The sequence below is a fragment of the Natator depressus genome, chromosome 5, assembly GCF_965152275.1.
Source record: "Natator depressus isolate rNatDep1 chromosome 5, rNatDep2.hap1, whole genome shotgun sequence".
NCBI classification, from domain to species: domain Eukaryota; kingdom Metazoa; phylum Chordata; order Testudines; family Cheloniidae; genus Natator; species Natator depressus.
In genome coordinates this window covers 132,144,259-132,288,437 of record NC_134238.1, presented here as the reverse complement: position 1 = coordinate 132,288,437, position 144,179 = coordinate 132,144,259, and positions in this window count along the sequence as shown.

Genomic DNA, 144,179 nt, shown 5'->3' with positions numbered 1-144,179 from the left:
AAGTTTTGCGCTCACTTCTACCTGTTGAACCTCAATGTGACTGAGGACACTTTTGGTTCACTCTCTTAAAAGAAGTTTTCAGTGTCTGTTCACTTATTACTACAATGATTTTAATGATAATTTCTCATGATAAACAATTGCCAGAGAGTTCAGGCTAGCTACATCTTTATGTTGTGGTTTAAAGGTTCCTTCAAAGGTATTCTGTAATGGTATAACCCTAATAATTTTAGGAATGGAATCTTGATATCATATTGGTTCCTGTACCAGAAAGTAATGGACAAGAGTAAATTAGGGACTTTTTCTCTTTTCAGGTACACCGTATAATTGCTTTTGTATTTTTGTTGTTGTTTTTACCTGTCTCTTTTTTTAAATAATAGCCATGTAGTTCATATTTAAGGCACAGTCAACTGGCAAGCGACATGTCATGGTCTCTGAGGGTGAGATTTTAAAAAGCTGGCCTCGAGTCACATATTCACAGTTATCAACAACAGATACAAAAAACCTCCTTTAAACCCTCTTTTCACATCAAAACCAAGGGGCAGATTTTGCCAGCTTTACTCACTCTGGGCCAGTGTCCATAGGTGCTGGAACTAGGGGTGCTGGAGGTCCTGCTGCACCCCCTGGCTTGAAGTGGTTTCCATTATGTCCAGGGTTTACAGTTTGGTTCAATGGTTCTCAGCACCCCCTCTATACAAATTGCTCCAGCCCCCCTTCCGGTGTCTGATTCCCTTACTCACTGTTCCGGACTCCAGCAGTGGTCCCATCTAAATCAGTGCAGCCAGGCACAGCATAAAGTGATGCCTAATGTGACAAAGAGTGACAGAAACTAGCCCCCTGTGAGTAGTTCCACTGAGGTCAATGGGATTATCTGCAGAGTGAGATGCAACTCAGTGAGAATGAGGGTAGCAGCATCCAGCTCTTAAACAAAACATAGTCCACCTGTGAGAATTGGGTAATTATATGATTCTTACTGGTGTTATGGCAGTTCATCAGAGGCTCTAACATTCTAGGCACTGCACAAACATAGTCCCTACTCTGAAGAATTTAAAGTCTAAGGTCTTATCGCCACACAAAAATGGCAACACTTTATCTGTACCAGTATCAGTACAGTTAAAAGAAAAGGAGGACTTGTGGCACCTTAGAGACTAACCAATTTATTTGAGCATAAGCTTTCGTGAGCTACAGCTCACTTCATCGGATGCATACTGTGGAAAGTGTAGAAGATCTTTTTATACACACAAAGCATGAATCTCTCTGGTCACGCGATTACAGACATGAAAGTTGCGATATTACAACAAAAAAACTTCAGATCCAGACTCCAGCGAGAAACTGTTGAATTGGAATTCATTTGCAAATTGGATACAATTAACTTAGGCTTGAATAGAGACTGGGAGTGGCTAAGTCATTATGCAAGGTAACCTATTTCCCCTTGTTTTTTCCTACCCCCTCCCCCCCCCCCCCCCGACGTTCTTGTTAAACCCTGGATTTGTGCTGGAAATGGCCCAACTTGATTATCATACACATTGTAAGGAGAGTGGTCACTTTAGATAAGCTATTACCAGCAGGAGAATGGGTTTGTGTGTGTGTGTGTGGGGTGGGGGGGGGTGAGAAAACCTGGATTTGTGCTGGAAATGGCCCAACTTGATTATCATACACATTGTAAGGAGAGTGGTCACTTTAGATAAGCTATTACCAGCAGGAGAGTGGGGTGGGGAGAGGTATTTTTTCATGCTTTGTGTGTATAAAAAGATCTTCTACACTTTCCACAGTATGCATCTGATGAAGTGAGCTGTAGCTCACGAAAGCTTATGCTCAAATAAATTGGTTAGTCTCTAAGGTGCCACAAGTCCTCCTTTTCTTTTTGCGAACACAGACTAACACGGCTGCTACTCTGAAACCTGTCAGTATAGTTAAACTGATCCAAATCCCCGGTGCAGATGTAGGTCTAGTGATATAAAACATACCAGTAGAGTTATTCCCATGGGGAAGGGGAATAAATTAAAACTGTATAAGGCACCTTTATACCAATATAACTACGGTACCGATTTAACTGTCCTTGTAGAAAAATCACGCCCGGCCCCAACTGAAATAGTTAAACCAGTGGATAAGCTGTATGTAGACCAGGCCTCAATAAACATGGCAGAGAATTTCTCAAGACCACAGGCAGAGCCAGGCACAGAACCCCTGTTTCCAAATTCCTCTTGCAGGTCCCTATCCATGGGGCCGTGCTGCTTGCCAAGTAGCTGATACAGCACCATTGCTGTTCTGTTTGCCCATATTGAAGAGTAAGATATTTCTGCGATGTTGCCACAGTCAGTGCTCGCATGGGTAACCATGAGCCACATCAAAAATTGCCAAAGACTTCACTTTTCCACCAGTGGGTGCAGCCATTAGCAGAAACAAAAGGAAAAGAGAAGACAGGTGACTGACATTAAAAAAAGATGGGAGGTTAATCTTCAAATCAGACAGACGCCTTAATACCAAGCTGTTGTTTTTGTTTAATTTCGGAACCACTTAAAGCTATCGGTGCTGTCTTTCCCCACTGTCAGATGCATGGTAGATGTTAAACATGTTCAGCTTGATAAACAAAACCACCGCGTTAAGGATGGCAGTTGGCTGGCACACTGTATATTGGCCTAAAGCAAGAATTACTTACATTTGCTGTTGTGCCAAAAGCTTAAAGAAATACTGGCTGGTACCTGTTATGTGCCTGCAGCAGCATCTATGTAACGCTGCTTCTTTCTTTACTGTAAAATGTCTGAAAGGGCTGCTCTGTCAGTTAACCCTTTGCGGGTCTGGCTGCAGACCTATTGTAATGGGAACTTTTGCTAGTGCAAGTTAAAATGTTGTTCACATTTATTCAGTACCTCAAAAGGAAGGGTGGGTTGCTGGTTAGAGCAGGAGACTGGGGTTGGGGACTGGATTCCCTGCCCCACCATATCAATTTTCTCATGTGACTTGAGCAAATTGGACAAATCTGAGTCATATCTTGAGCTGGTCTAACTTGGCAGAGCTCCAGTGAAGTCATTCAGACTAAGGTGGGGCAGTACTTTTAATAAATTGGATTATTTTCGGAACCCTACCATTTCTCTTCCTTCTACATCCTGTCTCTCTATCTGTGCGTCCAAGCTGCCCTCCTACCGGATGCTTTTTTGTTTCCTTCTTCCCATTCTCATTTTAACCCCATCTTCCACGCAAGTCCCCACACTTGGAACACCCTCCAACCCTTCTACGACAAAGGACCACACCCTCCGCGTCCAGATCTCTTCCTGTGCAGCACTCATCGGGATCACCGCTGAGACGTGGTGAGACTGACCTATTTTCTTGCACTGTTATATGGTGGGAGTGAGACCAGGGAATTGCCACTGGAACTGGGAATTTCTCATCTGCCAGTAACAAGACAAAAGAAAACTACACCCACTCTAATCTGCCACGGCATATTACTGCACCCACTCTATCAGACACCACCTGACCATCACTTCATCATCTCATGTGTTAGGTGCCCAAACTATTGCCCTGACCCTATAATCTGATTCACAAGGGTAGATTCACATTGGGTTCATTGGGACTCCATATGTGCATGCCGTTATGTTCACACACACTGTCCCACTGAAGTCAATGGGGCTCCCCGCAGGGGTCTGCCTGCAGTGATGTCATTGCAGAATCAGTGCTGTACTGTCTCATGGCAGCGCAGGTTCTCTTCTTTGCTCTGTAAAGCACCAGACCCAGGGACAGCACTCGGTGAGGCCCAGATCTTGCAATTGGACGCAGTAGCACAGACCCCTGAGCCGACACAGAAAGCACTTCAAAGGGGCAAGCGGATCCAGTTGTAGAACTGGGGCCTAAATAATATACATTTGAAATAAATCCACAAATCTCTAGCTGAAATCAGCTTGATACAAGGTAGCCTCAGAAAGTACCTCCCTTGTTCTGCTGTAATACACAGTTTACTGGCACCTGTCTTTACATGTCTCATATTGCAAGACTGTTCCATAAAAACTCCATAACCAGTTATTCCAGTGACTAGTATTTTCATATTCTTAGCCTTTGACTACAAAACATTCCTGTCAATGTAAACCATAATTAAATAATGCATTTCACCCACGCAAGAACATACCATCAATTTCCATACAAGCATACGATTGAATACTGACAGCCCAGCAAACCTATGGCCCCTTCGTACTACACAGTTGTCACAGTGACAGCTGCTTGGTTCTTGGTTCTTGGTTCTTGGTTCTTGGTTCTTGGTTCTTCGTAATAACAGTGCAGATAGAAATCGGATCCTCCTGCTCCCAAGGCAGCTATTGCCTTTAGCTGCTTTATATAACATCAGACATATGATGCACAGCTGATTGATTCTCGTTCCGGCCAGTAGAGAGGAGTGTTGCACATAAGAACTAGATTGTAGAGCTGGCTGGGAATTTTTTTGACAATATGAAAACCTTCTCAGGTCTGGAGTTGGAGGGGAGGAGTCATAAACCACCACTATCAATAAAATATCCAATAGCCCTGTGGTTAGGACGCTCACCTGGGATGTTCATGTTCCTGCTCTGCCTGGTTTGGAGCAGGGAATTTAAGCCGGGTCTCCCATATCCTAGGTGAGTGCCTTAGTGACTAGGCTATTGCCTATTCTAGGCTGACTCTCTAATTTTTCCTGAAAAAATTTGAAAGGTCTCAGTTTCACCCCAAAGCAGAATGGGAAAAAATTTGAAACCTCAATAGTTTTCATGGGACAGGAAACCATTTCCCAGCCAGCTCTACTAGACTGCTCATTTCAGTGGCAGACTTCACATTTATGTAGCTTTATGCTAAAATGGATAAAAATGGCACCAAGAGAGAATAATAGGCAGGAAATAAAAGTTGACGAATATTTATTAGACTCACAGGATAGGTGAGCTAGTATCTTCCATGGGATCAACTTCTGCTGTTGGACGGGATAAGATATATTACTCTTTCATAAGAGGAAGGAAGAGTGTGCAGAAAGTGTTCCCCCATTACTTACCTTTGCAGGGGCTGACACAACAACAGTTCTTGACTTCTGCTGTGCAAAAAAACCCAGGTGAGGTTAGCGCTACACCCATGCAGCCACTCAGAAGTGCACGGGAATTGGTAGGTCTATGGCCTGAGGCGAGACAGGTGCTGACAGCTCCAATAGGCTTTGGTTTTCAGAAAACCCGTGCTGGAGTTCCCACTGACACTGTACGCCACCCCATTACTCTCATTGTGGGGCTGAGTGGGAAAGGCACACCATTCATATTTCTCTCTGTGCTTTCCAAAACACATAATGACATGTACCTCAGTGGAAGCTCAGGTGCTACTGTAACCCACACACCTCCAGGGGGTGGTGCTCTGTCCCCCTAGTGGCACCGAGACCACTTAGTCTGAGTCTGCTACAGCCTTAGCTAAGTGCCACGTGGCTTTTAGCTCATGCCGTAGAGACTCATGCATTTAGCTCCAGAGATCCGGGATGAGCTCCCACTTGTGACGCCAACATTCCTCAGTCATCAGAGGGCGGGATCAAACCTTGGACCTCTGGATGAGCCTGTACGGCATGAGCTAAAAGCCACATGGCACTCAGCTACGGTTGTAGCAGACTCAGTAATCTCTAAGAGCACCACACCCGTGGGTTACACTACTGCGGGCAAGTGTAGGATCATTGTTATCTGTAAAATGAGATTTTTAAGAATAGGACCATTCCTGACAGGTGTTTGTCCAACCTCAGTGCAGGGGAATGGACTAGATGGCCTCTACATTTCTACGATTCTATGATTATAAAATCAAAACCTCCAATGATGGGGAATACACAACCTCTCCAGGTAACCTGTTCCAGTGCTTAACTATCCATATAGTTAGAAAGCTTTTTCCTAATATCAAACCTAAATCTCTCTTCCTGCAAACTAAATCAATTATCTCTTTTCCTACCCTCAGTGAAAATGGAGAACAATTGATCACTCTTCTCATTATAACAACTTTTTACATATTTGAAGAGTGCTATCACATCCCCACTCAGTCTTCTCCTCTCTAGACTAAACATGCCCAATTCTTTCAACCTTCCCTCCTTGGTCATGTTTTCTAAATTGCTTATTTTTGTTGCTCTCTCCTCTGCACTCTCTCCAATTTGTTTGCCTCTTTCTTAAGGCATGGTGCCCAAAACTGGCCAGAGTACTCCAGGTGAGGCCTCACCAGTGCGGAGTAATGCAGGACAATTCCCTCCTGTGTCTTACATACAATACTCCTGATAATACACCCTGGAATGACATTTGCCTTTTTTGGATTGTCTTTTGCCCGAGTACAGCCTGCAGGGGATGGGAGATGGACTTGATGAGCTATCATATTCCTGAATGTTTTTGCTGTCTCCAACCATAAGATAATAAACGCACAGGGTTCAACTCCCTTCCAAGCACACTTAGTCATAACTAAAACTGCAGCAAAGGAGACCATTGTGAGCTGGCAAGCAGAATTAGTTGCCTGTGAACATGCTACTAATTCTAAGGTCCCTGGCATTTTTGGCTAGCTACTTGCAAATGTTTGTGCAAAACGTGTGTTAGCTTAATAAGCTAATGAGCTTAACGCTGTCTGAAAGGAGAAGATGTTTTCAAGTGACAAATCTGGCTTTTGAACAGTTAGATATTTGAGTGCCAAGAGCCCAACAAAGAAGTAACACCCTTAAAATAAGACACAGGGAAAGAGTTAGGTTGTGTACGTACGAAGGTTGTGTACGTGACCGTATAAAAGCCAGTCAGCCAGTCAGCTGCGAACCAGCTGAGCGGCGAGCAGCTGAGCAGCGAACAGAGGGAGTTCGCCTGGGGAGAGCCTGCTGAGGCTTACATCTGGCCGGCTTCTCTGAGTAGTTACTACAACTCCTGAGTGAGCTCGTAGAAGGAAGGTAATATGGATGGGGGGTGTTCAGCTGTTGTGACCTGCACTGGATGTGCCAAGTTTGTCTTTCTTCCACAGGACAGAAGCGACTTTGTCTGCACAAAATGCAAGCTGGTCTCCATATTGGAAGAGAAGGTTCAAGGTCTGCAGAAACAAGTATCGACCCTGCGTTGCATAAGAGAAACTGAAGATTTCCTGGACAGACATCAGGATGTGCTTCTACGGGCACAACGTCCTGAAGATTCAGAGCAGGCTGCGCAGCGGGGACAGGAGGACGGTGAAGAAATTTGGCAGCATGTGACCTCCAGAAGAAGAAAGGGGAGGGTCCATGTACCAGCAATGCAGATACAGGTAGGTAACCGTTTTCATGTTCTCTCCACAGGTACCATTGCAGAGAGTGGACCAGATGATACATCTGAGGGAAGGGAACAGAAGGAGACTCTGCCGATTGGAAGGCATGAGATGCACTGTCCTAGGGTTGGGGGTTCCATGACCACCGCTCCCAAGAGAAGGAGGCGGGTGGTGGTGGTCGGGGACCCTCTCCTCAGGGGGACTGAGTCATCTATCTGCCGCCCCGACCGGGAAAACCGAGAAGTCTGCTGCTTGCCAGGAGCTAGGATTCACAATGTGACGGAGAGACTGCCGAGACTCATCAAGCCCTCGGATCGCTACCCCTTCCTGCTTCTCCACGTGGGCACCAATGATACTGCCAAGAATGACCTTGAGCGGATCACTGCGGACTATGTGGCTCTGAGAAGAAGGATAAAGGAGTTTGAGGCGCAAGTGGTGTTCTCGTCCATTCTCCCCGTGGAAGGAAAAGGCCTAGGTAGAGACCGTCAAATTGTGGAAGTCAACGAATGGCTACGCAGGTGGTGTCGGAGAGAAGGCTTTGGATTCTTTGACCATGGGATGGTGTTCCAAGAAGGAGGAGTGCTAGGCAGAGACGGGCTCCACCTAATGAAGAGAGGGAAGAGCATCTTCGCAAGCAGGCTGGCTAACCTAGTGAGGAGGGCTTTAAACTAGGTTCACCGGGGGAAGGAGACCAAAGCCCTGAGGTAAGTGGGGAAGTGGGATACCGGAAGGAAGCACGAGCAGGAGCACGTGAGAGGGCAGGGGTCCTGCCTCACACTGAGAAAGAGGGGCGATCAGCGAGTTATCTCAAATGCCTATACACAAATGCAAGAAGCCTGAGAAACAAGCAGAGAGAACTGGAAGTCCTGGCACAGTCAAGGAATTATGATGTGATTGGAATAACACAGACTTGGTGGGATAACTCACATGACTGGAGTACTGTCATGGATGGATATAAGCTGTTCAGGAAGGACAGGCAGGGCAGAAAAGGTGGGGGAGTTGCACTGTATGTAAGGGAGCAGTATGACTGCTCAGAGCTCATGTATGAAACTGCAGAAAAACCTGAGAGTCTCTGGATTAAGTTTAGAAGTGTGAGCAAGAAGAGTGATGTCGTGGTGGGAGTCTGCTATAGACCACTGGACCAGGGGGATGAGGTGGACGAGGCTTTCTTCCAGCAACTCACGGAAGTTACTAGATCGCAGGCCCTGGTTCTCATGGGCGACTTCAATCACCCTGACATCTGCTAGGAGAGCAATACAGCGGTGCACAGACAATCCAGGAAGTTTTTGGAAAGGGGAGGGGACAATTTCCTGGCGCAAGTGCTGGAGGAACCAACCAGGGGCAGAGCTCTTCTTGACCTGCTGCTCACAAACCGGGAAGAATTAGTAGGGGAAGCTAAAGTGGATGGGAACCTGGGAGGCAGTGACCATGAGGTGGTCGAGTTCAGGATCCTGACACAGGGAAGAAAGAAGAGCAGCAGAATACGGACCCTGGACTTCAGAAAAGCAGACTTTGACTCCCTCAGGGAACTGATGGGCAGGATCCCCTGGGAGAATAACATGAGGGGGAAAGGAGTCCAGGAGAGCTGGCTGTATTTTAAAGAATCCTTATTGAGGTTACAGGGACAAACCATCCCGATGTGTAGAAAGAATAGGAAATATGGCAGGCGACCAGCTTGGCTTAACAGTGAAATCCTTGCTGATCTTAAACATGAAAAAAGAAGCTTACAAGAAGTGGAAGACTGGACAAATGACCAGGGAGGAGTATAAAAATATTGCTCAGGCATGCAGGAGTGAAATCAGGAAGGCCAAATCACACCTGGAGTTGCAGCTAGCAAGGGATATGAAGGGTAACAAGAAGGGTTTCTACAGGTATGTTGGCAACAAGAAGAAAGCCAAGGAAAGTGTGGGCCCCTTACTGAATGGGGGAGGCAACCTAGTGACAGAGCATGTGGAAAAAGCTAATGTACTCAATGCTTTTTTTGCCTCTGTCTTCACGAACAAGGTCAGACTACTGCACTGGGCAGCACAGCATGGGGAGGAGGTGACCAGCCCTCTGTGGAGAAAGGTTTGGGACTATTTAGAAAAGCTGGACGAGCACAAGTCCATGGGGCTGGATCCGTTGCATCCGAGAGTGCTAAAGGAGTTGGCGGATGTGATTGCAGAGCCATTGGCCATTATCTTTGAAAACTCATGGCGATCGGGGGAAGTCCCGGACGACTGGAAAAAGGCTAATGTATTGCCCATCTTTAAAAAAGGGAAGAAGGAGGATCCTGGGAACTATAGGCCAGTCAGCCTCATCTCAGTCCCTGGAAAAATCATGGAGCAGGTCCTCAAGGAATCAATTTTGAAGCACTTGGAGGAGAGGAAAGTGATCAGGAACAGTCAGCATGGATTCACCAAGGGCAAGTCATGCCTGACTAATCTAATTGCCTTCTATGACAAGATAACTGGCTCTGTGGATGAGGGGAAAGCGGTGGACGTGTTGTTCCTTGACTTTAGCAAAGCTTTTGACATGATCTCCCACAGTATTCTTGCCAGTAAGTTAAAGAAGTATGGGCTGGATGAATGGACTATAAGGTGGATAGAAAGTTGGCTAGATTGTCAGGCTCAACGGGTAGTGATCAATAGCTCCATGTCTAGTTGGCAGCCGGTATCAAGTGGAGTGCCCTAAGGGTCGTTCCTGGGGCCGGTTTTGTTCAATATCTTCATAAATGACCTGGAGGATGGGTGTGGATTGCACCCTCAGCAAGTTTGCAGATGACACTAAACTGGGAGGAGAGGTAGATATGCTGGAGGGTAGGGATAGGATACAGAGGGACCTAGACAAATTAGAGGATTGGGCCAAAAGAAATCTGATGAGGTTCAACAAGGACAAGTGCAGAGTCCTGCACTTAGGACGGAAGAATCCCATGCACCACTACAGACTAGGGACCAAATGGCTCGGCAGCAGTTCTGCAGAAAAGGACCTAGGGGTTACAGTGGAGGAGAAGCTGGATATGAGTCAACAGTGTGCCCTTGTTGCCAAGAAGGCCAATGGCATTTTGGGATGTATAAGTAGGGGCATTGCCAGCAGATCGAGGGACGTGATCGTTCTCCTCTATTCGACATTGGTGAGGCCTCATCTGGAGTACTGTGTCCAGTTTTGGGCCCCACACTACAAGAAGGATGTGGAAAAAATTGGAAAGAGTCCAGCGGAGGGCAACAAAAATGATTAGGGGACTGGAACACATGACTTATGAGGAGAGGCTGAAGGAACTGGGATTGTTTAGTTTGCGGAAGAGAAGAATGAGGGGGGATTTGATAGCTGCTTTCAACTACCTGAAAGGGGGTTCCAAAGAGGATGGATCTAGACTGTTCTCAGTGGTAGCTGATGAGAGAACAAGGAGTAATGGTCTCAAGTTGCAGTGGGGGAGGTTTCATTGGATATTAGGAAAAACTTTTTCACTAGGAGGGTGGTGAAGCACTGGAATGGGTTACCTAGGGAGGTGGTGGAATCTCCTTCCTTAGAGATTTTTAAGGTCAGGCTTGACAAAGCCCTGGCTGGGATGATTTAGTTGGGGATTGGTCCTGCTTTGAGCAGGGGGTTGGACTAGATAACCTCCTGAGGTCCCTTCCAATCCTGATATTCTATGATTCTATGAAGGTGAGAACATCAAAGAGGGTAATGCCCATTAGGTATTTGCAGTTCACCCCAGTATGGTTACCTTGTCCCCAAGTGAACCCAGTTACCATACATCCTGTGCACCATCTCATTACAGCCATCCTATTAACCAAGGGCACATTAGATTGGAGGAACCAGCTTGTTGTGAAAGCACTGGACTTGAATCCAGAACATCTGGGTTCAATTCATGTCTCTGCCACATATTTCTTGCGTCACTTAAGTTCTCAGTGACTCAGTTCCCCATCTGTAAAATGGGAATGATTATACTTCTTTTCTGCCACACTGTATCTGTCTTGTCTCCTTAGACCAGGGGTTCTCAAACTGGGGGTCGGGACCCTTCAGGGGGTCATGAGATTATTACATGGGGGGTTGAGAGCTGTCAGCCTCCACTTCAAACCCCGCTTTGCCTCCAGGATTTACAATGGTGTTAAATATATAAACAAGTGTTTTTAATTTATAAGGGGGGGGGTCGCACTGAGCTGCTTGCTATGTGAAAGAGGTCACCAGTACAATAGTTTGAGAACCACTGCCTTAGACTATAAGCTCTTCAGGGCAGGGACTATCTTATTGTGCGTTTGCTCAGCTCCTAACCCAGTGGAAGAGACCCTGGTCTTGGTTAAGGCCTCTAGGCTACACTGTAATGCAAAGAATTTTCTGTATAATTCCCTTTTCTTTCCTTGCTATGAAATGCTTCATGGAGAAACATATGGCACACAAACAATGGGCAGTTCTCCACATCTTGTTGAATTGAACAAGCAGTTAAAAGCTACAGCCACTCATGGCACGTTGGCCAGCTATCCAAATAAACAGAAAAAAATGTTATTGATAAGTGCCAGTAATGCTTAGACCTGGCACTTTTGGACAATAAATGTTTTTTTTTCTATAGTTTTAATAAATTGAATCTATGGACAGCAGAAGGCATTTGGTTTCAGGACTTGGGTGGTAGTTGTGAAATATCACCTCATTAAATGAAAATACATATCTGCATTACTAGAAACCACAGCCATAGTCAATAATTTACATGCTATGATATAATATAAACCTTGCTGTGTTTTCTGAGTCAGAACTCCTATTGAAGTCAGTGGGGTTCAAGAGTGGAACAAAGAAGCCAAAAGTAGTTAACGGGCTCAGTACTTCCTTGTCCCTCTCTATGGGTGTGTCTACACTTCATTAATGGGATCTGACTGAAACTCATGTAGACATACCTCAGCTAGTGTTAATCTAGCTCAGGTACCAGCCAAGATGCAGTAGCATAGGATTTAGTGCAAGCTAGCCGCCTGAATAATTACCCAAGATTCCAGGTGGATATACTGCTCCAGTACCTGAGCTAGCTAGATTAAAGCTAACTTGGGTATGTCTACATAAGCTGCAATCAAACGTGTGACTACAGTGTAGATGTACCCTAAGTCAAGGGGAGCTTTAACACAGCAAAAGCTTCAAGATGTGAACCTGAGGGATAAATACTTAGGAAGGGTTATGTCCTTTTTGATTGCTTTCTCTATGGATGCTGCACTGGGAGCCTTGTCCATTTGAGTCATAGAATCATAGAAGATTAGGGTGGGAACAGACCTCAGAAGGTCATCTAGTCCAATCCCCTGCTCAAAGAAGGACCAACCCCAAATAAATCATCCCACCCAGGGCTTTGTCAAGCCGGGCCTCAAAAACCTCTAAGGAAGGAGATTCCACCACCTCCCTAGGTAACGCATTCCAGTGTTTCACCACCCTCCTAGTAAAATAGTGTTTCCTAATATCCAACCTAGACCTCCCGCACAGCAACTTGAGACCATTACTCCTCGTTCTGTCATCTGCCACCACTGACAACAGATGAGCTCCATCCTCTTTGGATCCCCCACCCCCTTCAGCTAGTTGAAGGCTGCTATCAAATCCCCCCTCACTCTTCTCTTCTGCAGACTAAACAAGACTAGGTCCCTCAGCCTCTCTTCCTTAGTCATGTGCCCCAGCCCCCTGATCATTTTCCTTGCCCTCTGCTGGTCTCTCTCCAATTTGTCCCCATCCTTTCTGTAGTGGGGGCCCCAAAACTGGACGCAATACTCCAGATGTGGCCTCACCAGTGCCGAATAGAGGGGAATAATCACTTCCCTCGACCTGGTGGAAATGCTCCTACTAATGCAGCCCAATATGCCATTAGCCTTCTTGCAACAAGGGCACGCTGCTGACTCAGATTCAGCTTCTCATCCACTGTAATCCCCAGGTCCTTTTCTGCAGAACTGCCTCTTAACCAGTCAGTCCCCAGCCTGAAGCGATGCATGGGATTCTTCCATCCTAAGTGCAGGACTCTGCACTTGTCCTTGTTGAACCTCCTCCGATTTCTTTTGGCCCAATCCTCCAATTTGTCTAGGTCACTCTGGACCCTATCCCTACCCTCCAGCATATCTACCTCTCCTCCCAGCTTAGTGTCATCTGCAAGCTTGCTGAGGGTGCAATCCATCCCATCATCTAGATCATTAATAAAGATGTTGAACAAAACCGGCACCAGGACGGACCCCTGGGGCACTCTGCTTGATACCGGCTGCGAACTAGACATGTAGCCATTGATCACTATCCATTGAGCCTGACAATCTAGCCAGCTTTCTATCCACCTTATAGTGCATTCATCCAACCCATACTTGTTGGCAAGAATACTGTGGGAGACCGTATCAGAAGCTTTGCTAAAGTCAAGCTATATCATGTCCACTGCTTTCCCCATATTCACAGAGCCAGTTATCTAATCATAGAAGGCAATCAGGTTGGTCAGGCATGACTTGCCCTTGGTGAATCCATGTTGACTGTTCCTGATCACCTTCCTCTCCTCCAAGTGCTTCAGAATTGATTCCTTGAGGACCTGCTCCATGATTTTTCCTGGGACAGAGATGAGGTTGACTGGTCTGTAGTTCCCCAAGTTCTCCTTCCCTTTTTAAAAGATGGGCACTATATTTGCCTTTTTCCAGTCGTCCAGGACCTCCCCCAATCGTCACGAATTTTCAGAGATAATGGCCAATGGCTCTGCAATCAGATCAGCCAATTCTCTCAGCACCACGGATCCATTAGATCTGGACCCACGGACTTGTGCATGTCCAGCTTTTCTAAATAGTCCTTAACTTGTTCTTTCATTACTGAGGGCCTCTCACCTCCTCTCCATACTGTGTTGCCCAGGACAGCAGGGTGCGAGCTGACATTGTCTGTGGAAGACCGAGGCAAAAAAAGCATTGAATACTTCAGCTTTTTTCCCACTTGGTTGCCTCCCCCATTCATTAAGGGTCCCACACTTTCCCTGAACTTTTTCTTGTTGGTAACATACCTTGAGAAACCCTTCTTGTTTAGCCTTCACATCCCTTGCTAGCTGCACTCCAGTTGGGTTTTGGCCTTTCTGATTACACCCCTGCATGCTCGAGCAATATTTTTATACTCCTCCCTAGTCATCTGTCCAAGTTTCCACTTCTTGTAAGCTTCCTTTTTGTTTTTAAGCTCATTGAATATTTCACTGTTAAGCCAAGGTGGTTGTCTGCCATATTTGTTATTCTTTCTGCACATCAGGATAGTTTGTTCCTGTGCTCTCAGTAAGGCTTAAAAATATAGCCAGCTTTCCTGGACTACTTTCCCCCTCATATTAGCCTCCCAGGGGATCCTGACCATCAGTTCCCTAAGGGAGTCAAAGTCTACTTTTCTGAAGTCTAGGGTCCGTATTTTGCTACTCTCCTTTCTTCCTTGTGTCAGGATCCTGAACTCGACCATTTCATGGTCACTGCAGCTCAGGCTGCCACCCACTTCTACTTCCTCTACCAATTCTTCCCCGTTTGTGAGCAGGCGGTCAAGAGGAGCACGGCCCCTGGTTGGTTCCTCCAGTAGTTGTACCAGGAAGTTGTCCCCAACACTCTCCAAAAACTTCCTGGATTGTCTGTGCACTGCTGTATTGCTCTCCCAGCAGATGTCAGGGTGATTGACGTCCCCCATGAGAACTAGGGCCTGCGTTCTGGAAACTTCAGTTAATTGTCCGAAGAAAGCCTCATTTACCGCATCCTCCTGGTCCAGTGGTCTATAGCACACGGCCACCACAACATCACCCTTGTTGCTCTCGCTTCACAACTTAACCCAAAGACTCTCAACAGGCTTTTCTCCAGTTTCATACTGGAGCTCTGAGCAGTCATACTGCTCCCTTACATCCAGTGCAACTCCTCCACCTTTCCTCCCCTGCCTGTCCTTCCTGAACAGTTTATACCCATCCATGACAGTGCTCCAGCCATGGTAGAGTTTTTCCTTTTGCTTCAGTCACTACTAAAATCTTTACATTTTCATCTTTGATAGTAATATCACAGTGGTGTGTATAATGGTGAAATTCACCCCATGCAGAGTGTTCTCACAAGGACTTGCATCGTTTTAACCACAGCTCACTCTTTGAGGGCGGAAGTAGAATGTAACTGGTCCACATCCATTGAACAATCTCTGCAGGTGGGTGAATTTCACACACTACTCCCTGTACTTACAATGTCCTTAGCACAGGGAATAGCAAGGCAATGTTATGGATACAAAAGGACAGATACTGGTGTGTGTGTGGGAATAAGTAGCTAGATCTACAAATAAATAGAGGTGATTCCAAAGGCTTTAATGGTGACCATTGTACTATAGATCCAACCTTATAAACATACTTATATTTCATCACTTATTTAAAAAAATGTTACAGGATTCCAAAAGTAATGGACTAAAATACTGTAGGGTGTGGCTTCTTCAAAGACCCAAAAGGCAGTTAGATGTCCAATTCCCATTGGAACTCAATGGAAGCTGCGTTTCTAATTGCCATTGCAGCCTTGTAAGTCTCCTCCTGTGTTAGCACTATTATGAGATGCAAAATTTTGAACCACTACTGTAGTTATTCATAAGGATAAGCAGTAAAGAAATGCCAAAAATGTTATTTGTTTGCTTTCCACAAGATTAAAATAAAGAGAAAAGGATCTCAGTATTTTTTTGGGTGTGAAAAATGTGAATTTTTCTCTTTGTTAAAAAAAATCCAGGATATTTTGGAGTACAGAACATACTAACTTGCATCCCTTCACACACATTTGGGATGGGAAAAACTGTTTTAGGGCTCTTACTTTAAATATTGATGGCTCAATTCTCATTGGTCTCAGTGGGGTACTCCTGATTTATGCTGCTGGGAGAGGAAATGCCGGCCTTGAACATTTAAATCCTGAATACAACGAGGGGGAAGGAGCCAGAGGGTCACACTTGACTAAAACAGATTCACTTCATCATCAGCCGAGGCAAAGGCAACTGTAGGTAACCTATGCCAAGTGCAGAGCCAAGAGACGGAGGAGGAATAGAAGGTGTTTGTAACACAAAGGGTCAACATCAAATTCCTTTCCAGGGGATTGTGTTCCAAATGGCTTTCAGACAAGCTGGTTGGTCACTTTGGTAGGTGAGAAGTGAAACAAAACAGAGAAGCTAAAACTTGAGCGTTCCACTATATTGCATATACATATTATATCAATATGGGGATGTAGAGGGAAATGACAATAGTAATTGTCTAATAAGAGGATACAAATGAACATTTCAGACAGGAAAAGTAATTGTTTAGTGGAAAATGAACATGACGAGGCTAGAAAGGAAGAAATCGGGACCATTTTATGAGTAGGGGGAATAAAGCTGCTTCAAACTCCAAACTAAACTCCAACCCTTCTGTGCAAGAAACAATAAAGCTGAGATTTTCAAAGTTGCCTAAGGGATTGGGACACCCAAATCCCATTAAAATTAAAGGGATTGGGCATCTCAGCACTGTAAATGTTTTTTCAAAATCTCAGCCTAAAAATGTGTTGGAGGAAATGAGAAGGGGATGAGATAGCATTTCTCTTTGTGTTTAGTACCCCAGAAATCCGTCCAGATATAAGTGGCTCTATGGCCCCATTACATTTGTAGTACCGGTTTGTTTAGATTCTTTATTTTCTATATTTGTCAAGCAAAAAAAAATAAATCTTTGTGCTTCCCTATTGCCTTCCAAGTTCTCAAAACTGCTTCACAAGCAGTAATGAATGACTCAACACCTCTGAGAGATCGAGTTCACTGTACTTTTTCCTAAGGATTTCCCATCCGTCTGAGGATGAGCCATTTTACAAAGGTGGGTAAGATATTTCCCCATTTTAGAGGTAGGGAAACTGAGGCAAAGAAAGGTTCAGGCATTTATGCAAGATCTCAAAACAAGTCTGTGAGAGAGCTTCAATTACAACTCAGAGGAGCCTTTACTCCTCATTCTGCCCCCTGTTCTAAGCACCAGACAATCCATAAAGGGATTTATTGTATGGATTAAATACTGAATCTACAGCAGTACAGGAAGTGGCATGGGCTCATCACCTGAGTACAAGCCCATCTGGGATCCCAGGTACACACTCAGGTGGCTAGCCTGTGTACCTCTCATGGTGCTGCAGCTTCATTGCTTTTTTCAGTGAGAGAGCGCGATCAAAGCTAGCTCAGGTAAGCCTGCGCGCTGAAAACACGCGTCCTGACTCCAGTATAGACACACCATAAAGAAATATGCCAGTGAAGTAGATGCAGAATCACTGGGTGAGCATCGTTGGCCTGTGTTATGCAGGAGATCAGACGATGATCATATTGGTCTGTGACGGGGTGTACAAACCCCAGACTGAGCAACAGGGGCATATGGGCTCATTTCGGGCTCAGCCAGCCCCGCCCCGCCACACCTGCAGCAAATGCTCCATCTGCTGGAGGAATTCAAAGGCAGCGAATTAGCTCAGTTGGGGAGTAGCGCTGAAGGTGAACAGACCTGCAGCCCACAGCTCCAGCAGAGCAGAGCAAAACGAAAGCTAAAGGCTCTGACGCGGCTGCCCAGAGGGGCCCTCCGTGAAGAAAGGGAGGACCCTCTGCAGAGACAAGCAGAGAGGGAAGTATCCTGTGGCCCTGGACAATGGTGACTACCCCTTGCTTTCTTGTGATTTGGATTTTCCCACCAGGCGAAGGCCTTGGACTGAGGTGACTCCAGGGGAAGAGATGAGAGGAAGAGGCCGAGGGAGAACAGCCTTAAGTAGTCTTGGTTGCCAGGTTACTGGTAGCCCAAAGGGCCCTGGGTCAGAGCCTGGTGGAGTGGGAGGGCCTGGGCTCCCCTCCCCACAACCCCTTTGGCAGTCTGGGGTTGTGGCCGTGACCACTAGGCCACGCTTCCCAACCAGACCCTGAGTGGAGACCATTACATGGTCCCTTCTGCCCTTAAATATATAAAAGCCATACTACCTACTTTGTAAAGCTCTTTGAGATCTACTGATGAAAAGCACTATATAAGACCTAGGTTTTATTATTTACTTTAAAAAGCTGCATAGTAAAACGTGAGTGAATGGAAACATAAGGTGCATCTTTGAATAACGGACAATAATACATGTAAGTGTGTAAAGAATGACTGCATATTAGTCAAGGGTTAGCAAGATTTGAGTCACTTTATTAAATAATTATACAGCGCAAACCATTTCCTCATATACCGGGCTCGCTCTATAACAAACAGATTCCCTACAAGTACCACATCACTGCCTCACCCCTTGGCCACTGCTTTCATTCACATAGGCAAAGTGGCTATATTGAGAAATTATTGCTTACTTAAACTAAGGCTTAGGGGGGAAACGCTTTTGTTAACCCCATCACTGCTGGTTAACGTGGCACATGTGAGGATGAAAATCTGCCGCTAGCTACTACACCAGACATATCGGCTACATCGTCATATTCCATCGCAGGTTTGGTACCACAGGGCAGGGATAGAACGTTGCTATGCATCGTTATGATGGTAAGTAAGTTCCTACAAGTCAAGCTGCAATCAGGGTCTCATTGTGCAAACTCACAGTGAGACAGTCTCTGCTAAAATGTTTCCATCTACCTGGACGAGACCCTCCAACACTGGGAAGAGAAAGAGAGGCTGAGAGGTGAAGTCACTTGCTCGTGGTGAAACAGCAGTGGTGTAGAACCTAGATCTCCTGGTTCCTAGTCCAGCCTCATCTACTGGACAGTTCTGCCCCTTGTGCATCACTCTCCAGTGAAGATGTTTGAGAAGTGGTGTGGTGGCAAAAGTGGTAACATCTGCTTCAGAAGTTACACAGAAAGAACCCTTTCTCTGGTGCACTGAGCTTTTGAGCATCTCCACCATGTATCATTCACACCCAGATTATCTCCTTACTTTTGATGAAGCAAGGACTGTATTACAGACCTTGCATTTTAATATGCTTGTTGCTGCTCTGTAGCTGTGTGATTCAGGGTCAGAATGCCCCCAACACAGGGTTATTCCCTTAGAGAGAACTGGAAACCCTGGGTGTTTACTTTAAAAAGCTGAGTTTCTGTCTCAAGGCTGGCCCCTTGGCAGTATCAGAGGGTTCAGCGCCTGACACCCACACATTGCCTGTGTCTCAGCGCTGCCTTCCAGCACCCCACCAGCTACAGCTAGTTGGGAGGAGATAAATATTGAGGGAACTGGGGTAAATTCAAGCCAATGGGCTCAGCGGTAACTTATACTTACCTTTACCCTTTACAGCTCAACCCACCTCTACCTATGGAGCCAGACCCCGTGGAGCACACACAGAGGGTTTTTGTGGGATCCAGCAAATGGAGGAACATGCTGCGGAATGGCACTCCTCTTTCACGTGCCACTCACACGTGCCTCCAGCCTAGATCTACCCAAAGTCCATTTCCTCCTTTCACTCCAGTTCTATGGGCCATTCTTAAGAATTGGTACGCATTCACTTAAATAGCTAGCAAGAACACACTGAAACATGTAACTAGAGATAAGCTTAAACCTCAAACTCATCATCAGCGCTGAATCCAAGCTGCACTGATGTTCACGAGAGCTCAGAGCCAAGTCTGCAGTTGAGCCTCATCTGTAGAGCAGATGCACCATTTCATCATGGGAAGGATGGTCTTAGATACATTGTTGGGTTTGCATTAGAGCAGACTGGAAAATGCACCTCCACACACACGCACACCCCCCCCAACAAACTTTTGGTGAAAACAAAAACCCTTCCACCACAATCTCTCCTCTTGGTGAAGGGAGGTGGTGCTTCACGGGAGTCCCTGGCCATGCTGCACCATGGGAGATGCAATCCAGTTTGGGACCCCAGCCCCTAGAGGAGAATCGGGATATGAGGCTACCCAAGTACAAACTCCCATTAGGGACCACAATGGCATATCAAAATCAAAATACTTCCCGTTTTGTCAAAAAAGTGAATGCCTTATAATGGTCTATTTCTATTGATTATATATTGTTTTATCCATTCTAAAATATACAAAACTCTTTTACATAAACAAGACTCTGGTTTTCTAATATTTAAAATAAATTCTAAAGAGCCATTGCTTCAAAAATGAAGGTGGTAAACCATGCCCTTTAAAATATAGAGCGTGCTCAATTCTTTTAAGAATGTGTTATGTATAATTTTACATCCTGTTTGCTGCTGCTGTATCTGTCGTCCAGAACTGACGTATGTGTGAACGGAACGGCTCAGCCTTTAGCTTAAGCAATAAATCACAAGCTGAAGGGGTAAAAGGCATTTGATATAGTTCTGTCTGACCACACAGTCCTGTGGCACACAACTTCAAAGCATAAATAAATACAAATAAGTATGATACTCATTAGTAAATACACAATATGAGTTCCATATGTTAACAGATGGAAGGATTTCAATGGAATCTCCTTGCAGTTGTCTACTGAACTGATGGAAGTAAGCTAAGAACATCCCACATTCCTGTAAACAAAGGCTATTATTGTTTTTCTATAAGCAATAAGACTAAGAGTTGACTCATCCACTAGTAGGTGTGCCTACAAATCAAGTTTCACAAGTTAATGAAAGCTGACTGGACTAACAAGAATTTAGCAACAAGTCACTTTTCCCACCTTTCATCTTCAGCTACCAAATTTGTCCGGCTTTGCAACTGCCAGTTGTTCTAAGAAATACATTTATTGGATAAAAATATTCTTCCTATATCCACTTCCACTACAACCCAGACTAACCAACTCTGAATTCCTGTGATAAAATCTATTTCACAGGAGGATCTTTAGCTGCGAGGGATTACTTTTACCCCTCATGTGTTGTTACTGTAGACAATAGTTGAAGGGTCTCACAGATTTTTTTTTTTCAGCGATTAGTAAATTCACTGAAAAGTGTGTTTTTTCAGGGCATCAAACTATTTGCAAATATGGGTTGAATTTGTTGTTTAATAGTTTCAGCCAGAACAAAAGTGAAAAGTTGAAATTGTTTGTTGCGACTATTTTGTTTTGAAACATTTGGATTTTTTGTTTCAAAACAATGTTGTATTTTGGAATTTAGGTATACTTCTTTAAAAAACAAACAAAAGGATAAAACCATTCAAAAACGAAACAAAAAATGGAAAAAAAATGTCAGACAAAATGTGTTTGACCCAGAAGAAATCAGTCAGAAATAAAAAAGTTTCAGTGTGAACCCATTTTTTTTCAGGTTTTTCGATTTGGAACCTGAACCAAAAAAAAATAAAAATCTCGTATTCACTTGGCTCAAGCTATATGCTCTAGGGGAGCATTTCTAGTGGGTACAGCAGCGAACAGGAAATTACCGGGACTGCTCCCATCTCAGCTACAGACTTGTGGTGTGAACGTACCCAATTCACATTTTCTCTGTGCCTCAATTTTCCCCTTTTTAAAATGAAGTCAATGTAAAGCGGTTACATTTTTCGGTGAAAGCATTTCCCCCCATAAGAAAACACAGCTGTTCAACCAGAATGAGAAGAATATGGAAAGTCTTTATAGACAATTATCGCTTTAAAATGTTTAGCCCGTATATCACAGAGGTGATGCCCATTTTAGAAGTGACATTTTCATGGGCAATTTTCAATTTTCTCGAGAAAATATTTGACCAACAAAATTGAAATAAAAAACAGAAGCTTTGAACGCCAAAATATTTTTGGTGACCCCCCCCCAAACAGTTTTGGGATTGAAAAAAGCCAAAAAGCTCAACCAAAACCCAAACAGTTTTACTGAAAATTAGTTTCAAAACCAAAAACTTTTTCAGCATCCAGGTTTTCACCAGAACCCCACCCCCCAACACTTGCAGAAAATTTAGGAAGAAACAAAAAATATTTTGAAATATCCTGTGAAAAATAATTAGCATCTTTTTGGCTAGCTCTGGTTCAACTGCACCTACATTTGTCCATTCATTTGACATCCTTAAATGAAAGATGAAAACACTAGGAGCTGCTATTTGTAATATTAATACTAAGAGAGGATTACCCTTTCTTTACAGAAGGGAGGTCGCTATGAGCTGGAGGAGGAAAGAAGTAGGTCTAGCACTTGTATCCCCCTTCTCAAAAAGCTTCTTAGGTTCTCTGCCAGCCTCGGAGCCCTTTCTCAATAAGCAACTGTAACTTCTCCATTTTATACCCATTTTAAAGCCTTCAGCTTGTAGGTCAGAGTTCATGCCCATTTTAGAATTGACGTTTCCATTAAGCAATTAAATTTCCCCCTCCCTGAGCGGTTCTTTTTTGTTTCAGGTCTCGCTGACCTCAGCTAGACGATGCTGATGCACCCCAGCTCAGGGTCTGGAGGTCTCTCTCTTATTTTGTTCCATGAGCTTGTTAACTTTGCACACACTTAAAAGAAAAGAATGGTTTGCCAACGCTGGCATGTGCAGCGTTTTGTTGAGACTGAGGAACCTGTTTTATTCAGTACGGCTAGAGTTTAGGAGAACCTGGTAAATATTTTTCCCCACCCAGATCCTCTCCAGAAGGAGAGCACACTACACGTTCAGCAGCTTGCAGTTCATCCTTAGCTAACCCTTCGTGCAATTTGGCTTTGTCTCAAAAATACTTTTAATCTCCTTCGGGCATTTTGAACAGAAGAAATTCAGTTCTGTTTCCCAGCTCTATTTTTAGGAGGGCTGCTGGATTCTGCCCCTCAGGCCATACACACAGTGTGGATGATAAAAAGATTAGACCCCAGATAACTTTTCAGAGGGTTTGTTGGGTACATACTAAGAGGCGAACTAACTCCTCACATTTTAGCAGGCATGCACAAACTGTAGCCTGCATGGAAGGAAGGGTTTATGGTGAATGAATGATTATTTTATAGATGTGTTGTGGTACTCGCTAGGCACATCTACCAAGCGCCCATTATGCTAAGCACTTTACGGACAACTTGACAAAGAAGACAGTTCCTTCCCCAGAGAGCTCCGAGTCTGGATGTCACCACGACATGGCAGGTAGCCAAAAGACATAAAATGGTGGGATGGTTGAGAGGGCGGATGAGGTCACAAAACAAAGAGATTTCAGCAGACCACCACAAGTCTCATCTCACTGCTTCCCTACCCAACGTCTGAGGGTGGACACGGAATGGAAGAGCCATGTTCAGTTTGCCAGATATGAAATTGCAGGAACTTGTATCTATCAAAGGTTCTTGCATGGCCCCATTATTATACTATCTGAGCACCTCAAAATCATCACTATATTTATCCTCCACACCCCTGTGAAATAGGGAAATTCTACTGTTCCCATTTTACAGATGGGGATCTGAGGCCCGGAGAGATTAAGCATATATCCAAGGTGCATTCTTAGCTTGGGTTAACTAACCCAGGTTAAAATAGCAGTGAAGACACAACTTGACTTTTAACTTGGGTTAGCCGCCTGAATTCAACCCCAGGTTCCCTGATATGTTTTAACTTGAGTTTTTACGTCTTCATTGCTATTTTAGCTTGATTTAACAGCACACCCTTTTCCTCCATGTAGACATACACTACGTGAGTTGCCCAAGGTCACACAGAAAGTGTGTGGCAATGCAGGTGCTTGTAGTATCCAAGTATTAGGCTAGTGATCTAACCACAGGACCATCCTTCCTCTCTATTTTTTGGGATTTCACTGGTGTTTTACTGTTCTTTGTTTTGTTCATAAATGATCTGGGAAAAGGGGTAAACAGTGAGGTGGCAAAATTTGCAGATGATACAAAATTACTAAAGATAGTTAAGACCCAGGCAGACTGTGAAGAGCTACAAAAGGATCTCTCAAAACTGGGTGACTGGGCAACAAAATGGAAGATGAAATGTAATGTTGATAAATGCAAAGTAATGCACATTGGAAAGCATCATCCCAACTATCCATATAAAATGCTGGGGTCTAAATTAGCTGTTACCACTCAAGAAAGATCTTGGAGTCATGCATAGTTCTCTGAAAACATCCACTCAATGTGCAGCGGCAGTTAAAAAAAGCGAAGAGAATGCTGGGAATAATTAAGAAAGGGATAGCTAATAGGACAGAAAATATCATGTTGCCTCTATATAAATCCATGGTACTCCCACATCTTGAATACTGTGTGCAGATGTGGTCGCTCCATCTCAAAAAAGATATATTGGAATTGGAAAAGGTTCAGAAAAGGGAAACAAAAATGATTAGGGGTATGGAATGGCTTCCGTATGAGGAGAGATTAATAAGACTGGGACTTTTCAGCTTAGAAAAGAGATGGCTAAGGGGAGATATGATCGAGGTCTATAAAATCATGACTGGTGTAGAAAAAGTAGATAAGGAAGTGTTGTTTACTACTTCTCATAACACAAGAACTAGGGGTCACCAAATGAAATTAACGGGTAGCAGGTTTAAAACAAATAAAAGGAAGTATTTCTTCACACAATGCACTGTCAACTGGTGGAACTCCTTGCCAGAGGATGTTGTGAAGGCCAAGACCATAACAGGGTTCAAAAAAGAACTAGATAAGTTCATGGAAGATAGGCCCATCAATGGCTATTAGCCAGGATGGGCAGGGATGGTGTCCCTAGCCTCTGTTTGCCAGAGGCTGGGAATGGGCGACAGGAGATGGATCACTTGGTGATCGCCTGTTCTGGTCATTCCCTCTGGGGCACCTGGCATTGGCCCCTGTCGGAAGACAGGACACTGGGCTAGATGGACCTTTGGTCTCACCCAGTGTGGCCGTTCTTATGTTCTTCCTTTATGCCTCTGTACTACAAGTCACGAACCTGATCCAGACCTTGGGTGTGCCAGCATAGGGGCTTTAACTGGAAGCTTTCTGATGAGTGTCCGGTAACCCACAGTGTGCCAGTCACACAAGTGGCATGCACACACCTATTCCGTTTTCAGTTCGTGTTGTGTGAACACACAGCGGCAGTTTTCTGCAAGTGGAGGCCTAGTGGTCTCCGGGGGTACACATTGAGGTCCTTGCTTCACTGCTGAGCAGCGAGCCTCCTGGGATTGCTTTTGCTGTAAATTGTGGGAACCAAGCTGGGTTCAATTGAAAAAAAATCCCATGATTCCACTGTCTCTGCCCCATTCTGCTTTTCTTGGTGGGCTTGTGCCATTGTTTAATTGCTTCCTGCGAGCAGGGACCCAACCCTGCTTCAGGCCACGGCGGTGAGGCACGCGAAGGCACAGAGGCGACTCGGGCTGTATCACAGCAGTCGGCGGTGGGTGAATGGGGCGTTCGTGTTCTCCCGTCGCGCCACCAGGCAGATCACGCAGGAGCAGAAGAACAGTCCACAGGGGCAGCCGCAAGCGCAGGAGGAGGTCACTCTGCGGTGGTGACAGCAGGATGAAGAGGATGAACAGTGAGACACTGAGCTGTTGGAAGAAGAGGACCAGTTCCCGGATCACCAACACAGTGCTCAGCGCTGTTTCTTGGCCCAGAAGACCAGCATGGATCGGTGGGAGAGGATTTGTTCTGCGGATGTGGGATGACCAGCATAGTGGTGAAACAGGATGGGGATGGCTACCTTGTTTGAGTTCTGTGCAGGACTGACCCTGGAGTGTCAGGAACAGCATACCAACATGTCCTTCCCAAACCTGTGGAGAACTGGGTAGCCATTGATATTTGGAAGCTAGCCGTCCCGGAATATCATCAATTCCAAGTGGTGCAGCCAAGCAATTCAGCATCAGGAGATCAACTGTTGGAGCCATTCTCATGCAGGTCTACTATGCCATTGACAAGGTGCTGTCTAACTGGGTCATACAGCTGGGCATTGCGCAGGAGATTATCAGTAGATTGGCATGCATGGGGTTTCCCATGGGACATCTGATGCAACCCATGTGCCTATCATTTGCCCACATCCCACCTCCTGCTAGGGTGCAGAATTTATACACAGAAAGGGTAATTTCTCCATGGTGTGCCAAGGACTGGTAGACCACCATAGCAGATTTACGAACATAAATGCAAGGTGGTCTGGAAGGGTCCATGTTGCTAGGATCTTTTGGAACTCAGTGCTATTTAGATTAATGGAGAAAGGACGGTTTGCCCCTACGATCACTATGGACATTAATGGTGTGGAGGTCAGTCTGTTTCTTGTGGGAGAACGGGCTTGTCCTCTGGTGGCCTGGCTAATGACATGACACACGGGCCACGTGGAAGGAAGGAACATTTTAACTAGTGCCCGAGCAGCTACAGGGTGGCGGCTGAACGTCCATTTGGCCATTTGAAAGGCTGATGGTGCTTGTCAGGCAATAGGTTGGAAGCGGAAAAAAACAAACATTCTGACCGTTATCATGGCATATTGTGTTCTGCCCAGTATCTGTGAGGGCAAGGGAGAAAGCCTTAACCATGGGTGGGAGGCTGAGGTTCAGAGACTTGCTTAGCAGTTGGAGCGGCCAGCGACATTCCCACAGAAATGGCTACTGTGCGGCGAAATGCTTTCAGGGATCCCTGTTGTTCCTCACTGGAAAAAGAACCGTCACTTATTGTGCATATTCCAGACAGGCCATGGCAGCCGTTTTTCCCATATGTATATGTGACTTCACCTCCCCGAGACTCTTCCCATTCGTTGGGACTCTCAGAGCCAGTAAGTGATCCGTGTGCGAAGAGCAGGTTGGGTGCTTGGGGTGTCTGTCTGCTGCGTAGGCTGTTATGTGGTTTGGGGAGGTGCAGTGGTTGGAACTATGTTCCCGCTTTGGTTTGGTAGTTTTCTTTGTGTGATGAGGTGCGAGTTACGAGGCGGGGTGGGGATGGGGGAGACATTGGAGGGGCAATCTGGAGAGTAACCCCCTCTACATCCCCTGAGGCTGTCCTGACTCTCCGTGACATTACGCTGAGCCTGCTAGGAGGCAGAGAGTGGCCTTATTCAAGAAGGCCAAGGGCACAGCAGCAAGATAAGGTCACAGCCTATCCACCAGGATGGTCCTCGCAGAAGTGCTGCAGGAGTGGGAGGCAATTGCAACCATAATGGATGTTGCAGGGATGAGCACATGGCTATTTGCTATAATGTGAGAAACAAAAATGAAGGAATTCCTCAAGCTTAAATTCTGCTATATCTTCCATGAAGACAGGGAATAAGGGCAGAGAAAAATGGACAGGATCCTGCAATGATTGTCAGCTCTAATGCGTGTTACGGGGCACTTGTACCTCAGTGGGGAGCAGTACTGTTTATGTCTGCATTGGGCGTGCAATGTCAATGGGTGCAAACTGTGAACACTAATCCAACGTCTTTTCCTGTAAGTACTGTCTCAATAAACTGTTGACTTTTGCACAAATGGAGACAGTGGCTGTGCCATGCTGGTGGCCACCAACTGAGACGGCAAAAATCAGGGTGGGAATGTTTGCCGGTTCAGACAGATGAGGGAATGGGAAAAGGAAAACAGGCAGATGGGCAAGTGACCTCTGTGTCCTAGTCCTTTAAACAGTCGGTAGTCATGGCTTGAGCATGTCGCAGAGGCTGGGAGGAGCAGAGGCTGTTTTGGAAATACATATTGGATGGGGGAGAGGGACAGCATGGGCTGAGGGAGGCAGGGGCTGGACATTCAAAAGGTCTTTTAGCTCACATCCACCTACAATAGCTGTGGCTGTGGGCCACCCAGAACCAAAGCCAGAATGGCAGTATAGCTCTATAATAATAATAAACTGTAAAGATAGGCACTTGCATGGGAAAGTTCCCTCCAGGGGATCTGCCTCTTCGGCCCCAGCCTGGATCTTTGGTTGGGACTTGGGTTCAGCTGACACAGGGCAGGCATTGGGGTCCATTGCATTAAGGCAGGACTGGGGCTAGCTTTCCAGCTGGCTGGCATCTGGGTTCTAACACCCCAAAAGGATCCTGGCTTTCAGGGGGAAGCTCCTCTCTGGAATGGTCCTGCTCATCCTGTGATGGGTCTATGCAGTTGGCCTCCGTGGGGTGGACAGGGCAGGCAGCAGGATCCGGAAGGTGTCTGGGACAGGTTGTGCTATGACTGTGTAGAATTCTGTCCAGTTCATCAAAAATGGACAGGTCACATGTTCCCTGCTGGATAGTCTCCTTTTGTCCCTCGTTTCCATGTACTATCTCCTGAGCTGCTTGCTCTTTATCCGCACTGGTCAGCATCCCAGTCGTGGCCCTTCTCACACATCTGACTTGCAATGTCCACAAACAGATCATTAATTCAGTGGCTGGGCACAAGAGCTTCCTGACCTGACATTACTCCCCAAATGGCAATGAGATCCAGGGTCTCTGCGTCGTTCCAGGTGACTGTGTGAGACATAGTGTGAAGCTTCTGGATAAGAATATAATACACTGGGAGTCAGGAGCAAATGGGCAAAATCTGGCTCCACACCAGCTTTTAAAAGAATGAAGGGTCATCCTGGGAACTGGAAACCAAAGTAGGGAGAGCACACAGGTAAATGGATAGGTCAGGAATGGTCAACCTGCAAAGCCCTGTGGGATAGCTGTTGGCAGCATGCAAAGAGTGGCACACAGCAATTGCATGAACATGAACAAAAGAGCAAACTAATTCAATCTGAAGCAAACCTAGTCCACTTTGCAAGAGGATTCCAGAGTCTGTGATAAAAGCAGAGTTAGTGCACAGTGATACATTGTGTTGTCTGTATGCAAGCATTTTCAAACTAGACTAACTAGATATGATTTAGTTTAAAACCCCTGTGTACACAAGCCCCTCAATTCAGGAGAGCACTTCAGTACATGCCTAAAGCTAAGCGTGCTGTCTTGAAACACACCTTTGGTGGCAATTGCAACCAATACTGTATTCCTTCTTCCCCATCTTTATTTCTACAGATAAATAACTTCTGAACAGAGATGAGCTTGAACCAAGCCCCCGCTTCTAAACACTTTGAATTTTGAGAAATTTAGATCAAGATCTGATAGTTATAACTGGCCTCTGTGTTTTTTATGGAGTGAACCAAGACCCCGGATGGAAAACATATAACTGGATTTGGTTCCGAACTTGGCGATGTGAGCCTCTCTCAGTTTTTTTAAGCAATTAGCAATAACTTAATGAAGAGCTAAAAGAAACAAAACCATCACAGACAAAGTGACACTGCTGTGATTCTGGATCTCCCAGTCAAGCTGTATTTTAAAAGAATCCCTATTGAGGTTGCAGGAACAAACCATCCTGATGTACAGAAAGAATAGTGAATATGTCAGGTGACCAGGTTGGCTTAACAGTGAAATCCTTGCTGATCTTAAACATGAAATAAGAAGCTTACAAGAAGTGGAAGATTGGACAAATGACCAGGGAGGAGTATAAAAATATTGCTCAGGCATGCAGGAGTGAAATCAGGAAGGCCAAATCAAACCTGGAGTTGCAGCTAGCAAGGGATATGAAGGGTAACAAGAAGGGTTTCTACAGGTATGTTGGCAACAAGAAGAAGGTCAAGGAAAGTGTGGGCCCCTTACTGAATGGGGGAGGCAACCTAGTGACAGAGGATGTGGAAAAAGCTAATGTACTCAATGCTTTTTTTGCCTCTGTCTTCACGAACAAGGTCAGCTCCCAGACTGCTGCACTGGGCAGCACAGCATGGGGAGGAGGTGACCAGCCCTCTGTGGACAAAGAAGTGGTTCGGGACTATTTAGAAAAGCTGGATGAGCACAAGTCCATGGGGCCGGATGCACAGCATCTGAGGATGCTAAAGGAGTTGGCGAATGTGATTGTAGAGACATTGGCCATTATCTTTGAAAACTCATGGCGATCGGGGGGAGGTCCCAGATGACTGGAAAAAGGCTAATATAGTGCCCATCTTTAAAAAAGGGAAGAAGGAGAATCCAGGGAACTACAGGCCAGTCAGCCTCATGTCAGTCCCTGGAAAAATCATGGAGCAGGTCCTCAATGAATCAATTTTGAAGCACTTAGAGGAGAGGAAAGTGATCAGGAATGGTCAGCATGGATTCACCAAGGGCAAGTCATGCCTGACTAATCTAATTGCCTTCTATGATGAGATAACTGGCTCTGTGGATGAGGGGAAAGCGGTGGACGTGTCATACCTTGACTTTAGCAAAGCTTTTGACACGGTCTCCCACAGTATTCTTGCCAGCAACTTAAAGAAGTATGGGCTGGATGAATGGACTATAAGGTGGATAGAAAGCTGGCTAGATTGTCGGGCTCAACGGGTAGTGATCAATAGCTCCATGTCCAGTTGGCAGCCGGTATCAAGTGGAGTGCCCCAAGGGTCGTTCCTGGCGCTGGTTTTGTTCAATATCTTCAGTAATGATCTGGAGGATGGCGTGGATTGCACCCTCAGCAAGTTTGCAGATGACAATAAACTGGGAGGAGATGTAGATATGCTGGAGGGTAGGGATAGGATACAGAGGGACCTAGACAAATTAGAGGATTGGGCCAAAAGAAATCTGATGAGGTTCAACAAGGACAAATGCAGAGTCCTGCACTTAGGATGGAAAAATCCCATGCACTGCTGCAGGCTGAGGACCGACTGGCTAAGCGGCAGTTCTGCAGAGAAGGATTAAAGTGGAGGAGAAGCTGGATATGAGTCAACAGTGTGCCCTTGTTGCCAAGAAGGCCAACGGCATATTGGGCTGTATTAGTACGAGCATTGCTAGCAGATCGAGAGATGTGATCGTTCCCCTCTATTCGACATTGGTGAGGCCTCATCTGGAGTACTGTGTCCAGTTTTGGGCCCCACACTACAAGAAGGATGTGGAAAAAATTGGAAAGAGTCCAGCGGAGGGCAACAAAAATTATTAGGGGGCTGGGGCACATGACTTATGAGGAGAGGCTGAGAGAACTGGGATTATTTAGTCTGCAGAAGAGAAGAATGAGGGGGGATTTGATAGCTGCTTTCAACTTCCTGAAGGGGGGGTTCCAAAGAGGATTGATCTAGACTGTTCTCAGTGGTAGCAGATCACAGAACAAGGAGTAATGGTCTCAAGTTGCAGTGGGGGAGGTTTCATTGGATATTAGGAAAAACTTTTTCACTAGGAGGCTGGTGAAGCACAGGAATGGGTTCCCTAGGGAGCTGGTGGAATCTCCTTCCTTAGAGGTTTTTAAGGTCAGGGTTGACAAAGCCCTGGCTGGGATGATTTAGTTGGGGATTGGTCCTGCTTTGAGCAGGGGGTTGGACTAGATGACCTCCTGAGGTCCCTTCTAACCCTGATAGTCTATGATTCTATGAATGTCCTTCAAACTCTTGGGTGTGACATCATCATGTTAGATAACATACTGATCCAAAGCTCAGTAGGGATGGATTCAAAGTTCAGTGAAATCAATGGAAAGATTTCAGTGGGCTTTGGTTAGATCAGAACCTTAATGCATGACTACTGTATCCCGCAGCGAACAGCTGATGTAAAAGCAAGAACAAGAAAATTGGGCTTCTTGTAGAAATTAGTGAGTGAGCTTCCCTGGCCTGTGTTATGTAGGAGGTGAGACTCTATGACCACGTGTCATTTTGAATGGTCCCTGCTGACCTTAAAATCAGAATTCAAAGTGACACAAAGGATAAGAATTGAAAGCCCACATAGGGTGTGTTTCCTGTACAGGTATGGAATGTTCAGGGTGTGTACCTGTTCACCCACAGCTATATTTATGTTCCATAAAGACAAATTACAAGTTATTGAGCTAGGAGGGGGAAATGAGATAAAAGAACTTGCCTAATTACAAATGCACCTCTACCACCATTTTCCTTAACCCCTGACTTGGTATAGTCAGATTCATGCACACTGACATTTTTGTTGCTTTCCACTATTCAGATTTATTCAGCAAATATTAAAGCATGTCCATATTTTTGGTTTTTCTATTGGTTGGATTTTGGTTTGGTTTATAAATTGAAACAGTGGGGTAAATTGTGCTCTCAGATAGATCTGAGTAACCCCATTGCAGTAACTGGGGAGGTATAGCTGTCACAAAGGGCAGGGCTTGGCACAGGGTTTGCAGTTTTTCCTCCGTGTTTCGACTGGAAGATGGATATTAAACATGTCAGCACTCCTCATTTTGAAGGAGTTTTTTGTTACTCAAGGTGGGGTGAGGCAGAGATGGAAAAGGTAAAGGGAGAAGTGGGTAGGAGGTGAACACAATGACATAGTAAATGGGATCGTAGGAGGACACAAGTATGGCTGGTTGGCCCCCAGAATTCCTGTACTACAGGAAATTTCAAATAATAGTAATAATAATAATAATAATAATAATAATAATTAATAATTCCACATCCAAACAAAGTTTAACAAACCTTCAAAATGGAATGGGTTCCCTAGGGAGGTGGTGGAATCTCCATCCTTTGAGGTTTTTAAGGCCCAGCTCGACAAAGCCTTGGCTGGGATGATTTATTTGGGGTTAGTCCTGCTTTGAGCAGGGGGTTGGACTAGATGACCTCCTGAGGTCTCTTTCAAACCCTAATCTTCTATGAAAATGTCCCATGAAACAGGACTTCCAAAATTTCATTTGGAAAAAAATCAAAACATTTAATTTAGACTTTTAAAAATGAAATTGATGAGGCTCATGTGAATGACTGTCAATGGGATTTTGTCTCCTAAGTGCCCAAACCCCTTTTGAAAATGAGACTTAGGCTCCTAAATCACTCAGGTGATGCAACACCTAAATACCTTTCAAAATCTTGGTCTCAATCTAACGGCACTTGGAGTAAGATTCTAAGGTACTCTGCTCTGTTGAGTAACATGTACAGCCTTATTGGCCGCAACACTGCCAGGGTATCTCCCTTGTACTGTGTGTTGTTGTCATGCCATCAGACCCCTGTCCCATAGCTACACTCCCTATGAAGGGTCTGCACCAATCTTCCTCAGTCCCTTCACTAAGAGTATTGTCTCCCAGCCATATCCAGGGCTTTTAGGGGCCCCATTTACACTGCTCCTGCCCTTTTACACGGCATAAAGGAGCTGGAGCAGGGGTAAAGCTCCGACTCTTTGTTTATGGCAAAAGGACTATCACCAAAACAATACCCTGAAAAACAAGCTCAACAGCAACAGCTTCCTCCTCAGGCTCTGAGACTCCTGACTGTGACCTTGCTGGAGAGTTTGTTTGTGGTAGCATCACCCACAAACTCAAGGGAAGGGGGTGTCAGTACACTTGCCCTGGACATGTGTGAGGAACCTCTAAGTAGCTCCCTCTTCATCTTATTCTGTAATAAGAGCCTGTGGTGCAAGAACCAAGCACAACCAGTTTTCACGTAGCAAAGTGGGAAAATTACAGGGCTAGCAATGCATTTGGAGGTATGTTGATTTACACCATCTGAAGAACTGGCCCCTATTGTCTACATAGCATTTTCCATATTTGAATTGCAGTACAATTAATCACCATAACACCCTTGAGAGACAAGTAACTAAATATTACTTCCATTTTATACATGGAGGCTGAGACCCAGGGAGGTTAAGTAACCTATTCAAGGCAACGGCACAGAAAGGGAGTATCAGAGTGGCACTGAGGCGCATACATAGCCAAGTAGTTCACCCTGTCTGCAATCACATAACTTCAGAGATCAGAACTAGAGCTGGTCGAAAAGTCCAATTCGATTTCCATGGAAATTTGATTTTTCAGTAACAAAAATATTGAAAAATAGTTACTCTTTTGTTTTGTTTAGAATTCATCAAAACCAGAAAACGCTGTTAACATTGAACAGCTATTGCCAAACGTTTAGATGTTGACAAAACTGCTTCCGCCCCCCACACTAAATATTTTCATTGAAAAGTTTTGACCATCTCTACCTAAAACTAAGAGAAGGGGGGAGGGGATAAGCATGAGCAAAGTGCGGTTTGTGGAGGTTGTGAAGGCTAGGACTACAACAGGGTTTAAAAGAGAACTGGATAAATTCATGGAGGTTAAGTCCATTAATGGCTACTAGCCGGGATGGGTAAGGAATGGTGTCCCTAGCCTCTGGTTGTCAGAGGGTGGAGATGGATGGCAGGAGAGAGATCACTAGATCATTACCTGTTAGGTTCCCTCCCTCTGGGGCACCTGGCATTGGTCACTGTCGGTAGACAGGATACTGGGCTGGATGGACCTTTGGTCTGACCCTGTAATGGCCATTCTATGTTCTTATGGTTTAAATGCCGTTTTGACATTTTCGCTCTGTCCCCTCTTGTTTTATTGTCTCAGTTTCTTCTGTTTGGTTACAGAACTGTCCACATTGGATGCCAAAGAGGACATGCCAGTCAAAGTCTTGCCATCAGTGAAATTCCTGATGGTAAATTCCCACTGGAATCCAAAGACTTCTTCTTTCCCTAATCCCAAGGGAACTCAATAGAGTATGGCAATTTCCTCTGGAGCACATATAGCAATGAGTAAGGCTATGAGTCTGTCACGGGGGTCATGGAAGACATGGATTCCATGACTTTCCAGGACCTTTGGGACTTATGGTCCCAGGCCGCCCCTCCCCCCGACACCAGCAGCTGCAGCAGGCCAGCCCCCGCCTGCAGCGGTGGTCCCAGGCTGATCCCCCAGCACCAGCAGGCACCCAGCCGCCCTCCCCGCAAGCACCAGCGGGTGCCCCAGAGCTCCCCCAGCACCAGTGTGCGCCGCACAGCCCCCTTGTACCCATGGATGCCCCGAACACCCCTCCCCCCCAGCACCAGCTGGCACCTCGCAGCCCTGCCAACACCAGAGGCATCCCCAGAACATCCAGAATTTAGTCAGGGGTATATAGTACAAGTCATGGACAGGTCAGGGGGCTGTGAATTTTTGTTTTTATTGCCTGTGACCTGTCCATGACTTTTACTAAAAATACCCATGACTTAGCTTTAGCAATGAGTACTTTGGGCTTGGATGCTGAATTAGTAGAACTAGCAAATGCAGTGATTCAAAGTATGGGTTTAATTCATAAAAGTCTAGGAGTCTCACTGTGATACCATAATTCCGTGCAGTTACACCAAACTAAAATGGACTGTGCAATGGTGAATCATACCCTAGATTTCCAAACTGACTTTTTTACTGCAACTATTACTAAAGTAGCCCTTTCTCACAGAGATGCATGTAAAAATTGCTGACTTAGAACATACATACCTGTTTAGTCTTTGATTGTGCATTTACACTAAAATTCATGAGCTAAATATTAAAGTGAGAATCTGAAACCACAAGAGAATGGTAATTTACTTGAGAAGATCAAAACGAGAAAACTGGAGATGTTTCTTATTCAATGGCTCTAGAATATGCTGGACATGGAAGAACATTGGGCACCATTTATATTGCTATCCATCAGAGGATTAACACAGGACTTCGGTTGGTATGGAAACATACTTCTTTGATTGGCCAAGGACTCTTCTTATAATTCATTCATCCTTGATGAGGAATTATGTCTTCAAGCCTGTGAGAGGGATTGAAACTTTGATGCATCTCAGCTCTAAAATTGCTATTTACCTGTACTTTGGATCTCTCCTCTCTTCTTGGGAGAGAGGTGAAGACTATGCTGGAGTACACAAACATTTATAAGAGTGTGACTTGAAAAAAAAGTCCAATATTTTACAGCAACAGTCATCCAGAGCACGGTAGTAGACCTACTATAAAGTGTGGTGGCCTGGGTATTTAGGGTAGGATTTTCAAAAATACGTTCGTGATGAAGGAACAGAGCTGTGCAAATGATTGTCAGTTTGCTGACAATTCCAGAAATAAATGTAAATACCCTGCCGTTGATCCGAATGGTCTGGGGGACATCCAAAAGTGTTGGGTAACCGGCATTTGGATAAACAGAAGGGCTGTTTGAGCTGCAGTTTCACTGACACAGAAATAGAGGGAAGAAGGCAGTAATGCTGGTGTTTACTTAATACTCTGTACTAAACCAACTCACAACTTTGAGTTTATTAAAACACCAGAATTGTATTAAAACCATCGTAGACACAATTTACTTCTGATTAACTCAAATTAAACACAATTTAATTTGTCTTGCCAAGCTTCTTTTGCTGTTGAAATTGGATTAGGTCTCGGTAACTGCTCAGAACCACTATACAAACACAAATCCAATGATAAGCTCTAAACAGGAGCTTGAGGCTAATTAAGACGTTATAAGTGGATGATTAACTAACACAGGGCAACATGGGGGAAACACTCTCAATTGGGATAATTAGGATTCTCAGATAAAGGGAGTTCAGATAACTTGAATTATACCTTAATCCCTTTTCGGTCAAACAAAAACCAAAATGTTTTGATATTTCTGACAAGTAATATGTTTTGTGTCTGTGGAGTGGTTATAGATAGAGTTCCTGGTCCTCCACAATTACCAGATAGGACAAGGATGTATTGCATTCGGAGCTTAAAAAATGTGTGAACTTCCTAGTTAGGGAGTACTCCAGTTCCTGCTTAGGTTCTCATTGTGCTTATCCATTTATCAACATTTGCATTGTCAATTCATAGTTAAATCTCCATGGATCCAAAAGACACCATCCTCTCTTTTCAGAGTGGTAGCCATGTTAGTTTGTATCAGCAAAAAGAACAAGGAGTACTTGAGGCACCTTAGAGACTAAAATTTATTTGAGCATAAGCTTTCGTGAGCTACAGCTCACTTCATCAGATGCATGTAGTGGAAAATACAGTGGGGAGATTTATATGCACAGAGAACATGAAACAATGGGTGTTACCATACACACTGTAACAAGAGTGATCAGGAAAGGTGAGCTATTGCCAGCAGGAGAGCAAGTGGGGGAACCTTTGTAGTGATAATCAAGGTGGGCCATTTCCAGCAGTTGACAAGAACGTGAGGGGAATGGGGGTGGGATAAACATGGGAAAATAGCTTTACTTTGTGTAATGACCCATCCACTCCCAGTCGCTATTCAAGCCTAAGTTAATTGATACAGTTTGCAAATTAATTCCAATTCAGCAGTCGCTCATTGGAGTCTGTTTTTGAAGTCTTTTTGTTGAAGAATTGCTACTTTTAGGTCTGTAATCAAGTGACCAAAGAGATTGAAGTGTTCTTCGACTGGTTTTTGTCCTCACCCTTAACTATTTCACATTTGGGGACAATGTATACCTTCAAATCAGCGGCACTGCCATGGGTACCTGCATCGCCCCACAGTATGCCAACATTTTTATGGCTGACTTACAACAACGCTTCCTCAGCTCTCGTCCCCTAATGCCCCTACTCTACTTGCGCTACATTGATGACATCTTCATCATCTGGACCCATGGAAAAGAAGCCCTTGAGGAATTCCACCATGATTTCAACAATTTCCATCCCACCATCAACCTCAGCCTGGACCAGTCCACACAAGAGATCCACTTCCTGGATACTACGGTGCTAATAAGCGATGGTCACATAAACATCACCCTATACCGGAAACCCACTGACCGCTATTCCTACCTACATGCCTCCAGCTTTCACCCAGACCACACCACACGATCCATTGTCTACAGCCAAGCTCTACGATACAACCTCATTTGCTCCAACCCCTCAGACAGAGACAAACACCTACAAGATCTCTCTCAAGCATTCTTACAACTACAATACCCACCTGCGGAAGTGAAGAAACAGATTGACAGAGCCAGAAGAGTACCCAGAAGTTACCTACTACAGGACAGGCCCAGGAAAGAAAATAACAGAACGCCACTAGCCATCACCTTCAGCCCCCAACTAAAACCCCTCCAACGCATCATCGAAGATCTACAACCTATCCTGAAGGATGACCTATCACTCTCACAGATCTTGGGAGACAGGCCAGTCCTTGCCTACAGACAGCCTCCCAACCTGAAGCAAATACTCACCAGCAACCACACACCACACAACAAAAACACTAACCCAGGAACCTATCCTTGCAACAAAGCCCGTTGCCAACTGTGTCCACATATCTATTCAGGGGACACCATCATAGGGCCTAATCACATTAGCCACACCATCAGGGGCTCGTTCACCTGCACATCTACCAATGTGATATATGCCATCATGTGCCAGCAATGTCCCTCTGCCATGTACATTGGTCAAACTGGACAGTCTCTACGTAAAAGAATAAATGGACACCAATCAGACGTTAAGAATTATAACATTCATAAACCAGTCGGAGAACACTTCAATCTCTCTGGTCACTCGATTTCTGACCTAAAAGTGGTAATACTTCAACAAAAAAACTTCAAAAACAGACTCCAAGGAGAGACTGTTGAATTGGAATTAATTTGCAAACTGGATACAATTAACTTAGGCTTGAATAGAGACTGGGAGTGGATGGGTCATTACACAAAGTAAAACTATTTCCCCATGTTTATTCCCCCCCCCACTGTTCCCCTCACATTCTTGTCAACTGCTGGACATGGCCCACCTTGATTATCGCTACAAAGGTTCCCCCCCCCCTCCGCTGTTAATAGCTCACCTTACCTGATCACTCTGGTTACAGTGTGTATGGTAACACCCATTGTTTCATGTTGTCTGTGTATATAAAATCTCCCCACTGTATTTTCCACTGAATGCGTCTGATGAAGTGAGCTGTAGCTCACGAAAGCTTATGCTCAGATAAATTGGTTTGTCTCTAAGGTGCCACAAGTCCTCCTGTTCTTTTTGCGGATACAGACTAACACAGCTGCTGCTCTGAGACCTGAGGCACCTTAGAGACGAACCAATTTATTTGAGCGTGAGCTCTTTGCTCACTAGATGGTGCTGTTTCTAGCAGCAATAAAACCCCTCAAGTTTCAGTGAAACTTAGGAAAAGATGAGAAGTTCTGAAAATACCTTCAGGGGTTTATATATGCACGTTTCACACTGATACACTCTGGATGAAGTGTTTTACTCTTCCCATGATCTCATACCCCCCATCTTCACCTGTGGTCTCCCAGCACAGATAACCCTGGCAAACTATGAGCACAGGGATGGCAGTTATGCATCATTCCTGCAAACACATACACACATGCTTAACTTTAGTCCACTGCTCATTTATGGGGAGATAAGCATGTGCACAGAATGTTTATAGAATCAGAGCCAGCAGTGTGCGACTAAAAGGAGTAAGAGGAAATTTTGACCCACAAGGTAGAGTTGAAGTTTTTTTAACATTTCAGTGTTATTTTTCACAGAATCTCTCATTTTCGAGAGATTTTAACCAGCACTATCCTAAACTCCTATACACCAAGGCATATTCTTTCCGAAATCCTTGAATATCCACTGTTGTATAAACATCACATTTGACAGTGTTAGTTGGCATCAAAAATAGTTTTTCTGAGAAAGTTAATAATGTCCATTTGAATTTTCTGCATTTGAGTTTCTTTACAGAAAGGAGGGTGGAGGGAAGGTGTATATTTATTTGGATGAGAGGATTAAAAGGGAACAATCCTGTACAAGGAGCAATATGGATGAGACGATAAAAAGCCTTTTCATTTTTAGATTCCACCACACTGTATTATGGCGACACGTATTATGGCGACACTGTATTATTCAAGTTCTTGGATCTATTCCACAGTAACTCAATTCCCTCAAAAGTACTGTAGTGTTTTAACCTTAGCACATGTACTTGTCAGGAATTTTGGTCTTTTCAGAATGTTTCTTTTATTTAAAGACCTGATTGTTGGTAAAAAGTGCCAATCTTCTGGCCTTTCAGCACAAAAAAGTTGCAGCAGTTTAGCCAAAATCAGTTTTTAAACTGGTTTATTTCTACTGGTGCAAAAGTGTGGCTCCAGTGACTAGGGTTGCCAGGTGTCCGTTTTTTGACAGTAATGCCCAGTTGAAAAGGGATCCATTGCTGACCAAGCCGCTAAAAGGCTGCTTGGCAGCACAGCGGGGCTAAGACAGGCTCCCAGTCTGCCCTGGCTCCACATGGCTCCCAGAAGCGGCTGGCATGTCCAGCTCCTAGGCACAGGGGCAGCCTCAGAGGCTCAGCATGCTGCCCCTGTCCTGGGTGCTGGCTCAGCAGTTCCCATTGGCTGGTAACCGCAACCAATGGGAGATGCTGGGGGGTGGGGGGAAACTGGGGGGGGGCAGCACCTGCTGGTGCCTGTGGATATGGGCAATGCGCAGAGCCCTCTGGCCTCTCCACCTGGGAGCCAGACATGCCAGCCGCTTCCTGGGAGCCGCCTGAGGTAAGCACCACCCAGCCGCAGCCCGCACCCTGAGTGGCATCCTGCAGTTCTATTCATCCATCAAACAGGTATAGCAGATGGAGCATCAGTGCAAGCCTCCTTAGATAGCTGCTAGAAATATGTTCCACACCTGACATCAAGGGCATGAGAGGTTATCCATACTTATTCTTTCTTTGGACTGCTATTTCTACGGAGAAAGACACCTGAGCTGGGGATCATGTAAAGAGCTATACACTGAGACCACCAACGTACTTTGCACAGGCATGCAAATTGGTTGGTCTGGACCAGATCGAATGGTCAAAAATCTATCTATTACAAATCACTGGAGAAAGCCAAACCCTTTACTTGTACATATTATCTATGCAGCTTTGTATACTCTCTTTTTCTTTAAAGCTGCCTGCAATTGGGATATTGCAGATTATGCTTTTTAAAGCTTTTTGCCATCTCAGTGCTTTCACTAGTGCAAGAAAAGATGAACAGAACCAAAAGCCAACATTTTCCTGCCTTTTCTCGTAAGTCTGGCTCAGATACAAGCAGTATATTACATATGACAGCATGTATGCACAGACAATAAAGCTCAATTTTATACCTGAACGACTGAGGACTCCCTAACATTCCCACGCTAACTAGACTGGTTTAAAAATATGCTTCTCTGCAGCATCTACAAATTCCCTGAATCTTTCGCTATGACTGAGAGAGTATGCACAGTACTTTGATTTATGTCTTAGAAGTATGATTAATTTCATGGCCTTTTTTAAATTTTTCCATAAACGAAGATTAATTTTAATCATGGAAGCAACTGAGATCACTGCAGATAAGATACGTAGGGAGCAATGTAACATATCCCCAGCAAAAAAACACCCATAGTTAAGCTGTAGTCAAATGCATAAAGAAAAAATCTTTAATACACGTTGTAGTTTTTAAAAACATCAGAAACATTTCATTTGGATACAAATTAGTTTGTAACCACACCATAAAAATTGCCCTGTGCATTTCTTAACTATATGAAGTATAATACACTTATTAGATACATAGATTTATTTAGCAGTAAGTAAAATCTTAAATAGTTTAATTTTCCCCACGGTGTATGACTAGATCCCAAGTATGAGCATAGCATGGATACTGTAATTGGATTCTCACATACTAAGGAAAACTTCTCATATCAAATCTGTCATCCCTGTTACAAATACAGCAATTATTTTCCTGGAGTCATAGATATTAAGGTCAGAAGGGACCATTATGATCATCTAGTCTGACCTCCTGCACAACGCAGGCCACAGAATCTCACCCACCCACTCCTGCGAAAAACCTCTCACCTATGTCTGAGCTACTGAAGTCCTCAAATCATGGTGCTCAAGGAGCAGAGAATCCTCCAGCAAGTGACCTGTGCCCAATGCTACAGAGGAAGGCGAAAAACCTCCAGGGCCTCTTCCAATCTGCCCTGGAGGAAAATTCCTTCCCCACCCCAAATATGGCGATCAACTGAACCCTGAGCATATGGGCAAGATTCACCAGCCAGATACCCAGGAAAGAATTCTCTGTAGTAACTCAGATCCCACCCCATCTAACATCCCACCACAGGCCATTGGGCCTATTTACCATGAATATTTAAAGATGAATTAATTGCCAAAATCATGTTATCCCATCATACCATCTCCTCCATAAACTTATCGAGTTTAATCTTAAAGCCAGATAGGTCTTTTGCCCCCACTGCTTCCCTTGGACCACATCTTGCTCTGGTTGAACGAATGGGTGTTTTATTGTTTTAGGCCTTGATCCTGCAAACACTTCAGCACGTGCTACTATGAGTAGTCAACTGATTACAAAGGGGCAACTAACAGGAGTAAAATTAAGCATCTGAGTAAGTGTTTGAAGAATCTGGGCTTTAGTTTCAAGACTTCTTAATGTAGGTAATGTTTATCTAGCTACCTGGGGTACTTATCTCGTTCCTGATACTGTATTATCTCAGCACCTCACAATTGAATGTATTTATCATCCCTGTGAGGTGGGAAGTGCTATTATCCCTGTTTTACAACTGGGGGATTGAGGCCCAGAGAGACCAAGGATATGTCTATACTTTTTTTAAAAGTGTGTTCTTAATTCAGGTTAGCTAATCCACATTGGTTAACTGGGATTAAGATAGTGTGAAGACATGGCAACAGCCTTTACCCCTGGCTTGCAGCTCGAATTAAACCCTATAGGGGAGCCTGTGGCTGAACTGGAACTGCTAAACCTAGTTATCAGTCAAGTTGCTGTGTCTACACGGCTATTTTATCCCATGTTAGCAACACACCTCTTTTTTGCACCATAGACCTACCCAGGGCTGGCTCTAGGTTTTTTGCCGCCCCAAGCAAAAAAAATTTTGGCCACCCTCCCACCCCCCTTTTTTTGGCTTTTACACATGTTTGCACTTTGCAATGTTTTGGGTTTTTTTGATGGTTTAAAATAAAAAAAAAATGAAAACAGAGAAATTGTAGTTAGTGAAATAAAACAATTTCCTACTCGTGTACTTATTTAATTTTAACAAGATCACAATTACAAACAATTTGGGTTCAACTATACACTGTAATGAAAAACGTTAGCTTTCTCATTGACTTTTTAAAAATACTTATTTGAAGTACAAGATAGTTTTTCTAATTCTTTGTTGCCGGTAGGCAGCACCGGAGCATCGTTTTCGTTTTTGTCCCGGCATTTTAGCCCTGTAACCACTGGCACCGACGCGACACAGAAATTGGTGCGAATGGCGCCGATAGGGCGGCAGAGTACACACAAGTCATCATGATTCCTGATTTAATTACTCAATAACCATTAACGTTTACAGATTTACGCCTGTTCACATTATGAGTGACCGTGTCACAGCGTGACACAATGTTTTTTTCACATCATGCTCCTATCGCACTACTGGAGATTTTTTTTGATCTTCATGTATTATTTTTTTCCATACATTGGTGGATTTTTCCAAAAAAAAAAAAAGATGGCCAGAATGCCGCCCCTGGAAATCTGCTGCCCCAGGCACGTGCTTGCTTTGCTGGTGCCTAGAGCCAGGCCTGGACCTACCTAGGGTGACCAGGTGTCTGGTTTTTGTCTGGAACACCAGGTTGAAAAGGGATCCTGGTGGTTCCAGTCAGCACCACTGACTGGGCCGTTGACTGGGGGAAGCAGCCGCCACTGGAGGGGTGGGGACCCTAGGGCACATGGGACGGATCCAGGCCCGTGGTTAATTACATCCAACCACTGGCTTGCCCCGTTGTGGGGGGGAAAGCCCTGAGCTTCCACGGCCCTCCCCACCCCCGGGCAGATTTGAATGGCCCGTGATTGATTTTTTTCTGTGGGTAAATGGCCTATGACAGAAAAAAGGTTCCCCACCCTGGAATCTGCACCCACATCCAGAGCCCTCACACTCCCCCCACACCCTAACCCTCTGCTCCAGAGCCTCCTCCCGCACTCTGAACCCCTTGGTCTCAGCCCCGAGCACCCTTCTGCACCCCAATTCCCTCATCTCCAGCCCCACATCAGAGCCCACATCCCCAGCCGGAGCCCTCTACCCCCTCCCCCGCACCTCAACCCCCTGCCCCAGCCCGGAGCCCCCTCCCACATCCATAACCCCTCATTTCTGGCTCCACCCTGGAACCACACCCCCAGCCCAGAACCCATACCTCAACCCACACCCCAACCCCCTGCCTCAGCTCGGAGCCCCCTCCCATACTCCGAACCCCTCAACTCCACCCCCCAGCCTGGAGCCCCCTCGTGCACCCCAAACCCCTCATCCCCGGCCTCACCCCAGAGCCCGCACCCCTAGTCGGAGCCCTCACCCTCCTCCCACAGCCCAGCGCACTGAGCCCTCACCCCCTCCCGCACCTCAGCCCCCTGAACCAGCCTGGTGAATATGAGTGAGTGAGGGTGGGGAGAGCAAGCAACGCGGGGAGGAGTGGGGGTGGAGTGAATGGGGGGGGTCGCCTTGGAGAAGGGGCAGGGCATGGGTGGGGCCTTGGAGGAGGGGCGGGGCATGGGTGGGACAAGGGTGTTTTGTTTTTGTGAATAGAAAGTTGGCAACCCTAGACCTACCCTAAGTGACTTGCTCAAGTTCATGGAGGAAGGCTGTGGCAGAGGATGTTAACCATTGGACCTTCATCGTTCCCTGATCCCTTAGGTAGCTAAGCCTCCTCTCAATTTGTAACACACTTGGAAGGTGTCATACAGTATATAATGCAGCAGCTACAATAATATTATTATTATCGTGCCTAGATCAAGGGTATTGTCATCTAAATGATGATTCTACATTCAGGAGGGCAGAAGATGCCAGCTGCATTTGCATCATGCTCAGTATGGTACAGGGGGCTCTTGTTTTTTCCCCTTTAAATACAACATTTTGTTTGCAACACTACACACACACACACACACACACACACAGAGTCACTCAATATTAACCCTTTTATCTTGGCCCACCACTCTGGTGCCATGGCTCTACTTAAAAGGGAGCCAAGCATGCCCAACTTGCTGCAATCCCTAGCTCAAACAGAGATTCCCCCAGCAATTTTTGCAGCTCCTCACCCCTGCTGCTCCCTTTGAACGAGCTACATTAAACTGTGGTCAGGTAAAGAAAAGAATCATGAGAAAAGCCTGGCATTTGCTGATTTGATGAAATGTTCATGTGTTTTAGTGAATAAACTGGCTGTAAAATCCTATGGCAAATGTCAGATTTCTGGAATAACAGCTTGGCAACATAATCGCCATAACCTGCAAGCAATGAAACTAACAGGTCAGCATGACCCAATGAATCACTTTAATTCAGAGTCAACGATGACTCAAGAAGTCTCCAATTTAGATTCTTATACCATGCTCATCACTGTTGTATCTAAAAAGAAAAGGAGTACTTGTGGCACCTTAGAGACTAACAAATTTATTTGAGCATAAGCTTTCGTTGGCTACAGCCCACTTCATCGGATGCATAGAATGGAACATATAGTAAGATATATATATATTGTGACAAAGCTCCATGGGTCCCACATTTCCTGGCAGATTTCGCTAGCCTCAGAGGCTCACTGTGACCCTCCACGTAACCCTTCTCTCTCTAGGGACAAGGGTCACAGTCTACTGAGCCATTTTCATCATAAGCCAGCGAGGGAGGTGAGGAGAAGTTATCCTTCCTTGCACAGTCTCTGTTGTCTCCCAGTCTCAGTGATTAATCAGAGGGCAAAGGTTGGGGGGGAGGGGAGCCCAGGCCCACCCTTTACTCCAGGCTCCAGCCCAGGGACCCTATTAGTATCAGCTATGGTAGCTGACCTTTTAGAAACATGACATGTACAATTCCCTGGGCTACTTCCCCCACAGCAGCCCTCACTTCCTCAAGCTCCACTTCACCCTTACCTCAGGGCCTCCTTCCTTGTGCCTGATATGGTGTGTACTACTCAGCCTCTCCAACAGCACAACTTCCTCCCACAGCTCCTGACATGCACACCCACCTGACTGACTGGGAGGCTTTTAACTAGTTTCAGCCAGCTCCTGATTGGCTTCAGGTGTCCCAATCAACCTAGCCTTCTCCCTGCCTTCTGGAAAGTTCTTAATTGGCCCCAGGTGTCTTAATTGACCTGGAGCACCTGCCATTTCACTTAACCTGGTACCAGGGATTTGTTTAGCCTGGAGCTAATAGATCTATCTCCCACTATTTTTCTATAGCCATCTGGCCTTGCCCCTTCACAATATATACTTACAGATAAGTTGGAAGTTATGATACAAACTGTGAGAGGCTAATTAGCTAAGATGAGCTGCTACTCTGAAACCTGTAGTATCTAAGCCACTTCCAGTAGCACATTAGGCAACACGACTAACATCTGGGAAGTGGTGTTTGTTCTCTTATCTTCTCTCTGGCGGGTAGAGTGTGTGCAGTGGAGTGTCTTGTTTGGGTAGGGATTTTTGTTTTGTTTTTTAAAATATCTAAATATATCTTTTGCTATGTGTTCATGTTAGGCAAGACAAGGTGAAAGAAATGTGCTTTGTACTTGGAGTGGAAAGTGGTGCTGTTTATGATGGTCACTGGTTCCTTGGGAACTTCATTCCACATTTCATATAGTTCCTGATGTGTACCTAGATCCTTGCAAGCAAATTAAAACAAGATTCATCATCTTGCACACAGAGAGTTATTCCTGATGGCTAATGCAATGAACAGGCCAGCTAAAAGTGTGATGAATACTGCATACTGAATATATTATAACAAATCTGTAGCTCCCTGGTCCTCTACAGTGGTGACCATGCTGCATGCAATGGCTGTGCAGAACTTCATGGTGGTAGCGTGGATTAAAAAAGCACATACCCTCTTATTCCAAACATACAGTCTCCTGTAACATGAGCAAAACCCTCTACTAGGAGAGACAGTGTGGCCTAGTGGATAGGCATTGGACTGGGATTCAAAACCTGGTGTCTATTCCCAGCTCTGCTACTAGCCTGCTGGGCGACCTTGGGCAAGTCAGTTCCCCTCTCTGTGTCTTAGTTTCCCCATCTGTGAAGTGGGGATAGTGATACTTCTTTGTAAAGCCCTTTGAGATCTCCTGTTGAAACATGCTGTATAAGAGGTAGGTATGATTATTCCTATTATAGAACAACACAAGCTCTTCAAGGCAGGAACCATCCTTGTACAGCACCTAACCCAATGCAGCAGGACCTCTAGGCTGCGTAAACAAATCAATACAAACATTACATGGCTTTGCAATACTACTTGTTCAGTGTTTTGGGCCCATTCCCACTAGCAAAGTTTTTACTTCCTCACCTCACCTCCTCTCCGGCAGCTGTGGGTCCTTCCCTGTGCTAGGTGACACACATCTTCCCTGCAGAAGACAGTCAGCAGTAGCATCTCTGCACCAGCATTGGACAGCCTGCCTCTACAGTCAGTCCTGGATTGCTCATGCAAGGGGCGGCTTAAAGTGCAGTACTAAAGCCCCATGTCTAGCGGACACACAGGCCACCCACTGGAGTCACACCTTTACATCAGAATATCATCTTTCATTTAAAATAAAATCACGTTTCCTGCCCTCATGGATATGGTCAGAAGCTTGACAATGGGACAAGGTGATGAGGTCATCTGAATTTCTACACAGCCTGGAATCTCAGCTCTGATGGTGCATTCATCTCATTCATCTCATTCAAACTAGCTGCCAGCCAAAAAGGAGCAGAACCACAGTGTGGCGGTCAGGACCATAGGGCTCTGTGGCTAGGATCCTGGATTGCTTTAATTCCTTCCTTCCCCCATTATACCTTCATGCCCTTTCTCCCCAGGCCTCCCTGCATCTCTCTCCTCAGGTGCTTCTACCTCCCCCAGCCCTCCGGTTTCTTACTACCCCTCCACCTTTGGGTAAGTGGGCTTAGTTAATGGTGGGCCAAACCCATAAACATTGATCCTGAACTTCAAGAGCCAGGTCCTTTGCTGGGTTAAATCAGCAGAGCAATACTCGTTTTAGTGAGTGGCACCAATTTGCATCTGCTGAGGATCTGGCCACATGAATTTAGATGACCACCACCCAGATCTGGACTGAACCTGCTTCTGGTTTTGTAATACCAATACTCCTAACAGAAAGGTTATCCAGAAAAACACAAACCAAAACCAATCTGGGTTTTGCCCATCTGCAGTACTAGCAGATTCATTTGCTTTCCTAACAAATAAGTGTTTGTTTGCAGCAATCTCATTCAATCTAATTGCTTATTCACTGGCATCTATTTGACATTTTCTCCCCCCTCTAGTGATTTGACTAATCAGTATCAGTATGCTGTGCCATCCTGAGTTTTGACTGTTTTGAAGATGCCAGCTGCTTTCCTGGCACCCAACATTCCAGTCCCACCTTTCTTTTCTTTTCAAGATTTAGGGATCATTGTGTGGTTATTAAGCTCCTGAAAATATGTCTCCACATCCAAATCAATGGAAAGCAACAAGGGTATGAGATTTGATTCCTTGCCTGTTCTGGAAAGAACGTGAGGTGGGTATGGGGCCATAGTCTTTTCAGCAGAACTCCTCACTGATTTGAGGAATGATTCTGCTGAAAAAACGGGGGGACAATATGGCCCTATGGATCTCTGAAACCATGCAAGATCACAGTTTAGAGAGTGCATCAAAGGCTGGATTAATTACAGTGGGACAATTTCTACATGTGATATGCCACTGGGTATTGAGAAGGCTTACCGGTAATTAATTTGTTTCCAAAGTGCTTTTGATTTCTTTGGATGAAAGCTTCTATAGAAATATTACTGTTAAACATGGTTTGCTGATATACGGCCAAACCCTGTTTGATTTTACCATGATCAGGATTCAGTTCTGTGTGTCTGAACACTAGGAGTATGGAAAATCAAGACTAGCTAACAGTGAAATGGTGGAAAATAGGAAACAGTGGGCATAAAGGATCATGTTCTTAATCTTTTCACAATTGGAATCTCAGTATTGATGGGTACAATTTACTGTACAATATAGAAGATAGACTGAAAGAATTTTCAAATTTACAGTTACTTTTTGAATACAGAATGAATTTTCTGATACTGGCCAAGTAAACCTGTTAATGAGTATATGAGCTAAAATTAATTAAAAACTAATATGTCCTGTCAGAAACATAGCAGCTTTGTTACTCTTTTCCTTTCTCCATAATTCAAATACTGCAGCACAACAACAAGGGGATAATTTTATTTTAATGAGTTTCCTCTAATCTGGGACCACAAACATTAAGATGCCTTACTCTTAATCACATGACTATTCCATGGTGTCATGCAGGACAGAGTGAAGGTTCTCTGGGTACCCGCTTGAGTATTTACATATCTTCATGTGTTTGAATTTCTTTTACGTTGAACCTGAACTCTGAAATTCCTGAATTTACAGTGCTTGTTGTTGAGATGGCAACATCCCTTGTAATGTATTTTACCCTAAATTACTGGCATGTACTGTGAACCTTAACTCCACTGTGATATAAATGGGAATACTGAATGTATTTATAAAATCAGTGAGGCAATATGTAGTGAGTGAATGAGCTAGGAAAGTGCTCAAAAATAGCACAATTAAATAAGTGTTTACTGATATCTGGCCATCCCCTGAAATCTTTACTCAAGCAAAAATTGAACTCAGCAGAACTCATTGAACTCAGCAGAAAAAACTCCATTTTCTGTTCATGTTTGGCTATCTCAGGGACGTGATATTCATGACAAATTTGAGAATATTCAGATTTGGAAAAAAACATACTGGACCAAACTTTCAAAAATGCATCTTATTTTACCTCTTATAAATGAAAGAAATAAAAATACAGTTATTCAGTACATGAAAAAAATGGCATGAGCAATTGCATCATTTGCTCGGACAAGTAAGGCCAATAGACTGACACTTACCGTGTATAAACACACAAAAGAGGAGCAAAGTGGAGACTGGCTGAAAATTGGACTATGCATGGAAATAATGGGGCCATATTGTGAATGGGCAGAAGAACGAGAGGAGTAGCAGGAACTTTGTAAAATGGCAACAATTTGTAGCACTCACAGGTAATATCCAATTAATGATCCACCATTGGCCATCAAACACCAGCTGGCTCACAACACATGGACGTGTGGTATTCCCCAGCATGTTGCTGTCCAGTGGCATTCATAACTACAATAAATAGCACTAGAGGAGCCCGGCACATACTGCAAACCACAGCATCTACATGAGCTCCGGGCATTAAATGCACTTGGGTGAAGAATGGAGAGGGCAGCAGGAGTTCAGTCCATATGATTGAAGTGAATGGCCCAGAACTGGCTACAAGTCAGTAGCAGAGGAGAACCGAGCGGTGGAGGAAAAGCACACGACACCAGCCTGGACACAAGTTGTGCTCGAAGCGGAGGGCACAGACAGAAATGCTGAGCAGCCAGATAAGAACAGCTCAAAGTAACAATCACTGACGTGGCCCCACACAATGCCAAAGACACACCCCTGTTGTAAGCAGGTATTTATAATACACAGGTCTGACTTGGGTGCTAAACTCACAGACTTATTATTGGGTGACATATTAAATGACTCCCTCTACTGCTGTGTCTAGGAGCTCTGCTCCTACCAGTCCAGTCCTCAAGCCAGCAGGGCAGGAGAGGGGAAGTGTCTGGCTAAGGCACGCTCCACTGCCAGGTCCCACAGAGGCTAAAAAAGGGGGCAAGGAGCTCTCAGAAAGGGACCTCTGCTACCTCAATTGGTTCTCCATGGATCCTGTCCCTCTCCTTTGCCCTCATTCAGAGATTGCAGATGCCACTTTTGCCCAGGGGCAGCCCAGATCCAGTGGCACGGGGACAGCAAAGTGCCTAGCGGCAGGATTCCTCAGCGTGTGCCCCTCCAGGGCCAGCACTCGTGAGGAAGTGTAGATTAGGGCTGTGGTTCATCTTCTATTATCCTGGTAGAGAGGAGCTTGTAGCACCCAAATGCCAGACAGCAGCTTCATTCTGGAGCTTGGAGAAGGCCCCTCTCTGCCTGCTTGTTAGTCACCCAGACGGAGTCCTCCCTGCTAACAAGGCTTGGGCGACGCCCTGCTTCCCTGCATGCCATGCCCCAATATCTCCACTGCTGCACGTAGCAGCTGCAGACCACCCCCCAGGGAACGGCATGGGGCTGGCTGACCAGGGAGAAGTTACACAGCCTCGAGTTGCTGCTTATGGCTGGAAGCAGGATACATAGATGCAGACTCACAACGGTCTTGTGGATACGACCCTGGACTGGGATTCAGGAACTCCGGGCTCAATTGCCAGTTACTGACTTCCCGTGCAACTTTAGGCATAACATTTCATTTCTGTGTTCCCTCTCTGGAACATGGTGATAGCGATAATGTCTTTCCCCCAACCTTTGTCTGTCTGATCTCTTTAGTTTGTCAGCTCTTTGGGGCGGGGATTGTCTCTTACGGTGTTTCTACCTAGCATTCAGCACAGTGGGACACTGATCTCAGCTGGGGCTTCTAGAGGCTACTGTCATAAAAAATAATTAATGATAACTGTTTTTTTTAAAGTAAGCTAATTTACCAGGGAAGTTGTCTTCATCTTGCTCATCCTTTCAATTACTTTAGTTAACTTGCTGTAAATTAATGATTAACTTATAGTACTTTCTCTTTTTTTTCCTAGAAGAGGAAGGATTCTTTTCAAACAGTTATTACCTGTGGCACATGCCAGCAAGAAAACAGTAAAAATAATAATTCGATAGTAACCATCTTTTTAAATAGTAATAATAATAATAAATAACTCAATGATTAAATAAAAGATAAATCTTTAAAACATCTGGATTAATTAAATTTAAAACATTTTCTTTTGTCTTTAAATTTTTAATCTAGACACAGGCAGTTCCAAAACAGAATGCTTTCTAGCCCTACTTTCAAGTTCTTAATATCACCTCACTTGCAGCTTCGCATTGTCACAGCCTGCACACACAGTCGGTATAATGAGAGGGTAGATTAGCCTAGAGCAGAACCCAAACCTACATCCCACAATGCACTAGGACAGACAGCAGCTTCAAAGAGAAAATACTTCCCCTAAAGGGATAGGGTAAAATTGGAGCTGGGTGAACCTCAAAGGAATGTTGAGCTCACAAACATTGCTTGTGTTTGGATTTGGAATTAAAGTTGGCTCCTATGGTTGGCATCCCCTCCTCAGGATGTGAACTGCACCAGCCACAGAGAAAGGGAGCTTGAGGGAGAAGACTGAAATGCAGAGTTGAATTTCTGCTAAAATTAATGTGCACGATGATATAATTATAGCATTATTTACATTTAATTTGCTGTTTATTTTTATAATTTAGGAAAATATCCTCTCTTTTTCCTTCCCTTCTAATACTCTTCCAACTCTTTGTATTGATTCCATCTCTTTCCACTCCACTCCCCATCTCTGTCCTCTAATTATGTTCTAGACTAGATTCCCTGCCCCACTGCATTTGCACCTCCCGAGTAGCACAAAATAAGTGGAGACTACTTGTAACCCCCTACTCTTCCCCTGCCCCACAGCCCATGGTGCAGGGAATGCACAGAGGCCAGGGCACATTTTCCCAGCTGGTATATAGTCCCTTGGGGACATTATCCAGCTGGTGCAAATTAGATCACCCCTCACTGTTGTTGTAACATGGGCCAGAGAATCAAGCTCTTTACGCAGGGCTCAACCTAGCAGGCTCTTCATATGTACAGCTCCCTGAGATTTCAACGGGAGCTCCAGGAATAGAGCTCCATTTCTTCTATCTCTGGATTTAGCCTACTCAGAACAAAAGCACATGCAGGGTGCAAAATTCACCCAAATGGTTACCTACAACTTCCTTAGTTTTGCTGAACTAAGCTCCAAGGCCCTGCTTACTCGAGGGAAATTTACAAAATAATTCTCCCACTTGAGAGAGAGCTGTGATCTAGACACAGCTCCAATATCCAGACACATTTCATTACTGTACAAGTAAAACCACGTGAAAGTAACTCTAATAGAAACAGCCGCACAAGTGGATATGCTCATGAGAATTTTGCCTCCCGTACGGCTCTCACTAATTCAGCTGAGCTGGCGTTTCAACCAATGGGGATATTTTTTTCATTCGTTTCCCTAGTATAAAGCAGGCCTAACTTGTCTATGTATAGCAAGGAACTGGAGGAACCTCCTGGGACACATCCTGCCTGCATAAAGAGGTAGGATAAGAACTGTAACTTCAAAGGGGAAAAAGCAGTGCAAGGTGCAAAAAACTAGGTGCAAACAGCTCAGGGAGGGCAGTTATTATATTACCATTATAAAAAGATCAAGGACATGGAGTGCTTCGTAGCATAGGTGCCACCGCATAAGTCTCTTCTCTCCATGCAAAGAGCACACAGCTGCAACAAGTGGGCAGAGTGGTAACCCAACGAACACCGGAGCCATAAAACATCAACATCCCCAGGCCAAGGGTGAAGGAAGAGAGCCACAGGCGTGGTGGAGGAAGCAAGACAAATTTTTATTGTTAGACCATACAGCACATGCGTGTAACCTGAGGAGGCCTCTCATTTCATATCCATCTCCCACACACATCATATGGTGGATCCAGCCAGCAGGCCATAAGGCTAACATTTTTTGCTGTACCTACACAGAAAGAGCAGAACATGCATCAGCTCCCTCCATTCTCCACTTTCGAATAAAGATAAGAAACAGAGGGACTCCAGTGTAGCATCTCCCCTACATTGTTTAACCTGTTTGAAGCAGTTTTCATTTTGCTCAGGGCTGTTACTGAACATGCCTTGAAAGGCAAATATACAGTGCAGCGTTCATTCTTCTCATCACACCCCTTTTCCCTGGGACCACGGCTTTTTCAGGCCTGTACACTGACCTAAAGAATGCTAGTAAGCAGAGATTCTAGTTCCTTGTTCTGGCTCCAGTCCTATAAGAGGTTACTTTGGAAAATAAAGAGCCACTTGGCCAGAGCATTAGAGGATGACAAATTAATTAAGTGATGGGAAGATAAATCACAGGAAGCAAAGAGTTGCATTAATCAGAACTGCTTCACAGAGTGAAGAGAAGTAAATGCCAGTTAGGTGGTTGATATTGGGACAAGTGTTATTTAATAGTCATATTCACAACATGAAGGAGGAAGTGCAGAAATCAGTGAAGTTTGCTGATGACACTAAAATGCTCGAGCCAGCAAAACTATAGGGCAATGTAGGAATCCTACACATTTCAGCACATTGGGAGGTTAGGTAGCTTTGATGGTGGATTACATTTTGCTTGAAGAAATAAATGTCAGGTAATGCACACTGGAATAGATAGGCAGCAAAAGCTGAAGGAGGAAAAAATTAGACTAAGATCGGCAACAAAAAAATGCAAGGATCCTAATCCATGTAAGTACAATCTTCAAAAGCTAAAGTAGACAGTATTATATTAAACATATGAGTGCAGTATTCAGAACATCTCAGTTTCCTTTACTATTATGAATTCTGATCTCACAGAAACTATTTTGAAGCATCGTTCAGTCAGTCCTGCTACAGAGGATTCTATTAAAAAAAGATTCATTTTGATAGCCAGAAAATAGAGTACAAAGAATCTCAGGAAGATGGACATGTTTTTAAATTTGTAATAATGTTATTTTTAAGTTTCCTGCAGCATATTGGAAGCTCTTTTTACAGTAACAATAAGAACAGTACTAACTCTTATCTAGTGCTTCTCCTTATTATTATTATTTGTATTACTGTAGCACCCAGGAGTTCTAATCATGGAGCAGGACCTGTTGTGCTAGATGCTGTACAAACACAGAAGAGAAAGACACTCATCTGTAGATCTCATCACTTAACAAAAGGAGGAAAGTATCATCATTCCTATTTTACAGATGGGGAAACAGGCACAGAGAGGTATAGCTTAAGGTCAACTAGCAGGCCAATGGCAGAGCCAGGAATAGAACCCAATCTGGTCCCTAATCCGCACTACCTCCCCAGGGGGACCTTGAAAAAATACACTTGGTAAATGGTAAATCTGCACTGAAAATGGATTTTAGCATTTGCTGTTTGCTGAAGCACAAGTGAAATCCTGTTGGCATACGACAGATTGGGTGGCTTGGACTTCACATTTTCTGCAGACTACAGGAGGACTACATCACCCGGTGCTCAATATTACTCTCAAACAGAAATAGGGCACTAATAATGAGGTCCTCACCAATAATGAGGTCCTCCCAAACATCTTTAATGCAATATCTTCCATGGTGGTGGTAATGTCTGCATATATAGTTCCTAAGACCCAAATTCAGGAATGAATTTGTGCATGTGTTAAATCCATCCCTTTTCAGCAAAGTACTGGAACACACGCTTTATTTTGTGTTTAAGTACCATTTAAGTCTCAATTTCCCCATCTGTAAAATGGGTCTAAGGATACTGACCCTCCTTTGTAAAGTGCTTTGAGATCTACTGATGAAAAGTGCCATATAAAGGATTGGTATTATTATTATTAATAGGATTTAAGAATACTTAAGTGCTTTGTTAAATAGGTTGAATCACAACGTAAGCCATAAGAACCAACGATCCACAGTAGGTTTCCTTGATCTTAGTGCTCACTAAGAAGCTTTACAAGAACTGTGTATCTGATAGTAAATGAATTCCTCGTAAATACAACATAAGCCAATTACCATAAAAAAAGTTTTATACGTGGAGAAGGGAAAATTTAAAATCACACAATGCATCAACTCTTAGAATTACTGGCTTCTGTTCCTTTCTGTTTAAGGATGGAGGGAGAGTATTTTTCCGCACAAGAAAATTCATTATTTTTTAGCAAAGTCCAACATATTTTGAGAGTCTAAAATGTATTACTGGCCTGTCCCAGCACAGTGTAACACAATTTCTTCATTTCACCACATATTCTTCCCACAACTAACCTAGCTGTAATGCAAACATTTGCTATTTCAAAAAATCATAAACTTTTAGACGTGATCTAATAGAATATTGGCAAAAACAAGGTGTCTGGGAAAGAGGAAGTTTGCATCTGTTTACGTTGTGTTGTAACACTGTGTCCCACATGTTCTATTTTGGGCACTGCTGACTGGCAGAAGTCCTGTAAGAAAACAACAGAGCTGGTTAGCTAGTGTAGTTAGCACCAGATCTCCTGCCAACCTGAGTGAATGACAGTGCTAAAAACAGATGGCACTTCAAGTTAGCAAGTGGGAAATTTAAAAAACATCTGAGGTGATAAATTCACTCATGTAGATAAAAGCTGAGCTGTTCACAAAGATTCAGACTGGTGAATAACCCCTGTTATTCTCCTTTGAAAGAGTTCACAAACCCATTGTGTCTGGCTCTTGGGGAAAAAGAAAGAAAAAACATAGAATCATAGAAGGTTAGGGTTGGAAGAGACCTCAGGAGGTCATCTAGTCCAACCCCCTGCTCAAAGCACGACCAACACCAACTAAATCATCCCAGCCAGGGCTTTGTCAAGTCGGGCCTTAAAAACCTCTAAGAATGGAGATTCCACCACCTCCCTAGGTAACCCATTCCAGTGCTTCACCACCCTCCTCGTGAAATAGTGTTTCCAAATATCCAACCTAGACCTCCCCTACTGCAACTTGAGACTATTGCTTCTTGTTCTGTCATCTGCCACCACTGAGAACAGCCTAGCTCCATCCTCTTTGGAACTCCCTTTCAGATAGTTGAAGGCTGCTATCAAATCCCCCCTCACTCTTCTGCAGACTAAATAACCCCAGTTCCCTCAGCCTCTCCTCATAAGTCATGTGTCCCAGCTCCCTAATCATTTTCATTGTCCTCCACTGGTCTGTCTCCATTTTGTTCATATCCGTTCGGTAGTAGGGGGACCAAAACTGGACGCAATACTCCAGGTGTGGCCTCACCAATGCCGACTAGAGGGGAATAATCACTTCCCTCGATCTGCTGGCAATGCCCCCACATATACATCCCAAAATGCCATTGGCCTTCTTGGCAACAAGGGCACGCTGCTGACTCATATCCAGCTTCTCGTCCACTGTCACCCCTAGGTCCTTTTCTGCAGAACTGCTGCCGAGCCAGTCAGTCCACAGCCTGTAGCGGTGCATGGGATTCTTCCGTCCTAAGTGCAGGACTCTGCACTTGTCCTTGTTGAACCTCATCAGATTTCTTTTGGCCCAATCCTCCAATTTGTCTAGGGCCCTCTGTATCCTATCCCTACCCTCCAGCGTATCTACCTCTCCTCCCAGTTTAGTGTCATCTGCAGACTTGCTGAGGGTGCAATCCACGCCATCCTCCAGATCATTAAGGAAGATATTGAACAAAACCGGCCCCAGGACCGACCCTTGGGGCACTCCGCTTGATACCGGCTGCCAACTAGACATGGAGCCATTGATCACTACCCGCTGAGCCCAATGATCCAGCCAGCTTTCTATCCACCTTATAGTCCCTTCATCCAGCCCATACTTCTTTAACTTGCTGGCAAGAATACTGTGGGAGACTGTATCAAAAGCTTTGCTAAAGTCAAGGAATAACACGTCCACTGCTTTCCTCTCATCCACAGAGCCAGTTATGTCATCAGAGAAGGCAATCAGGTTGGTCAGGCATGACTTGCCCTTGGTGAATCTATGTTGACTGTTTCTGATCACCTTCTTCTCCTTGAAGAGCTTCAAAATGGATTCCTTGAGGACCTGCTCCACGATTTTGCTGAGGACTGAAGTGAGTCTGTAGTTCCCAGGTTATCTTTTTTCCCTTTTTAAAATATGGGCACTATATTTGCCTTTTTCCAGTCGTCCAGGACCTCCCCCGATCACCATGAATTTTCAAAGATAATGGCCAATGGGTCTGCAATCACACCAGCCATCTCCCTCAGCACCCTTGGATGCGTTAGATCTGGACCCAGGGACTTGTGCATGTCCAGCTTTTCTAAATAGTCCTTAACCTGATCTTTCACCACTGAGGACTGCACAACTACTCCCCATGCTGTGTTGCCCATGGCGCATTGATGTGCAATGTGCAATGACATTTTGAAAATAGGCACTGACTTTTCAGGATTGTGCCCACTAATTATTAAGCAAATAGCCAAAGTTCCCAGCATGGCCAGAACCAGCCCTGCATCTCTGTTATGTGCAGGGATGTTCTCCCATTTATTTTTAGGTGTTTTAAACTCAGAACATGAGCTGGAGAACTGTCGCTATTATGGAGTTGTGGTCATGGCTAGACAGCTGAAGTTTCATAATCCATTCCATGGACTGACATGCTACCCTCTTCAAGCTCTTTTTCACACACACTCATTCTCTTTTAGGAAGAAATGGATCATGCTTATTTGCAATGCAAAAGGAGACTTTTTGGAACATTTATTTTAAAAAGAAACAGGCTTTTTTTGTGTTTTTAAAATGCAAGTTGTGAAAGAGACCTACTTTTGTCTTTTAACTAATAGTAATAACCACAATAATATTCCACACTTAAACGTGGCTTTGTTTGGAGTGTTTTGGGGTCAGAGGATGAATCAAACATTCTTTGCTTTTAAAAATGTAAAACTTCAATGGACTAATAATATGTTTGAAATCACTGGCCCCACTTCGGAACCCCGTCTCTCGGCGGACACCACTCAGGAATGGCAGCCTGGTGGAACTGAGGAAGTGGACATGCTTTATGCCACTTTTGTACCCTGGGTTCACAGGCTGCCAGTCAGATTTTGTACCCTGGGATACACTGGAGCAGCCTGAGTCTTAGATAGAATTCTCATCAAGGGACTCTCTGGCAGCTCTGAAGCGCTGGAGTACAGTGAGTTCTAACCACACATACCCTGACTTTCCCCAAACCACCCCCTGGCATGGCCTGTCACTAGGTGCCGCAAGTAAGGGCTGTGCAGAGCTGTTAGCCATCTCTGTGCCATCTGGAGAATCCGTCTGTATCAGGGGAAACCCTGGATGGAGAGCTCTGACTGCTTTCCAGTGTAAAGGGGGGTTGGAATTCAGCTCACAATGAAGGTTATTGTTTTGAAATGATTGGAGGTGGACATCCCCATAGCGGTTAAGAAACTATGTGAGGTTCATCTGTGGTTTCCACAAAATTGTTTCCTTGGAGCTGAGGGAAAGCCATGTTTTCCCCACCAAGGAATGACCAGCAGGTTGTGCCTCTACAAGCCACAGCGCGCTGAAGAGCCAGAAAAATCTTTGGTGATGGAAGCCCTAGGCCCAGGCCCCAGATGGCCCCTTCTGCTCCCTAGCAGCCCACCTCCTAAAGGGACCGTGCTGCTAAACGCTTGTTCTGTCTAACATGCCTTCCATGGGAGCTGAGTAAGGACAACACTGAGCACTTTGGGAAATCCCACCCAAAATTCTTACTCTACCAATAGGACAAGTAGGCAGAATCCAAGCTGGAAACCAAAACTGAAGACAAATCCATAAGAAAGGCTTGTTAATGCCACATACACGTGTCTCAGCTTTTCAGGATCACCTGACAGCAGAATTAATGTCAATAGTAGGGCTCTGTTGACATACCAGCTCTGACTAATTAGGGATTTCCAATAAAGCCTCTATGATTTAGCTTAGCCCATCTTAATTTTATGGATTAGGAAAATAAGAGGGATATAACAATACAGACTAACCGTAATTAAATGACAACATAGCTTCAAATGGGATTAATCTGTAATCTGAGTTAGTTTACGATGCTGTGGAAGTGGGACAAATGTGCTCACGTCTTCTTCAGTGATGAGATCTCTTCTTTAAATACCCCCCACCCCCAAATCTAAATCTAAAGCTATACACAAATTAATGAGCTAAATTTAACGCAGGGTCTATGCCGGCTCTGCCCCCCACTGAGGTACGCAATTCACCAGAGAAGAAGGCTGGAACAATTTCTTGTTACTGGAAACAGACAGTGCCAGCCAAGAAGTGGCCAATGATGTGCAGAGAAGGGGCATGTCCAGAGATCTGAGATACAGACTGTATGCAATTCAGGAGAGGGACCTCTATTTTGCTATGTGTTTGTACAGTGCTTAGCACAAGGAATTGAGAACTTCTAGGCACTACTCCAAAACAAAAAATATATCATAAGCATGATGATTCAGCAAATCCTGCCAACAAACTCCACTTTCAGATCCCCATTGAATCCCAACCATAATCTAGAGCTGTCCTACCTAGCAGAAAATCTTCTCTCCTCCCTCAGATCATTTTTCCCTGGGCCCATGGGGATGAGCTGTCCCAGGGAGGTAACAATATATTATATCTTATAAAATATCCTCACAACATGACATGGTGGTATTTCAGTACATCCGAAAATCCTGCTGGTGCAGATGTATGATTCACAGTCTCAGGGTATGCCCTTCCTGTAATGGCTTCAAAGTTTCCCATGAAATTGTACTTGATGGGTGAAATCCTTGGCTCCACTGAAGTCATTGGGAGTTTTGCAATTGTCTTCAATGGGGCCAGGATTAATTCTAATAATCTCTGACCGAGAGAAGAACTTGAGTGAGCGTATGTTTACACTACGAAATTAGGTCGAATTTATAGAAGTCGATTTTTTAGAAAGAGATTTTATACAGTCGATTGTGTGTGTCCCCACTAAGCACATTAAGTCTGTGGAGTGCGTCCACAGTACCAACGCTAGCGTCAACTTTCGGAGCATTGCACTGTGGGTAGCTATCCCCCAGTTCCCACAGTCTCCGCCCCCCATTGGAATTCTGGGTTGAGCTCCCAATGCCTGATGGGGCAAAAACATTGTCGTGGGTGGTTTTGGGTACATGTTGTCAGTCGCCCCTCCCTCCGTGAAAGCAACAGCAGACAATTGTTTTATGCCTTTTTTCCATGCAGGCACCATACTGCTTTCAGCAGACGGTGCAGTAGGACTGCTAACCGTCGTCATCGAACCGCGTGGCTAACAGTGGGGATGATTTCTGTTCAGGCACAGGCAAACAGCCCAGCAGGAACGGCCACCTTTGAATGTCCCCTTAAGAAAAGCACCCTATTTCAACCAGGTGACCATGAATGATATCACTCTCCTGAGGATAACACAGAGAGATAAAGAAAGGATGTTGCTTGAATGCCAGCAAACACCGGGACCATCCACTGCCATGCTTTCTTATGCAATGATTCCAGATTACGTGCTGCTGGCCTGGCGTGGCAAAGCGTCCTACCATGGAGGATGGAATAAGGCTGCCCTCCCCAGAAACCTTTTGCAAAGGCTTTGGGAGTACCTCCAGGAGAGCTTCATTGAGATGTCCCTGGAGGATTTCCGCTCCAACCCCAGACATGTTAACAAACTTTTCCAGTAGCTGTACTGGCCACAAATGCATCCCAAGTCTTCAGGGCAAATTAATCATTAAACAGGCTTGCTTTTAAACTGTGTATTATATTTACAAAGGTACACTCACCAGAGCTGCCTTCTCCACCTTCAAGGTCTGGGAGCCTGGATTGGGAGGGTGTTGGCTCCAGGGTGATCAACAGTTCCTGGCTGTCAGGGAGAATGGTTTCTCCACTTGCCTGGTGTGCGCTATCTTCAACCTCCTCCTCCTCATCTTCCTCATCCCCAAAATCCTCATCCCTGTTGCGTGAGACTCCCTTGCAGGAGTCCATGAATAGGGGTGGGGTAGTTGTAGGGGCACCCTTAGAATTGCATGCAGCTCATCATAAAAGCAGCATGTCTGGGGGTCTGACCCCGAGTGGGCGTTTGCCTCTTTGGTTTTTTGGTAGGCTTGCCTGAGCTCCTTAAGTTTCATGCGGCACTGCTGCGGGTCCCTGTTATAGCCTCTGTCCTTCATGCCCTTAGAGATTATTTCAAATATTTTGGCATTTCGTCTTTTGGAACTGAGTTCTGATAGCACGGATTCGTCTCCCCATACAGCAATCAGATCCAGTACCTCCGGTTCGGTCCATGCTGGAGCTCTTTTGCGATTCTGGGACTCCATGGTCACCTCTGCTGATGAGCTCTCCACGGTCACCTGTGCTGATCAGCTTGCCACGCTGGCCAAACAGGAAATGAAATTCAAAAGTTCGAGGGGCTTTTCCTGTCTACCTGGCCAGTGCATCTGAGTTGAGAGTACTGTCCAGAGTGGTCACAATGGAGCACTCTGGGATAGCTCCCGGAGGTCAATACCGTTGAAATTCAACCCGGCGATGTCAATTTAAGTGCTAATTTTAAGAGCCCATTAAGTCGACAAAAATGGCTTCATCGTGTGGATGGGTGCAGGGTTAAATCGATCTAACCCTGCTAAATTCGACTGAAACTTGTAGTGTAGACCAGGGCTGAGATGTGAAGGTGACAGCCTGTGCAGCCAAGAGTACCTGAACCACTGAGGCCTCCAATGATTGCTTTAGGTTACTGGACATTCCCACTGTTGGCAATTGGCTACTTATCGTAAGTGCCTCTACATGAACGCAAGAAGCCTGGGAAACAAGCAGGAAGAATTGGAAGTCCTGGCATAGCCAAGGAACTATGATGTGGCTGGAATAACAGAGACTTGGTGGGGTAACTCACATGACTGGAGTACTGTCATGGATGGGTATAAACTGTTCAGGAAGGACAGGGAGGGGAGGAAATCTAATCGCCTTTTATGATGAGATTACTGGTTCTGTGGATGAAGGGAAAGCAGTGGATGTATTGTTTCTTGACTTTAGCAAAGCTTTTGACACGGTCTCCCACAGTATTCTTGTCAGCAAGTTAAGGAAGTATGGGCTAGATGAATGCACTATAAGGTGGGTAGAAAGCTGGCTAGATTGTCGGGCTCAACGGGTAGTGATCAATGGCTCCATGTCTAGTTGGCAGGCGGTGTCAAGTGGTGTGCCCCAGGGGTCGGTCCTGGGGCCGGTTTTGTTCAATATCTTCATAAATGATCTGGAGGATGGTGTGGATTGCACTCTCAGCAAATTTGCGGATGATACTAAACTGGGAGGAGTGGTAGATACGCTGGAGGGGAGGGATAGGATACAGAAGGACCTAGACAAATTGGAGGATTGGGCCAAAAGAAATCTGATGAGGTTCAATAAGGATAAGTGCAGGGTCCTGCACTTAGGATGGAAGAATCCAATGCACCGCTACAGACTAGGGACCGAATGGCTAGGCAGCAGTTCTGCAGAAAAGGACCTAGGGGTGACAGTGGACGAGAAGCTGGATATGAGTCAACAGTGTGCCCTTGTTGCCAAGAAGGCCAATGGCATTTTGGGATGTATAAGTAGGGGCATAGCGAGCAGATCGAGGGACGTGATCGTTCCCCTCTATTCGACACTGGTGAGGCCTCATCTGGAGTACTGTGTCCAGTTTTGGGCCCCACACTACAAGAAGGATGTGGATAAATTGGAGAGAGTCCAGCGAAGGGCAACAAAAATGATTAGGGGTCTAGAGCACATGACTTATGAGGAGAGGCTGAGGGAGCTGGGATTGTTTAGTCTGCAGAAGAGAAGAATGAGAGGGGATTTGATAGCTGCTTTCAACTACCTGAAAGGGGGTTCCAAAGAGGATGGCTCTAGACTGTTCTCAATGGTAGCAGATGACAGAACGAGGAGTAATGGTCTCAAGTTGCAATGGGGGAGGTTTAGATTGGATATTAGGAAAAACTTTTTCACTAAGAGGGTGGTGAAACACTGGAATGCGTTACCTAGGGAGGTGGTAGAATCTCCTTCCTTAGAGGTTTTTAAGGTCAGGCTTGACAAAGCCCTGGCTGGGATGATTTAACTGGGAATTGGTCCTGCTTTAAGCAGGGGGTTGGACTAGATGACCTTCTGGGGTCCCTTCCAACCCTGATATTCTATGATTCTATGATTCTATGAAAGGTGGAGGAGTTGCACTGGATGTAAGGGAGCAGTATGACTGCTCAGAGCTCCAGTATGAAACTGGAGAAAAGCCTGTTGAGAGTCTTTGGGTTAAGTTTAGAGGCAAGAGCAACAAGGGTGATGTCGTGGTGGGCATCTGCTGTAGACCGCCGGACCAGGGGGATGAGGCAGACGAGGCTTTCTTCCGGCAACTAAGCGAAGTTTCCAGATCACAGGCCCTGGTTCTCATGGGCGACTTCAGTTACCCTGACATCTGCTGGGAGAACAACACAGCAGTGCACAGACAACCCAGGAAGTTTTTGGAGAGTGCTGGGGACAACTTCCTGGTGCAAGTGCGGGAGGAACAAACTCGGGGCCGTGCTCCTCTTGACCTGCTGCTCACAAACCGGGAAGAATTAGTAGGGGAAGCTAAAGTGGATGGGAACCTGGGAGGCAGTGACCGTGAGATGGTCAAGTTCAGGATCCTAACACAAGGAAGAAAGGAGAACAGCAGAATATGGACCCTGGACTTAAGAAAAGCAGACTTTGACTCCCTCAGGGAACTGATGAGCAGGATCTCCTGGGAGAATAACATGAGGGGGAAAGGAGTCCAGGAGAGCTGGCTGTATTTTAAAGAAGCTCTATTGAGGGCGCAGGAACAAAGCATCCTGATTGCAGAAAGAACAGCAAATATGGCAGTTGACCAGCTTGGCTTAACAGAAAAATCTTTGGTGAGCTTAAACACAAAAAGGAAGCTTAAAAGAAGTGGAAACTTGGACAGATGACTAGGGAGGAGTATAAAAATATTGCTTGAACATGCAGGGGTGAAATCAGGAAGGCCAAACACAGCTGGAGTTGCAGTGAGCAAGGGATGTGAAGGGTAACAAGAAGGGTTTCTACAGGTATGTTAGCAACAAGAAGAAGGACAGGGAAAATATGGGACCCAGGCAACCTAGTGACAGATGATGTGGAAAAAGCTGAAGTACTTAGTGCTTTTTTTATCTTGATCTTCACAGACAAGGTCAGCTCCCAGACTGCTGCACTGGGCAGCACAGCATGGGGAGGAGGTGAGCAGCCCTTACTGGTGAAAGAACAGGTTCAGGACTATCTAGAAAAGCTGGACATACACAAGCCCATGTGGCCAGATGCAATGCATCCGAGGGTGCTGAGGGAATTGGCTGATGTGATTGCAGAGCCAATGGCCATTATCTTTGAAAATTTGTGGCGATCAGGGGAGGTCATGGATGATTGGAAAAAGTTAAATATAGTGCCCACCTTTAAAAAGGGGTAGAAGGAGAATCTGGGGAACTACAGCCTCACCTCTGTCCCCAGAAAAATCATGGAGCTGGTCCTCAAGGAATCCATTTTGAAGCACTTGGAGGAGAGGAAGGTGATCAGGAGCAGTCAACATGGATTCACCAAGGGCAAGTCATGCATGACCAACCTGATTGCCTTCTATGATGAGATAACTGGCTCTATAAATATGGGAAAGGGGTGGACACGATATACCTTGATTTTGGGAAAGGTTTTGATATGGTCTCCAACAGTATTCTTGCAAGTAAGTTAAATAAGTATAGATTGGATGAATGGACTAGAAGATAGATAGAAATCTGGCTAGATCATCGGACTCAACGGGTAGTGATCAATGGCTCCATGTCTAGTTGGCAGCCGGTATCAACTGGAGGGCCCCAGGGGTCGGTCCTGGGGCTGGTTTTGTTCAATATCTTCATCTGGAGGGTGGCATGTATTGCACCTTCAGCAAGTTTGCAGATGACACTAAACTGGGAGGAGAGGTAGATACGCTGGAGGATAGGGATAGGATACAGAGGGGCCTAGACAAATTAAAGGATTGGGCCAAAAAAAATCTGGTGGTGTTCAACAGGGACAAGTGCAGAGTCCTGCACTTAGGACGGAAGAATCCCATGTACCGCTACAGACTAGGGACCGACTGGTTAAGCAGCAGTTCTTCAGAAAAGGACCTGGGGATTACAGTGGACGAGAAGCTGGAGATGAGTCAGCAGTGTGCCCTTGTTGCCAAGAAAGCTAATGGCATATTGGGCTGCATTAGTAGGAGCATTGCCAGCCAATTGAGGGAGTTGATTATTCCCCTCTATTCGGCACTAGTGAAGCCCCATCTGTCGTATTGTATCCAGTTTTGGGTCCTCCAGTACAGAAGGGATGTAGACAAATTGGAGAGAGTCCGGTGGAGGGTAACAAAAATGATTAGGGGACTGGGGCACATGACTTATGAGGAGAGGCTGAGGGAACTGGGGTTATTTAGTCTGCAGAAGAGAAGAGAAAGGGGGGATTTCAGAGCAGCTTTCCACCACCTGAACGGGGGTTCCAGATAGGATGGAGCTCGGCTGTTCTCAGTGGTGGCAGATAACAGAACAAGGAGTAATGGTCTCAAGTTGCAGTGGGGGAGGTCTAGGTTGGATTTTAGGAAAAACTATTTCACGAGGAGGGTGGTGAAGCACTGGAATGAGTTACCTAGGGAGGTGGTGGAATCTCCATTCTTAGAGGTTTTTAAGGCCCGACTTGACAAAGCCCTGGCTGGGATGATTTAGTTGGTGTTGGTCCTGCTTTGAGCAGGGGGTTGGACTAGACGATCTCCTGAGGTCTCTTCCCACCCTAATCTTCTAGGATTCTATGGTTCTATGATTCTATGGTTCTATGACATTCATAAGAAGAGAGTCAGGAGGGACTCACAAAACCCGAAAATCTTTTAGGCTTGGTACTTGGGATGTTTTCAATTTTTGCTGAAGGAGTTTCCCCACCCCAAGTTACAAATGTATCCAAACATGCAGTGTATTTGTATATTTACATGTTAGAAATTCTGCAGTGATAGTAGGGCAATTGCCTGTAGAGATGAGTTGATTTGATTGGCTCACAATATGTTTTTAAAGAGCTCTGCTTCAGAACAAGAATACTCTTTAACTTAATCAATTCCTTTGATCTCACTCTGTCCTTTACCATTCCTAGATGATGTTTTGTTAAGTACCATTTATCCTTAAACATAGCACTTTGTATTGAGGTAGGTGAACACTACAATACTTTGCAAAAACATACCAGCTCAAAGTCTGGGTGAATTTTCATTTTTTCCCCCATAAAAACATCCAATTTTTTCTTTCAAAAATAAATGTCACCTTTTTTTAACCAGCTTCAATCACCTGTTAGAAATAGGTCAATTTATTTTATATGTCATATTTTATTTCTCTAGATACAGATATTTTTCAGTTTCTCTCTCTTTTGGATATTGTACACTATTCATTTGTCTAGTCTGGTTATCAGAAATGTATATCTGAAAGTGTAGCTCTGTTGGGATAAATAAGTAAAAGCTCAGTCCAAATTTTCAGTCTGGACTGCACAAAGTTAGGCACCTACCTCTATATTTAGTCCTGCCAAGGAGGGCAGCCCGTAGGGGACAATGTAGGATCCAGAACTACAATTCCCATGATATACTGAGGCAATACAGGCAGATGCAGACATTAATGTTGATCCAACTTGAAACAAAACATTTCATTTAGATTTTTCTCATGGAAAATTTAACTGAAATGTATCTTTTTCCACATAAAAAAATTAGTGTTAACAAAACTCTGTCTTCCAATGGGAAACGCTTAGGTAGAACTTTTTCAACCAGCCCTAGAATACAGGAAGAGCAGGGAGGATCTCATCAAAAGTCCATTGAAATCAACATCAGACTTTCCATTAATTTCAAAAGGCATTAGCTCAGGTCCTAAATGTCCTCTAACGTCTTGTCCATCTCTAATTTCTGTGATTCCTTGAATTCTTGCGAGTTAAAGGGATAAGTGGATTTCCTGAGCCCTACTCTGAACCAGACTTTCAAGACACAAGTCTTGCTATATCTGTTGCTGTTATGAAAGCCCCAGGTGCTGGAATAAAGATATGCATGAGAAGCTCAGTTTTCATGAAAAAAAACAACAACCCAACAAATTCTAGCCATCATGGTTGCCAAGAGAAGCTCGAAAATGTGAAGCAAGTGCACCTGAGAGGCACAGAGATGTGAAGCAACTTGCCCAAGATCATGCACTAGATCATTGGCAGAGAATAGAACATGTCTCCTGACTGTCAGGTCCATGCTCTGTTGGCTGGACACTACAACGTCTACATTTAATTTAAAACTGCAAGGTCTTTATTTAATTCTGCAGCCAAATTTATCATAATTATTATGGGTTCCTACATATCTTCTGCCTTGGGTTTTATATCCTTACTGAACTATGCTGGAAACAAAAATGTAGCTTTAATAATTAGAGAACTGTGATCTCAGGCTTTAGAATTTATTGCATTTATTATTTTTTAAAAATGAGATACCTTTATTTATTCTCAGATTAGTATTACTGCAGCGCTCATCTGCATATTTGCCAAGCTGAAAGAAACCACACTCAGAGAAGAGAGTCCATGCAAAATTCAAATTTTACATCAACAATTCAGCATTAAGTTTCATTAGGATTTTAATTACACAAAACCACCAGAAAACACAGACACACACACAGACACGCACACATACAGGCATATTATTCAAAAGCAATAATCATAATAAAACTAAACAATCTGGTTGTAAACTATTTGATAATATAAAATAATATCATTTCCTCAATAGCAGAGCGATGGTAATTAATCTTAGATTTTACGATTTTACTGAGGCAGTGTAGCCTAGCAGATGAAGCATTAGACTGGGACTTAGGACCTGGTTTCCACTGCAGCTCTGCCATTGACTTCTTGTGTGATCTTACACAAGTAACATTTTCTCTTTGTGCCTCAGTTTCTCCCTCCATAAAATGGGAAAGCTGATATTGACCTCTTTCGTAATGTGCTTTGTGATTTACTGAGGACAAGAGCTAGGTACTATTATTATTATCTAATTCTGTAACTTCAAATGTAATGTAAAAACCATTGTACAGCTGTACACTGCTGTAGCGTCGACACTTTCTACAGTAAAGGAAGGGGTTCTTCCATCAGTGCCGTTCACCCATCTCTCCAAAAGGCGGTAATGAGATTGACAGATGGATTCTTCCATCGATCTAGCTGTGTCTACACAGGGGCTAGGTCAGCTTAATTACACAGGGCATGACATTTTTCACCCCCCTGAATGATGGAGTTAAACCAACCTAACTGTGTAGTGTAGACCAGCCGTTTGTCTGCAAGGTCTTTGGGACACGGATCGCCTCTCACTATGTGTTTGCATAGGGCCTAGCACAATGTGGCCTCAATCACAACTGTGCTAGTCTGAGTGTTACTATATTACAGGTAAATAACAGTGAGACAGTCTCGGCCTTAGAGAACACACAATCTGCATGACAGGCAGGATATAACAGGTTGAAAAAATAAGATATTGACCAAGAAGGCGGGGAGGGGCGGGTCAGTTAACAATGAGTTAACAATAAAAAAAAAGTTGAGCAGAAAAAACTCCCCCTGGGGATTTTCCTGCAAATATTCACTTGTGCTTATGTGCATACACAAACCCCACTCCTGTGAACGGTGAGTGAAAGAAATCGGCCATGGCTAGGAGAGAAGAGAGTTATGATTCGAATATTCACCAATCCTCTTTCAGTGCATATGTCTTTGGCCACAGCAGCATAATCTAATTTCAAAAAGTCCTGAGGCTCTAATAAAACCAATTGTATAATAAGAATGTATTTCTGGCTTGTCAGTTCTCAGAATTTCAGTGCAAGCCTTGCCTCTTTCAGGCTAGATGTGGGTTTCCCAGTGACATTTTTATGTTGATTGTAACCACGAGCAGATGGATTCAGTTATAGTAGCTGCTACCTCTTCCTAACCATTTACACAAGGAAACAGAAAAGCTCTAAGTTCTATCCGATGGCAGCCGGCCACTGACAACACATACAAGGAGAAGACAGGTTTTTTTTCAGGAAGTGGCCCTTCATTTAATGAAAGACAGGGCCATTTGCAAGGCCCAGTACAAGGCATGTACCAGGACTTCCTCACAAACCAAAAATGAGTATTCTCCAGGAAGAAATTGTACTTTAAATAAACATTGGAATATCACAAATCAGCTTCCCCTGCACCCCCAGTTCGGAACAGGGAAGAAGTCCCTAACTGAATGAAGCACTATGGCTGCCCCCAACTCTATGCATGTGGATGTCCTGAGTGGTATTGAAAATGCCCATACTCATTTTAAAAATAAGGATCCCAAAATTGCTGTGACCAAAATCAACCAGCAAGGACATTTCCATTGCCCTGGCCACCTTCAAAAATCTCTGCAGATCTTTGGAAGTCTCTGTTCCCCATTTGTATGTCAGCCATACCAAAGGATTTGGGATGCTATTGGTAATCTCATCCAAGATTGATGAGCTGGTGCATAGTAGAATAAGGGATTCTGAGATGACACATGTCTAATGCGGTACACCGGGCTGGAGAGGAGGTGTTCAAAACAACAAGCTGAACTGTGTTCTCGGTTACACAGGGGGAACAGCTCATTAGAAGTCGCACTTATGGAACTCAGAGCAGACTTTGGTCCAGTGTAGTTGAAAACACTGATCAAGAGGAGGAAATGTACTTGGCAAGACATTGCAATAGTTCACCAAAGCAGAGTTTCATCAACTACTGGAAAAAGAACAGGAGGACTTGTGGCACCTTAGAGACTAACAAATTTATTTGAGCATAAGCTTTCGTGAGCTACAGCTCACTTCATCGGATGCTATAGCTCACGAAAGCTTATGCTCAAATAAATTTGTTAGTCTCTAAGGTGCCACAAGTTCTCCTTTTCTTTTTGCGGATACCGACTAACTTGGCTGCTACTCTGAAACCTGTCATCAACTACTGGCTTTCTCTGGGGTAATTTTTATTTTATTTTGGGTGCGGGAGATAAGATATTCTGAAGGAAACCTATTAGTAGAGCTGGTAAAATATTTTTTACTTGAAACTTTGTCTCCAAATTTTAAAAAATGGCTTTTTGATTAAATGGACATTTCTACTAAAAATCCATTTTCTTCAGAAAGTATCAGGTTTTCACTGAAAAACGGAAACCCTGCAAAATAAAAAAAAATACAGATTACATTTTTGGGGTGTTGGTGTTGAAACCCCAAATATTTTCCAATCCATTACAATTTTGAAGAACATTTTCAGTGAAAATGAAGGGCTTTTGTTTTCATGGAGGTAAAAAAAAAAGTCATTAACCAACCAACTCCATCCCTGACATTTTTATAAAGATTTTAGGCTGCTGCACATATTCAGGAAGAAATACTCCATTTACAAGAAAAAGGGCTTTCAATAGTCATGAAATATGGTACTTATTAAGAACATATCCTTCACATATAGCAAACAATAAATCTGACATCATATTGTATTATTGCTATATTTTCCTTTAATTAATTTTATTGTAAAAAGCCCTGATGTAGATCATTCCTTCCTGAAGAAAATCTGGTGGAGATAACTAGGAAGAGAGGGGGAGTCTGGGTTTTAGCTTGGGGGGTATTCCTGGACTTAGCCCCTCATTTGAAAGGTATATATTGAGATGGAGGCGGGAGGGAGTTTGGTAGCCTTGAGACTTTTTATGTATTCCTAGGGATCTACAGAGGCAGGAATCCCTTTTAATACTCAGAGCCTTCCTGAGGGCCATTGTGCTCACCATTCCATGGCAACATGGTGACAGCAAGGTGTGTGCTGTCATTGGCCAGAATGCCTGGAATTGCTCTGTAGTAGTTGAGTAGGGGACTTAGAGAGAGGTAACAGAGTTCTGAGCTCTTTCATCTTCTGTCCCCATTTCTTCTCTAGATGGGACTATGGAGGAGGCTTTTCTACTGTACCTCTCCCTGGCACCCCACTCTAATGGAAGAGTATTTGCATACATCAAAGAAAGGGATGTTGGGTGAAAGATGGCATGATCTGGAGGAATGAACACAGGTCTGAGACAGAAAGTCCTGAGTTCTAGTCCTATCACTGAATCCCAATATGGCAGATAATTTCACTACCTTTTTTTCACAATCTGCACAATGGGGATAGTACTGGGGATCCATCTATCTTACAATGGAGAACAGTGCATAGAAGGTGCCAAGTATCAGGGGGTAGCCATGTTAGTCTGTATCCACAAAAACAACAAGAAGTCTGGTGGCACCTTAAAGACTAACAGATTTATTTGGGCACAAGTTTTCATGGGTAAAAAATCCACTTCTTCAGATGTATTTTCACTCCATGCATCTGAAGAAGTGGGTTTTTTTACCCACAAAAGCTTATGCCCAAATAAATCTGTTAGTCTTTAAGGCGCCACCAGACTCCTTGTTGTTTTAGTGCATAGAAGGACGGCAATACTGAGTATTTCACGTTCCCTTTCCTTGTTTTTTAACAGTGAATATGACTTGAACTCTACTCCATTTAGTTGGTCTGCATAATTTTATCTCCTTAGTTTATGAAACCATCATTACTGCAATGAAGATATTTAACACCACAGACAGGACAAAAGTATCAACACCCTACACCAGGGGTAGGCAACCTATGGCACACGGGCCAAAGGCAGCACGCGAGCTGATTTTCAGTGGCACTCACACTGCCCGGGTCCTGGCCACTGGTCTGGGAGGCTCCGCATTTTAATTTAATTTTAAATGAAGCTTCTTAAACATTTTAAAAACCTTATTTACTTTACATACAACAATAGTTTAGGTATCTATTAAAGACTTATAGAAAGAGACCTTCTAAAAACATTAAAACGTATGACTGGCACGCAAAACCTTAAATTAGAGTGAATAAATATGGACTCGGCACACCACTTCTGAAAGGTTGCCGGCCCCTGCTCTACACTATACACAGGATACAAATGTCATTAAAAGTTCTTTAACTTTCAAAGAACAGAAAAGCCATATTCTTCACTTCAACCACTGCTTGCAATTTTTCTAAATCTTTTTTTTTGTCAAAACATTGGCAAAAAAGTGATCTGCATTGTGCTCCAAATGATGTTTTTGGTTGGGTTTTTGTTTTTGTTTTTTGTTGTCACGCAGTAACTAAAAAACATATTGAAACTACTTTGGGCTTAAAAAGAGAAAGTCAAGTTTTCATATGCAAACTCGAGCTCAGCCTGACCCATGGCCCACGCTATCAGTAGCAGGGACACTTTAATTTGATACATAAACTGGTACAGACAATGATTCAGGCTTTGGGGATAAATGTTCAAAGCACAAGTTTATGCATTGTAATGAATGGGATTTGATATTCAAGAAACTTGTTTTAAAAGCTTGCTTCAAGGGCCAGAATCTAATTCCAGATGTATGCAGTAATATAAAGGAAACATTAAACAAAGCAAGCCTGGGATTCCTAACAGCTAATCTCTCATTCTAGTAATAATTCTACAACCCTAAGTCACAATCCATCTATGCTCAGGAACTCTTATTTTGAATTTTCTTGGCTATGTCTTTTCATTTCTGCATCAGCCAGCACTAAGGTTGAACCTTGCCTCAGTTTGAAGGATTCACAGGAGACGATACATAGCTTGAATTGTCCTGACTAGAAACAATAGTGAGAAAAATAAATAAACCTGATTTGCAAAGTTTTTAATAAATGAAAGCACCAAAATTGATTTGCTACGATTTGGGGCTCACATTAGTCACAGGTATTTGAACAACAAAGGGGTATTTGTGAAAATGATCAGAAAACCCCACAGGTACAAAAATTTCAGTATGAATTATTTGTTCAAAAATTCATACCAGATGGGTTCTACTCAGCATTTGCTTGTAAGCAGAAAACATTGACTACACCTATTTAATTACAATAGCACGTAGAGGTCTCAACCAAGATCAGGACCCCATAGTGCTGGGCCCTGTATAAACATAGAATAAGAGACAGTCTCTGCCCCCAAAGAGTTTACAGTCTAAATGAACAAGACAGACAAAGGGTTGGAGGAGAAACAGAGGTGAAGGGACTTGCTCCAGGTAACACAGCAAATTACCACCAGAGCCAAAAACAGAGGCCAGGTAACCGGAGTCATAGTTCAGCATTTTATTCACTGAACCACAGTGCCTCTCAATGCTAAGGCTATGGTTACACAACAGCCTATGTTGGCAAAACTTACGTTGCTCAGGGGTGTGAATAGTCCACCCCCCAAGTGACATAAGGTACACTGACAGAAGAGCTCTTGCTCGTCAGCATAGAGCATCTTCACCAGCTGCGCTGCTGCAGCACTGTACATATAGACACGGCCGAAGAAACGTCGCTCATCAGCCACACAGCGTGAGAAGCAGCACACAGGCAAAGAGAGCGGTTTGTGAGCAGCTCAGAGTTTGAAAATAATTCATTCTCTCTGACAAATAACAACTACATTTAAAGAAAATCAGGATTTGAGCACAGATGAGTCATTAAAATCAAAGGGGCTTCCTTTGTAATGAATGGTATCCTTAATGAATATTTCCACCATCAGAGAACTTCTTTTCACCACCGACAAAGTGCGAGTTGCACCCAACGAAGAGGAGCTCCAGCAGCTTTTCAATAGATTTGCGCTCACTTGTGATGATGAATTTGGACTAAGCATCATTCTAAAGAAGACAAACATTATGGCACAAAGTGTGTTGACTGCACCAGAAGTTTTAATAGCAAGCCCCACACTAAAAGCTGTGCGCGTGTTCGGCTATCTAGGATCAACTGCATCGGATAACTTATCTTGAAATGATGAGCTTGGTTCTTGCATCAGAAAATCAGCCACCACATTTGACCAACTGACCAGGCATGTGTGGGATAACTGGAAATTGGCATTGACTATCAAGGTACAGGTCTACCAGACATACATTTGGAGCACGTTTCTCTATGGTGGCGAGACCTGGACCACCTACAGTAGGCATGAGAGAAGGCTAGATACCTTCTAAATAGTTTCTTTCTTCCTGCGGTCTTTGCCATATTCTAAATATCAAGTGGGAAACCAAAGTTTCTGACACTGAAGTACCTGAGGAAGCAAAATTAATAAGTCTAATCCCTATTCTCAAACACAGACATCTCCCTTCACTTGGTCATGTGTGCTGGCTGGATGATGAAAGCATTCCAGAGGATCTCTTGTATGGAGAACCTGTGGATGCTCCAAGGCCACTGGGCTGACCTAGGCCCAGGGTTAAGGATGTTTGCACGAGGGACTTGAAAACTTTCCATATCAATACAGCAAGCTAGGAAGATGCCTCTAGCAACAGTCTACGCTGGAGGGCTGCGCTGTGCCAAGAAGTCAAAAAGGCTGAAGAGAGGTGGATGAGAGAGAGGAGAGGAAAGAGGAAAGCGCAGCAGGCCTCAAGTGCTAGTAGGCACTGGCTTCATCTTCTGGCCCCACGCTTTTCACCTGCATCGCCTGGGACAAGGACTGCTGCCCGAGGATTGGATGTTTTACCCACTCGTGGTGCGGCGGCACAGCACACAGTAACCGAACAGCTCGGGTGCTCACATGACCATCTGCCAAAATGGCCCGTTGTGCTAAAGCTTCATTCCATCCCTTCCAGACCCAAACTTGTCAATGGGAAAATTCTCATTGACTCCAATGGGAGCAAAATTGAGCTCAGAGGCCCAGATTCAGCAAAGCATTTAAGCATGTGCTTACAGAGTTTTGCCTAAACCCTGAACACGCAGTTTAAGCAGTTAACAGGGTCTTGGGCTATCCCCTTAACCCAACTCTCTCTCTCTCTCTCTCTCTCTCTCTCTCTCTCTCTAGCTGTTCATAATCTGGTCCTTACAAATGAAAGCCTGCAAGACCAATTGAAATGGTTCAGCAAAGCACATCTGTTTAGGAAAAAGAAAAGGAGGACTTGTGGCACCTTAGAGATGAACCAATTTATTTGAGCATGAGCTTTCGTGAGCTACAGCTCACTTCATCGGATGCTGTAGCTCACGAAAGCTTATGCTCAAATAAATTGGTTAGTCTCTAAGGTGCCACAAGTACTCCTTTTCTTTTTGCAAATACAGACTAACACTGCTGTTACTCTGAGACTATTTAGGAAAGCATCTCAAGATTCAGCAAAATCATCTTCATGATTAATGGGTCACCGTTGTCTGCTGATACCCTCCGGTGCCCCCTGGAGCATTTTCCCATGAGGAGCTGCTGCCATAGTAGATATATCTCTAATACTGTGAATGTTGGGGTGTTGAGTAGCTTTATTTTTAACAGTTGAAGTCAATGGGAGTCTCTCCATTGACTTCACTGGCATTCGTGTCAGGCCTATAATGCATCACCCTGATTTCCCCTCTATTGTTGCCATCTACTTTTATGACAACTGGTATTTTTTTTAAGTGAGCATTAAAGAAATTTTTACTAATTTTAAAATACAAAAACAATGGAGTTGCCTTGCAGAGCTCAACTTCAGGCCATGTCAGAGCTTTTGAAATTACCGAAAAATCATCCAAAAAGGAGAAAAAGTAATAGGATACAGGAGAGTTGGTGAGAATTTGAGAATCCACACATTTTGATTTTTAAAAATGAACATTTTCTGAGGATTTTTCCCCCTGAGCAGCTCTCGAGCTGAAAGAAAACTTTCCAGATTTGTGACAAAAAAGGGAAAATATTCATATGTTTTTTTTTTATTTTGCAGTTTTCTGCCCCATCTGTTATGGAGATCATCTCAGGAATGTTGGACAGCTGACTCAGGCTATACTGGTTTATGTTTCCACTCCTTTAAAAAAAAACTGCAAGAGATTTTTGTTTAATTTGTAAAAAGAAAAAAATTGTTCCTTGACTGAAACTTTTTCTTTCTTTTTCTTTTTCCTTTTAAAGTTTCAGCACAAAGCATTTTTTTCTTTAAATGGCAGGGTGAGTTATAAATTTCTAAACACTGACCCTTCAAAGCTAAGGCCACTAATGGGAAGTGATCTTAAAGGAATATAAATGTGCTTAAAAATAACCTAAGAAGTAGCCAAACCAACCATTTGCTCACCTCCTAAACCTTGAACCTTCTCTCAAATAATCAATGAAGGAGGAACATATGCCAAACCGCTAAGAATTAGTTTAGCTGAAACCACTCTCTCTGAAGTCCAGTATTTCAGGTAAATATGGAGCTGGTTTGTATTTATGTGTATTTTTAGAGGCTTTAGATCAGATATGGAAAATTAGTTTCTTTCTGGCCTTCAATCAGGGATGGAAGATTGAGGCCTTATGGTGCTGTGTGGCAGCTTAGAATGTCTTCTGCAAACCACAGCATGTGTTAGTCAGCCCCAAACACCAGTCTTATTAGATGCCTCAGATTCCAGGACCTTCAGCGTCTATGGATAAGCCAGCTGGTCAGGCATCTCTGGGTAAGCTTGGTCAAACAACTGCTTGATCTCCAAGACAGCACTTGGTTTAAAAAAATCAGATAACACACTATGCTTTCCGTCTGCCTGTTGATTACATCTGTGCAAGAGAATGAAAGATGTCAGCACAGAAACCACAGCCATCCACATTTCTCCCTATTAACCTGCACATCACATCTATTAGCACATAGATGTCTAAAGTAAGTGTTGCTTTGATAGTCTGCTGAGTTTGGGGCCACTCAGATTAAGCGATTAGCCAAGGTGGTCACAGATGCACCCCCCATGCTTTGGATATCGCTAAACCTCTGACTTCCAGATGCTGGAACTGGGCGACAGGTGTTGATCACTCAGTAATTGCCCTGTTCTGTTCTTTCCCTCTGCAGGATCTGGCACCGGCCACTTACAGAAGACTGGATATTGGGCTAGCTTGACTATTAGTCTGACCCAGTATGGCCGTTCTTAAGTGTTATTGTGCAGTAATGTGTCTTCATTGTTCAGTACATAAGAACACAGGCTTTTCAGTACACACCAGGTTTGTTTTCTTCTCTTTTCTAAATGGCAGAGAGAGTTCAAACTCCCTAAAACACTGGCTCCTTGAGTCTGATGACATCAGTGGAGACCAAAGGTCAGATTTTCAAACCAATTTAGGTGCCTAAAGATTCACATTGGCTCCTAGTGGGATTTTCTCATGGGAATCAACAGGAATTAAGAGTTAGATGCCTAACCTACTTAGGTGCTTTTGAAACGTCCCACTTGGCAACTTTGTGCATCCTTAAGTGCCTAATACCTTTGAAAATCTGGCCCCACTATAGTTGGGTAATAGATAACATTTTCAAAAGCACATAGTAGAGCTGATTGGAAGAAAGACTGCATTTTGCAGAAATTTTCAAGGTTTCAAAATTTGGTTTTGTTCTGCTTTGGAATCAACCTCTCTCTCTCTCTCTCGCTCTCTCTTTCTGAAATACTTTTTCAGTGAATATGTTCTGAGTAGCTCTACTTAGCAGCTTAATTCTCATTGGGGAAATAATTTCCTCAAACAAAACTGATGAAATCCACAACTTGTTCACCTCCTGAAGCATGCATTTTCCAGACTAAACAATTACAATGGAATTAAGTCCCAAACTACATTGCACCTCTGCTCATGATCCATCCCCAAGAACTTTACAAGTTAGAGTCCTGATTCTAATGAGGGGCTGAGCATCTCATGTAAGGTATTTGTGATTGGGGCCTGACCCTACTGACTGTTTCTTTGTCAGAGGTAGAAGCAGACAGCAAAGGGTTAAAGGATGTGGCTCACATGCACTTGGGCCCAACTGTTAGGTATAAAAGGAGAAAGAAGCAAGTATTGATAGCTGTTTGTGGGCTGGTAGTGATGATGAGTACCAGGATCAAGGGACATGCAAATGCTGTTCTCCAGCTTGAAACCCAAAAAGGATGTAACTTGTTTTGAAGGGTTTTGATAGACTTTGCAGAGGGAAAGACATTTAGCAAAACTTTTATTGCACCCTGGGAATTGGAAGGGCATTTTGTTTCATTGGACTATTTATTCTACTCCATGCAGTGGTAGATTTGGAGATTGTTTGGGTGTTTTCTTCTCACACCACTGGGACCGTGAAATGTTCTCAGCTTGCCCTGGAATTGAGGGCCCACAAGATCTTAGAAGAGACTCGGCCCTTAGCGTGATTAGTCCTTATGGGCCCAGTCCGGCAGCCCTGTTTTATCAAAACTCCCACTGACTTAAATAGGACTTGCCACTAAGTAAAACTACAGGATTAGGCCCCCAATGCATGAGTCACTTGACCAGCCTTATTAAAAGTCAGTGGCTTTGTTTGATGTGGCAGCTGTTTAACAGAGAAAAGGAAGCCTACATAACAGCTGAGGATGGGAAGTGAATATCCAACTAAAAGTAGATAGGGGTTTTAGTTAGGCAGAATTATCCAAATTTTAATTTGGCCAGAACAGTGAATGGACTGCTGCAAAGAGTGTACAAAGATCCCGTAAGTGATCCGGAACATGGTTTTATGACTCATCCAAAACCCAGCACTTCCATCAGCACAGCGTATCCTGCCACCACGTCAACAGTGACTCAGAGGGGAAAGAGCCACCTGGTGAATCGTCAGCGCCCAATATTTCCCTTTGGGATTTGCTGATTCATAGCACTTTTCCCTAAGCTCTGTTATGTTCTGAAGCACATAGTGCTTTGCCAATCACCTTCTAAAGAGCTGCTCTATGTAGGACATGAAATATCTTTTTCATTGTATTGCAGCATTCGGCTGCTCGTTACAAGCCCCTAGAGAATGAAAATCACTTTTGTAAGAGGAATACAACCAAGAAGACAGCACCTGAAAGAACCATAGCTGATGGCTACCTGATGAATCGGCAATTGCCCCGATCATGCCTGTAGGTGGTGTCCCCCTCATTTACATGGGTCTGCTCATTGGGCCTAAACATATTTGCACACGCACACACACACACACACACTCACACACACACACACACACACATCACTGCAAGCAGCTGCAATGATTTTGCTATCTATACCCAAACATGGAATCTCTGTCAAACGTAACACTCACCTCCAAAATAAATTACTCCTTGCAGTCTGCCCAAAGACTACATTTGGTGACTTGTAGGGATCTATATGTTCCATCTGATATTTCAGTGGGGCGCATGCTGGAGATGAAAAGGTACAGTTGAACCCCAGAGTTACGCTCACCTCGGGAATGGAGGTTGTTTATAACTCTGAAACGTCCATAACGCTGAACAAAACATTAGGGTGGTTCTTTCAAAAGTTTGCAACTGAATATTGACTTAATACAGCTTTGAAACTTTACTATGCAGAAGAAAAAATGCTGCTTTGCCTTTATTTTTTAGTAGGTTACATTTAATACAGCACCGCACTGTATTTTTTTGGGTTTCTGCTGCTGCCTGATTGTGTACTTCTGATTCCAAATGAGGGGTGTGATTGACCAGTCAGTTCGTAACTCTGGGGTTCGTAACTCTGAGGTTCTGCTGTAACATTAAAATGAGCAGCGTGGTAGCGGGAGACTGAGATGGAACTCATGGTAGCGGGGGACTGAGATGGAACTCGTGGTAGCGGGGGATTGAGATGGAACTCGTGGTAGCGGGGGACTGAGATGGAACTCGTGGTAGCTGGGGATTGAGATGGAACTCATGGTAGCTGAGGATTGAGATGGAAATCATGGTAGCGGGGGACTGAGATGGAACTCGTGGTAGCGGGGGACTGAGATGGAACTCATGGTGGCTGGGGACTGAGATGGAACTCGTGGTAGCGGGGGATTGAGATGGAACTCGTGGTAGCGGGGGACTGAGATGGAACTCGTGGTAGCAGGGGACTGAGATGGAACTCATGGTAGCGGGGGATTGAGATGGAACTCGTGGTAGAGGGGGATTGAGATGGAACTCGTGGTAGCGGGGGACTGAGATGGAACTCATGGTAGCGGGGGATTGAGATGGAACTCGTGGTAGCAGGGGATTGAGATGGAACTCGTGGTAGCTGGGGATTGAGATGGAACTCGTGGTAGCAGGGGACTGAGATGGAACTCATGGTAGCGGGGGACTGAGATGGAACTCATGGTGGCTGGGGATTGAGATGGAACTCATGGTAGCTGGGGATTGATATGGAACTCATGGTAGCGGGGGACTGAGATGGAACTCATGGTAGCGGGGGACTGAGATGGAACTCGTGGTAGCGGGGGATTGAGATGGAACTCGTGGTAGCGGGGGATTGAGATGGAACTCGTGGTAGCTGGGGACTGAGATGGAACTCGTGGTAGCTGGGGATTGAGATGGAACTCGTGGTAGAGGGGGATTGAGATGGAACTCGTGGTAGCGGGGGACTGAGATGGAACTCATGGTAGCGGGGGATTGAGATGGAACTCGTGGTAGCGGGGGACTGAGATGGAACTCGTGGTAGCGGGGGATTGAGATGGAACTCGTGGTAGCGGGGGATTGAGATGGAACTCGTGGTAGCTGGGGACTGAGATGGAACTCGTGGTAGCTGGGGATTGAGATGGAACTCGTGGTAGAGGGGGATTGAGATGGAACTCGTGGTAGCGGGGGACTGAGATGGAACTCATGGTAGCGGGGGATTGAGATGGAACTCGTGGTAGCAGGGGATTGAGATGGAACTCGTGGTAGCTGGGGATTGAGATGGAACTCGTGGTAGCTGGGGATTGAGATGGAACTCTTGGTAGCGGGGGATTGAGATGGAACTCGTGGTAGCGGGGGACTGAGATGGAACTCGTGGTAGCGGGGGATTGAGATGGAACTCGTGGTAGTGGGGGATTGAGATGGAACTCGTGGTAGCTGGGGACTGAGATGGAACTCGTGGTAGCTGGGGATTGAGATGGAACTCGTGGTAGGGGGATTGAGATGGAACTCGTGGTAGCGGGGGACTGAGATGGAACTCGTGGTAGTGGGGGATTGAGATGGAACTCGTGGTAGCGGGGGATTGAGATGGAACTCGTGGTAGCTGGGGACTGAGATGGAACTCGTGGTAGCTGGGGATTGAGATGGAACTCTTGGTAGCGGGGGATTGAGATGGAACTCGTGGTAGCGGGGGACTGAGATGGAACTCGTGGTAGTGGGGGATTGAGATGGAACTCGTGGTAGCGGGGGATTGAGATGGAACTCGTGGTAGTGGGGGATTGAGATGGAACTCATGGTAGCGGGGGACTGAGATGGAACTCATGGTAGCGGGGGATTGAGATGGAACTCATGGTAGCGGGGGATTGAGATGGAACTCACGTGGTTCACTCACATGAACTGTTCTTGGAAAACTCAAACTTCACATTCTGCAGTGTGAAAAGTCATTATGTTTTCACCAATTTTAAAATAAATGGATAGCAATTTTTAAAAATCTTTCAGGCTGAGCAAAACCTCACTGATTGCATCATAACGTGGCTCTTGGTCCAAAAACCGTTTTACAACCCTACATGTTATGACCATTAGAATTTCATTTTGGTCAGTAATAATAAAATAAAGATTGTGAAAAACGAACAAGCAAAGAAACAAGAAAAATCAGCAAAGGCAAGAGATGGAACGTGTGGAGCAATTGGCTACATTTTTGTATGACAGACAGACACCAACCTTCAGAATGGAGGAATGTTGATGAAGGTAAGAAGCTTGTCCCGGGCTATGGGAATGACAGCTATACAGCACTTTTATCACTAAAATTGGCAACAGTTATTTCACCAGCTGAAGTCATACACCACTTGGGGTTAGCAATGTATCAGTATATTCAAGCCATGGCCAGGCCAAGTACTTTACTGGGAAACTTTCAAGGAAAATCCAAGTGCTGTAGGAAGCGGTGGGAGTGACTCAGTATTACTAGTGGGAGGCGTGCTTCCTGTGAATCAGCTCCGGTGCTTTGGGGTGTTGTGCTGCTGGACTTGCTGTGTATGGAGGAGAGCTGATTGACCACAAATAGTTTTACAACAATAGGTCTCTTAACTCTGGTGTCCTGGCTCAATTCCAGGGTGGGTAATTACTGACTGCCTATATGTCTGTTGCATTTTCAATCTTTGCTTTCTGCACTGAGGGCTTGGCTACTCTAGGATTTTAGCTGCCCATGTAACTGCACTGGTGTAGACATGTTTTAGAGCAACAGAACAGCCCCAGTGTCAAGTACACCAGGGGAGCTATGTCCAAGACTAAAACCCCAGTGTAAAAAAGGCCTAAACTGTTGTGTAGTATTTGCTCTACACTGTTAAACAGCTGCTACGTTTTGCCCCCAAGATAGCTGCATAAGAAGACGATCTACTGGTTAAATATCTAGTTTATTTTTTATTATACAGGCAGAATGGAATGGAAGGATGATCTTGTGATTAGGGCACTGGACTGGAACTCAGAAGATCTAGATTCCATTCTAGTGCCACCACAGACAGATCTCGGGCAAGTTATTTAATCCCTCAGTGCCTCAGACTGCTATCTGCAAAATGGTCAGCAAACCTACGTTTACAGGTGCTTTTAGAATTATATTTCTTAACACACTGGAAAACAGAATGTACGCAGGGCTAAGGTTTTGGGTTGTTTTTTTTAAATTAGGCATTGCAGGAATGTAGCCCTGAAGGAAGCACAAAGCAACTGGAGAATTATAGCAACTATCCATTGGACACTGCTAGCATTTGCTCAGGTTTTTAAGCCAAATTGTTGTATATTTTTAACAGCCACCTGGTTTCTTTACAAGTAAATAATCAAAACTCCTTCAGAACATGGCACCACAAATGAACTGTTCTACTAGGGCTTGTAGCTGGATTCAGAGTAAGACCAAGCCAATCCCCTGTTATGCCATTTGATTTACTACAATTAGACAGGTTGCATGGTAGACCCTCATGCTTTCAGTTCCTCTTCGGCTTTGTTCTCAAGTGCCATACTTCCAACAATCAGTGCTTGCCCTGATCCACAAAAGTGTCTCTTCTCCAGGATGGCAGCTAGGCTTGTGCTTAACTTAAAGTCAATAGGACTAGCACCTGCTGAAGTGCTTTCCTGAATTAGGGGCCAGGAGAGAAGTTTTAACTCTAGTCCTTATTCGAGGGAGCTCAGAGCCATGTTCCCCTTCTCCCACCCCAACTACTGTGACATGGTTACCGCAAGATCAAATGGTGGACCTGGGAGTGTGGCTGCCAGAGTGATATGGCTCACACAGCTAAAAGTTTACCTGGCTTCTTTTAGGTCTCTGAGACAGTTCTGTGTCAAGTGTCATCTCTCGTTAGCATCAAACAGCTGCTCTCACATTCCATTAACATCACAATCGACTTTTTTGATGAATACCAGAGGCCTCATTCACAATAAAAATATAGTAAATGGGCTTGCCTGGCTGTGTGCAGAGTTTCTATATTTGCATTTCAATCTTATGAATCTTGTCATTTGTATGTGGCAAAAATATACTTGGTTTAGTTTTAGACAAACATTGCAGTGGGAATTGTCAGGTATTCTCTTCTGAGTCTTTAAAGGGACTCTGTCCACATATTGTTCATATATTTTAAATAAATGAACAAATGTATTTCCAATAGAACCCCAAATTAAGACTGAAATAATTTTAAAACTCTTGGGCCAGATCTGCGGGTTCTCTTGGGGGAGGGTGGGGGAAGAAAAGTTACAGGACTGCCACGACAACACTTTTTTGCCCCTCTTCCTGATCCTGGGAGCCAGGAGCTGGTCCAGACCCAACAGCAATTTAAAGCAGCCTCACGGTTCCTCAAAGTTACAACCAGCTGGTAACAGGCCCCTATAGACTGTTATGTCAGCAGGGATCTCAAGAGGACAGTATGCCCCGTCACACCTTCTCCTGCTCCCCCCTCAGCAGGGTGGTGGAATATAGCCAGCTATGCAGACTCTGCCTTTCCTGAGGATACGCCTATGCCAGGGAAATATTTTTAAACAGACAGCCACTGTCATTGCTTTTGCATGGGTACAATAGTTAACCCTTGCTCTGGAAATATTTCTAGAATATAGGCATTCACTTCAGCTCAGGGTTGGGCAACACATACCAAGAAAACAGTTTTTTTCCATGGCATTTCCTGGCCCTCAAAGTGCAGATATGCACAATCACTGCCAAAGTTTTTTGAAACTTAAAATTTGAGTTAATTTTTGAGAAAAGGTTTAAGTTGCTTCTAATCCAGCTCAGTTCAGTACTCTGAAAAAGTGTGAGTTCAATTTGACCTGAACAATACTTTGCACCTGAAAATTTGGGATGCAGTTCAAAGTTTCACAATTGGTTTTAATTTGCTGTTAAACACAGACATTTCTCATGGCTTGACTTGCACACAGATCACATGCCAAAGGTGGCACACAAACCTGGCTTTCCAGAGATTGTAGAAGCCATCGCACTGTTCTTTCTCCAAAGTTTGAATACTATCAATCAAAATATCTAATCAAAAGATGTTTGTCTTTCTATGACACTTTTCTACTCATTCCAGAGTCAGGTTTCATAATGAATTTAAGCCAGCTGAAATACTATGAGGTGTATCAGGAGAAGCAAGTGGTGAACTTCAAAAGGTTTGGCCATTTGTTTATTCGGGTGTAAACTCCGCCAATGTTGGAATTCTTAACTGAAGCAGTTCATCTCCACTTCATCCAGACCATAAGCACCTCAGTATCCCAGACTTCTTCCTCCTCAAGCCAACCATATAATTTTTCCTGGTTGCTTACTCCATCCTTCCCTTTTCCATTGTCCTCCAAATATTGATATCTGATTCTGCTCTCTTCCTCCTTTCTTGCTGGGTCCAAAAGGCTTCCAGGCATCTGACTATGTGGACTGGAGAAGGTTTTGACATATGAGAGAACAGCAATGTATATATATTTATTATACATTATATTTAAATTGCCCAGACTTCAACTATACTCCTGAATGGAAACAAACCTGAACTTGGACAAAACAAAATTGTAGATTATTACTTTCCTACCTCAGCTATTCTCTCATATGTCAAAAACCTTCTCCAATCCACATAGTCAGATCCCTGGAAGAGATGCCCCTTTGAACACAGCAAGAAAGGAGAGAGAGAGCAGAATCAGATATCAATATTTGGAGGACTATATATATATATATATATATATATATAACAACTCCCATGAGGAACTGCAGCTACATTTCATAATGGAAATTTTCCAGTTTTCAGAATAAGTATGTCGATTTTTAATTTTTTGTTGAAAACAATCCAAGTTTTCCATGGAAAACATAGATGGAAAATTATTTTCCCCATTTTCATCAAAGCTTTCCACGGGAAAAAAATCCATTTTCTGACCAGCTCTAGTCTCTATAGACCAGATTTTTGAAAGTGTATAGTCACCTCAGAATAATACGATAGACAACGAGCAGAATTTTCAAAAGCACTGGGGTGCCTAACTCACAATAATTTCCAGGGGATTTCGGTACCTAGGATCTTTTGTAAACCCCACTATGCACTTATCAGCATCTTTAGACACCTTAGGCAAATCGGGCTCTATACCTCTTCACTCCCGAGCCTCTCTGCTGAGACAAGGATACCCATTCATGCTAATTTTTAGTTTTGTATGGATGCTTATCCAGCAAGAACTGCACTGGGGTACTCCGCTCAGCATATACCAACACACATCACATTTAACCCCCCGACACACACACCTTTGGGGAAAGCACCCCCCTAAATAAACGTACAAAGAAATGATCTCGGGGGCAGTTCCTCATTAAGGACTGTATCCAACTTGCTATAGATTAAAAAATGACCTTGCTTGTATTACAGTATTGTAATTTGAGACCAACACAGTTGTCTCTTTCTAAAAGAGGAAGAATAAAGGGGTATTAGAGTCCTCATGCAGTATACAATTTTCCTCCAGGCCTCTTATTTTGTTGGCCTCAGCTTGTCATTCTTGATAACATAATAGGCAGTTCTACATGAGAAATAAGGACTTATGCCAATTTGGGTTTTTTCAATTGAAGTTATTACATGAAACAAAATTTTTTTGCTTTTACATTATTCATAAATTGCCCCTAAGGGTCGGCATGATCTTTAGACAAGAATTTGGCTGAGGAGGACAATTAGAACTAAGACCTGTGACCTGATTATGCAAAGATGAAAGGCAGATTCTACAGGGGTCCTCCCTTCAGGGAGGGTTTCAACTCTTTTCCAAGATGTTTGTGGGGGTGCTGAGGCTGGCAGGTGTATGCTCTAGCTGGTGGTGCCATTATGCACAATTTCCCCACTCCATTGGGAGCTATGAAATGCTGAAACAAATGCAGTTCAGCTGCACTCCAAGCTATTAAAATTCACTGCAACTTGAAAGCAAGGGAATTATCTGAATCATAGTCAGTCAGCCCCGGACGGGAGACACATTGGCTCCTCCTAGGAAGCCAAGTAACAGTTTGCAGTAAAATAGGTAGGGCAAAAATATAGAATAATAGAATCATAAAAGATTAGGGTTGGAAGGAAACCTCATGAGGTCATCTAGTCATCTAGAAAGGTTGGACATGCACAAGTAGAAAGAATAGTAAATATGGCAGGCAACCAGCTTGGCTTAACAGTGAAATCCTTGCTGATCTTAAACACAAAAAAGAGGCTTACAAGAAGTGGAAGATTGGACAAATGACCAGGGATGAGTATATAAATATTGCTCGGGCATGTAGGAATGGAATCAGGAAGGCTAAATCACACCTGGAGTTGCAGATAGCAAGAGATGTTAAGAATAACAAGAAGGGTTTCTTCAGGTATGTTGGCAATAAGAAGAAAGCCAAGGAAAGTGTGGGCCCCTTACTAAATGAGGGAGGCAACCTAGTAACAGAGGATGTGGAAAAAGCTAATGTACTCAATGCTTTTTTTGCCTCTGTCTTCACGAACAAGGTCAGCTCCCAGACTACTGCACTGGGCAGCACAGCATGGGGAGGAGGTGACCAGCCCTCTGTGGAGAAAGAAGTGGTTCGGGACTATTTAGAAAAGCTGGACGAGCACAAGTCCATGGGGCCGGATGCATTGCATCCGAGAGTGCTAAAGGAATTGGCGGATGTGATTGCAGAGCCATTGGCCATTATGTTTGAAAACTCATAGCGTTCGGGGGAAGTCCCGGAAGATTGGAAAAAGGCTAATGTAGTGCCCATCTTTAAAAAAGGGAAGAAGGATGATCCTGGGAACTACAGGCCGGTCAGCCTCACCTCAGTCCCCGGAAAAATCATGGAGCATGTCCTCAAGGAATCAATTCTGAAGCACTTAGAGGAGAGGAAAGTGATCAGGAACAGTCAGCATGGATTCACCAAGGGCAAGTCATGCCTGACTAATCTAATTGCCTTCTATGATGAGATAACTGGTTCTGTGGATGAAGGGAAAGCAGTGGACGTGTTATTCCTCGACTTTAGCAAAGCTTTTGTCACGGTCTCCCACAGTATTCTTGTCAGCAAGTTAAAGAAGTATGGGCTGGATGGATGCAGTACAAGGTGGGTAGAAAGTTGGCTAGATTGTCGGGCTCAACGGGTAGTGATCAATGGCTCCATGTCTAGTTGGCAGCCGGTATCTAGCGGAGTGCCCCAGGGGTCGGTCCTGGGGCCTGTTTTGTTCAATATCTTCATTAATGATCTGGAGGATGGTGTGGATTGTACCCTCAGCAAGTTTGCAGATGACACTAAACTGGGAGGAGTGGTAGATACGCTGGAGGGAAGGGATAGGATACAGAGGGACCTAGACAAATTAGAGGATTGGGCCAAAGGAAATCTGATGAGGTTCAACAAGGACAAGTGAAGAGTGCTGCACTTAGGACGGAAGAATCCCACGCACCGCTACAGACTCGGGACCGAATGGCCAGGCAGCAGTTCTGCAGAGAAGGACTTAGGGGTGACAGCGGATGAGAAGCTGGATATGAGTCAACAGTGTGCCCTTGTTGCCAAGAAGGCCAATAGCATTTTGGGGTGTATAAGTAGGGGCATTGCCAGCAGATCGAGGGACGTGATCGTTCCCCTCTATTCGACATTGGTGAGGCCTCATCTGGAGTACTATGTCCAGTTTTGGGCCCCACACTACAAGAAGGATGTGGAAAAATTGGAGAGAGTCCAGCGAAGGGCAACAAAAATGATTAGGGGACTGGAACATATGAGTTATGAGGAGAGGCTGAGGGAACTGGGATTGTTTAGTCTATGGAAGAAAAGAATGAGGGGAGATTTGATAGCTGCTTTTAACTACCTGAAAGGTGGATCCAAAGAGGATGGATCTAGACTATTCTCAGTCATAGCAGATGACAGGACAAGGAGTAATGGTCTCAAGTTGCAGTGGGGGAGGTTTAGGTTGGATATTAGGAAAAACTTTTTCACTAGGAGGGTGGTGAAGCACTGGAATGCGTTACCTAGGGAGGTGGTGGAATCCCCTTCCTTAGAAGTTTTTAAGGTCAGGCTTGACAAAGCCCTGGCTGGGATGATTTAGTTGGGATTGGTCCTGCTCTGGGCAGGGGGTTGGACTAGATGGCCTCCAGAGGTCCCTTCCAACTCTGTTATTCTATGATTCTATGATTCTAAGTCCATGGGGCCAAATGCACTGCATCTGAGGGTGCTGAGGGAGTTGGCTGATGTGATTACAGAGCCACTAGCCATTGTCTTTGAAAACTCGTGGCAATCACAGGAGGTCCTGAACAATTGGAAAAAGGCAAATATAGTGCCCGTCCTTAAAAAAAGGAAGAAGGCCTCACCTCAGTCCCTGGAAAAATCATGGAGTAGGTCCTCGAGGAATCCATTCTGAAGGAGGAAAGGAAGGTGATCAGGAACAGTCAACATGGATTTGCCAATGGCAAGTCATGCTGGACCAACTTGATCGCCTTCTATGATGAGATAACTGGTTATGTGGATATGGGGAAAGCAGTCGATGTGATATATCTTGACTTTAGCAAAGCTTTTGACACGGTCTCCCACAGTATTCTTGCCAGCAAGTTAAAGAAGTATGGGCTGGATGAATGGACTATAAGGTGGATAGAAAGCTGCTAGATTGTCGGGCTCAACGGGTAGCGATCAATGACTCCATGTCTAGTTGGCAGCCGGTATCAAGTGGAGTGCCCCAAGGGTCGGTCCTAGGGCCGGTTTTTTTCAACATCTTTATTAATGATCTGGATGATGTGATGAATTGCACCCTCAGCAAGTTCACAGATGACACTAAGCTGTGGGGAGAGGTAGATATGCTGGAGGATAGAGAGAGGGACCAGAGTGACCTATACAAATTCAAATATTGGGCCAAAAGAAATCTGATGAGGTTCAACAAGGACAAGTGCAGAATCCTGCACTTAGGACGGAAGAACCCAATGCACTGCTACAGGCTGGGGACTGACTGGCTAGGCAGCAGTTCTGCAGAAAAGGACCTGGGGATGATAATGGACAAGAAGCTGGATATAAGTCAACAGTATGCCCTTGTTGCCAATAAGTCCAATGGCATATTGGGCTGTATTAGTAGGAGCATTGCCGACAGATCGAGGGAAGTGATTATTCCCCTCTATTTGGCACTGGTGAGGCCACATCTGGAGTATTGTGTCCAGTTTTGGTCCCCTCACTACAGAAGGGATGTGGACGAATTGGAGCGAGTCCAGCAGAGGGCAACGAAAATGATTAGGAGGCTTGGGCACATGACTTACGAGGAGAGGCTGAGGGAACTGGGGTTATTTAGTCTGCAGAAGAGAAGAGTGAGGGGGGATTTGATAGCAGCCTTCAACTACCTGAAAGGGGGTTCCAAAGAGGATGGAGCTTGGCTGTTCTCAGTGGTGGCAGATGACAGAACAAGAAGCAATTGGTCTCAAGTTGCAGTGGGGGAGGTTTAGGTTGGATATTAGGAAACACTATTTCACTAGGAGGGTGGTGAAGCACTGGAATGGGTTCCCTAGGGAGGTGGCAGAATCTCCAAGGTCCGGCTTGACAAAGCCCTGGCTGGGATGATTTAGTTGGGGATTGGTCCTGCATTTAGCAGGGAATTGGACTAGATGACCTCCTGAGGTCTCTTCCAACCCTAATATTCTATGATTCTATGATTCTAAGTACCTAGAAATTACAACAGAAACCGCAGCCTTAGTGTAAATTTGCTCCTTAAAATTCAGAAAAACAAAAGGTTTGCTGTTTATCTGATGTACTGTGTTCCTACAATTGACAAGTGACATTTGTTCATCACATCATTTAAATTATTTGGTTCATGTCTGTATTTTCTGCTCTGGTATATTCATTGATTACTCTAACACCAGGGGTATCCAGAGGAAGGAGGTGAGGCCACGTTGCATAAAAATCCAGCAAAACTTTTAATGTAGCCAAAGTCCACACACAGCAGTACCTACCGCTCCTGGAGTTGGCAACAGCCCACAAATCCGCCACAAGAACACATTATTTCCATCCTATTCCCCCAGCTTCTTTCTCAAACCACACCCAGTTTCACACCAGCTAACAGGGAGAAGGGTGAGGGTGGTGGGTGGGATGGGGAGCACATCACAATATGGTTGAGCTCAATGGCAGTTGCTGGTAGGGTAGGTTGAAAATTTTCTGTCCTAGCTTTTTTTCCTCCAATGGAAAATGGAGTTTTGCCTAAATGAAATGTTTAATGCAAAGCACCTGCTTCCCTCAACCATTTTCAATTTCTCCTTGGAAAACTGAAAACATAGCCAAAACCTCCAAATTTTCCTCTGAACGTTTTGACAATTTTTCTTTTTCATTTTTTTTTAGATGTTTCCATGAAAGAAACCCAGCCCCAGCTGCAGGTGCTCATTACCTCTCAAGGTAGAGCCTAGGAGTTTGGAAACATGGAGCCAGAATTTCAAGAGAGCCCAATAGCTGAGCACTTTTGAAAATCTGGCCATTCATTCGGGTGTCTAAATGGGAGCTGAATTCTCTTGAAAATTGGCCCTATTTTGGGTCATTTAAAAAATGTAGCCCCATGGAGGCTGATGCTCCATCGCCTTACATCTTGTGCAGTCACGTACAGCTGTATGAAGTGCATATAAAACACTTCCAAATCAGTCAGCCAGTTTGCACAGGTGCAAACCGATGACACAAGGTGCAAGGCAATGGAGAATCAGGCTTATACTTTACAAGGACTTTTTTTATGCCAAGAATACTGAGAGCATCCCAGAGATACCAGTTCTTTAATTGTGGTATCATTTTCAGACTATGTAAAAAGCTTTCATGTGTAATAAACTGGAGTTTAAGCGCTTAAAAAAACCCCACCTGGCATTGAGTCTGGCCAATTGAAGGTGATGTGACTGCCTCTAAGCCACAGAAGCTTTCAATTCTACAGCTCTGCTCGCTGAATAAAGAAAATGCAGCACTGTAACCCTGAGCTGACAGCTAAAACAAGGATTAAACTTAATTACATATATTAACAATATGCAATTTTAAGACTGCATTAAATAATTTACTCTTGGGAGCTTGTAATAACTCTGGGTCTTTTCACATAGATTCATCTGCACAATAACACTTGTTAAATGTGTCTTTTACATTCTGGAGGCCAAAAAACCCTGAGTAAATAGCATAATTATTCACATTTTCTAGTCATATGGTGCAGGCTGTTTCCATTTAGCATAATCTTCATTCAGTACCGAAGAATCACTCAGTATAACTCAGCAGTGATGTGAAAATTAAGATGAACCACACAGGAGAAACTTGAACAAAGAGATATAGGGCCTAATCCTGCCCAGTGGCAATATTCTTAATGAAATCATCGGTTCACTTTTATTCCATAACAGCTATCTAGTGATCCCCAACTGTGGTTCCCATTCTTCTCTCCACTTATGGGCATCTATAATCACACACCTGGTCTGGGGGGGATATGGAAGGACTCAGTGCTATTTCCATGATATACTCAACCTTCCCCATGCCAAGTCCAATGGAAACTCATCTGTGGGGGCTCTGATGGGCTTGAAAAACACAGCTGGGGTAGGGAGCCAGGCCTGGAGCTGGCCTAACTCTGAATTCTCTTCCTTCAAAGCCACAGGAAACACTGTTGCACATTCATGAGACTCTGCGATAGCTTATGGCTATCTCCTGCAGTGGCTCCTCCTACTAGGGTTGTCAATTTTGGTTGGACGTATTCCTGGAGGTTTCAGCACAGGACATAATCTTTGATTAAAGATTAATTTTTAATTCCTGGAGACCTAGGACAATCCTGGGGGTTGGCAACCCTACCTCCTATGGTCTGCAGGAGATTTCAGAGTCATCCGTGGACTGTGGATGCTCCTGGCAACATGGTGCTTTCAGGAACATGATTTTGGTAGGTGTGTGTGGGGGGAAGCAGAATGTAATCTAGGAATCTTGGTGCATATGCCTCAGGCATTTTAGGGGTGGAAGCCCTCGTCTGTTCTGGGACAAAGAAGTTTCCATTCCCCTCTTCATGTCATTCTGCACATGGGAGCACTGGCTTTTCTGTCTAGTTCTCACACAGCATTTGGAATTATTTGAACCAATAAAGCAGCCTCCAGTAAATAAATCCAATGGAGTCAACTGACCTGAGCCATTGCATTGTAATGACTATGGACCTGGAGTCAAAGTTCCTGTGGTTACCCATGGTTGTGAGTGAACTTCTTATATACACATTTTAAAATGTTGCTGGGCCTTTATTTTTTTGCTCCCAAGGTAATTGGGCTTGATTCTGATCTAACATAGCCCCTTTTTACACCAGTACAACTCCACTCAGTGCATCTGATTTAGAGCAACAGTACAGGTCAGAATCAGGCTCTGAACGCAGCCTGGAAGAAGGGGAATCACAAGTGTAAGACCAGAGTGCTACTGAATTGTGTGTGAGAGACACTTGAAATGCCCCTCACAGTACCTTGAGTGAAGCTTTTGCGTCCCTTCCCGCCCCCACACTCCCATTGATTTTCCAGCTTATGGGTGGACAGGTTGGCCAAAAAGCACACCCTCCCACCTAGTATTTCCCTCTTCCCTTTCAATTGGGTTTTAGGGCTCACCAGCTGCTCAACGTTTCTTATACCAGCATCGAATACTGTAAGAAAGAAATCAAAATAGCAGACAGGCCATTCATAGAATAAGCCCTTCCCAAAGGGTTGAGCCAAGGCGTATATATAGATATATATGACTCTGTGAGAACCCTCTCCCAATACTATCTGCCCCTCACACAAAGATTTGTTGTACCTTTGGCTAGTAAAAGCTTTTGATGATTGGTTTATGCTTCCTATTTGTATTGCCTTGTTTGTTTTTTTACTCTCAATTATTTGTAGTCACATGTTACAATTCACTGTCTTTAAACATTGTATAAGGTTTATATCTGAAATACATAGCTTATTCAATATGTTATAAATGTTTTCCAAAATCATCTCTGTGCATGTCATTGAAATCAATAGAATTATGCTAATTAACATCAGCTGAAGAACATTATTTCTGAGAGAAGAAAGTGTTAGTAGTAAACAATCATTTCAAGTGGAGATGGTTGTATCAGATCAAACCCACTTGTCTAAACTGACTTTCTATAATTTGTAAAATTGGGTGAATATGTGTGTGAAATTATATAAGACTATTTTTGGCCAGTTTATTTTGTATTTACAGCTCCATTCTATTTCAATTTTTACAACATTTTGGTCATCTGAAAATTAATCTCAATCAGTACAATGTGGGAAAGTTCATATTTTTGAACTATAGCAACTCAGAAAAATACAAATAATGTTAATGCTTCTCATTTGGCTTTTAAATAATTTTCACACCGCTGATCAAAATTTTTCATTGAAACTATCTCCTTAATCACTGTTTAAATAGGTTTCAGAGTAGCAGCCATGTTAGTCTGTATCTGGAAAGAGAACAGGAGGACGTGTGGCACCTTAGACACTAACAAATTTATTAGAGCATAAGCTTTTGTGAGCTACAGCTCACTTCATCAGATGTATAGAATGGAACATATAGTAAGAAGATATATATATACACATACAGAGAACATGAAGAGGTGGAAGTTGCTAGACCAACTCTAAGAGGCTAATTGAGCTATTATCAGCAGAAGAAAAAAAGCTTTTGTAGTGATAATCGAGATGGCCCATTTCAGACAGTTGAAAGGAAGATGTGAGGATACTTAACCTGGGGAATAAACCAAAGTGGAGCCAGCCTGCTGCTGGCACTTCACATTAAAAAGGTTGCAGAGCAGTTTTTAAACTAAGAGATGGGGGGGGGGGGTAGCCGATGGCTGCAGAGGCGCACGTGGATCGAACGGAGACTTCTCTTAGAGGAGAGTCTAGTGATAGAGATTCTCTAGGTTTTAGTCAGGAGGAGGGGATGGAAGAGGATAAAGTATGGGCCAGATCAGACGAGAAACATTCACATAAAAAATCTGACACATCAGAAAAGGGCAGACAAATAAACAGTGGCGAGTTTTTAAAGTGCTTGTACACAAATGCTAGAAGTCTAAACAATAAGATGGGTGAACTAGAGTGCCTCATGGTAAAGGAGGATATTGATATAATAGGCAGCACAGAAATCCGGTGGAGTGAGGATAATCAATGGGACACAATCATCCCGGGGTACAAAATATATCGGAAGGACAGAACAGGTCATGGGGCTGGGGGGTGGCACTATATGTGAACGAAAATGTAGAATCAAATGAAATACAAATCTTAAATGAACACACATGTTCCATAGAATCTCTAGGGATAGCAATTCCATGCTCGAATAAGAATATAACAGTAGGGATCTATTATCGACCACCTGACCAGGACAGTGATAGTGACGATGAAATGCTAAGGGAGATTAGAGAGGCTATCAAAATAAAAAACTCAATAATGGGGGGGATTTCAATTATCCCCATACTGACTGGGTACATGTTACCTCAGGATGAAATGCAGAGACAAAATTTCTCCATACTTTAAATGACTGCTCCTTGGAGCAGCTGGTACAGGAACCCACAAGGGCAGAGGCAACTCTCGATCTAATCCTGAGTGGACGCAGGATCTGGGTCCAAGAGGTAACTATAACAGGACTGCTTGGAAATAGTGACCATAATATAGTAACATTTAACATCCTTGTGGTGGGCAGAACACCTCAACAGCCCAACCCTGTGGCATTTAATTTCAGAAAGGGGAACTATGCAAAAATGAGGAGGTTAGTTACACAGAAATTAAAAGGTTCAGTGACTAGAGTGAAATCCCTGCAAGCTGCATGGACACTTTTCAAAGATACCATAATAGAGGCTCAACTTAAATGTATACCCCAAATTTTAAGCACAGTAAAAGAACTAAAAAAGAGCCACCGTGGCTTAACAACCATGTAAAAGAAGCAGTGAGAGATAAAAAGGCATCTTTTAAAAAGGGGAAGTCAAATCCTAGTGAGGTAAATAGAAAGGAACTTAAACACTGCCAAATAAAATGGAAAAATGTAATAAGCCAAAAAGGAGTTTGAAGAACAGCTAGCGAAAAACTCAAAAGGTAATAACAAAATGTTTTTTAAGTTCATCAGAAGCAGGAAACCTGCTAAACAACCAGTGGGGCCCCTGGACGATCGAGATACAAAAGGAGCACTTAAAGACGATAAAGTCATCAGAGAGAAACTAAATGAATTCTTTGCTTCAGTCTTCAAGGCTGAGGATGTTAGGGAGATTCCCAAACCAGAGCCGTCTTTTGTAGGTGACAAATCTGAGGAATTGTCACAGATTGAAGTGTCACTAGAGGAGGGTTTGGAATTAATTGAGAAATTTAACAGTAACAAGTCATCGGGACCAGATGGCATTCACCCAAGAGTTCTGAAAGAACTCAAATGTGAAATTGTGGAACTATTAACTATGGTTTGTAACCTGTCCTTTAAATCAGCTACTGTACCCAATGAGTGGAAGATAGCTAATGTAATGCCAATATTTAAGAAGGGCTCTAGAGGTGATCCTGGCAATTACAGACCGCTAAGGCTAACGTCAGTACCGGGCAAATTAGTTGAAACAATCGTAAAGAATAAAATTGTCAGACACATAGAAGAACATAAATTGTTGCACACAAGTCAGCATGGTTTCTGTAAAGGGAGATCATGTCTTACTGATCTATTAGAGTTCTTTGAGGGGGTCAATAAATATGTGGACAAGGGGGATCCAGTGGACATAGTGTACTTAGATTTCCAGAAAGCCTTTGACAAGGTCCCTCACCAAAGGCTCTTATGTAGATTAAGTTGTCATGGGATAAGAGGGAAGATCCTTTCATGGATTGAGAACTGGTTAAAAGACAGGGAACAAAGGGTAGGAATAAATGGTAAATTTTCAGAATGGAGAGGGGTAACTAGTGGTGTTCCCCAAGGGTCAGTCCTAGGACCAATCCTATTCAACTTCTTCATAAATGATCTGGAGAAAGGGGTAAACAGTGAGGTGGCAAAGTTTGTAGACAAAACTAAACTGCTCAAGATAGTTAAGACCAAAGTAGACTGTGAAGAACTTCAAAAAGATCTCACAAAACTAAGTGATTGGGCAACAAAATGGCAAATGAAATTTAATGTGGGTAAATGTAAAGTAATGCACATTGGAAAAAATAACCCCAGCTATATATACAATATGATGGGGGCTAATTTAGCTACAACTAATCAGGAAAAAGATCTTGGAGTCATCGTGGATAGTTCTCTGAAGACGTCCACGCAGTGTGCAGCGGCAGTCAAAAAAGCAAACAGGATGTTGGGAATCATTTAAAAAGGGATAGAGAATAAGATGGAGAATATCTTATTGCCCTTCTATAAATCCATGGTACACCCACATCTTGAATACTGTGTACAGATGTGGTCCCCTCATCTCAAAAAAGATATACTGGCATTAGAAAAGGTTCAGAAAAGAGCAACTAAAATGATTAGGGGTTTGGAACGGGTCCCATATGAGGAGAGATTAAAGAAGCTAGGACTTTTCAGCTTGGAAAAGAGGAGACTAAGGGGGGATATGATTGAGGTCTATAAAATCATGAGTGGTGTGGAGAAAGTGAATAAGGAAAAGTTATTTACTTGTTCCCATAATATAAGAACTAGGGGCCACCAAATGAAATTAATGGGTAGCAGGTTTAAAACAAATAAAAGGAAGTTCTTCTTCACTCAGCGCACAGTTCACCTGTGGAACTCCTTGCCTGAGGAGGTTGTGAAGGCTAGGACTATAACAGGGTTTAAAAGAGAACTGGATAAATTCATGGAGGTTAAGTCCATTAATGGCTATTAGCCAGGATGGGTAAGGAATGGTGTCCCTAGCCTCTGTTTGTCAGAGGGTGGAGGTGGATGGCAGGAGAGAGATCACTAGATCATTACCTGTTAGGTTCACTCCCTCTGGGGCACCTGGCATTGGCCACTATCGGTAGACAGGATACTGGGCTGGATGGACCTTTGGTCTGACCCAGTATGGCCATTCTTATGATCTTATGTTCTTATATTCATGTAGCATTGTGTTCTGGTCCATGCAGGACGGTTTTCACAGCTTCTCCAGGAATTAAAAACAGCAGGGCATAATTCAAGTGAGTCTCTAAGACTAAACATCTCCAGAGAGGTACTGGTTTGCATATATTAGGGTGGTTTGCATATACTGTTTCAAGCTGGGTTTTCCAGAGACTGGAAGACAAAGAAAGGACTTTTGCTATAAAAAGATGAGCTTGAATTGACACAAGCCCTTCTATCTGATCTAGCAAATGGACAGGATCTTCTGTCCAAAGGCCTCAACCTTTGCAGAAGGGTTGGAAAGACTTTGGCCTATGAGGGCCCTATAAAATTGATGAGTGACTCCTGGTAAGCTTTTAGGAACTTTTATTGTTTTTTACAGGTTTTCTCTGTAACTTGTAATTGCTGGCAATACCCTGGTCCTAGCCCTCGGAAAGAAAGCAAAGCTCTGAGCTGGCCTTTAGGCAGACTGGCTTGCCTGCAATATCACAGTGTAAGGCAGGGAGCTGAGCAGCCTTAAACACCCCAATCAGAAGGGAGAGAGACAAGTGCCACTGCTTAAGTGACAGCAGAAGACCTGAGACCTGACTCACTCCAAGAGTGAACCACAAAAGGCAGGGGGTGGGGAGGGAGGAATACAGCTGCAGTTACCCTGAAACTGTGACAGCACTATTCAGCATGAGTAATGATGGCAGAATTGAGCCCCAAGCAAGCAGAGAGCTTTATTCAGTCACACAGACAAGGGCTTTTGAAAAAACAAACCACGGTTATTAAATCTGCATATGAGGATGTAGTTATTTCTATTCTAGAGACGGAACACTCAAGAACTTGGATAGTTTCAAAATGAAAGTGCTGTGGACTTCTGGAGACTCTTCAGTTACAATGCCTGAAATGGGCAAAGAAAGGAAGAGTGCATCTTTAATTAATACCCTAAGGAAAAAGGGAAAACATATGTCCATATACTACTCATATAAAATTTTCCAGAACTTTTCATAGTTCTTATCACAGGGTATTTTTATGAGGTCACTTGCCTTGGAAATTCACTACATTTAAATATAGGCACAGCTGGTTAAGAAATACCCTTGATTGCACCAGTTCTAAAGAGTAAGTGTATTTTAGTCAAAGGGAACGTGTATATATGGTGTGGATAAATTGCATGGGGCTTATTTGCATAATCTATGGTTTGCATAGTGGAAGAGCTTAGATGGAGGAAAAAAATCTAATGACTATACACGTTTATACTTTTTAATGAATTATGGTAGAAAAACTTAGCAACTAACCTTGATAGCAAAGTTTCTGTAATATGTTTGAAATACAATAATACAAAAATAAATAGCATTGGCAATTAGCTAATATATCAAAACAAAAGATAAAAGTAAAAGTGAGTTGATATGAATTTTTGGAATAATGATCTGAAAGTTTTTTTTATAATGAATGTCCCTCTTCAAGTACTGTGACACAGGGACCTCTTGGAAAACAGTCCCCTGTTCCTTGCAAACAATTCTCACTTCTGACCTGACAAACTTACTATACCAAACACATGTCTTACAGGATATTTGTCTATGAAACATAACGTGTAAGGTATCTACAGAAAACTCATAATTTGTCAAGACTCATAATCATTGCAAGGTGTATGGATGAATAATATTTAAGGAATAATTTATATTGAAAATATGCTTTATGGCCTTGTAGTAGAAGTTAGTCACCTGGCAGTAATGTGTCTCGATGATGAATAATTCAAGCAAGAGGGAATTGTCACTGCTACAGCAGGGAAGGCTATGCAAGGTTCTATAGCCTACCCTTACCACAATCAATAACAATGACAAACAATCTAAACCACCTAAAGGTAGAAAAGAAACACAGGTTCGCCCTGCCTGTGAATAGTAACAAAAGACTGTTTTCAGTATAACACAGGATAGGGAAACACACTCTGGATCCATTCATTGAGGAAAACCCTTGGTGGAGGGGGATGCATTCATAAATGTTTGGATTCTGGTTCTTCAGAAACCAGCCAGTTCCGCAATGGGAAGAAATTTATGTCATTATTTAGGAATGGTAAATATTGATAAGCATAGACCCAGGTCGGGGCTTTGTGATTTGTTTTGTATTATAACCACTTGTTTCCACCACTTGTTTCCACCACACTTCTATTTCTAGTTAAATCTTTATTCTTTCTTAAATAAACCTTCTTTCATTTTATTATAAGTGCTGATGAGTGCGGTGTGGTTTACAGGAGTGGGGGTTTAAGGTAAAACTGGTAAACTGGGTTACACTGCTCCTTTGGGGGAGAAGATCTGGAAATTCTGTGAGTAGCCAGTGCCAGGGGCTGGATATCACAGGGGAATGATTCAAAGGGACTCAGGGACTGTTGTGTACCTAGTGTTAATCTGTCTGGCGAAGGATGGGCTGGCATAGTCCAGAGGAGAGTGCTTGAGTAGCAAAGAGTACGTCTACATTGCAATGAGACACCTGCAGATCACTTTTGAAAACAGAACTTAGGCTCCTTAGTCACGGGGAGGCTCAGATGCTCTCATGGGAGCTTTGTAAAATAACATAATACCCAGCAGTATTGAGGCAATTCCCAGTTCCTGGAGATCTGTACATATGTTCTGCTTCAGAGCTGCTATTTCAGAAGCTTTGCTTTTTAATTAAGCTTTCAGAAATAGCACCATGACGTGAATAGTGGTGTGTGTTTTAAACTTTAGCAGGAGGCAGAAATTCTAACCCAGATAGCTTTGTTGTGTGTTACACGCACATTTATACCACGCGTCTCCATTCAAATAGTGCCCTCTTTGTTTCCTGGGGCTGTTCGTTTGCAGGATGATACGCCATAATTTTCTGCTTAAGAAGCACTAGCTTGTTGTTCTGCAGTATGCCACTGGCACTCTGGTAAGCCAAACCAAGAAGCAACAGACTATAATAAGTGTAAGGATTCTGGTCAGCAGCCAGTGCCAACTGCAACAGCCTGCAAGCCAAGCAACCAGCCAGATGAACACAAGGACTCTGTGCTGAAATCTTACATGTGAGAAAGCTGAGGACTGCATGTCTTTCCCTTTTGGTTGTAATGCTCCCTGTCACCAACGCACCTGACATACCTGCCTAACTGGCTAGATTTCCTGTCCTCATTACACCCATGATCAGATTGAACCTCATGCAGATGGTCACAGCGGTAATCGAAAGAATAATAATAATAATATTTATCATTCATTTTTCTTCCACAGAGATTAAATCACTTTACAAAGGAGGGTAAATATCATTATGCCTGTTTTACAGATGGGGAATTAGAGATGAAGTATCTTACTCAAGATCACATATCAGGTCAGTGGCAGAGGCAGGAATGAAACCTAGATTTCCTAATACCCATTCCAGTGCTCACTCTCTGTCTTGTTCTTTCCAGTTCTTTTCTGCCCATAACACATTCATGCATATCTATGTCCCCATTGTGCCTCACACATGCACACTGCGGAGGGTGTCCTGAATTTTATCGATGGCTTCTGGATTCATATATTGATATATTCTAAGACATTTCCAAGGAGTAATCCAGAGAGAATGTCCCCCCTTCCCCACAACTGAAATCAATCACACCTATAAGTCATTCAAACTTCTGTGTCTAAGAAGTAGAAAATTCTGATATGAGAGAGAAATTTTTTCCCCTAAAAGTGTATTTTTTCAAATCATCTGTTTATTGTGGCTTTAGTTTTGGACCAAACTCTAGGACTCAGGAAAAAAATAACCCCCCTTATAGCCAATGATTTCCCAGTGCATTATCAAGGTTTATAATCCTGTACATCTTATTAGCCCAGGACCCCTGAAATAGCTATTAGACAATAGCTTTCTTACCATTACAAAACTGTGAAATTCTAGGATAATTTCAGCCTCATTATATTTCTAAAACTTTACTAGTGACAGTATTGCAAAGACATTATGGTAAATTGTTAGTACCTGATTTGTAATTGAACAATGCACATAATAGCATGCCAACTATTACACACACACACGCACACACACACACAAGCACTAGGCTTTTGTAGATGAATATATTCACACACAAATACACACACACACAGAGGCAGCTTTCAGCTCTTGAGATACATTCTACCAGCAAATGCATTGGAAAGATTTGCTTCTGGGACACTGGATGATACAATAGGAGTCAGAGATTTCACATCTAGGTCAGCAATTCCAATCTCGTCCGGTTAGTAGCAATCAGTTGATTGGTATTTGTTGCAATGTGTGTAATGAATTGTTGGCCTCAATCCACTTCCTAGTGGAGAAGTAGCTACACCACGCAAATCACCATTACAAATGACATTAGCTATCACTCTTGTTGGTACATTCGACAAAAAACACCCAGGGCACACAGGTCTCCTGCCCTCAGAAGTGGATCGCTCCAGTCAAGGCACAGGGAAAGTATACAGAAGCTAACTCTATTACAGCTGTAGCTGTGCCTATTCTGAGGTAAATAAAAGATGTCAGTCTCCCATGCAGGCCCTTTTCATGAGCAGGGCCCAAACCTGCCCACCATACTCACGGAAATAGCCCCATAGAAGTCAAGATGACTCCTTCGGTGAGTAAAGGAAGCATGATTTCAACGTTAAAGTATTTTCTCTCTCTAAAAAAAAAGCAAAAAGAAAAGGAAATACGCTAGCTTAATTCACATATGACCAATGAAACTCGCCAGAACCCTTCAAACAGCACAACTTGTAGTGATGGCAAGAAGGCAGACTCAGAGTTACCTCCCTGACTGTAGAAACACTGCGTAATCCATCAGGTTTTTCTGTTCCTGCCAAGAGAGCTTCTGTATAAGCACTCTGCTCCTTTCCACTAGGACAAATTAGGCAATGAAAGGACTTTGTAGAGAGGGAGGATGATTTTGAAGTTAAGGGCCTGACTTAGGACTCCTGGATTCAATTCCTACACAGCTCTGTTTTTTCTGTGTGTGACCTTGGGCAGCTCACTTTCTCTCTGCCTCATTTGCCATCTGTGAAATGGGGATACTAATGCTTCCTTTATAAGCTCTTTGGGACACAGACTGCCTCTTACTATGCGAATAAGGCAGGCCACTATGTGACAGTAGCACAAAGAGGCCCTGATTTCAGATGATGCCTCTAGGTACTACTGGACTACAGACAGCGATAGTATTTTTACGAGCGCACATCACTCTTCTATTTACTTCCTTTTCTTTGAAGAAATTAATAATTGTGTTATGCTTAAAGGTTCTGCTCCCACTGTTCCCAGTTCTGCTCCCACTGAAGTCAATAACAAAATTCCCAACGGCGCAATATTGGATCCTAAACTGTACGGCAGATGATTGTTTGACAAACAGCAACCAAGCGCTCCAAGTGTAAGCCCTACAATTGCATCTGTGGCTACCACTTGTTGCTGGGTTTAAGTCGCCACACCCAAAGCCTAAAATTTCCAAATTCCTCTCAACTGAGATAAAGAGAGCCACACAAAATAATAAACGAAGAAAGAAACACAGAGAGACAGAAAGTAAAATAAAATAAAGCCACAGGAGTTCTGTAACATGGCAACTCTGTATTAGCTGGTAACACATTCAATTTCCCTGGATTATTAAAAACAAACATAAAACTCATCCAGTCTCACTAGAGCCTGTTTAAACTACTAAAATAACCCAACTGTCATATTCTCTTGCATATTTTACAGTGCATCCAATGAAAGCAAGGGAAGGTTCGCTTGCCGCGGACAATGAAAAAATCACAAAAGAATTCGCAGCTGTGCTAGGTGAACTGCACATTCAAGAAGTATGCATCTCTTTCCCCCTCTTTCACATTCCCAAATGCTTTCCAGAAACCACTCATCTTGCACAAGAGGCAGACTGAATGTCAGATGCTGAAGGCTTAAATGGTTGTTTGGGGAGGGGCTGAGGGAAGCCTTCCATTCTGTCCAAATAGAAATGCCTGATTTGTCTTCATAGCTCTGCAATGAAATTATGTCAGGTATTTATTAACCCACACAAAATCCCGTTTAAAGGTAAAGCAAATGAGATTGACTTTGACTTCCTAAATGATCCCTAGCAGCCCTGCATATGTCGTCCAGTTTAACCTTGCTATTTTTCGATTCTGGAAGCACTTTCCTGCATATACAAGGCCCTTTTCTCGATTTTGGAAAGGTTTGTACAGTGACAGATTCTTTGCACAGTTTCCTGCTCATTCAGTGCTGCCAAGCTGTAATATGTTGTACATGGGGCTACGCCGTAAATTTGGAGCTGCTTGCAACATTTTATTATACCTATCACCTACGTTATGAGTGATGATGATGATGATGATGATGATGATGATGATTGGAAAACTAATTGATTTTTGTTTCAGTGGCTGAACCAAATTTTTTTTTTAAAAACCCATCATTCAGGTCACCCTGAAATGACAGTTTATTTAGTTTTTCTCTCTAAAAAGGAAAAAAAAAAACCTCCATGTTTCAGGTAGAACATTCACTTTTTTAAAACATGAATCTAGCTACATTTCTAAACAAAATGCTTTCACTTTTTGTAATTTTTCCCTCCTTTGTTTTGGACAAAACTATTTGGCAAAATTCACCTGAATTTGCAAACTGTTTTGGACGAACTAAAACTGCATTTTTCAGTGGATTATTTGTCAAATTTTTTTCACCCAGCTCTAATAATTACTATTATTCCTCTCCCAGCATTTGGGAGTGGGTATATACAGCTATTGAGGGAGGGAAATAATAAAACCAAAATCTGAAAACCTTGTTTAGTAAAACTCTGTATTATTATACTCAGTTATATGGCTTAATATATCAACCAGTACAGTGTACCACTATAGATCAGGCTGAAATAAAACCCCAGATGTGAGCATATCAATCTTAGGAAATGCCGTATTTGCATCTTGTTGCTCTATAATGGGCTGCAGCAAAACCTCAGGGCCAAACTTTGGTTGTGAATTTTACATTCTGGCCTATCTTTATGTGATATGAGATGATCTTTCAGCAGCCAGATCTAAATCCTCCGTTAGCACGTGAGGTGATTAGCGATGTAGTTTCTTCTTTGGCCTTATTCCAGCTACTAGACAAGAGTAATTTGGTGGCTGCCCAGCAGTGTTTTCATTAATTACACCCAATCCAGTTCCCCTATTGCTCATCACTTTTTACATTGTGTTTTCACCCACAACATGATGCACCTAAACTGTGCAAAACCAAGCTGAAAATCTGCAGTATAAACAGTGGGCCAAAACTTCAGTTGGTGTAAATGGGCACCAGTGTCTTCTGAAGCTCATTTTAGTGCCTGTAGGATGAGATACATTTCTATCTGAATTCTATCTTGAATTCATGTATTAAATATGACTATATATTGCTGTATATCCTGATGTTATTTTAATTACTGGAATTCTTACCCCTCCAGATTGCTGAGGGGCAAATGGAAACCAAGTTTTAAAATTTGAAAATTTGCTCCCAATTCCCTTTACAATCCCTTGGATGGCTCTGAAAATCTCAGCCTGTTTCAAACGAACAACCCTTTTTCCCAGTCATAGAATCATAGAATAATAGAATATCAGGGTTGGAAGGGACCTCAGGAGGTCATCTAGTTCAACCCCCTGCTCAAAGCAGGACCGATCCCCGACTAAATCATCCCAGCCAGGGCTTTGTCAACCCTGACCTTAAAAACTTCTAGGGAAGGAGATTCCACCACCTCCCTAGGTAACGCATTCCAGTGTTTCACCACCCTCCTAGTGAAAAAGTTTTTCCTAATATCCAACCTAAATCTCCCCCACTGCAACTTGAGACCATTACTCCTCGTTCTGTCATCTGCTACCACTGAGAACAGTCTAGATCCATCCTCTTTGGAACCCCCTTTCAGGTAGTTGAAAGCAGCTATCAAATCCCCCCTCATTCTTCTCTTCTGAAGACTAAACAACCCCAGTTCCCTCAGCCTCTCCTCATAAGTCATGTGTTCCAGTCTCCTAATAATTTTTGTTGCCCTCCGCTGGATGTTTTCCAATTTTTCCACATCCTTCTTGTAGTGTGGGGCCCAAAACTGGACATAGTACTCCAGATGAGGCCTCACCAATGTTGAATAGAGGGGAACGATCACGTCCCTCGATCTGCTGGCAATGCCCCTACTTATACAGCCCAAAATGCCGTTAGCGTTCTTGGCAACAACGGCACACTGTTGACTCATATCCAGCTTTTCGTCCACTGTAACCCCTAGGTCCTTTTCTGCAGAACTGCTGCCGAGCCATTCGGTCCCTAGTCTGTAGTGGTGCATGGGATTCTTCCCTCCTAAGTGCAGGACTCTGCACTTGTCCTTGTTGAACCTCATCAGATTTCTTTTGGCCCAATCCTCCAATTTGTCTAGGTCCCTCTGTATCCTATCTCTACCCTCCAGCGTATCTACCACTCCTCCCAGTTTAGTGTCATCTGCAAACTTGCTGAGGGTGCAATACACACCTTCCTCCAGATCATTTATGAAGATATTGAACAAAACCGGCCCCAGGACCGACCCCTGGGGCACTCCACTTGATACCAGCTGCCAACTAGACATGGAGCCATTGATCACTACCCGTTGAGCCCGACAATCTAGCCAGCTTTCTATCCACCTTATAGTCCATTCATCCAGCCCATACTTCTTTAACTTGCTGGCAAGAATACTGTGGGACACCGTGTCAAAAGCTTTGCTAAAGTCAAGGAACAACACGTCCACTGCTTTCCTTTCATCCACAGAGCCAGTTATCTCATCATAGAAGGCAATTAGATTAGTCAGGCATGACTTGCCCTTGGTGAATCCATGCTGACTGTTCCTGATCACTTTCCTCTCCTCTAAGTGCTTCAGAATTGATTCCTTGAGGACCTGCTCCATGATTTTTCCAGGGACTGAGGTGAGGCTGACTGGCCTGTAGTTCCCAGGATCCTCCTTCTTCCCTTTTTTAAAGATGGGCACTACATTAGCCTTTTTCCAGTCATCTGGGACCTCCCCCGATCGCCATGAGTTTTGAAAGATAATGGCCAATGGCTCTGCAATCACATCCGCCAATTCCTTTAGCACTCTCGGATGCAACGCATCCGGCCCCATGGACTTGTGCTCGTCCAGCTTTTCTAAATAGTCCCAAACCACTTCTTTCTCCACAGAGGGCTGGTCACCTCCTCCCCATGCTGTGCTGCCCAGTGCAGTAGTCTGGGAGCTGACCTTGTTCGTGAAGACAGAGGCAAAAAAAGCATTGAGTATAATTGAGTCTGGCAAGGGAAAGCAAGAAGGAAGCAAAGATGGAAGGAAATACTTCATCCAGCTACTTTTACTCACCCCTACCATGGCACCCAACAAGGAGTGCTAGAAGAAAGGGCAGCTTTTAGAATGGATGGAAGAATACCTCCAAAGCCTTTGGATTTAATGAAAAGTATAAAGCTATGAAATTTGTGGATGTTAAAATATGCACCCAAGGGAGTTCTTCCATCTCTGATGCCTGCCAGAGAAAAAGCTATCTCTCTAACATACTTACATGACCTGCATTACTGAGCAACTCATGATCTGTAATGTATTTATACTCACAACATCCCTATGAGTTAGAAAAGTGATGTTATTTCACTTTTATAGATTAGGAACTGAGGTATAGAGAAATGAAGGGATTTATTGAGGGTCACGGAGACATCTATGACAGAATAGGGAATCAAACCCATAAATTACACATTGGATACTAGTACCTTAACCATTAGACCATCCATCCTCTAACAGCAAATCTAGAGCTGTGTTTGATATAGCCAGGGTATACTTAGCCCACTTCTGATGGACTCAATAATCTGCTACTTACATTGCAGAAAAATGTAGCTAAAGAGGAGCCAGATCATCTCCCATAAGGGAAAATTGCTTAGGGAACTGGACACTTCACCAACTGAACCTTGGGGGTTCCTGATGGATCATACCATTGAAGTGAGACAGAAAGTGTCAAACATCATTCTGGGATGTATTAGCAGGAGTGTTGTAAGCAAGACATAAGAAGTAATTCTTCTGCTCTACATTGCACTGATTAGGCCTCAACTGGAGTGTTGTGTCGAGTTCTTGGTGCCCCATTTCAGGAAAGGTATGGACAAATTGGAGAAAGTCCAGAGAAGAGCAACAAAAATGATGAAACATGAGAAAACATGACCTATGAGGGAAGACTGAAAAGATCGGGTTTGTTTAGTCTGGAGAAGAGAGGACTGAGGGGATATGAATGATAACAGTTTTCAAGTACATAAAAGGTTTTTACAAGGAGGAGGGAGGTAAATTGTTCTTGTTAACCTCTGAGGATAGGACAAGAAGCAATGGGCTTAAATTGCAGCAAGGGCGGTTTAGGTTGGACATTAGGAAAAACTTCCTGTCAGAGTAGTTACACACTGGAAAATATTGCCTAGAGAGGTTGTGGAATCTCTGTCATTGGAGATTTTTAAGAGCAGGTTAGACAAACTCCTGTCAGGGATGGTCTAGATAACACTTAGTCCTGCCTTGAGTGCAGGGGACTGAACTAGATGCCCTCTCGAGGTCCCTCCCAGTCCTACGCTTCTAGGATTCTATATCCCCCCTCAGTCTTCTCTTTGCCAGACTAAACAAAGACAATTTTTTCAATCTTTCCTTGTTGGTCAAATTTTACAGAAGTTTAATAATTTTTGTTGCTCTCCTCTGGACTTTCTCCAATTTGTCCATGTTTTTATTTATGGCACTGCCCTTCTAAGGTAAATGAGTAACCTTAAAGATAGGTTTACTGCAAAGCCTTGGGACAGTTTCTATCTCAAAGAAGGTACTTAGAACAATCCCTTCCATGTATGCCTAGCGCTCAGAGAAACAAATAGCTGTGACATGGGATTTGTGAGGATACGTGCCCCATCATGAGCTAGAGCAGGAAATTTGCAGATTCCACCTTGCTTGTACTGGAAAGAAATCAGGTAGTAGCTTTATGTCACTTAGCCCTGGTCTACACTCGGAGTTGAGTTTGAATTTAGCAGCGTTAAATCGATTTAACCCTGCACCCGTCCACACGACGAAGCCCTTTTTTTCAACTTAAAGGGCTCTTAACATCAATTTCCTTACTCCACCTCCGACAAGGGGATTAGTGCTGAAATCGGCCTTGCCGGGTCAAATTTGTGGTACTGTGGATGCAATTAGACGGTATTGGCCTCCAGGAGCTATTCCAGAGTACTCCATTGTGACTGCTCTGGACAGCACTCTCAACTCAGATGCACTGGCCAGGTAGACAGGAAAAGGCCCATGAAATTTTGAATTTCATTTCCTGTTTGGCCAGTGTGGCAAGCTGCAGGTGAGTGCAGAGCTCATCAGCAGAGGTGACCATGATGGAGTCCCAGAATCGCAAAAGAGCTCCAGCATGGACCGAACGGGAGGTACGGGATCTGATCGCTGTATGGGGAGAGGAATCCGTGCTATCAGAACTCTGTTCCAGTTTTCGAAATGCCAAAACATTTGTCAAAATCTCCCAGGGCATGAAGGACAGAGGCCATAACAGGGACCCGAAGCAGTGCCGCATGAAACTCAAGAAGCTGAGGCAAGCCTACCAGAAAACCAGAGAGGCAAACGGCTGTTCCGTGTCCAAGCCCCAGATATGCCACTTCTATGATGAGCTGCATGCGATTTTAGGGGGTTCAGCCACCACTACCCCAGCCGTGTTGTTTGACTCCTTCAATGGAGATGGAGGCAACACGGAAGCAGGTTTGGGGAATGAGGAAGATGATGATGATGAGGTTGCAGATAGCTCACAGCAAGCAAGTGGAGAAACTGGTTTTCCCAACAGCCAGGAACTGTTTCTCACCCTGGACCTGGAGCCAGTACCCCCCGAACCCACCCAAGGCTGCCTCCCGGACCCGCCAGGTGGAGAAGGGACCTCTGGTGAGTGTACCTTTTTAAAGAATATACATGGTTTAAAAGCAAGCGTGTTTAATGATTAATTTGCCCTGGCATTCACGGCCAGTACAGCTACTGGAAAAGTCTGTTAACGTGTCTGGGGATGGAGCGGAAATCCTGCAAGGACATCTCCATGAAGCTCTCCTGGATGTACTCCCAAAGCATTTGCAAAAGGTTTCTGGGGAGGGCAGCCTTATTCCGTCCACCATGGTAGGACACTTTACCATGCCAGGCTAGTAGCACGTAGTCGGGAATCATTGCATAACAAAGCATTGCAGTGTATGTTTGCTGGCATTCAAACAACATCCGTTCTTTATCTCTCTGTGTTATCCTCAGGAGAGCGATATCATTCATGGTCACCTTGTTGAAATAGGGTGCTTTTCTTAAGGGGACATTCAGAGGTGCCTGTTCCTGCTGGGCTGTTTGCCTGTGGCTGAACAGAAATGTTCCCTGCTGTTAGCCATGCAGTGGGGGAGGCAAAATGTGACCTTGTAACGAAAGCACATGTGCTATGTATGGAATGTTAAGAGCAAGGTTTACCGTGAAAGAGCGTACCCATTGTTCTATAAAATGTGTCTTTTTAAATATCACTGTCCCTTTTTTTCTCTCCACCAGCTGCATGTGTTTCAAAGATCACAGGATCTTCTCTTTCCCAGAGGCTAGCGAAGATTAGAAGGCGAAAAAACGCACTCACGATGAAATGTTCTCTGAGCTCACGCTGTCCTCCCACACTGACAGAGCACAGACAAATGCATGGAGGCAGACAATGTCAGAGTCCAGGAAAGTACAAAATGACCGGGAGGAGAGGTGGCGGGCTGAAGAGAGTAAGTGGCAGGCTGAAGATGATAGGTGGCAGCAGCGTGAGGAGAGGAGGCAGGATTCAATGCTGAGGCTGCTGGAGGATCAAACTCATATGCTCCAGCATATGGTTGAGCTGCTGGAAAGGCAGCAGGAGCACAGACCGCCACTACAGCCCCTGTGTAACCAACCGCCTCCTCCCCAAGTTCCATAGCCTCCTCACCCAGACGCCCAAGAACGCGGTGGGGGGGCCTCCGGCTACCCAACCACTCCACCCCAGAGGATTGCCCAAGCAACAGAAGGCTGGCATTCAATAAGTTTTAAACTTTTAAAGTGCTGTGTGGCCTTGTCCTTCCCTCCTCCACCACCCCTCCTGGTGCTTCTCTCCTCCACCACCCTTTCTGGGCTACCTTGGCACTTATCCCCCTAGAATCATAGAATACCAGGCTTGGAAGGGACCTCAGGAGGTCATCTAGTCCAACCCCCTGCTCAAAGCAGGACCAATCCCCAATTTTTGCCCCAGATCCCAAATGGCCCCCTCAAGGATTGAACTCACAACCCTGGGTTTAGCAGGCCAATGCTCAAACCACTGAGCTATCCCTCCCCCCTATTTGTGTGATGAATTAATAAAGAGTGCATAAATGTGAAGCAACAATGACTTTATTGCCTCTGCAAGCGGTGATCGAATGTGGGAGGGGAGGGTGGTTAGCTTACAGGGAAGTAGAGTGAACCAAGGTGGGGGGGTTCATCAAGGAGAAACAAACAGAACTTTCACACTGTAGCCTGGCCAGTCATGAAACTGGTTTTCAAAGCTTCTCTGATGTGCACCGCACCCTTCTGTGCTCTTCTAACTGTCCTGGTGTCTGGCTGCGCGTAACCAGTGGCCAGGTGATTTGCCTCAACCTCCCACCCCACCATAAACGTCTCCCCCTTACTCTCACAGATATTGTGGAGCGCACAGCAAGCAGTAATAACAGTGGGAATATTGGTTTCCCTGAGATCTAAGTGAGTCAGTAAACTGCACCAGCGCGCTTTTAAATGTCCAAATGCACATTCTACCACCATTCTGCACTTGCTCAGCCTGTAGTTGAACAGCTCCTGACTACTGTCCAGGCTGCCTGTGTATGGCTTCATGAGCCATGGCATTAAGGGGTAGGCTGGGTCCCCAAGGATAACTATACGCATTTCAACATCCCCAATGGTTATTTTCTGGTCTGGGAATAAAGTCCCTTCTTGCAGCTTTTGAAACAGACCAGAGTTCCTGAAGATGCGAGCGTCATGAACCTTTCCCGGCCATCCCACGTTGATGTTGGTGAAACGTCCCTTGTGATCCACCAGTGCTTGCAGCACTATTGAAAAGTACCCCTTGCGGTTTATGTACTCGCCGGCTTGGTGCTCCGGTGCCGAGATAGGGATGTGGGTTCCGTCTATGGCCCCACCACAGTTAGGGAATCCCATTGCAGCAAAGCCATCCACTATGACCTGCACATTTCCTAGGGTCACTACCCTTGATAGCAGCAGCTCAGTGGTCGCGTTGGCTACTTGCATCACAGCAGCCCCCACAGTAGATTTGCCCACTCCAAATTGATTCCCGACTGACCGGTAGCTGTCTGGCATTGCAAGCTTCCACAGGGCTATCGCCACTCGCTTCTCAACTGTGAGGGCTGCTCTCATCTTGGTATTCTTGCCCCTCAGGGCAGGGGAAAGCAAGTCACAAAGTTCCATGAAAGTGCCCTTACGCATGCGAAAGTTTCGCAGCCACTGGGAATCGTCCCAGACCTGCAACACTATGCAGTCCCACCAGTCTGTGCTTGTTTCCTGGGCCCAGAATCGGCATTCCACCGCATGAACCTGCCCCTTTAGCACCATGATGCCCACATTGCCAGGGCCCATGCTTTGAGAGAAGTCTGTGTCCATGTCCTCATCACTCTCGTCACCACGCTGACATTGCCTACTCACCTGGTTTTGCTTTGCTAGGTTCTGGTGCTGCGTATACTGCTGGATAATGTGCATGGTGTTTAATGTGCTCCTAATTGCCAAAGTGATCTGAGCGGGCTCCACGCTTGCCATGGTATGGCGTCTGCACAGAAAAAAGGGGCAGAACGATTGTCTGCCATTGCTCTGACGGAGGAAGGGGCGACTGATGACGTGGCTTACAGGGTTGGCTTACAGAGAATTAAAATCAACAAAGGGGGTGACTTTACATCAAGGAGAAACAAAAACAGCTGTCATACAGAATGGCCCCCTCAAGGATTGAACTCAAAACCCGGGGTTTAGCAGGCCAATACTCAACCCACTGCTCAATCCACTGAGCTATCCCTCCAGCTGGTATTTCAGGCAGGAATGAATCTCCATTAAACTTTTCAAGGTGCCCCTGACAGACCTCACCGAAACGATTGTGGGCCATTGATTTCACAGAGGGAGGGAGGGGGAAGCAAATGAATACAAAAGAAATCTGGTCTATTTCTTGATTTCTTGATCCACTCCATCTATCTTTTACATCTTTGGCTAGCAGCAGATGGTGCTCTAGGACTTCTAGCCATCCTCATCTCCTGCCTGCTCGCCAGAAGATGGTGCAATAGGACTGCCGGCAGGACTAAAGAGAATGACCTGGTTGAGTCACTCCTATTTCAGTCCCTGCGCCCATGTCTGCCCAGGCGCTCCTGACCGACCTTACCGAGGCGGCCAGGAGCACCTCGCATATGATGACGATGGTTATCAGGCCTATTGCACCATCTGTTGCCACAAGGCAATGAGCTGCTGCAGCGTAGCAATGCAGTACCGCGTTTGCCAGCACCCAGGAGACGTACGGTGACAGTGAGCTAAGTGGGCTCCATGCTTGCCGTGGTATGGCGTCTGCACAGGTAACTCAGGAAAAAAGGCGTGAAACGATTGTCTGCTGTTGCTTTCACAGAGGGAGGGAGGGAGGGAGGGCCTGATGACATGTACCCAGAACCACCCACAACAATGTTTTTGCCCCATTAGGCATTGGGATCTCAACCCAGAATTCCAAAGGGTGGCGGAGACTGCAGGAACTGTGGGATAGCTACCCACAGTGCAACACTCCGGAAGTCGACGCTTGCCTCGGTACTGTGGAAGCACTTCGCCGAGTTAATGCACTTAATGCACTTAGAGCATTTTGTGTGGGGACACACACACTCGACTATATAAAAACAATTTCTAAAAAACCAACTTCTATAAATTCGACCTAATTTCGTAGTGTAGACATAGCCTTACACACACTGGTAAGAGCATATTTAGTTCAGCACATTGGGAAACTTGTCATGACAAGACAAACTATTATCAAATTTATTATAGGAGGTACATTATCTTCCATTATTATTTTGGCTTCTTTTAACTTTACCTTATTCTGCTCTAATCAATGCTTTGCTACAGCATCTTATTAATAGAGCACAAAAGGAGACCAAATAATTACCCTTCTCTCTCTCTCTCTCTCTCTCTCACACACACACACACACAGAGCCAGATCCTCAGCTTCGCATAGTTACACCAGAAGATATTGGAGCTATCTTGATTTATGCCAGCTGAGTATCTGGCCCACAGCATTCAGTGATAATGACTGCAGAGAAAGCTATTGACTATATACTACACTATATGGATTTGCTTCGATGATGGGAGTTTTACATTTATCTTCAATGGGATCGGGACTGAGCTTTATGTCTTGGGTTGATGGGAAAAGGTTGTAGGATTGTGATTCTCACATGATATGTGTAACTTCTAGCATGGTCAATGGGAGTTACATGTAGGGACCATTCTCAGTACCAGGTGCTGAGCTACACCAGTGCACTAGTTATCGTCTTAGCCCTTTGTGAACTGCACCGAGACATCCTGATCTCAACACTCTCCTGTGCTATGGTCCCTTTGTACCGTGTAACTGTAGCCAAACCGGCCACTAGGGGACTTGGTCCATACAGTGGAGCCCCCTGATGGCAAAGGAGCTGGCCTAGTGAACTCTGACATCATCCTGCTCAGGCAAACCCCAGATGGTATATTGGCCCCTTGGGATCTTAGCCAGCTGATATAAATTAGGGGAGCCCTTAGGCTGATCTAATTTAGCTGCATTGGGCTTAGAAACAATACTACAGTTGGGAAGCTAGAAAGCCATTTTAGAGCACTCCACTCAGCAGTACCCAGCTTTCATGGATTCACTTGAGAATTTTAAAGGCAGAGCTGGTGGCAGAATCTATAATTAAAGTGGTCCAGCGCATCCCATTGTCAGACCTTGTTTCCAGTTGCTTATAACTTTGCTAAACTTAAATTGCTTAGGCAGAGGTTTTCCTTGCCAGGTGTCTGCCTCTTGCTGAAATTGTTTGGAATTGTTCAGCCAAAATGGTTCAGTCATTTCCAAAAACAATGTTAGAGAAAAATAGACAAAAAGGGGGTTTCCCCACATTGAAAAAGTCTGGTGGCTTTTTCTTTGAGAAGCTCTAGTGCTCCCATGCTTTGGAACAACACTTGAAATTTGGCAAGAGAGGTCACCTTTGTGTGAGGGATGTGCCTTTTGCTATCCACATAAAAATCCACCCCAAATTTGGCCAAGTTATAAGCCTTTGAAAAATTGCAGTTTGCACATGCTCAGTAGAGACTTGCTAGAGCTTTGCAGCTACCAACTCCAAACATTACATCCACTCTGAGGATGCTCCAGCCTGGGCTTAGAAGGACCTCCCATGTAATTGCAGCTCTAGCCTGCAGCGGCCCATGCTGGGGCTGAACATCAGCCATGAGAGCAAGGAGTCTCTCTATCCTGTGTTCTCCATGACCCCTCTGCTGGGCCCAAGCAGCGTGAAAGTGGAAGCTGCCTGATTTTAAGGCAGAGGAGACAAATGCCAGACCTGGGGGTAGGGAGCAGATTGGGATAAGGAGCCTAGGGTCAGAGACTGGGACTGGAGGTTGGCAGGGGGAGCAGAGATGGAAACTTGGACCAGGAGATGGGTGCGGGAGATTAGGACAAACTGGGCAAGCAAACTGGGACCAGAAACAAGTGAGATGGGGGAAGGAGGTGCAGGGAAAGGGGAGACAGATCTGACAATGATCTAGGCTGCAGGGAAAGAACTTGGACTGGTTTGGCATGGAAACTGGGACAAGGAGCTTGTGCGGGGAGAGCAGAAAAACACTGAGATTGGACAAAGAACCCAGGGAGTGAGACTGGGACTGGAACCCAATTGGGAAAGTGGGAGACTGGAGGTCAGGGGAAGGAGAGACAGATTGGATGAGGAACTGGGGGGGCACAACTGGGACAGACTGGGCAATGAAGCTGGGAAGAATGGAACTGGGAGGGGGGAAGATTGGGAGGGGGGAAGACTGGGAGGGGGAGTCCAGGCCTGACTGGTCAATATGATATAATGATGGAATTTTTGAAGTTTTTTACATTTTGCTTCTTTAAAAATCTAGGAAATTACACAACAAGCTATGTTAAAAGAACATTATTAAAGTTGCAATGTCAAAAACTCTGTAGTTAGGAAATGCCAGAATAAAGGTTGTCAATACAACAGTAATTTGACCCTCTTTATGAGAATCTTTAATCACATGATCACATACTAATTTTCTACCTCATTTGGTGCACAGGATGGAACTGCTCTGGGGATGAATCAGGATTGTCTAGTACAGAAGTTGGAAGGTTGGCTAGTACAGAATGAGGCAGGGAACAGCAGGAAGATAAAAGATGATCTCATATAAAGGTAATTGAAAGCTTCCCTGGAAAACTGGATTCTATCCCTACCTCTGCCACAGCGATGCTGTGTGATGCTGTGCAAGTCACTTAAATCATTTTTTTCATGGGTGGAAACTAATTGTGTGTTCCTCATTTTCTAGATGTCTGATTTGAGACCCTACGGTCTCATTTGCAGAAGTGCTGAGAGTTCCCAGCTGTCACTGAAGTCAATGAGATCTGTGCTCTGAACATGTAAAGTGCTATATATTGCTAAGTATTCTGAAAAAAATCAAGCCCTAGGTATCTGAAATTGGGCATCCAAAATTAGCGGATACTTCTGACCTAAATCTTTCTGTGCCTCAACTCCTCTTCTGTAACATGATGATAACAATATCCCCTCATCTCATGGGGGTGCAGTGAAAATGATTAAATAATGTTTGTGAAGTACTCAGATACTATAGTAATGAGCTCCATAGAAAAGCTCATACGGAAATGAATAATTCTGACTTCAGAACTGGGTTTGAATAACTTGCCATAAATAAGGCAAGGTCCATGCACTGGACAACAATGAGAAACCAAAATATTAAATAGCTCCTCATTAAGTGAGCACCATCCATCTTGGAAAAAATAATATGTGATATGTAATTAAAGATGGCATCAGAATGCATACACACCATGGGGCAAATTAAGGTTGCAGAGGCAACTTTAACTCTGGCATTTCTTAACTTTCAAGTCCTTGACATTCCAATCCTAATTACGTTTTTTTACCATAGTTTTGGAGTAATATGTATATACGCTTTCCTGAACATACATTTGGAAAATGCATTCCAAGGGCTAATGCAAAAATGCTTGAATTCTTGTCCTGTTTATAATCATTCTGGATGGGTGAGGCAAAGCTCAGAGAATCTTTGGAGATTCTCCAAACTCAGGCTACGAAGGGCAGTTGATACCAAATTAATTTTTGACTTTCACTTTGAAAGAGAAGAAGGGGGTAGTGAATATATCCCTGGGGAGGCTTTTTCCAAAGGGAAAAATAACCTAAATATCTAGTGGATATCACTGTTGATACATCAAACACCTCTGAAGTTCAAGAGTATTTGAATGACTGTGAAGAGGGCAAAATTTTCTAACTGCAGGGTGACAATTCACCCTCATGGTTTCTGTTTATAAAGGCAACATGAAGAAATCGCAGTGCATCATAATGGAAATCTGCCCCCTAATTGCCAAAGTTAGGAGTGGCCGCTTGGAAGATGGCATATTTTGGAACCATACTCTGTTCTTCTCTAATTCTGTATTTTTACAGTACATTCAATTTCAATGTCCTTTAGGGTTTTAAATAAGCACTAATTTATAGAGTGGCCTCTTAATCCAAAATGGTGGTAAATAGTCTAGCAAATACTCAGATTTTTACTTGTATTGTAAGCTCATGGGGGCAGAGACCATCTTTTTGTTCTGTGTTTGTGCAGTGCCTAGGAGAATCGGATTCTGCTCCATGACTGGTGCTGGTAGGTGCTACTACAATCCACTTTCTGTTAATACTAATTAATAAGAGAAAATGAAGAGGCTCCTAAGAATGAAGAGGCTAAGGTTTCATGCGATCTGGCAATCGTGACAGCCCAAGAGGAGCAGCCAAACAGTCGCTGTACAAAAGAATGCAAACACAACCATGTTAATTAATATTGCCATGCCAACAGACAGAAATATAAAATAGAAACAAGAAGAGACGGTAGCGAGGTATGTAGAATTATGCCATGAAGTGGAACCATTATGGAAATCTAGAACAAAGACAGTTCCCGTGATTATTGGAGCACTTGGAGCAATCCCTAAGGGTATGAATGAACAGCTCAGGAACACTCTAGGAGTACAAAACTTCACAATCAGTGTCCTCCAGGAGACAGCACTCTTTGACACTGCAAGAATTTTAAGGAAAGTTAAAGGAGATCAAGGGCACTTGAACACCTGAAATGCAGGAATTCTGCAGTGGGTTTAACAAAACTCTAGAGTACCCAAACCTATGGAGTTGTTTCATGGTCAGGATTTATTGGTGACTCGGGATAAATTTAGACAGTAGACTTTCCCTTTTTATGCTTAAAGATCCAGTATATTTTGAAGGCTATTTGTTTAAAAAACCATGATGTAATACTAAGGAATAATAACAATAAGTAGAACTGGTTTAGAATGTTGATTCATCAAAATTGGAACATTCTGTGAAGACGGGTCAACTTTGACCAATGTTCCACGGTAAGTGGGCTGCCAACTGATCCACCTGTCTGCCTGTCTGCGGGAAGCTCAAGCTGCCATGCTCCTGGCACTTTGGTAGCCTGACTGGTGGAACGATGGGAAGTCAAGGCCCTAGAAACCCTCAGTTCTCAAGTTCCCATTCTCGCGGCTCCTCAGCAGCCCAGGATCCCAGGGTCTGTGGCTCTGGAGCAGCCAGCCAGGCTGACTGTCCCCAAGTCAGGGATACCAAGTCTACCAGGATCTCAAGTCTGGGAGCAGCCAGGCAGGATGATCATCCCAGAGTTGAGGACCCCACGGATTTCCCTTTCACAGAGAATTTCAAAATTTTGGGGTTTTGTTTCAAACCGGAGTGAAACTCAATGTCTAAATATTGTAATCCTCTGTGAAAAGGAAAGGTCTTACTCTGCACGGCTCTAATAACAACAATGAATATAACAATTGTATTCTCTTATAGATGGTCTTGAACCCCATCCCAGCCCATCTGTGTCAAGTTTGCTCTCAAATGTGTGAAATGGGGCTCTCCAGGATTTCCTTACTCTGCTTTTGTGAAGATTTCAATACTCACTCGTCAGCACTAGTTTTCTGGTTTTATGAGGCTGAGATATTGCAAAATGCTATTCAGCTAGCTTGGTGGGTGTTTATTTATAGATACCTGCCTCTGTGATTTATTCTCCATCAAATTATAATTACTAGTAACAGATTTAATTGTCATCTCAACAACCTGGCAATTACCTCCATGCTTTCATGAGGTGATCACTCCAAGTTTAGACTGAAATTGAGTGGTTCAGCAGGTTTTCTAGATCTATGTTAACCTTCATTAGTCATGTTTCAAATAAAGAGATGTGCGCGTGTGAAGGGAAAATTATACTTTGTACTTTCAAGTATAATTTATAACACATCATTTTAAAGAATCATTGATGGTACCAAGGACTGCAGAAAAGTCATCAGCAAGATGGCTGATGACATTTGATGTTAATGTAGAAAGGAATGCCCTCTGAGGGCTCATTTCCATTAATATGTTTAGGCTGTGCTTTTCAAAGGAGCCTAATGGAGCTTAGTATCCAATTCCCATCGGCTTTCAATGGAGCCCATAAGCTTCTTAGCAAATTTCAGCCTTAGTTAAGTAAGTCCCTGTAGGCTTCAGTAACAAGGACAAAGTCCCATCAGACCCTAATCCTATAGCAGGAAGGCATTGCATGTGATCTTTGTAGCAGTTAATGTGAAGAAAATGAGAACAATGAGATGATGGAAAACAGATGGAAGGAAAACAGAGGCTCCCTCTGAAGACACTTAGGCCCAGATCCTCAAAAAGTATTTAGGCACCTAACTCACTTTGATTTCAATGGGGGTTAGGAGCCTATCTACCTTTGAGGATCTGGGCCTTAGAGCTAGGCCATTGACTTCAAGGGGATAAGATATAGGCCCTGTGGTGGGGTGGCTGCCCCACACAGGGAGAAGAAGGGGTTAAAAGCAGTACCAGGGAGGCTGCACAGAACCCACGAATCAGGAAAGGGCTTATTGAGCCCACCTATAGTGGGAAGGCTTGCTGGAGCAGCCAATCAGGGCTGGTGAGGGCCATATATAAAGGGCTGTTCAGCAGAGCAGTGGGGAGTCTCTCCCTGGAAGGCAAGGGAGGAGGACTGACTGAAGAAGCACCATAGATAGAGCAGCACTAGGCAGGGGCAGCAGAGTACGAGGGTGGGGCCTTGCTACAAGGGCGGAGAGGATGCTAGGGCTATGTGGGAAGTGGCCCACAGAAAAGAGGCAGCAGGTTGGAGGAGGGAAGTAGGTGGCTGCCGGCTATAGGGTCCCTGGGTCGCCCCCCCTACCCCTTTCACCCGACTTGCCAATGAGGAGACCTTCCCCGTTCACTGGCACTGAAGATCATCACTGCATTGAATCTGATGGACATGGCTGTGCCTTACTGAGAGATGAGTCCTGTACTGTCAATTACGAAGAGCTTCATTTTTAATTTTCATCTTGAGCTTCTTCAAACTCCTACACTTTAGGCTGTGCTGCATTATGTAACAGTGATACTAACTCCTGCCATTTGACAGGGCTATAACCTTTTGTAACTTTGACCCATGTCATATGACTGGAGCCAAGAAAGAAAGTTCATTCTCTTTAGCACCACTTGTGTGTATCACACCTTTATCCCTCAGTTGCTCTTGTCTGGACTTGCCTACTTTTGGCTCTCGACAAGCAGCCACTTCTTTTCAGAGGCTATATTGGAAATATCCTATGGATTGACACCTAATATTATGATGTAGGACATCTGTTTTTGAGTTATTAGTTGCCCCAAGGTAGGATAAAGCAGGACACTTTGGTTGATTATTTATTGACAGTCTCATGCTCACTAGAGCAGGTTGAAAATCTTTTACAAAACCTTAAAAAAACCCAAACAAAAACCTTAAAGAGTTTCCATTTCCTATGAAATTTTTCACAATTATTTTTGTCAGGGCTCAGACCAGCTAGGGCCAGTTGCTGGCCTGCTCCCTGACTAAATTCACTGTTTGGCCACCAATGAGCCTTGGAACTGACAGAGTGGCCACAGCCCCTAACTACCACATACACAGCTGCCTTTGCCTGCTTCCAGCCCTTGTTCCAGTCCCTGCTCCTGCCCTGTGCCTGTCCTACTCCAACCTTGTTTCTGAATCTGCTCCAGCTCCACCTACTGACTGCTCCTGCTGCAGCCCCTCTTCCCTTCCTTGGCTCTGCCTTTGGGTTACCCTCTGGCTCTGGTGTTTGGCTTCTGTTCCTCTGGTACTGACCCTTGGCGCATTCCTGGACTCTGTCCCACTAGAGCCAGCTCTAACCAGTAGGCCAAACTCTCATTTCAGCCACTAGGCCTGACTTCCCGCAGCCCGGGTGGTCACATTTTTTCATTTCTTTGTGGTGCGAAACATCTCACTTTTTTATTTAAGGAGCAGCAACAAACCATTCTCTCCCACCCCTTTCTTCACAAGAATAAAAAAGAAAGAGATTGTTTTTTAATCTTTAAAATTTAATCTAATTTTAACATAGAGATTTTTCACACCTAAATGAAACAACAACAAAAATTGTTGATATTTTTCTTCACTTTTGGATGAAACCCTCAAAATGTTAAATGAAAATGTATTTTTTCATGAAAATTTCCATTTAATCAAAAAGATGTTTTCAACCCAGAAAATATTTGGATGGAAATTTTTTTACCAATTGTAGAGGAAACCCCAGTTGCCCTCCCTTGCCCTTCTCAGGAGAAATATCTTAGTCCTCTCCACTATCTCTTCATGGTGAGCAGGGAAGAAAAAGCTAGTGCTAGAGCCCTGGCTTGTGGAGAAGATGGAAACCCATGCTATGCTCACACGTTGAATACCATGTGCAGTTCTGGTCATGACTTACACTATAAATGGAAAAGGTACATAGAAGAGCAACAAAAAATGATTAGGGGTATGGAATGACTCCTATATGAGGAGAGACTGAGACTATTCAGCTTAGAAAAGAGATGACTAAGGTAGGATACGACGGGGGTCTATAAAATTATGAATGGTGTGGAGAAAGTGAATAAAGAAGTGTTATTTACCCCTTCATATAACACAAGAACCAGAGCTCACCCAATGAACTTAATAGGCAGTAGGTTTAAGACAAACACAAGGAAGTACTTCATTACACAACACACAATCAACCTGTGGAACTTGTTGCCAGAGGATGTTGTGAAGGCCAAAAGTATAACTGTATTAAAAAAAAATTAGATAAGGTCATGGAGGATAGATCCATCAACGGTTGGATGGTCAGGGATGAGATCTCATGCTTTGGGTGTTCCTGGGCCTCTGACTGACAGATGCTGGGACTGGATGACAGTGTATGGAACACTTGATTGCCCAGTTCTGTTCATTCCCTTTGAAACATCTGGCATTGGTCACTGTTGGAAGACAGGATATAGGGCTAGGAGTACCATTTGTCTAACTCAGTATAACCATTCTTATGTTCTTAGGTTAAAAAATCAGCACCACTTCACTTGCCTTCCTAGGAAAGGGAGAAATGACTGGCCTCTCCACAGACACAGAGTAAAGAAGAACTTAACACCAGCACTCCAGTCTGCTGGAGGCAACAGTGGGGTGAAATGTTTTCTGCTCCCTGTTCCCCTCCCATGCAGAGAGGGAACCACTTCACCTGACCACTGGATATGTATGTATAGGGCCTACTGCCATCTTGTCTCTCCACACCCAAGCCCTCTGCCACACTAGGTGGTTGATGCAGAGAAGAAGGGCACTTTCAACAGAAGCGCTGGCATGGGAAGGATAACCCCATATGAAACTCCTAGCCCTTCTTTGTGGTGGATGATGGTTGTCATATCTACATGGGGATGGAGAGCTAAAGTGGAAAGAGTGGAGATATCTGTTGGGCTTCACTATAGGATTCCTAGAGGAAAATATTTACATTATATTTCCTTGTCTGGTCTGTTCCTTTGACAACACTTAATTTTTTGTAGATAGCATTACCACAGAGCTAGCATTCCTTGACTGAGCAGGCTAAGAGCCAAAGCGTCAGTAATAAATGGAGAACTGAACTTCAGGAACTCCACCTGTTTATAGTTAAGAGAATCTCCAAAGCTCATGTAGTTCTCTGTACAAGAAGAGGACCAAACTCTGGGTTCAGATAAAGAAAGTCATGTTTTCTTTTACTGTCTATCTCTTAGAAAAGGCAGAAGTTCAAGGGTAAGCATATGACTTGCCTTCGACTAACACAAAACATCCTCCTTCAGGACAAAAAAGCTCCTTCAGTGGGTGGGAGGGGAGCAGCTCAGCTTTAGGACAGGAGTGCAATGTAGATGGCATGTTTGCCCAGAAAGAACAAGCACAAAACCAAATTCAACACTGTCCTCTGGGTTTGTTTTGTGTCTTTTCCCTCCTCTCTCTAAACAATCAGCTCTACTTTGCGGCTGAAAAAAGGGAAATACATAAACTGAAACTGAAACTGAGAATTGGCTATAAAGCGAGGACATCTGTGAAGCTTGCAGGGAAATTCATATGCTTATAAGGTTTCAAGTTACACATTTTTTGTTGCTTGGTAACCAGCATCAAAGTTCCCTTTCATGTTTTATTTTCCACTGTATCCCCTGTTTATAGTTTAATTACTAGTGTGACATCATAATCCCACCATTGAACAGCTGTCAGAAAGTCTGACTGCTGAGTAAACAGTCTTTTACAATCTCTACTACTCCAGGTTAGTTTATTAAATAGCTCAATATTTGGTTTGCAGTCAGAAGGATGAAGACATGGAAGTGCCTTTTGAAAAGCCTCCTTATCTTCCCATCACCCAGGCACACCTGAGAATTTTGTAAAGAAAAGCAGATTCCCATAGCAAGAAAGAAAAGAAAGGCACATATAAAAGCTGCCCTTGGTTCCTGCAAGTGGCTTTACAAGGAAAAAGCTCAGTTTAAAAGTAAAAAGACACTTTGCTTTGGAATTGGTAACGTATTTAAACATTTATGGAGCCATTCTTTGTTTTAAGACTGCTTGCTGAGGGCATTTTTTCCCTTCATGTACTCTTTGTAAATGGATGCCAGGCCTGCAGGGGTGGGACTGAATGCAAAGAAATTATTATCTGAACCCTTCCTTTTGGTGCAACAAAACAATTGCTCTGTCTTCTCTAGGACTTGCAGCATCCTAAAAAATTGCTGCATTTCCAGGTTTAGTGCCCTGCTCCCACTGAAGGCAATGGCAAAGCTCCCATTGGATTTGGTGGTACAAGACTGGGTCTGTGATGGGTTCGGTCACAGAGACCCCCTTGGGACTGTCACCTGACGTGCTGGAATGACCTCTGAGCCCATTTTTCCTGCCAGCTTAGGACTCCAGAACCCTGCCTTGTTGAGCCAGACATGCTAGGCTGCTGCAACACAGACCCAGGTCTGGTCCACACCCCCAAAGCTGCAGATTTTAACTAAAAACTGCTCAGCAGGTTACCTATCTCCAGCACCCAGACACCCAGCTCCCAATGGGATCCAAACCCCAAATAAATCTGTTTTACTCTGTATAAAGCTTATACAGGATAAATTCATAAATTGTTCTCCCTCTATATCACAGACAGAGAGATATGCACAGCTGTTTGCTCCCCCAGGTATTAATCACTTACTCTGGGTTAATTAATAAACAAAAGTGATTTATTAAGTATAAAAAATAGGATTTAAGTGGTTTCAAGTAATAACAGACAGAAAAAAGTAAGTCACCAAGCAAAATAAAGTAAAAACACTCAAGTCTTATTTCACAGACTAGACTCCTTCCTAGTCTGGGCCCAATCCTTTCCCTGGTACAATCCTTGTTAGTTCCAGCAGACATCTTAGGTGGAAAGCAGGGGATTTCTCATGACTGGCCCCCTTTGTCCTGCTCCACCCCCTTTTATAGCTTTGGCACAAGGCAGGAATCTTTTATCTCTGTGGGTCTCCACCCTGTTAGGATATAGATATTCAGGCCTGTCTGTAAAGGCCTGTACTCTAAGAATTTAGGTGTATTCTTATCACTTGGCTAGTTCTAGAAGTATAAAAGAAAGAATCAAAATCACTGTCTGCTGGTGTAAGGGCCTTCTCTTACTGTGACAGTCTGAGGCCCTGTGCTTAGGCTAAGGCCTTTGGCTAAGCAGCAGAGGCAGCCATAAGCTAGGAAGCGAACGGTCACATCCTCACATTCCAAACTAGTCACATTGAAATAAGGTGCTATTGGGCTGTTAGGAATACAATCCTGTCCTGAATACAATCCTGTCCTGATAATGCCTATCACCTCCAGAGAAAGGGAAGTGCCTAGAAAATGTAAAAAGGAAACAGCATCCTGTCTGGCAAGAACTCACTTATCAATACTGGGATGTGAAATCCTCACTTCTGTATTGTTTTGTCATTATAGTTCCCACTTTGCTATTGTTTGTCTGTATAATCTCTGTCTGGTTCTGTGATTGTTCCTGTCTGCTGTATAATTAATTTTGCTGGGTGTAAACTAATTAAGGTGGTGGGATATAATTGGTTACATAATCATGTTACAATATGTTAGGATTGGTTAGTTAAATTTCAGGAAAATGATTGGTTAAGGTATAGCTAAGCAGAACTGAAGTTTTACTATATAATCTGTAGTCAATGAGGAAGTGGGGGGGCCTTGGTGGGAGGGGGTGGGTGTGTGTAAAGGGGGAGATGGGAACAGGGTATGGGGGTGGAGAAATTGGAACCATGTTTTGCTAAAGGGGGAAATGGGAACAGGGAATGAGGGTAAGGAAATTGGAACCATGTTTTGCTAAAGGGGGAAATGGGAACAGGGAATGGGAGTAAGGAAACTGGAATCCTGTTTGGTTAAAGGGAGAAATGGGAACAGGGACACAGGTGTAAGGCTCTGTGGTGTCAGAGCTGGGAAGGAGGATACTAAGGAAGGAAACTGGAATCATGCTTGCTGGAAGTTCACCCCAATAAACATCGAATTGTTTGCACCTTTGGACTTCGGGTATTGTTGCTCTCTGTTCATGCGAGAAGAACCAGGGAAGTAAGTGGGTGAAGGAATAAGCCCCCTAACACACCCCTCCTTCTAAATGGAAAAGTACCAGATTTAAGATGGATTCCAGCATCATGTGACATGGTCACATGTCCCTGTGAGACCTCATTTTTCATTACCCATGGGCTGGCCCACACATACACAGGAAGGCCTGCAGGTAAATAAACCCATTCACAACCAATTGTCCTAGTCAATGGGAGCCATCAAGATTCTAAGCGACCATCAATGGCCCACACTTTGCATAATTACAGTAGGACCTCAGAGTTATACGTCATATTTCTAGCTTCAGATACAAGAATGATACATGCATACAAATAGGATGAACACACTCAGTAGATTACAAGCTTTCTAATGACATCATACAAGGGGTATTTAGCATAAAGCATATTCCAGTTACGTCATATTCATAAGCATATTTCCATAAAGCATATGGAGTGCAATGTCACAGGGTTCTTATTCCTTTCATATGGCCTGATTCTCATTTAGAGTCAGGCTCCTGAATGCTGCCAGAGCAGTGCAGGAGGGTCTTCAGATAAATGAGAATCAGCCCATACCATGTGACAGATTACCCAGTAATTATAGGGAAAATGAAGGAGGACTTGAGTACAGTAATAGATAGAGGATTGGGTGGGTGTGAAATCCTCCCCACCTTCCCCTGTGTAGCAACATTAGACCTGTCCACACCACAGCTCCAGGTATACATGTCCAATACTCTCTGAAAGCAAACGAGCGGGCAGTGATGAACAATGTGTGGAGCTGTGACTCTATGCCTAGCTGTCTCTGCTGCAGGGAGTATGCTGCCTCCTTTCTGTAATAGAGCTCTCATAGTATAACAACCTCTAGTGCAACAAGAAGGCATTGCGCCTGTGAGGAATCTGAGGCACAATGGGCTACTTCTGGGGTTGTGCAGTTTATTTATGCTTAGGTTGTAACTCTAGGGGCAGGAACTGTTTTTTGGATTGTCTTTGTACAGCACTTAGCACCGTGGGGTCATTGTCCATGGATGAGGCTGATAGGCTCTCATCTCCTGCAATACAAATAAGAATAATTCTCAGGGTTGTGGCACAATCTACCCCACAGTTTATACTACAGAAATATATGTATATATTTTAAAAGCATTAATAATATAAATGAAATACATGAAGGTCACTGTTCAGGGGAGTGTGTTATCACGGTTGTTATTTACACATACATTTCCAAGGCCTCCATCATCCTAGGATGTCTATTCTGTCATGGTAGCAGGGTGAGATGACTGGTGTTTGGGTCACCTTTCTGTTTCCTGCTCCCTGTTCCCCTTTCAGTTGGCAGTATATATTTCAGTGGTTAACAATGTGGTCTCCCTGTGGCAAATGAAGCCCACAAGATCATGACAAGATGATCAAACATGCTTCTAAGTCCTTGTCTCACATACATTTTCCATGGAGTCCTGCATGGATAAGCTTGCTGAAACTCGCATATTTCCTAATCACATCAGCTGGCTTTGAGGATAGCGAAGGGGTAGGATGAAGCTTTTCTGTCAGCCTAGACAACGAGGTCCTCATAGGTCAGCTGAAGAGTTGATAGAACTTCCCACGCTATCATGAAAATCATATAAAGCATGACTTAATGCAATGGGGAGTGATGTATCTCAATGTTTCTCTAGTGTGCGAGCTAAAAACTTCTTCAGAGTCCCATGGAGCCTCTCCACTATCCCATTTCCCTGGGGACGGTCCACAGCAGATTTATAATGTATTGTACCAATATTTGTCTGATAGCCTTCAAACTCTCTTAGTACAAAAGGTGTCCTATTATCTGAAACAAGGCTCTCTGGTGGGTCAAATATAGCGAATAAAGCAGTTAGGTAAGAAATGAGCTCCTCTGAGGTGCCTTGTGAAATTATGAATGCAAAGGGGTAATGCGAGTAATAGTCTGTAAGAGCGAACAGTGTGCAGCCACACAGTACAGTCCAGGGGCCATTAACATCCACTGCAATTCTCTGCCATGGCCTGGCTATGACTATTCTGGTCTCTCTGTGTCGGATCTCAGGCCTTTACCTATCTGGGGCTGGAATTTTGCAGTTCTTTCACTGGTAGACCAGGCCCTGGGCTACAGTACCCAACGTTGTCAGCCACATTTACCCAGCAGGTTTGACTGAGTTCTGAAACCTGTTGTTCTTTTGAGCCATTCTTTTCCCTTCCTGCTCGTTTTTCCTTACAGCCCCCTATTAAACTAAACCAATATATTAATCCTAATAACCAAGTGAACATACAATATTCATTAATTACCACAGGGAAGCTCCTTTTCTGTCACACATACTTATGTTAGCCAGACATCAAATTTCTAGAGAGGGAATTGCATTCTCTCCTCCCGTCGCTTAGAGTGGAGTTCGGAGCAGTGTTACCAACTCTCGTGATTTTAACATGAGTGTAATGATGATTAGCAGTTTCTCTTTCAGCCCGATTTCATAGGTGCTGGAACTAGGGGTGTTGCCGTACCCGTGGCTTGAAGTGGTTTCTATTATATACAGGGTTTACTGTTTGGTTCAATAGTTCTCAGCACCCCCACTAAACAAATTGTTCCAGCACCCTGCCCGATATCCTGGAATCATGTCATTATGTGAGAATCTCAGCTTTCATTTACAAGTAGATTAAGTTGCTAGCCCTGATGATGGCTGAAAAGAAAAACTTGAAAATGTGATCCCAAAAAGGCTCAAAAAGCAGAATGCAAATAAATAAAAATAAAAAAAAACAAAACAGCAACACTTATTTTTGTTTTAAATCTTCTGATTTTTAAGACAACATCCTGATTTGGGGGAGGGCTGAACTCATAATTTTTAACACTTTGGGCTGGCAGTATTGAGGATGGCAGTGTACATGCTTTGCCCTGGTGTACATGGCAACAGAAGGTGCAGGGCAAGGGAGATTCTGGCCCTTTGAGTGAGCACATGGCAGAAGCAGCTGACAGCCATCTGGGGGCTATAGTCAGGCTTCTATGAATGTTGCTGAAATACATAGTAAAGGGGAGCTACAGCCTTTACAATGAGAATGGGATGTCTTTTTTGGTTCTGTGTTTGTACAGTACCTAGCACAATAGGGTGCTGGTCCATATCTAGGACTCTTGGGGGCTTCAGTAATTCAACTAATACATAAGAATACTAATGGACCAGCAAAATGAAAAAAGTTTGGGGAAACAAATATTAACCAGACTTCTGGATAATTGGTGTGTTGTTCAACACTGCATTCTCTGAGTAAATTACTGCACAGAATAATTAGATTTTGCCTCCACTGGAATGATAGACTCAACTCTGCTTTGTGTAAAATTCTAAATCAGCAGCCATGGAGTAATACAGGGACTTGAATGCACTGACAGTACAGATTCACATTAACGTCAATGACCCAAAACCAACATACAGAAATCGGGCCCAACTGTGTCCTTAGATTCATACTAGTATCAGTTATTGACTTTGGTGAGAATTGGGCATATTCTCGCCCATAAACTGTGGTGTATGCTAAAATCACCCTTCCGAAATGAAACCCTCTATTCAATTTGTAAAATGATGAATGTATTGACAAATGTGTGATAAAATCATAGGGCCACATCTCAGCATAGATTATGAAGCAATCTATTTTCTCCTCATAGAAATTCATGGTGTTCTCACGAATGATTATTATGTATTATTGGTTAAATATCCGCAGTGTGGCGAGTGGTGCATATTATGCAAAAAGGTCCCTTCTTTGAAGAATGTATGAGCACCAGGCCACATCCTCATCCCTGCCCCTTCCAGCAGCTTTGACCTGCATGCATAGGGGAAGCCTTGGGTGGTATTAACTGACTTCTATGCCCCTGATTCCAAACCCTTTGACTGTAGGGGGCATGCTAGGAGGCAGGCTGGGAGCGTGAGGAGGAGTGGCCAGAGAGTTCTACAATCCAAGAATGGACTAGTGTTATGACCCTCAAGGGTCTTCCTGCTATCATAATTAAGAGCAGTTAAATTAGGCTGGGGGTTGAACCCAGATTCAGGAATGGTAAGCTGGCACCCTACTGCACACAGCCATAGGTGCACAGGGTGCAGCTTGGGACAGAGTACACCGAATGCTCTGGGAAACCTAGGGAAACAAATGGTACAATATAGCTCACAGACATTCAAGGCAGAAATAATTTGTTGCATTATCTAATCATTCTCCTTGCCCAAGGAGGGTTGTGATGTACAACATTAGCCAATGTTTTCGTCCAGTCCGCTCTTAAATCAACACAGTGTGAGACAATGAATTCAAACAGGTGTTACTTCATGCCTTCCAAACATTTGCAAAGTTCTGGGCTCTTTTCTATTGCATGTTTTGTTATAAATCGGTCGCACGACATCAGCGAACATTAAAAGAAAACACATTTGAATGGATTATAAAATTATGAAAAGATAACTATTGTTCGGAGTACTAATAGAGCTGATTTCAATATAGAGTAATGCTGGGTGGCCTGAATTAGACACACTGCATGAACCAACAACACTGAAAAATTAGTTTGGTTGTATTTTTGTGTAAGGAGGGTGTGAAGCAACCAATCTGGATTCCGTACAAAGAAAACAAACAAACAAACAAAGAATGGAGGCCCAGAAGGCACCACATCATTTCACTTAGCACTAATATATTGTCTGCGCACACTAGTCTGAACAAATAGGTCCCAACAGGTAAGACATACCTGCCAAAAATCAAAGGAATGCCTCAGCCTGTGGGAAGGAAGAGAGGCAGGGAAAAATGATGCATTGAAGGGGGTTTTAGGATCAAAGTGACCCGAGCAGTTATGCCAAGACTTTAGCAAATGATTAGAGAGAGGAAGGTTTGTGAGCCCTCCTGCCTCTCTATGCCAAATTCAGAAATGGCTCTCAGACTGTCAAACATTATGGTGACTGTAATGAGGTTTTTAAAAGGGTCTTTTGAGATCTTTTAGGTGCTCAGCTCCCATAAACTTTTAATCTCCTAGGCAATTTGGAAAATCACAGCCTTGTCTCTTGAAAAGAGATGGACTTCCAGCCTTTATCAAGGACATTGCCTTTATCATACCATCAATTTCTGAGCAGAACTCTCCACTGAATTCAAAGAGGAATTCCATGTAAAAGGACATATGACCTCTTGGCACTGTATATTTACCCCCATTTTCAACTTTAATCCCACTATGCCCAAACTGTGGCTATTTGCGAATACAATTACCCTCTCCTTTTCTCTTTATAAGTTCCTGATGTTGGATGCTTTTCTCAGCATAGCAAGAGATAGCAAGATTTAACAACACAAACATCAAAAATTAAATGAAAAAGGTCAAGTTATTATTAGTTTAGTTAATCATTTATACATTTTTTGTAACGTAACTGAACTCTTAGAAAGGCTAGATCATTCAAGAGTCAGCGTTTCGTACAAACATGAAGAGGCCACAAGGCAGATGCATAAAGGGATTTTTACTAGCAATGGAGTGAATCTTATAAGAGCTGGAAGTCCACTCAAGTGTGGATCAATATCCACAAATCTGTATCTGCCCTAGAACTGGTCAAACTATTAGTTGTGAACAATTTATTCAATGAATTTAGCCTTTGCCCCCTTGCTTGCCTGGGAACAGCTCAGGACATTTATAATTTGTTATTTAAAACTGTTCACAGTTTTAACTCAAGATGCTTAAATCTCAGGCAGACTGTGAAGAGCTACAAAAGGATCTCTCCGGGTGACTGAGCAACCAAATGGCAGATGAAATTCAATGTTGATAAATGCAAAATAATGCACATTGGAAAACATAATCCCATCTATACATATAAAACAATGGGGGTTAAATTAGCTGTTACCACTCAAGAAAGAGATTTTGGAGTCGTGGATAGTTCTCTGAAAACATCCACTCAATGTGCAGCGGCAGTTAAAAAAGCGAATAGAATGTTGGGAATCATTGAGAAAGGGATAGATAATAAGACAGAAAATATCATATTGCCTCTATATAAATCCATGGTACAACCACATCTTGAATACTGCATGCAGATGGGGTCGCTCCATCTCAAAAAAGATATATTGGAATTGGAAAAGGTTCAGAAAAGGTCAACAAAAATTATTAGGGGTATGGAACGGCTGCCATATGAGGAGAATTTAATAAGACTGGGATTTTTCAGCTTGGAAAAGAGAAGACTAAGGTGGGATATGATAAAGGTCTAGTAAATCATGACTGGTGTGGTGAAAGTAAATAAGGAAGTGTTATTTACTCCTTCTCATAATACAAGAACCAGGGGTCACCAAATGAAATTAATAGGCAGCAGATTTAAAACAAACAAAAGGAAGCATTTTTTCACACAACACACAGTCAACCTGTGGAACTCCTTGCCCGAGGATGTTGGGAAGGCCAAGATTATAACAAGGTTTAAAAAAAAACTAGATTAATTCATGGAGGACAGGTCCATCAATGGCTATTAGCCAGGATGGACAGGGATGGTGTCCCTAGCCTCTGTTTGCCAGAAGCTGGAAATGGGCAACAGGGGATGGATCACTTGATGATCACCTGTTCTGTTCATTCTCTCTGGTGCCAAATTTAAAAGGAAATACTTTTACACATAAAACTCAATTAGTCTGTGGAACTCATTGCCACAAGATATCTTTGAGGCCAGGAGCTTATGAGGCTCCCCAAAAGGATAAGACATTTATATGGATAATAAGAATATCCCAGAGGCACAATAGGGTTAAAAATAACCAAGAGTTTGGGGCAGGCATATAAAAGTCCTTATGTTCTATAGCTTCAGCCAACTTTTAACTATTGGGGGCAAGGAAGAAACTTTCCTTGGGAACAGGTTATTCCATAACTGCCTATTGTGGGGCTTTTTTTTGCACCTTCCTCCGGAGCAGCTGGCACTGATGACTGTTAGAGACAGGACATTGGACCGGATGGACCTGCCAGAATTGCAGTTGTTACTTTTTCTGATGCCCTCATCCGAACTGGCAGAGAATCCAGCTCCAAGGTACCTAAGAGGCCCCCTGATCAGCAATGGCAGCCAGTGCTACTCTGCAGTTCCCAAGGCTTAGCGGATCTTACCCAGGTCCTCCATATTTTCTTCTCTGTGAATTCATCACCTCACACACCCTGTGTGCACATGAGCTCTGCCCCGTTTTAGTTTATTCTACTGTTTATGTTTGATTCAGCAGGAAAGCTGGGCTGCCTTGAAAATTCCCTGCCTCGTGATAGTGTAATTGTTCCCAGTTTTAATCCTTTAAATTGTTTTTTTTAAATATAAAACCAGCTTAGTGTGATAATTATGGTTATAAATAGAGTCATTATTTTAATAAAATCAGCTTTCCAAAAAACAACAAAGCTTAAATGCAACAGGGCTCTTGAAAGTGTCAGTTTTCCCATGAGAACGAACATTTACACCTTTCTAATTCTGGTAATACAAAAATACATTGCACTAAGGCCTGGTCTACATCAGGCCTTGTCGACACTAGAAAGATTTTGGCAATATAGCTCTACTGGTCCAGCTATACAGGCAAGCCGTCCTAGTGGAGATGCAGTCTATGCAGGCAAAAGAGTTCTTTGGTGTGTCCACGAAGAGTTTTTCCAACACGGCTATGTTGGTCAAGAATGCGGGGAAAATAGTCACCCTCCCTGCCCCCGCAACCAACATGGTTATACTCAAAAAACTTTTAAGAACAGAACAGGTCTTAGAAAGACATACCACTTTGACTTCATCCACACAAGGGCTTGTTCCAATCTAACTATCAGTCAAAAAAATCACTCCCCTAAATTACCTAGTTGTACCAGTACAACCGTAGACCATCTCGTAAAAAGCTCTTGAAGGCCCTAAACCCAGAAAGTTATTCTGCACAGGCAGCTCCCTACACCCCAGTGGAGTGACTTGTAGGATCAGGACCAAAGTGGAAATGGGACAAACAAATATTTAGGGTAGGTCTACACTGGAGATACAGGTATAATTTGCTGCTAGAAACAGGAGCTAGCTGTGGTTGTGTGGACATCTGGATGAGTTAGCCACCCCAAGTACATACCTAGGATTTTAGATAGGATCAAACTCGGGGTGTCTAGCCCATTCTGCTGCCCATACAGCCACGGCTACACTACTGTTTTAACATGCTAGCTCAATCACAGCTAGCATGGGTCTGTCTTTCCGAACTGCAGATTACATTTCCAGCTCCAGTGTAGACACACCCAGAGTGTCAAACTAGAGTAAGGTGAATGATCTGCAGTAAATCATTCTTCTGTGTACCACTTGGCTGTGAACAGCATCTGATGGTTTTGAAAGTACTTGGGGTATTTTTTAATAATTTACAATTCATTGCAAGTACTCAGTATTTGGAACTGAAAATTGAGCTGTTATGGATTAATTTGATTGAATGCAGAAGTCCACTGTATGCTTCTATGCCCTGACTGGATAGGCATAAATCTTTGGGCTTGTCTACACTGCCTTGCAGTTTGACTTGTGGGGGTGCGAATAGCAGTGCGCATCAAAGTGCTTGAGCTGTAACTCTCCCATGTGGATGCTGCGGTCACAAACTGAAAGGGTCCTAGCTCCTGTTAAGTAGTTCTCTTCAAACTGGGTTACATTAATGAGAACTAGGAACCCTTTAGTTCGGGCCCGAGGTGTCCAGTCCAGGGAGTTACAGCACAGCAAATTGATAGAAAGAGGCTTTTGGTATCAATACATTTGCAAAGTCAAAATTCCCTTTCCAGAAATATTCTGTAACATTCACATCTAATCTGCTGTGTGCATGAGCCTTCTTGCTAGTAACTTCATTCTCTAGAATATTTGCAGAAGGAGCCTGATCCACAGCTTGTTTCTTTGTCAACAAAAGCTGGCAAATATCAACTACAGTAAAAAACTTTCACCAACATTTTTGTTTTGGTTGAAAAGCCATTTTATGTGCAGAAAAAGTTGAGACTGAAAGGTTTAGACCAGCTCTGTGAACCTGTGAACCAGTGAGTAAGCTGGGGAGAATGGATAACTTCACCCCCCAAAACCAGCAAAGCTGGATGGATATGCAACTTGGAGTATGCTGTGCCTTGCAGTGGAATTACTTCCTCCCAGCACAACAGGGGAGCACTGGAGAAAGCGTGACTCAGAGCGATGTCTCGGAAGCACAGCGTGTTCCAAGGCTATTCCTGGGGTGGCGTGGGTTTATACACCCTTCTCCACTCTGTCCCTTGCTCAGGGCTATGGCACAATCTAGCCCCAAGAAAACAATGATCTGAGGCAATGTATTTCTCGGGGAAATGCATCCCTGGCACTGTACTTGCAGCATTTCAGATGCCAGAGGAGCTGAGAAGAAAAGGGGCCCACACTAACAGACAGTTCATTTTCTAGCTTCATTCCAAAAACCAGGGAGAGCTCAGCTGAGGGCAGCTGAGCAGAGAAATCTGTGGTATTTGCTGGTTGAAAATTACTCTATAGCTCAAGACACTTATCTGGTCACTCATTGTTGCCTATTCCAGTTAGCTGCAGGGATCTTACATATTGCTGGTGCTGGCAAGATTTGCCATTTTCTGTGAGACCCACAGACCATAAAACTAGCTTCATGCAACCCCCTCGGGGTATTGGGTAGCGGTTTTGTTGGGAACTATGCCACAGACGCACTCGCCAGGTGCCACATAGCAACTGCACGTGTCTTGTGGGAAACCAGACGTCAGACAAGATAGCCATAACCAGAAAGAAAAATCCTGTTCTTTCCTCTCAGATGAATGGAGTGGCTATAAATATAAATGTGTGGCCAATAAACCTGTGGTCACATTAGTCACACACAAGGGCTAAAAATGCTTGACTGCCAGTGCGTTACTAGCAGAGAGTCCATGGCACAGTACAGCGGGGTAGAATCCAAGCTTCAGAATGCCTGCTCTCCTTGAAATCATTTTAGGAGATGGACATTAGGAAACAAAGATATTTGAGCAGTTGTATATGTGACTGGGTAAGCACACAGCTTGGGAGCATTTAATCCATCGCCCTTTTTATCAAGAAGGGCATTAGACAGACACACTTGGCCTGATTCTCCGTAAGGGCCCAATCCAAAATCTACTACAGTCAATGGAAGAATAATCTGTTACCTTCAGTGGGCTTTGGATGAGGGTCTAAAATCAACATTATGTCTGTGTAACTCCATTGAGACAGTTTCCCTGCTGCCCTCTACTCTCTTTTTACCAGTCAGGGTAGGAATCTGCATTAACTCAGCACAGTGTCTGAAGAAGGGTGGAAAGGGGATATATGGCTACTCTCATTTGGTGGGTGACATAGATTAGAGCAGCCATTGCTAGCTGGCATAGATTAGGGCAGCCCTCATACTGCTCTAATTTATGTCAGGATGGGCCCTGGAGCAAAGACAAGAAGAGAATCAGAGTGCTCCCAATGTCCATAGGTGCTCAGATACTATGGTTATAAGTGGCAGCACGAAACAGTAGGAAGGTGGATAGAAAGCTGGCTAGATCGTCAGGCTCAACGGGTAGTGATCAATGGCTCCATGTCTAGTTGGCAGCCGGTATCAAGCAGAGTGGCCCAGGGGTCGGTCCTGGGGCCGGTTTTGTTCAATATCTCCATTAATGATCTGGAGGATGGCGTGGACTGAACCCTCAGCAAGTTTGCAGATGACACTAAACTGGGAGGAGAGGTAGATACGCTGGAGGGTAGAGATAGGATACAGAGGGACCTAGACAAATTGGAGGATTGGGCCAAAAGAAATCTGAGGTTCATCAAGGACAAGTGCAGGGTTCTGCACTTAGGAAGGAAGAATCCCATGCACCGCTACAGACTAGGGACCGAATGGCTCGGCAGCAGTTCTGCAGAAAAGGACCTAGGGGTTACAATGGACGAGAAGCTGGATATGAGTCAACAGTGTGCCCTTGTTGCCAAGAAGGCTAACAGCATTTTGGGCTGTATAAGTAGGGGCATCGCCAGCAGATCGAGGGACGTGATCGTTCCCCTCTATTCGACATTGGTGAGGCCTCATCTGGAGTACTGTGTCCAGTTTTGGGCCCCACACTACAAGAAGGATGTGGAAAAATTGGAAAGTCCAGCGGAGGGCAACAAAAATGATTAGGGGGCTGGAGCACATAACTTATGAGGAGAGGCTGAGGGAACTGGGGTTGTTTAGTCTGCGGAAGAGAAGAATGAGGGGGGATTTGATAGCTACTTTCAACTACCTGAAAGGGGGTTCCGAAGAGGACGGATCTAGACCAGCGGTTGGCAACCTTTCAGAAGTGATGTGCCAAGTCTTCATTTATTCACTTTAATTTAAGGTTTCGTGTGCCTGTAATACATTTTAATGTTTTTTAGAAAGTCTTTCTCTATTAGTTTATATAATATATAACTAAACTATTGTCGTATGTAAAGTAAACAAGGTTTTCAAAATGTTTAAGAAGCTTCATTTAAAATTAAATTAAAATGCTGATCTTACGCCACTGGCCCACTCAGCGGCTTCCATTCACCTAGGCCGGCCTCAGGCTGAGTGGGGCTGGCAGCCAGGGCCCCGGCTGGCAAGGGGCCGGCAGCCAGAACCCCAGACCAGCAGCGGGTTGAGCGGGACTGGTGGCTGGGACCCCAGACCGGCCATGGGCTGAGCGGCTCAGCCCGCTGCCACTCAGCCCGCTGCCGGTTTGGGGTTCCGTCCGCTGGCTCCTGCCAGCTAGGGTCCTGGCTTCCGGCCCCGCTCAGCCCGCTACCAGTTTGGGATCTTGGCCCTGCCCACATAGAATGGGTATCTACCTTCTCCCTGGTTCTAGCCCATTCTTTTTCTCTCTCTCTGCACTGAGCTGAGGGTGGGAGTGCACGGAACACAGGGCTGGGGGTGAAGGAGCAGGCTGGGGATTAGGGTGCAGGGTCTGGCCAGGAGCTAGAATGAGACAGGGGGCTCAGGGTTGTGGCAGGAGGTTTGGGTGTGGAGTGCTTACCTGGGCAGCTCCCATTTCGTGCAAGGGGTGCAGGTGGGGATGTGTGGGTGGTGGTGCAGGAGCTCCCGTTTGGTGCTCAGGGTGGGGGTGGGAATGTGGTGGCGCAAGAGTCAGGGCATGGGGTGTGTGGGGAGGCTGGGTATGTGTGGGGAGTGCAGGAGTCAGGGCTGGGGGTGTGTGAGGAGGGGAACAGGGAAAGAGCCCACTTGGAGACGTCTTCCCCCAAAATATCCCCCTAAGCCCTACACCCTCTTTCCTGGGGAAGGCTTGATAAGAATCCTTACCAATTTGTACAGGTGAACACAGACCCAAACCCTTGGATCTTAAGAACAATGAAAAATCAATCAGGTTCTTAAAAGAAGAATTTTAATTAAAGAAAAGGTAAAAGAATCACCTCTGTGAAATCAGGATGGTAAATACCTTACAGGGCAATAAGAAAAGGAGTACTTGTGGCACCTTAGAGACTAACCAATTTATTTGAGCATAAGCTTTCATGAGCTACAGCTCACTTCATCGGATGCATACTGTGGAAAGTGTAGAAGATCTTTTATACACACAAAGCATGAAAAAATACCTCCCCCCGCCCCACTCTCCTGCTGGCAATAGCTTATCTATCTTATCACTTTAGATAAGCTATTGCCAGCAGGAGAGTGGGCTGCGGGGGAGGTACTTTTTCATGCTTTGTGTGTATAAAAAGATCTTCTACACTTTCCACAGTATGCATCTGATGAAGTGAGCTGTAGCTCATGAAAGCTTATGCTCAAATAAATTGGTTAGTCTCTAAGGTGCCACAAGTACTCCTTTTCTTTTTGCGAATACAGACTAACACGGCTGTTACTCTGAAACCTGTCATTTTACAGGGCAATCAGATTCAAAACCTAGAGAATCCCTCTAGGCAAAACCTTAAGTTACAAAAAGACACAAAAAACAGGAATATACATTCCCTCCAGCACAGCTTATTTTACAAGCCATTAAACAAAAGGAAATCTAAGACATTTCTAGCTAGATTGCTTACTAACTTAACAGGAGTTGTAAGGCTGCATTCCTGATCTGTTCCCGGCAAAAGCATCACACAGACACATCCTTTGTCCCCTCTCCCACCTCCAGATTTGAAAGTATCTTGTCTCCTCATTGGTCATTTTGGGTCAGGTGCCAGCGAGGTTACTTTAGCTTCTTAACCCTTTACAGGTGAAAGGGTTTTCCCTCTGGCCAGGAGGGATTTTATAGCACTGTATACAGAAAGGTGGTAACCCTTCCCTTTATATTTATGACACCTTCCTTAGAGGTTTTCAAGGTCAGGCTTGACAAAGCCCTGGCTGGGATGATTTAGTTGGGGATTGGTCCTGTTTTGAGCAGGGGGTTGGCCTAGATGACTCCTGAGGTCCCTTCCAACCCTGATAGTCTATGATTCTGTAAGGAGTTAAGCAAACTTAACCATAGAGGTTCTATCTGGTGTTGGATACAGAGTCATGCAAATCATGGAGGTCTCACTTGGTTCAAGGGAACATTTTCTTTAGTGTCTGTTCACCTTCACTTTGGCCTGCATCACCCCATTCCCATGGAAATAACCTAAGGGAAGAGCCCAGTGGGGAGAAAAATTCTGAGGATCTCCTTGCTGAGTTTTCCCTCAATCATCCCATCAGGAGCTTGGGTGTCTGTTTCTTCCTGGAGCTCGCACCATTTCTACCCCCAAATCTTGAGCTTCCCCTAGGATCTGTGCAGAATCCGGGGGGAAACACATGTGGGGAGGGGGCGATCTTCAGGACATCAGAGCTATCCATGCAGAGGTTGTGGGACTCTACCCTCCTTCCCTGCCAACTACCCAATCCTTGACTCAACAGACAGATGTGACACTGCATTCTATTGCAATGACATTTCCCCCAAAGATCCATTTAAGTGGCGTTCCCAAGCATGGAAGGTGGGGACAGTAAAGATGGGAGAGGTAGAGCATCTCAGAGTAGAAATATTTTGGGTTTTGATTTTTTTGCCAAAACCTCAGAATTTCCCATTGAAAATTTAGATGGAATTTTTTTCCTCATTTTTGTCAATTTTCTGGGGAAGGGGGAACAAACAAAATTATTTTTTGTTCTAAAAAGAATCTCTACAGTGAAGCAGATGGAGAAATAAATAAATAAAGTATCTTGAGAGATTAGATTACGCTGCTGACACTTCCCACAGGTGGGGCATTTTGAATTTCCCTTCACTCTGAGGTTACAATTGAACCCATTAGAGTCTTATATTTTATTTGAACTATTATCTTCTATCTCAAAGTTGCCACCTTACACTCAGTTTCCTACATGAAACCTGACATTACTCCAGGCTTCAAGGTAAAGACATTAATTGGCACAGGTGCCTTTCAACATTTCACTACCTTCAGTGAGGCTGCTCTGAATTTTGGGTTTGTAACAAAAGCCCCAGTAGCAGCATTTGGTGTGCCTTCGGGTTTCATTGCGAGCATCTCACATGGCTCTAGCTGGGCTGTGAGGTGGGGAAAGCATTACTCACTGGAAGCAGATTTTCAGAACAGCTTGACTTCCATTTACAGCGTTGCTGCTGATACCAAGCATTCAAAGATCATGAGACAGCCCACAAAAATCAAAAGATTTAAAATATATGGAAATAAATGTGGGGTTCTTTTGATTTGCTTTCTTGTCTTTTAGCTGTTAGAAGTCATCACATATTGGGGTGGATATTGGTATGGAGTCCTATGGTATGGACTCTCCACTCCCTGGTCCCTCGGTGAGGTGGTAATTGCTGTTTAGTTTCTGGCCTTAGCCATGTGAGGTTGGGGGAGGGGTGAAAGGCTATGGTACATTACACGTGCACATACACACACTGTGTGTTGGACTGTGATACCTGTGCAGTATTGCCACCCCCAGAACTCACAAATCATGGGTCAGGCCACCAAGAAATCACGAGAACGGCTTAAAAATCATGAGATTTTAAGTATATTTGGAGTTTTGTTTATTTGACTTCTGGCTTTTGAACCTTTGGCTTCACATTTTCAAGATTTTCTTCATGATCACGAGACCGAGAAACTCCCTTTTTAAAAAATTTTTTAAATAGAAGCAAAGATTCTGTTGTAGTCCAATGACTCCAGGAAGTGGGGCTTTAAGAAAAACATCCAGTACCATGACATATAGTAAAGCTGTGAAAGTTCACAACACGTCTATTGTTTTGTTTAACTGGCAGACACAGGAGAAACAAGTATTTACTAATAGGGAAAAAAAAGATTTACTCTAATAGAAGTACACATAGGAGTGCAGAAAGAAGGGGCTCTGCATTTCCTTAATGTTCACAAAATGAATAAAATAAACCTTCACTTAATTATGACTGATTGTTGAGGCCCCTTTGGCCTTTTTTGAGATGTCTGTGTAATTTGGGGGAAGGAAAGGGGCAGAGGAATACGGACTGACTTTCAAAACCTGACAAGACAGCAGCTACAATTACAATTATGTACATGGGTTTTTTTAATGAACTCACATCAAAAGCTTCCTAAGTTGGGGCTTATGCTCCTTGAGGTTGCTAAGGCTGAATGTTCTGCACATTTAAAAGCATCCATTGTACACCAGATAATGTCTGTGTTTCTAAATACTTGTTTTGTCCTTCGATGCAAAATTATTTCATAATGTCTCTCTAGTGCAGTCCCTGGAAACCTACTTTTTCCTTTTGTAAATTAAAAAAAAAATTGCATACCTGTCACGGATTTGGAGTTTTAATTTTTAAACTGTGTTCTAATTGTTTTCTTGCAAATTTCACTCAGGCTGCCTCGCAGTTGAAGTTGGCTGTTGCTGCTGTGGCTTTTTTAGAGCTATTATTTATTTCACTGATGAAAAAATGGCATGAAGAAAAGGCATAGAAGCAGCACAAATTGAGGCATGTGTTACATGAGGTTTACTTTGAAAACTCCTTTAATGTGATTTGGTAAGATATGGATTACGTTCTTTGGAGGTATTGTTTGAAATATGCTGTAAATATCTCAGCTTGTTTTTTTCCGTGCATGACTTCAGTATTTTTCTGCCTAGAGACACTGTCTCAAATCATGGACAGCCTAAATTCCTAACATGAGAAAATATTGATGGGTGCTGAGAATTCTCCTCTTGAGAGCTCTGGAGGCAGGAGGTGAGCCATGGCTGCTGCTTAACTGAATACATTTTGCAGGATATCTGTTACCTCTGAGAGTCACAATCTTGTCCTGGTTTCTTCCTTGCTCCAGGGAGAAAGCGAACATCATTACAAGTCCTTTTGTTGGTTCATCTTACTCCCTACTCTGTGCTGGCTGCAGTGTACAGTGTTGTGGGCTTGGGGGGACTAAGACTCCAGCCATATGTCACCAATGTCTGCTCCCTCCCCACCCATGCCAGAGGGGGAGTAGCAGCCCCACAGTGAAATGGAAACAACTTAAACCTTTTGAGTTTTTTTCTGTTTTTTTTTTTTGTAATTTCCACCAGTTGTACTCAAATGTAGATGTTGACTCATTTTTAATATTATCAGTTGACCTTGATTAAAATCTGACAGAAGCAGGAAGGTAGATGATTTACGGTCTTTAAAAGCAAAATGTTTGGCTTTCCACAAGTGAAATAAACAAAATTACTAGAAACCAGTGTTCCAGGAGACTGTTTGCAGGAGTAAAGCTTCCTCCATGTAAGTAACAAAATCAGAGTCAGATCCTTTGGGTGTGATCTTGCCCCCAATTCAAGTCAATAGGGAGACTCCCATTTGTAAATTACACCAATGCAACAGAGGGAACTATTTTATTCTGCCCTCCATTATCCTTATGAGGTTAAATTGTGCTTTCAGGCCTCAGTTCAATTAAGATTGAATCTATTTCTACTCATGAAAGCACTTATTTGTGCTTAAATTTAAGCAGAAGCTTAAATCCTATTAAATTCAATGGAATTTAAGCTCCTGCGTAAAGCTAAGGTCTATGCTTAAGGTCTTTCCTGAACAGGAATGGTTTTCTGACATAAGGCGCCGGTTACGCCAGTGTAAATCCTAAGACCCACACTGACCTCGCTGGAGTTATTTGAATGATTGTTTGCAATGTTGTTGTAGCCATGTTGGTACCAGGTAGAGAGAGATTGAGGTAATATCTGTTATTGGACCAAGTTCTGTTAGTGAAAGAGACAAGCTTTCAAGATCTACAGAGCTTCTTCAGCCCAGTAGAGCTCTGTGGAGCTTGAAAGCGTGTCTCTTTCGCTAACAGAAGTTGGTCCCATAACAGAGATCACTTCAATCCTCGTCTCTTTTATTTGAATTACAACACTCTAACTGAGGGCGGAGTTCGGCCCATCAGAATGCAGGTGGTTACTACATATAACATGCATTTAACATGCTGTTGTTTAAGATGTAAAGAAACAGTTTGTGTATAATCATCATATGTTGGATGCTTGTTGTATTTTCAAGTAATATCTGGCTACTAAATTTCAAAGCAAGTTATCAGCCTGACTCTCTTCTAAGGCATTGGTTATTTGGCTCACTGCTAGGAGCCTGGTTTGCTTTTCAGAATGAAGTATGCTAATGGGAAATGCCTTGAAGTCTTAGTTATTTTTAGGCAGAGCGCTGATAGGAGAGGAAATAAAATTATTAAAATCAGATCACACTTTTCTAATGGCTTGTAGACAGCCATTTTGCTGAAACTGAAAACAGAACCCTCCCAGAACCCATAAAGATTCAACACATATTTTTACACTATGTTAGATTTTAGACAACAGACAGATGATTTAATTGCCTCCTTTAATCCTCCCAAAACAACCCTCAACAACAGCACGAACCCTCAGCACTGATTTCCATTCATGGTTTTTTTTCATGGGTTTGGGTAGTGGGACTGTGTCGCTGAGCTCCACGTCCTGTAGTAAAGAGAAGGGAAATCTGGATGTGGGTAGGCCCCTCCACATGCAGGTCTGACAGAGTGATTTGGCCCTAAGCAGAGAAATTAAGGTTCTTCAGGTAGGAGCATTTAGTAAAGGTGACAAGCCACATTAACCTGAGTAAGTAGAGGCAGATCCTCAGCCGGGTATATTCTGGTAGCTCCACTGAAATCAACCGAGCGATGATAATTTACCCCGTCAATGGAATCAATGGAACTACGACCATTTACCCCAGCTGTGACTCTGACCTCCTGACTTCCCTGGGAGCTGCTACATGCTGCTAACTTTAGGCTCCCTTTTTTTTTTAAAAAAAAAATCTTGGCTTAGAAATGTGGCTGTTCTTTGGTTCTTTACCCAAAAGTTTGGATTCTTCTCCCAAGCTCATCTGAACAATCTAGACTTTAGGGGTGAAATCCTGGCCCTTCTGAAGTCAGTGCCAGACCTCCCACTGAGCTCAACAAGGATGGGATTTCCACTGAGGGGACTACAGAGGTGGGGTGGAAGTCTCAAAAGAACAGTGTTTTTAAAGCCAGATTTTTTTCTAGTTCCCACCAGCCTTTCCCATGGTGTTTTGACACCCATGCTTCTGGTCCAAGCCAGACCCTGGCAATACAGAGGTGGGCAAAATGTAAATAATGAAATAAAAAGGTAAGGAAACTTTCACTAGCCTCACTCTGAATTCTCTGAGTTCTGGGCAAAGTCTCAAGATTTATGGAGGTCTTATTGTAATCCACACTGATTCATACATCCCTATCCAACAAAACTCCAAAGCTTACATCCCCTCCACCCATCACTCGAAACACCCTCCCATTCTGCATAAGGCTATGATAACCTTAATCACACTGAGAAGAAATTTACTCTGCAAGTAGTCCCATTGACTTCATTGTGGAAGATAGTATTTAACACATGAGAGACGATATCACAATCTGGTCCACAGTGATGTTACATATACTTTACAAGATCTAAGGAGGGGCAGAGTAAAGATTCAGTAAGAACCAGCTTCTTAAGGATTAGGAACAATGTAACCTCATCATTGCATACTCTGTGTTTTGCCATTTTTCTTAGTTTATAGTTCCCCCTTTGGAAATGTTTTATGAATTTGGACATTTTCAAGAAGTTATTACGCCCTGTTGAGTTATTAGCACCTCCTTGAGAACTTTATGACTTCATC